General features: G+C 38.6%; 4 protein-coding genes and 1 long non-coding RNA gene across 9 annotated transcripts in view; all 5 read right to left on the reverse strand.

Annotated features, from left to right (window-relative positions):
* Positions 1–17,855, reverse strand: part of esrp2 (epithelial splicing regulatory protein 2) — a 22,640-nt gene extending 4,785 nt beyond the window's left edge. Inside the window, exons 1-14 of one of the 4 annotated variants that reach the window (XM_082161140.1) lie at positions 17,706–17,855; positions 17,391–17,543; positions 16,761–16,889; positions 7,321–7,434; positions 6,902–7,016; positions 6,528–6,623; positions 6,342–6,396; positions 5,992–6,102; positions 5,576–5,708; positions 3,614–3,656; positions 2,861–3,162; positions 1,986–2,216; positions 1,686–1,884; positions 949–1,147 (exon numbers count right to left, since the gene is read on the reverse strand). In XM_082161140.1, the coding sequence (XP_082017266.1) occupies positions 949–1,147; positions 1,686–1,884; positions 1,986–2,216; positions 2,861–3,162; positions 3,614–3,656; positions 5,576–5,708; positions 5,992–6,102; positions 6,342–6,396; positions 6,528–6,623; positions 6,902–7,016; positions 7,321–7,434; positions 16,761–16,889; positions 17,391–17,522 (1,859 nt within the window). In that variant the 5' untranslated portion in view covers positions 17,523–17,543; positions 17,706–17,855. The other 3 variants (XM_082161141.1, XM_082161142.1, XM_082161143.1) reach the window with 3 other exon arrangements.
* A 972-nt stretch (positions 17,856–18,827) lies between these two features.
* Positions 18,828–22,067, reverse strand: LOC309492265 (leukotriene B4 receptor 1). The gene has a single exon (XM_082161173.1). The coding sequence runs from the start codon at positions 21,056–21,058 to the stop codon at positions 19,991–19,993; it is 1,068 nt and encodes a 355-aa protein (XP_082017299.1). The 5' UTR covers positions 21,059–22,067; the 3' UTR covers positions 18,828–19,990.
* A 733-nt stretch (positions 22,068–22,800) lies between these two features.
* On the reverse strand, positions 22,801–24,520 carry LOC309492268 (leukotriene B4 receptor 1). The gene has a single exon (XM_082161176.1). The coding sequence runs from the start codon at positions 23,970–23,972 to the stop codon at positions 22,932–22,934; it is 1,041 nt and encodes a 346-aa protein (XP_082017302.1). The 5' UTR covers positions 23,973–24,520; the 3' UTR covers positions 22,801–22,931.
* Positions 24,521–34,693: 10,173 nt separating this feature from the next.
* Positions 34,694–108,499, reverse strand: plekhg4 (pleckstrin homology domain containing, family G (with RhoGef domain) member 4). 2 transcript variants are annotated; one of them, XM_082161086.1, is made up of 24 exons: positions 108,021–108,498; positions 90,443–90,640; positions 81,398–84,311; positions 77,943–78,119; positions 77,738–77,861; positions 77,417–77,510; positions 75,070–75,156; positions 74,293–74,409; positions 72,975–73,073; positions 69,975–70,123; positions 65,132–65,270; positions 63,698–63,820; positions 63,217–63,408; positions 45,967–46,883; positions 39,852–40,101; positions 38,998–39,087; positions 38,643–38,867; positions 38,359–38,529; positions 37,567–37,747; positions 36,783–36,899; positions 36,406–36,654; positions 36,130–36,326; positions 35,855–35,913; positions 34,694–35,691 (listed from the first exon to the last, which is right to left on the reverse strand). In XM_082161086.1, exons 1-23 carry the CDS (start codon positions 108,021–108,023, stop codon positions 35,875–35,877), a joined length of 6,852 nt encoding a protein of 2,283 aa, XP_082017212.1. In that variant the 5' UTR covers positions 108,024–108,498; the 3' UTR covers positions 34,694–35,691; positions 35,855–35,874. The 2 variants fall into 2 exon arrangements, with proteins under 2 accessions (XP_082017212.1, XP_082017213.1); XM_082161087.1 differs by lacking the exon at positions 35,855–35,913 and having other exon boundaries at positions 108,021–108,499.
* A 3,652-nt stretch (positions 108,500–112,151) lies between these two features.
* Positions 112,152–117,661, reverse strand: LOC309492282. The gene is made up of 3 exons (XR_014203499.1): positions 117,282–117,661; positions 115,521–117,127; positions 112,152–113,478 (listed from the first exon to the last, which is right to left on the reverse strand). It is a non-coding gene; the product is annotated as an uncharacterized lncRNA (long non-coding RNA).
* Positions 117,662–126,739: the final 9,078 nt, after the last annotated feature.

Below are 126,739 nucleotides of genomic sequence, written 5' to 3' on the forward strand. Positions count from 1 at the left end.
ATAATAATAATAAAAAAAAGTTTTCTATTTTAATATATTCATTCAAATGTAATTTATTCCTGTGATGGTAAAGCTGAATTTTGAGCATCATTACTCCGGTCTTCAGTGTCACATGATCCTTTGGAAATCATTCTAATATGCTGATTTGCTGTTAACACCATGTCTACACTGGACGCAGCAAAGCATTTATCCTTTGTGTCAGTTTGATATTAAAAGGTTAACAGGTGTTTTTGGAATAAGATCAATTTCTCTTTCGTGAGATTACTTCCTCTTCTTGGCTAGGTTACGTTTCTCCATTTCATAAATCCTAGGGGCAAGGCTTCTAAACTGTACATTTTTAGGGGCATGATATTTAAATGATGATTGTTTTCAGCCGCCACATTTATCAACGTACAATCATTCGTACAATGGGATTAACGGCACACAAATGTTTCATAAATCACATGTGAACCCTGTTGTAAGATGATTTCTGTGCTTGGATCTACGTCGGATTGATAAATGAGGCCCACTGTTTGAAGTCGTGTCACGCCGCTCGCATCCTGTGTAGACAAGGTGTTAAGAAACTTTTTTAAATTTGATTTCTTACAGTTATCAATGTTGAAAAAAGTTGTGCTGCTTTTTGGTTTTGCGAAAATTGTGATGCATTTATTTTTCAGAATTTTTGGACGAATAGAAAGTTCAAAAGAACAGGATTTATTTGAAATATATTGAAATATTTTGACACCTATCCTACAATAGTAGTGCATTTTTCTTGCTGAAATTAAAGTTAGTGATTATTATTACTACTAATACATTCCACACACATTCATCATTTTTTCTAAAAAGGTGATATGATACATGACACGGTTTAATAAATAAAAGAGTCAATTTTTCTTTCACCATTTGCCAACCCTTTAACCAGGTGGAATGAAAACTGGTAAAATGTTTGCACAGATTTTTCTCTTGTACCTTGGGTAGTAGGTGGTGTAGCTCATGTTCATGTTCATGTAAAGCTGTGGAGAATAGTAGGCTAAAGCGTGTGCAGGGCTGTGTGTTGGGGCCTGTGGAGTTCTTGGAGTGGCCAGCAGGGGGGACTGATACAACGCTGCCTCAGTGGGAATCATAGTTGGAGTCGCATGAAATGCAGTGTATGATGGTGGAGATAGACCTGAGTGGGACAAGATAAAGTGCTTTATATTAAAATAAACAAATAAATTTGTTTTCACCAAAACAGGCAATGTGTAACTCTCTCTCATACACACACACCGCTGACCTTGCACAAGTATGTGAATGTCATGTATACTTAGCTCATATGGCACAGGAACAACTACAGTGTCCTCTGATGTGGCGTGAGCACATACGGCCCATTCTCAAGCCAAGGTCAAACAACCAGATCGAATCACTCAGTAAACAGCCCTTCCTTTAGTGCCACTACAGGCTTGCTCTTTCTAAATGCCAAAATGTTGCACCTTTAGATCCATGAAAGAGGTGATCACACTGCTTTCTTGCAGATAAGCTGAAATCTAATCTCAAACAGACTGGAACACTGCACAGAGATCAGCGTCTTTAAAACAGGAACCGATTACAGCTGCTGGCTCAGGCTAAATACTAACCCAAATGAACAGAGCAGTTCCATCTACAAGCATTTGAAACAAAATAAAAAAAATCTCCATAAAATGAAAGCTTCCATTCAGAAAGTTTCTTACAAGGTAGTTTGCAAGGAGGCGGCGACAGGCCGCTGCGGTTAAGCGTTCCCCCCATCAGCACAAAGCTCATCTCCTCAGTGGAGCACTGGAACACCTCCACATAACGATCCTTCATCATCTTCTTGTGGCACTTCTGAGACACCATAAATGCACGGTCAGATGACTTCATCTGAATGAAGGCATCACCAGAGGGTCGACCCTAGAAAGATGGACAGAGAAAAGAAAAAAAAAAGGTAGGTCAAAGTGTCATTCTAATAAGGCCTGATGATTTTTGTTTCATTAGGTTCCTAATTAAATCACCTGCTGGTTAAGGACCATGTGTACTCCATGTGGTTTGATATCAATGGTGTGTTCCCCCATAAACTCTAGAATGTCCTCGATGGCGGCGGTGTATGGCAGACCTCTCAGTCGGATGCAGTCTCGTGTGTTTCCGGTGGTGATGAAGGGTGGCGTGGCTAACACAGGCATAGATACCATCGGAGGAGGAGGAAGTGTAGAGATCAGTGGAGTGGACATGTAGCGATTCAGAACCTATTTACAAGATACAAGAGGTCAAGGAAATGGCAATAAAGGACTAGATTTTGGTTTCCTAAAAAATTTACACAAGTCAATTTGTTTTTGTTTTTTTTCCCGATTAATCCTCAGCGTAGCAGAATTGCAATAATACAAATTTTCACTAAATGTGGGTAAAAACATAACATTACAAGTGATACTTGTAAGGGAGAAATACATATTAACTGCCACAGCTTATATCCTCTACCAAGCAAGCATTTGACATCAAATTTTTTAATTAAATTTCTGTGCGTCTACTGACGGGAAAAGGTTTACATGCCTTGAAATTTTAAAAGTACATAACTTTGAGACCATTAGCAAAACATGCACAGAGGGCATTAAGGGGTCAAAACATTTCTATTGTTCTTACACAATGGAGCCTGAAAGTCAAAATAAAGGGTACACAATTATTCCTTGTTTTTAGCTGTTTCCTGTGCCGTTTCGTAACTTTCTCATTCATAAATTATTTTTTATTAAAATGGTATTAAAATACATACATTAGTTAAATAATTTTTTGCATTTTAAGATAATGACTTCCTAAATACATGTTAAAAGGTGAAAAAGTAATGCATCATGAATAGCAATGCTTGGGTCACTAAGGTTTAAATAAAACGCATCAGTACCTGCTGGACCTCAGCTGCAGTGCTGCGGAACAGCTCGATGTATCTCTTGCCCAGGACCTGTTTGTGCTTCTTCAGGGAATTCTGGGCATATTCCTCACAAGCAAAGAGAACAAATGCATCGCCTGTGGGACGACCATCTGGGTACTTCACAAACAGCAGCCCCTCCATCCCGTCCGTGACCGGGCTCTCTGGGCCCAGGAAGCCCAGAACATCCTGAGGAGTAGCAGTGAATGGAAGCCCGCGCATTCGGATTATCACCTGGTTCTCCTTAGAAAGGAACTGAGCTACCTCATTGGACGTGCCTGTCAAAAGAGGGGGAATTTTACATTTAAAATGGTGAGTAGTTACAGAATGTCAGAGACACTCTCAGCTGCTCTAAAAGCTTTCAGCAGACACATCCACACGCACTGTAATGATATCTAGGCAGGCCGCTGTACTTTTACACCTGCTGTGTGTGAGGGAAGTGTGAGGCTTTTGAGAGGCTGCTGACCCATCTTCCTCCCTGAGGGAACGGCTCCCTTTCTCTGTGGCCTGGCCAGATCAGGGGGGCAGGAGAGAGGGGGGGTAGTTTCCCCATCTACCTGCCCAACATGAGTCAGCAAAGGAAAAAGACTCACAAAGAGCCTTTCATTCCCACTGGGGGGGGTGAACACACACAAACACACACACCAGGGAATAACGGACAGAGATTTACTCTACAAATGCTAAGAGTCTACTCCTATTACAACTGAAGACTTCATGTAAATGTCTCACCTCCTGCAATCTTCAGAAATTCCTCCCCAGTCGCTTTATACACCTGTAACAAAATAAATGCAGAATGTCAACCATGATGCTTATTGTATATAGCCATTTATACCATGATCTGTCTGAATACTCGATTTTGATTGACTGGAAGGTATACATTAAAAATTGTTTAATGCGCAGGTAGTTCCAAATCAGTTTAATCACTTTTCTATATTAATGCACTGCTTTCATTGAAGCGCATACAGACACTTTACTCGCACACAAAGATCGGAGATCGCTCTGCGCACACAGAAACATTCAAGATCACAGAAACTGCTTGTCAACGCTGCCCCAGTTAAAGACATGGGTGTTATTAGACAGCAACATGTCTATCAAAAATCATATTACAAAAGCAGCCTTTATCCACCTCGGAAAAATCACTTAGCTATGGAACATGTTAACGGTTTCTTATGCAGAAAAGTTAGTTCATGCATTCATGACCTCTGGACTGGATTACTGTATTGCATATGTGGTTGTTCTGCATCCTCAAACTAGCAGCAGCATTTTGGACTAAATTGTAGCTTGAGTTCTTATCAGGTCAAAAAAATATATGATCATATAACACCAATTTTATGATCTCTACACTGGTTACCTATTAAGTTCCATATAGGTTACAAAGTATTGCTACTGAACTATAAGGTCCTAAACAGTTTAGCTCCTGTGTATTTAAACGATCTACTATCGCCTTACAATCCATCACACTCTTTAAGATTAGAAAACACTACAAAAAACTTTTGGTAGTACCTACAATTTCTAAGTCCACTAAAGAAGGGAGAGCGTTTTCACATTTAGCTCCTAAACTCTGGAATAGCCTACCTGATAATGTTTGGGGCTGTGACTCACTCTCCCAGTTTAAATCTAGATTAAAGAGGCATCCCTTTAGCCTAGCATTCACATAATGCATATCATAACCTTGCTTTTCAGAGGGCATATGTCAGATCAGAAGCATATACCTCCTATTTACATTGCCTTAAATGTGTATATAACACACACATATTGTCAATTGTCTGTTTTGTATATTGTGTATTTTTATTACCTGCATCTCATTACTGTCATTCTGTCTGTGCTGTGGAAGCCTCAGTCACCAAGACAAATTCCTTGTATGTGTAAACATACTTGGCATAAAACTCATTCGGATATGACCATGTATTGTTTGAAAGGTTATGAACAGCAGCTACACTAATTATTTTCCATTTGCTTTTGGTGTCAACCTCGGGATGCCCGTAACTAGAGATTACACCAGCTTCAGTTAGAATCTAGCCTCTTATGAAGACTTCAGATGACAAAACACCTGTGAAGAGATGATGGGAACCCCTACGAGCTCTTCAGATGACACACAATTTTCTATGTTTTGTAATCATTACGATCACAACTTGTAATAATTGCTTTAATGAGCTCATTTTCTCTGTCTAAATGAATACATGATATTAGCTAACGGCATGATTTGTATTATTTTAGAACTGTACATTTCTGATAACATTTGTAATGTAGAAAGTTTAAAGTTGCTTTGAAACGATATGTATAGTGAAACACACTATAGAAATAAATGTGAATTGAAAATGTGAATCGAGATGGAAAATGTACTCAAGACGGTCGATTTGACAATGAGGTTGACTTTTTTTCTTATTTTAGCAACAAAGCTTTAAAAGGAATGAATTTAGATATGCAGCTTCTTTGGTGTGCTGTGCTTTAGCATGCTGTTAGACTGTCATGGTAAACTCTCCCAAAAAACTCTCTAAATTCATCCTCAACTCAGACTAGTCGGTTATGAGAAAATGTAGTTTCTCACATGCCTAGTGTAAATTTAATATAGAAGAATTAGGATTATCTCAGACTAAAGTGAGTATTGGGACTTTGCATATTATTAGAACAGCTGATGCAAGTAAAACAAAACAAGCTCATGGTTAAGATGCTGTAAAGAGGTAAACTCACTTCAATGTATCTGTTGCCCATGTGGTGTTTATGTCGATCCAGTGCCATGTCTCTGTGCTCAGAGTTTATGAAGCGCACCAGAGCTTCCCCATTCCTCCGGCCCTGAGCATTTAAACACAGCGCAACGCCGCCTCTGATACACACACACAAATCAAAGAAAGACAGAGATGCAACATTTAAAAACTAGTTTGTAACCTTGAACAATTTGCTTGTTATGATACATCAGCTTTGACATTCCAAATAAACCTACTTTTCCACAAGTGAAAGTCCTGATGTGACATTTGGCTGGATTTGCCTTCGAGGTCTTACAGAGTTTTGCATTACGCTGTTAATGTGTCCTAAAGGGTCTTTTCTGAGTGCATGCTCAGTGTCATTGTGAGTGTGTGTTTCAGAGTTACGCTGAGATGTAATCTTACTTGGCAATGTTGAGGCCCTTGAAGAAGCGAGCAATGTCCTGATCAGACGACTGCCATGGCAACCCACGAGCTCTGATGACCGTCTCGCTGTCCACAGCTTCTGTCTTACTGCTGGAAACAGTGCACATATGCAGACATACAGATAAACCTCATGCTCAGAAGCATTCTTATGGTATTATAATGAGAAAACTCCACAGATGTATTTTGAAACCTATGGTCAAAATCAACAACTCCCAACAAATTACTTTTTGGTCAGCAGCAAAAGGGAAACTTCTCACTGCTCATACAAACAAAATACACTGTTTACAACAACAAAAATCAGACCACAGCAAATGTGACTGAGTACTTACCACGCTCCAGATTCGAACTTGTAGTTTACAGTTTCAAAAGTGGAGAATTTGTGATCTACAAAGAAAAAAGTTGAATTATGAGATCACAAGCAACCTGGTCAGTTGTGCACATCAAAAGTGAAATACTTAACATGTTTTCTCAATATATAAATGGTACAGATCAATCCACAACGCTGCATGACTCACTGTAGGGCTCAGCCAGGAGGTGCAGCATTACCAGAACCATGTTCTCCACTTCCCTCAGTCCAGCCTCCTGCTCCACCACCGCTGGAATACACACGTCTGACAGCAGCGTCAAGGCACATATATGAACACACATGAATGTACATATTCCTACGTAAACAGCTGAACATGCTTTTGAAAAGAACTAGTACATGCAACAACAACAAAAAAACAAAAATATATAAACACCAAAAATAAAAAGTGAGTAAAAGCTTCATTTTGGTTACCAAATGACAAGTTTTTTTAATCTAAAATAGTATTGGCATTGGTAATTGAAACACACACACACACACACACACACACACAAAAGAGTAAAACCAAAAGCATATGCAGGATACAGTCCAGCATGGAGGACATAGTGAGATCTTTCATGGGGCCTGCGTTGGGGCAGCATTTGTGAAACTCTTTCTTCAAGTCCACAAACGTGTAGAAGCATTCTGGCAGAACCAGATTCTACAACAAAACACACAAAAGCAAATTAGGGGGATGCAGGTAGGAAAATGTTTAGGAGGAGCCTGAGGGAAGGGCAGAAGAGAGAGAACAGTAAAGAAAGAGGAAAAGGTATAAGGCAGAATGGATTGAGAGCGCTTTAATGTCCTCTGGATGACATAACATTCCTGTGAAGATTATAACATGTTGCTGCTAAACAGATTATACCTCAAACTGACAGCTAATTTAGAAATGTCAGAAAAACACACACACTTTTCCGTTTCAGTTAAAACATACACTTAAGGATGAAGGTGTGTTTGCGGATTACCTTTTTGGAGGCCTCGGGGTGCAGCACCTGTCGGATAAGAAGTGGTCCGTCCACACAAAGTGTGTAGGAACTTCTGCCCAGAGACTTTAGTTCAGCTGACACCGACTGATGAAACTGGAGACAGAAATAAAAGCATTTAAAGAGAGAAGGAATGGAGAGAAAAAGAAAAAGAAAAAGAAAAAGATTATTTCTAATTTAAAACACCACAGCATTAGACTGTAGGCATTAGATTCACTTCCCTTTATATCTACACTGTTCAAAAGTTTGGGGTCAGTAAGTTTTGTTTTTGTTTTTAATGAATAAAAAGTGTTTAACATTGATAATATAAGAAATGTTACTTGAGCAGCAAATCAGTAAATTAGAATGATTTCTGAAGGATCATGTGACATTGTAGACTGGAGAAATGATGCTGACAATTCAGCTTTGCATCACAGGAATAATTTTTTTTTTTTTTTATTCCTTTAAAAATAGTCAAATAATATTTCACAATAATACTGTTTTTACAGTATTTTTGTTCAAATTAATCCTGCCTTGGAGAGCATACGGGCTCGGAAAGGGAAGCTATCTGTAAGATAGATCTGTCAGCAACAAAATCCCCTACGAAAGGTCGTTACTTAAAGGGTTCACCCCCCAAAAAAAAAAATCTAATTCTCCAGCTACACAACTGACATTTTGACGCTTCAAAAATATTTATAGAGAGATTGTAAAACGAATCCATATGAATTTAGCGGTTAAGTCCAAATTTTCTGAACAGACATGATCGCTTTATATGCTGAACAGATTTAATTTAGGCTCTATTCATAAACATGCATCAACTCACACATCAGTTATATGATAAACTGAAGCTCAAGCATGCTCACTTGACGGGCGAGAACCAATGAGATTCATTCTCATGTTACGCAGCACGTTTGAGCATCAACAAGAACCAATGAGGTTTGTTCTCGCACACCAAACAGGTTGGGTTGTTGAGCTGCTGTTTATGTTCGCTGATCAATGTTAACATGTGAATAAAAGCCTAAATATTTAGTCTGTTCATCACAAAGTGATCGGGTCTCTTCAGTAAATTTTGGACTAAACCGCTCAATTCTAATGGATTAGTTTTACGATCTCTTTATGACCATTTTGAAGCCTCAAAGTGGTAGTTGTGTAGACGTCTATGGAGAGTACAGAATGGGCTCATATTTTATTAAAAATAACTTAATTCGCGTTCAAAGATGAATGAAAGTCTTACGGGTTTGGAACGACATGAAGGCGAGTAATTAATGACAGCATTTTCATTTTTGGGTGACCTAACCCTTTAAGGCTTATGCACTTTCATACACCCATAAAATCTTACCAACCCCAAACCTTTGAATAGTAGTGTGTATATTCTTAAATTAACAGCTTTCAAAAGAAAAATATTATTCCCTGCAAACCTGTAAAAGCAAAAGACCTCACACAAACCACAGATACAGGCAATCACAGGAGACACTAAAATATTTATTATTAGTTTCTCATTATTAGTAGCTTGTAAAATAAACTGCAGTAGGAAGTTCAGGAGTTTCAGTTTAAAAACAAGCAATGTCAAGGGCAGCACAGAGGACACCCACAGTATGTTGTAATATGTGCACATGCTGCTTCGTGTACAAGCGCATGCGTGTGCTTGTTATTAAGCAACTGGTCAGACTGGTTTGGTGAAAATACAGGAAGTGAGCCATGGCAGTCATTTCGGATGAAGTATTTCACATGACAGAGAGCGTTAGATGACAAAACAAACGCAGAGCGTTTGTCCTACTCTTAAAACACAGCAACTGTTCATTCCCAGCTATAGGGGCTCCCACATTCACCTGTGTTTAACAAAAACATTGAGTCTTTAATGAACCATTATAGATGTTTAGTAAACGTATCCATCTCTGCAATGTCTGCATCAGTCAAGAGCAGTACAGGCAAACCACCAACTATGACTTGACAATTGATTTGAGTACTTCATGTTATTCACGTTACAGCAACGAAGAAACATCTCAAAACAAAGAAGAATGTGTCATAAAGGGCTGTTCTTAGGCTCTGAATGAAGCAAAGTTTAGTTGTTTGTGGTTGCCAAGCAACTTGCCTTATTAAAATACACAATTTACAAAGACTCTGAATAGGAGTTGGTACGATCAGTTTTATAATATTAGTTTTATTGTTTTGTGTGTTCTATTTTTAACTCAAGTGTTAACTAATGTAAAGCCATTTTTGCTCATCTTTTGGTTTGCCTTTATAAGTTGAAAATACTTGAAAATATGCTGTATAAACAAATGAATTATCATGCGTCAACGTTTTAAAACCGTTTATTCAATGGATTGTCCCAAAGGGAGTCAAAACCAAAAGGTTATAAAAAAAGATTTTATAAAATTAGATAAATATATAAAATATATAAAATATATTATGATACACAATTTCTCTGTGATATTAAAACCAAACACACACAAAGGGGCTTTTTGACCAAACAAGACTCCAGTGGCAATGCTACATAAGGTCCAGGGTGGCACCGGCCCACTGAATCTAAAAGCAATCAGAAGCAGCAGCAGGCAGTGGTTTGAGTAAGAAAATTCTAGTCTCTGTTCCGTGGCCAGGCGAAGGCTAATCCTTGCCCAGCCTCAGTGGCACCTTTTATTTTTATTTTTATTTTTATTCTTGTGTTCAGTGTCTTTTTTTAAATAAATGGATTTAGTTGTTTTCAATAAAACACATTATTACACTGCTCTTTGGAATCCTTGATTCTAATTGGTCAAATCGCACCATCAAGCGGTATGTTATTCTGAAACGCATTCTCATCCCAAGTTGTCATATACTGACGCTTTTGACATTTCGTCTACATCGAACGCACATGGCAGCCTTTAGCGTCAATCAGACACGCACAGAGCTTTGTTCGGTTATGGGTAGGTTTAGGTCTGGGGTAGGGTTAGGGTTAGACCGCTAGGAGGCGCCTTCTGGCCCATATCTATCTGCGTCTCATATTGACGCTAAAGGGTGCCATGTGCGTTCGATGTAGACGAAATGTCAAAAGCGTCAGTATATGACGACTTGGGATGCCCGACAACAACCACTGAAAGCAGATAACACAGGCTCATCCGGGTAACTGAAGTCAGCAGCGCTATACGGTTGCTAGGAACGTTTTTTCTTCGTGGAAGTTTTGCGTTTGGTGAGCTAATAAAATATTAAATCTCAATCAATTCAATATATTGAGTACAGTTATTTAATTATGTGTTCCAGTATTTTGGACTAGCTCTCTCGTTCTCTCTCTCGCAACTGCTCTCTCTGAGGACGCTTTGCGTTTAAAGAGCTAATAAAATATTTAGAGCGAATTATTTACTTATGTGGTAAGTAGTCGTGTAATAAGCGGGATAATGTACATCCAGCCAGTTGTTATCTCAGATCACCCTGTCGGGGGTTTATTCTGAGATAACAAAGCAGCTGGATGTACATTATCCCTCACTTGATTTAACGAATCCTAACGGTCAAATTATTTTTATCCCATGTATTGTAAAATAATGTAATTTAAGAGTAGGTCCATCCTATTTTACCAAGGTCCACTCACTTTAAAATTTCTGGCCTCGCCACAGCTCAGAACAGTTAGGGAAAGGAATCATTGAACATTTCAAAGATATAAGCCAATCTGCAATGAATTACAACAGAGAAGGGATGAACCATTACGGTGTTTGTCAGACTCTAGCATGCAATAAAAGAACAGATAGAACCTTTGTGGCCTAATTTTCATATCATTTAGGCCAGCACTGATAACAGAAGCCAACGTCGCCTTTACCCAGAGCAAAAAAGTAAAAGCAGCCAAGGCACGTTGACAAAAGTTTAAAAGATCGTTTAACCTTACAAATCTACAAGCTGGGAATTTCAGAAAATTCTAGAGCAGTTTAAAGCTCTCAACCAATTGAAAACATCTGAAGGTAGAACTGCAGCTCATTCAGCTAGTGTACATTCCCGTCATGCTCCTGGATTATGACGTGCTGTTTTTCTACATAACCTGTCCATCTTCATACCTCATCCTAATACGAGGCTTCAGTTAGTCATTAAGAGCTTAACTAACAAGACTTTTGTAAATACCCGACAATTCCAAAAGTATAATTCAAGAGCTTTACATCTCAAGGAAAGCTTTAGTGGTATACAGTGAATGTATTATTTTATATGTGCGCGCTTTTGTATTGTGTTCATGACTGTTTTTACTGCACAACCCCACCTTGCACAAATTAGCAACTGCAATAATTAAGTGCAAACCTAATTTCTACTACACAAACATTGAGCTAAAACACAGACACACCCTGTGCCTACAAATGATTAGAGTGAGCAGATCAAACTCCAGATATGAAGCAAGATATGAAGGGTATAATTTCACAGGCCAAATGGTTTTTTTTCCTTTATATGAAATGCAATTTATATGAGATTGCAAAAAATGCAATCAAAACAATGATGATTCATTTGATTAATTTGTATATTAAGCAAAAAGACAGAATGAGCAAACTAGCCTCTACAGTACTGAGAAAAAAAAAAAGTGTTTGTGAGATTAAAATGTGATAAAGAAGGTAGTTAAACTTGATCTGAGTTTCAGTTTCACATTCTCCTCTACCATGATGTCATTGAGAGTGAGAAATAAATGTGATCTTTAGCATGACAATCAATCGGGTTGTCCTGTTAAGCCGTGTGTGTGTGTGCGCGTGTGTGTGTAAAGACGCCAAATGGTCCTATTTAAGGTCGATCAAAAAGCAAGTGAGCAACAAAATCCCTCTATGAAAGACCCACTCCGATGAAAATCATGTTTTTCTAGGTGTTAACATGTTCTTGTGGTATTTTTCTGATGTTAGAGGACATAACTTGAGAAAAATAAGCTCAAAGTTGTATTTCTGAGTATTTCTGCATTCAAATGGCTGTGAATCAGTAGCAGACGCTAAAATGCCGGCTAAAATAGACTGGAGTTGTGACCTAGTAACTCCACTGGGCGGGGCCACAAGCTCATACTCCCCTCCGCCCCACCCGCTCAGGTTCTGAGGAGTAGAGAAGACGATGGCGGATCAATACCTAGTATGTGCGGTAGCGGGTTGCAATGCTAAGAGGAGAGATATTGGTATTAGCTTTACCAAAACATGTTGTGAGAGATGAATGGATTACGTTCAGGGTTCCAGACTGCGACCATTTTTTGAGAATGTGCGAGTTAAAATTTTATGTGGTCGCATTTGTGCGAGTGCATGGTCATGTACTACTCAGTTAAATTCACGCATGAATTTTCCTGCATTGAACTTGTTTTAGCGCCCGCCAAAGTGAATTTTTGTCCCGCCAAAGTCTTATTTGATCGGTGAGTAATGTAGATGAACTGCTGCGCTTGTTTAAATGAAAGAACGAGCAGAGAGAGAGACCCGGACGCGCGCGCGCACACTCTCTGTCTTCGGAGCCAGGCGAAAGTGTAAACACTAGAAGACATTATTTTACACATTAAGACAGTACATAAACATTATTTAAAGACATAAAACAACACTTTAATTAAACGAAAAAAACTATCCAGTGATGAAATGTTTTCTGTGTTGACAGAAAGAAAGAAAGACAACGGCTCCGCCCACAACGCAGAGGCGAATTGCTAATGAGCTACTGCCGCTCTGCTGAAGCGAAGTCCCAGAAAACGGCACAGGTTTTGTGATTTTGGCTAAAAACGGCATAATCATCATTTAAAGACCACTGAGAATGTTTAAAAATAGCTCAAAATATGATCGGAGTGGGACTTTAAGACTATTAGTAAAGTGCACTTATGATGGTAATTTACGGACATTTTGCCACTTATGACCACATGATTTTGAAACCTGTGGATTTTTAAATCCATCTATCGCTCGCGTACACACAAGGGCTATCAGCAGAAAATATTTCTTACATACACTACCGTTCAAAGGTTTTGGCATCAGTAAGATTTTTTTTATGCTTTTGAAAGTCTCTTCTGCTCACCAAGGCTACATTTATTTGATCAAAAAAGTAAAAGCTGTAATTTTCTGAAATGTTATAACAGTTTAAAAGAACTGTTTTCTATTTTAGTAAATTACAAAATTAAATTTATTCATGTGATGGCAAAGCTGAATTTTCAACATCATTACTCCAGTCTTCAGTGTCACATGATCCTTCAGAAATCATTCTAGTATGCTGATTTGCTGCTCAAGAAACATTTCTTATCATAAACATTGAAAACTGTTGTGCTGCCTAAACATGTTTTGTGAAAAATGAAAATTTATCATTTAGAATACTTTTTTCAGGATAACTGACCCCAAATTTTTGAGGGGTGGTATGATTTCATGTTTATCAAACACTGAGCATGCAATTTAATACAATAATTTGAAAATCTGATTAAATAATTCTGAAATGAAGATATAGAGAAGAAATATTAGATGCAAAGGTTTGCATCAAACAATCTTAATAGCTATAAACATGAAATGTTCTGACATGTAATTAAGGTAATATTAGAATTGTTTTGTTTTTTGAAGGGTGTAACAAATTATGAGATCGTGAGACACAGTAATCCCCTGTACTCACTTTAGGTATTCTGCCCTTCAAAGTTTGTAGGACATACATAGTGATGCTTACTTTTGAGTGAACTCACCCGGAGTGTGCAGGATAAAGTATAGTGGGAGTGTTGTAAGATAAGGTAACAGGATGTACCGGGGGAACTAACAGGATGTTTAAGCAACAATCACATACAACCGGTTTTCACTTAATCCATTTTGTACTTGCTTTATACAGTGCCATAAATGAGACTCAAAACCCATCTAATTCATGTCTATAAATGACCATTTCACTGATGGGAAGTCTGTGCTTTCCACTCTAAGGCTGAATGAAAGAATGGATGAATGTGTCACTCATCCTTTCATAGAGGCATTTCTTAGAATCCTCCATGAGCATTGACAGTCTGTAGAGTAATAAAGCTCTCTGCTCATCACACAGGTACTGACATGCTCCTGCCAGCCTAATGTGCTTTCTCAGCAAGCTCAGAGAACAACACACACACTTTCTCTACACACCCTCTGTCTCTTAAACACACCCAAGATCCTTTTCTCCCACAAACACACTCTTGAGCTCATAGTAACAATTTTATTCTGCTTAAAGTCTTTTCTCCCTCACACCCACACAGATGTGTTAACACCACACCATTCCCACAGCGTTAGCGTCTAAAGGCAGGTGCAAAGCCAAAGCGAGTCATCCAGAGAGTGCCAGCAGCTATAAATGCACAGCACGGATTAGCCACTAAAGCTCAGAAAAACAGGTTTGACTTTGACTCAAGTCTGTTAGTAAGATAGAATGAGCCACATTAAAAGCCTTCCAAATACCCGTTTCCTAACCCAGACACACGGGTGAGAACCTATTTTATCAACCAGTGAGTCACAACAGTGAGAAAATGGATGTCAAGTTGTGTTAAAATTCCATAAATATGGGATCTTTCTTGAAAGAATCTTTCACTGAATACAACAGGCCTCATCGGACCAGAGTGAGACTCTGTCAGCCCTTCCTCCAAACTCCTCACTGTTCATTATAGGGCAGGGTATGACGTTAAATAAATTGTGGTGACATTATAAAGTGTATAGTGATAGAGATTTTCCTATATGGTGTAAATCGCAGTATGTAAATATATTTGTGCAGCAGAGACCTGCTTAAAGTTATTGACACGTTGGAACGATAAAGAAACAGTGGCTCTAATTTGTGGTTTTAATAACAATCAGTGTATATTTAATTCATTCAATGAATGGAGTTTTTTTTTACATTTGATTATTCAATTTCTTCCTTGAATGCTACTGTACCTGAAAAACTTCAAGCACTCTTTATTTCACTTGTATCTTTAATGTATTTAACCTATTGTTTATAATTTGGTTTTATTTTTATCTTATTTTTATAACAAAGATCAAATAAAATAATATTGTTATTGTAAAAACAAAACACATCAGTAGCGAACAGCCAATCACATGCCTTGAAGCAGAGAAACTGTGATTCACTTCTCGTGAGGGAATCAGCAAGATTATTTTCTTTCTTCTGTTGAAGATTAACAGATTGAATAATATGAACTACATAAATGCATGATAGATTGATAGATGATGGATAGATCCTTTTTAAAGCTTTATCTACTATTTCTTATTTATATTACATATTATCTGTATATGTTTAGATAGATCAAATAATTATAATAAATAATCATGATTCATCACCAAAAGCCAGAAAGTGTTATATTTAAAAATATTTTAATATGTAGTGGCCTTTAATATGGAGAAAAAAAAAAAAAAAAAAACTGGGGTAGTGACTATTGCGTCAGAGATGTGTCACTTTGCTCACAGCTGATTGGTCAGATTTTGGTCTGAGATCTCTTACCCAGACCATAACCTTAGCCGTGGAGCACAAGTTACTATGGCGTTGAACACCACTAAAAACCAAGGGTTGGCGCAAACTAAACTGAAACATACCTGCCTATCCAGCTAAACCAGAAGGACAAACACAACAAGAGAAACTGAACTGAACCAATGGTTTGATGGTGTCTTTCTCTCTCTGGCACGGAGAAATTGATTTCACTAGTTAATATTTACAGAGCCCCTTGGGGATAGGCTACAACTAAATCAAGATAACCTGCAAATGCCACCACCTGAATGTAACAAAGGTATGCAATACAAATGCGAGAAAATTAAAGCATTTAGGTCCCTCATTTGTATGTCTTTTTTTGTTTAAGAAATATGTAAATTCCAACAAACGCCTAGTCCCACAACTGAGCTTAGGACTCTGAGCTCTAAATACTTTTCTGTGGGATAGTAATGAGAAGGTGTCCATTATGAAACAGTGGGGGGTGGGAACAGGTTTACAGAGTACAAACAAATCTCTCTGCGTCACAGTTGAGAAACACGTTTGGCGACATCCGCCTTTGGTCAAAACATACGTGCAAAACTCGGGAGCAACCCTCAACTATCCAGATCCAGCTCGATAAATGACCTTAACATGGACAGCAGATGAAAAGAAAGACAGAAATATCTCGCTGAATCTTTTTCAATGTATTCCCTCTCTATTATTCTGTTCATCATCCCCCCTGTATTCGTATCACTCTTGCGCACTCTCAACTCAATGGGTCTCAGGTGGGTGCACTCGCAAGTAAACATTCCGTCTTCCAGATGTCTGCTGAACACACCAGTCAACAACAAGACTAGACCTGCACACTCCCTTAGAGCAGAGCGTCTGTGCCTTCCTTCCCACACCCAAACCATTTAAAAATCAATCCAAGTGTGCAATCCCAAAGACTTCTTATCTTATGCTGACATAAGAGCCACTTTATAATGTGACTTAGTTTGAGTTTTAAGATATTACATACTAAAATGTCTAAAACATTCCTAAGCATCGGGCCATAAAAAACACAAACACTGTATAAAGACACAGACCGACAGACTGCATGAAGGCGACTCTCTCACCTGCTGCAGGACGCTCTCCAGCGGCTCGGCCTTGCACAGCTCCTCCGCCGTGAGCCCGGTCTCCTCCTTGCACTGCTCCGACAGATCCACACTGTCCGGCTGTACTAGAGTCCGCTGAAGCTTGCCCACCTGTTAACAACATCATCTCTTTCAAACGGCCTCGCAATGCAACTCTAGCGGGTTTTGTCATTGGCGCGCCCTTACACACCTGGCCGTCGAGAACACAGAAACAAATGTTCAATGTTCTCCACGCACCAATGCTGGTCTAAGTAGGCAGCTCAGTGGCTTTGACACCGAGTTACTATAGCAAAGATGTTGATATCATTCTCGGCAGTGTGTTTGTGTAAATGCAAAGCAGACACGGCAGGGTTACTGACCTACAGGCGATGACATGCACCAAAAAAGCACGCTTTCGTATCCCGTGGCTCGAAAAAAATCGCATTATAATGCTCTAATCAAGTTGTCAAATTAAACAGCTGTTGAATATAATGTAAATCACAATGTAGCGCATTTAACTATCTGAAAGCGCACCTTGTTGGTGAATGTCAGCTGTCAATGTGGTTTCTAATACTAGCACATTGTGGGTAGTTTAAAGTTAGAGACCTTACATCAGGGTCAAAAGGTCCGTACCTTATTCTCATGTAGATCCACAATTTGCCACACCAAGAGAATTAATTCCCTTTCATCCGACCCCAGTTTACCCCCATTTGCACCAGCTGTTGCCCCAAAGAACACCACCAGAGTATCACTGTGCGAAGCCATCAGGGACCACAAGGGTAAAAACTACAATTAAGAGCAAAGATCAAATAAAACAGTAACACGAGGGTTCACCTTTCTCCAAGAGAAGCAAACAAAAGAAATGGAAATTCAATTGAAGTACACGAGGAAGGACAGAAGATTACTCCAAGAGAAGGACACGAGAGAGAGTGCGGCACGAGACTCTACCTGTTGCTGTACTTGTGTGCTCTCTATCCAGAGTTACTGGTTTGACTGGTAAAGAAGGTAGAAAAAAGTCCTGGTTCGTCTCACGCTACCCCATAACAAGCCCTGAAGGCTTTTCTCGCTGTGTCGTTTTTTCTTGGTTACCTGGTTTTGGTTCGGCCTCCCTGTTTGGAGTCAATCTCCTGGGGGAGCGCTTTGATTGGTTGGTTTGTAAAGGTGAGGGCGGGGCGTATTACCACGGAACCTATGTAACCCGCTCGGATTGGTTTATATGCGCTAGGAAGTGGGAGATAAGATCAGAATTCACGTTGTCCTGCTTTGCTGTTACACACCTATAGCTGTGCTGCTTAGCCAGCCTACTTTATCTTCTGTTCTTTTAAAACGTAATACGTTTAAAAAAATGCACTCAATGTTTTAACTAAGTTTTACGTTTGAAGAAATAAACAGTAGGCTAGCTTTGAAATAGGCCTATAGCCTATGTTTAAAACACGAGTGTTCATGATTTTAACTGATGTGAACACTCGCCCGCCATATCAGTTGCCTAAATAAAGTCTTTAATTATTAAAAGTTTTATTTTAGATATGGCCAGTGTGCTTTCATAAACACAATCTGCCAATACTCTCCTCTGCCACTCTCACTACTAGACAAATCAATAGGCTGATAATCTCACAAGACAAGGTTTTAGACTATCGACATTAATTGTCCTGCATTTGTTAGTTTATTCTGGTTATGCATTCGCTTTTGCAGTTATGAAGGGGACGTTTGACTGGCACATTGAACCACCAATCACACTTCACTTATTTTATATGACATTTAGGGGCGGGTCTTACTCATTGCACCTTGCAACTACAATCTACCGGAAGGATTCGATGCTAGAAACATCGTAAATCAACAGACCTACTAGGACATAGTTGTTGTTGGTTTTTTATTTATTTTATATATCATTTTTAGTTAACGCAATTAATGTAAAATTTTTAATTTGCTTCTTAATATAGCCTGTTTTTTCTTGAATATGTTTGCCTAATACTTTTGAGTGTTTAATCAATTCATTCAGCTTTTCTCTAAAGAAAAAACAAACAATTATCGGCTATGTAGGATGACAAAGAAATCACAACAGGACAAAAGAAAAAGAAACAGTTTTAATGTCAAATTTGGTAAATGATAGCAAATGAAAGACAAAAAAAAAAAGTAATGACAGTAGCCTACGTTATTGAATGGCACAGAAAAATCTATTAATAAATAGCCTAATAGCTAATTTTGGAGCTCAAACCTATCCTTGGCTCCTACATACATTTTCTATATATAGAAGCAACTGCGTTGAGATCTGAGTTTTGTTTCTATTATTCAGTGCTCTTGTGTGCCTGTGTCAGTAATTTAATAGGACAAAAAAAGCCAGACAGAGAATGTTTGTCTACCAGTCCTCTCACTTTCCCATTGCGTGGCAAACTTAAGTGAAGATTCTATGCCATCTAGACTCAGATAGTCAAGCATCTCCCTCCTTCTCTCTCTGGTTTCATCTTGAGCAACGGTCAGCTGATTCTTTCAGTCATTATATTTGTGTTGTAAAAGAGAGAGAAATGTAGAAACACAGGTCAAGACGAGCATCTCTCACATCACCACTCCTCAGATAGATAGGCTACAATTTTTGCCTTTCAAAAATGCAATATATTAAAATGTTATACTTTTCAATACCAATAAAGGTCTGTCACTAAAATGTGTCAAGTAACGATTTCACAGAAGAAACAGCCTGGTGAGTTTTTCTTCTGATTTGAAAAGCGGGCCAATGCAAGATATGTAAATGTTTGGATTTTGAAAAATAACTGATGTTTAATTCTAACATTAAAGGAGAATTATAGAAAAGAATGACATTTCAGTGGCACAGATGGTATTCTTCTAGACTGACCTCTGTTCCTTTTAATTCCTGCTTCCTCTTTCACACCGTTAAAAGAGGCACAAACACACGTTGCAATGAGAAAAAGGAACATGTTGAAATCATAATGCATTTAATCCCAAATAGACACTTATAAAGGCACTTGAGTTATATCACAAATGTAAAAGTGTTTTCATTGTAGAATCTGCAGTTGCAATTTAAGAAACGTCTCAGATTATACCTAAAACGCAAAAAACAAGGCACAAGCAAATATTTGACTAAAAATGATTTCAATTTGTTTACATTTCAATACAATTCTGAAATACAAAATTACATTTAAAGTTTCATGCACTCTTTCATGAGAGACAATAGTTATAATGGTTAATTTTGATAATGTTATATAAAGCTTCTTACAGGGTCAATCTGAGACACTGATGTATGATTCCACAGCCACATCTTCAGGCTGTTTTGAGTCTGTGAGACACTGTGAGTTGGTGCTGTGTGAACTTTGTCTTTTGGACACGAATGATAACTCTTTATTCCCTTCACCAGATGCTGAACTTGACAGATGTTGGAACAGCTTCTGTATTCCAGTTTCCCGGAGCGAGCTGCGGAAGGTACGTGCAGCAAACACATAAATCACTGGATTGATTGAGCTACTGATGAACACCAGGGCTCCTGCTATAATGGTCATTGTGGTGCAGGCGTCCTCCAAACTTTCTGCCATGTTTGGGTTTGAATGCTTGAGAGCAAGTGAGATGAGGGAAAGGAAGTTCCCCACATGATGAGGTATCCAACAGAGCGCAAACATCACAACCACACTGCATATGAGAACTGTCGACTTACGCTTGGACTTGAAGTTCATCTGCGCTATGCGACTAAAGAGGCAGCCGTAACAGACCAACATAGTGAAAAAGGGGACGATGAAGCCTATAAGAGTTTCTAAAATGAGCAACACAGCCTCTTGGATGTCAGACTTGTACTCCCTGAAAGTACACTGTTGTTGTCCGTGAACTTCTCCCAAAGTGTGAGTTACAATGACTGGAATACTGAGGAGAAATGAGGCTGTCCATATCACTAGAAGTATCCTGTTCAGTGCTTGTTTCCTCCAGCGGATTGAGGTGAAAGGGTACCTGACAGCCAGGAAGCGCCCCACACTCATGATGGTGATGATGAAGACGCTGCTGTACATGCAGGCATTGATGATGTACACCATGGTTTTGCAGGCGACCTCTCCAAACACCCAGGAACGGGCCAGTGAGTAGATCCACAGCGGCAGGGTGATCAGCACCAGAAGGTCTGCGGCTGCCAGGTGGAGGATGAGCAGTACCGTGTGAGAGCGCTGTTTCACATACTTCAAGATGGTCCACACCACCAGCAGGTTCCCAGGTGTACCCACCAGGAAGCACACGCCTAGGATCACACAGGCCCCCACCAAGCCCAGTTCGGTCTCCTCATCTCCCTGAAGATAAGCCGTTGCGTTCATGATTGCCTCTCGGATCCGTTCGAGTCTGCTACAAGTCTAACCACTGAGCTAGAAAACCAGTCTGCCTCAGCAAATTTCACTTCCCTTATGTGAAAACTGAGGAAAACAGAACTCTCAAACACAGAAGAAAAAAAAACAGTGGTTGTCTAATAAAAAAAAGACAACCAAAATGTGTGTGAGAATGGGAGGAGCATCTATGAATTCAGATATAGGGGATTTCAAGATTAAATTTCAGTTCACACTCATGCATTTCTGAGAATTTGGTCAAGTCTAGATTTGCTCCAGATTATTAATGTGCCTCATGGAATCTCTTTTTTCCTGGATACAATTATTGAAATGCAAAGTCATTTAAAAAGAAATAAAATGTATTTTAAAATGTTACTCTACATCATCAGTGGCAGTGTTGGGGGTAACGCATTACAAACAACGTATAATCAATTACTTTTTTAAGTAGGCTAACTGGTAAAGTAATGCATTACTTTTAAATATACAACAAAATATCTGAGTTACTTTTTAAAATAACTAACGCAAGTTACTTTGTTTTCCCATTTATTGACTGAAACCTTTTCTGTCCGTATGTTGAGGGAAATCGTGAGTGAGGTGCAGAGGTGTTGTGTGCGCTGTGTAAACATGACAGTTATTGTACTTCTAGACGAAATGTGAGCAGGCATTTACTCATCTCTCTTGCACAACATGATTAGGTATTCCTCAAAATGAATCAAATCAGTGAAATGCAAACTAAGAATATTAAGCAAATCTGCAATAATTAAATGTACCTATAAGTGCTTAAGTGAGTGTTTAACTTTCTTATCCTGTGTCCTATTCTTCTGCGATCCAGAATGGCAGCACAGCTGAAAGGTTTGTTTAAGCTGCACTCTCTACTGTACAAGTGTGAATTTGCATTTTATTCAGTTTCAGGATTATTAATTTCACTTTAGGTGTGAAAGGGCCTTTACATATGCCAAAAATAGAACTTTTTTATCATAAAAAACAAACAAGCAAGCCCAGCCCAGATGAGAAAAAGTAACTAAAAAAAAACGTTACATTACTTTAGTTAGTTATGTTTTTAGGGAGTAACGCAATATTGTAATGCATGACTTTTAAAAGTAACTCTTCCCAACACTGATCAGTGGTATAGTGAGTGACACAAAATTATGTTTTATTGAAAAAGTTCGGGAGGAGCACGTTCAGATAATTAACAGAAGTGGAGAGCACTCAGCAATCAATGGTAAGAGGTACGCTCAGCAGTCTCACCTCAATCCATTGACAATTTTGCAGCATCCCCCCACCACCCCTTCTCCACGCTTCTAGTCCTAAACACTTACATACAGGGGGAGTACTCTGGGTTCGGGCCGAACTCCGAGCTCGGAGCCCTCCCCCGGACAGCACGCCAAATACGCATTTAAACTTTACCCCCTCAAATTGTATGTAAGTGTGAACTCGTGAAATGTATATACTGTAACTCTTAAGAACATTTCTGGGAGAATGACATCCAGGGCTGCGTTTCCCATACAACGACGTAACTCGCTGCTGAACTACCATTCATCGTTGAAGAAATCAAATAGCTAGTCATGACTGTTTCCCAAAACAGTTGTGTTTTTAGAGAAGCCCATATACAGTACTTTTTCAGTAGTTTTGACCTCTTTATTAAGTCTTACATAACTATTATGGCATTAAAACAATTTTGACCACAAAGGGAATTTGAACAACTCTGATCAATAAAAAAAACAATACATTTAAAACAACTTTAATAAATGTTTAATTTCTTTTAAACTGTTAACAAATGGGAATATTATGACATTGGGGTGATTATGGCATTTAAATAAATTTGACCATTAAAAATATCTAAACTTCTAATGAGTCTAGCCGTTACTCAGAGATCCACTAGTTCCCTCTTTTCACCATTAGTTTGTTCTTCCGGGATATTTCCATTCTGCAGTTCAGAATCCTGTAAGATGCCTTCTTTCGTTTGGGGTGTTTGTGTTGCTAAGTCTTGAAACAGCTTTACTATCCCAGACTTTTGTAGATTTCCATGGACGTTTCTGGAAGCAAACGCATAAAGCACAGGGTTCACTGAGCTACTGATAAAAGCCAGAGCTCCAGAAATGAAGACAGCACTATTTGGGATAGGAGACTGTTCATCTAATTGTCCTACTAGAAGAACCACCATCCCTATGATATTGAGGATGTGGTGGGGTAACCAGCACAAAATGAAGGCCACGACCACTCCACCAATGAGGAAGATGGATTTCTGCTTTATCTTAAAGCGCACCTTGCGGAGCTGTGTGGCCACTTGACAGTAACAGATCGCAAGTGTGAAAAATGGAATGATAAAGCCAAGAAGAGTCTCCAAACAAATACAAAATACTTCAAAAGACACAGAGCTGTAGTCCCGGTACAAGCAGTGTTTCAATCCATCGTCATCAACTTCTAGATACTGAGTCAAGATGACAGGAATCCCCAAAATGAATGACAGGATCCAGGTCACTGCCAATATTTTGAACAGGGATGTCTTATTTTGCCAATACAGCATCTTCAAAGGGTACCTGACAGCCAGGAAGCGCTCGACACTCATGATGGTGATGATGAAGACGCTGCTGTACATGCAGGCATTGATGATGTACACCATGGCTTTGCAGGCGACCTCTCCGAACACCCAGGAACGGGCCAGCGAGTAGATCCACAGCGGCAGGGTGATCAGCACCAGAAGGTCTGCGGCTGCCAGGTGGAGGATGAGCAGCACCATGTGAGAGCGCTGTTTCACATACTTCAAGATGGTCCACACCACCAGCAGGTTCCCAGGTGTACCCACCAGGAAGCACACGCCTAGGATCACACAGGCTGCAGTGCTCCCTGCAGATGACCAGTCTTCCAGTGCCGTGTCATTGTCAATATGGAGAGAGGAGCTGTTCATATTTGTCTCTGGTTTCAGTGAATCAGAGTTCTGACTGAAACTCACTGCTTTTGTTCCGTATGGTTTAGCTTACAAAGCAAACCAGCCTTCCAATGGACATTATTCATTTCACAGAAAAAGGAGGAGACAAATCAGATGCCTTCCCCTAATAGAATCATTACTTGCTTTATTGTGTTGTGCTGTACTTTCGGTATTTTGAAGTTGAATCTGTCAATATGAAACTGAAATATGAATAAGCAGAATATAGATTGAGAAGTGTGAGAACCTTTAGCTTACTAACTACAAATTAAAACCAAAAGCAAAAAGGGGGATCCCAGGGAGTGTTGCCACACACTGTCTGTTAAATTGACTTGAAATGAGTTACGGAGGTGTCACTATCACTATCACACATCAGCACCACCCTCCTGAGGTGACAGTGGTTTCTCTGTAAAATCATTCATTTACAGGAAAAAAGGAGTCGAGAATATATCATTTCATGTCTGTCTGTAGTTACAAATTAAATTTGAAGTCATGTAATGTGTTAAATGACAAAACTAGCATCATCTAATTTACAAAGTTCTCTTATTTTGATATAATTAAAACATTTAAAATACTAATGTTAATTATTTGATTCATTGCGCAATTTTAAGTTCTATAATGTTACATTCTAGCAGTGGTAGTAGGTTGCAACAACAGCACTCTTTTTATTTGACTATAATTCACACAGTTTAGGAATAAAAAATAGATTTCTAAACAACCTCAAACATTGAATACTTAATAAAAGTTTGAGGCACATACTTTGTAATATATATTTTTTTTCCATTGTATATGGTCATTAATAGGTCTACTAACAATTAACATATGGGATGGTTTAAGGAGTTACTTTGGTGAACCATAAATATCCAATCAAATATGTTTAGAGAAAATCGAAAAATCGGGAAAATCTTAAGTCAGAAAAACATTTCTTACGCACAGAGAAGTCAACTCTTCAACTGGAACCAATATTATGGAACTGTCAAAACAACAGCATGAGGTCTGTGTGCAGGTGAATGTGACAGTAGCGCCATCTGCTGGTCATACTTCATACATACACCACCAGCCAAACCTCAATGCATTTGTTTCGTTTGTGGAAGACTTCAATTTTCCCTTATATAGCCATATCATTTGTTGACGCTTTTGACTGATGGATTTAGACATTATGTTTAGACATATGTTTTTATTCATTCCTGCTAATTTTCTCCAGATCATAGTCAAAGAGTATAGAAGCCCAAGAGGCGAAACTCAATAGAACGCTCCATAGCAACAGTTGCCCCCATGACGTGACGGCGCGGCCGCCATTATGGACTGAAAACTGAAGGAAAACGCCGAAAAATATGGCACCAACTTAACATAACAAAACTTATTTTTTTCTGGCCGTCATATATAAACAATTCGTTTAGATATGATTGTTAAAAGTCATTTTAACAACAAATTGTTAAAAGTCATATTTTAAACAATTTAAAATACATTAATGAGGATGACCGACGTTAAATGACAGAAAATGTTACGTCTATGTGTTGGTTATGCATGGCCTAATTACCCTTAGGAAAATAGTATTTTGGGACAAAATATTACTATAGAAGTACTATAAGACTACTATAGAAATACTATAGGATATTATAGAGGTGTTACAGAACATAACATACTTCTGTGATGTTCTGTATATTTTAAAGCTGCTATAGTATTTCTATAGTAGTCGTATCGTACTTCTATAGTATGTCCCAAATTACTATAGTAGTCCTATAAGATTACTATAATATTTTGTCCCAAAATACTATAAGATTCCTATAGTACTTTTTCGTAAGGGTATGTCCCCCACCGAATCGGCTTCATTAGCCTACCACTTACGCTTTGCAAAGATACAATTATAAAATTACTGCAAACCTTTAATCTATCAATATTTATGTTCTATTATGCATTTTCCTTGTTATATTATGAATAACAGAAATTCATGAAATAATATATGTGCATAAAGATGTGCAATCTAGCAAGTGCACACAGTGAACGTTTCAATGGCAAGAAAAAAAACAATCTGTGAATGTCCTATTACAGGCGGAAAGGTACAAAAAAGATGTGCAATCTAGCAAGTGCACACATGAACTATAAACAGTACTAAAATGGAAGTGGTGCCATAAGATCTCAGTAATTAATCAGACACCACCATCTATTACCGCTAACGATTTCAGCAGCTTTCAGTCCATAATGGCGGACGCGCCTCCGCAGCGCCATCTACAGACTGTTACCCATAACACAACAGAGTTTCGCCTCTTGGGCTTCTATACTCTTCAGATGTTCAGATGAGGAAGGACTTCCTGATCCAGGACCACTTCCGTGTCTATGTGTAATGGCAAAAACAGCTGGTTTGATCAACTTAATACAGGGACTGCAGGAGCCGACAGATGTGAGCCTGATAGTTTTATACAAATGATGAATCATTTATTATAGATTTTGTTATTTTACATACATTTTATATAAACATGTGAATACGTTAACATACCTCACCATGATACAAATACATTATTTATTTTACTTATTAAAAGCAATGCACAAGAGCTCCTGTACCTGGTATTGCATTCAACACTACAGGTTTTCACCCAGCCCAAGTAGGCTACAGAAATCCAAATGCAAATTTAGATGGATACACCTGTGCAGTGTCTGTATGTGTTGTGATCCTCCCTAAGCCAGCTGCACATCAACGTATCACAACGTAAGACATATCAACGTTTTATGACGTTGTTTGCCTGCTGGGTTTGAGGCAACAATGCAGTAGCCTACTTTTATCTCGATTAAAGACAAGCATATCGGTAATGTATAATATTCAGCAGGCTATTTGTGCCAGTTATAAAAATACTGCAATTACAATCGCGTAAATAATTTAATGAGATTAATGGTCTTATAACATTTTGAATAGGCTATATAAATGTTCTGGAAAATACGATTATAGGTTATATTAAATTTAAAAAAACGGCAGTAGTAGGAGGAAAGTCGTAATAAGTGAATCATAGAATCAAGCAACTTTTCTGCTTTGTTTGGAACTATTTTCATTGTCAAAATATAGCAAAAACAGTCAAAAGTGACAATATTATGTCTAAAAAATTGTCAGTTCATATTATGACGTCGTGCACTTTCCCAGAGAAACAGACAGGAGACGAGGATCCGGTCCAGTAGCACCTCACTGCAGTACACGAGATCCAGGGGGCGGAGTTGGATCCAGATCTAAGGGGTGGAGATGGGTAGGTTTAGGGGTGGGTTTAGGGATCAGGCGGTGGAGATGGGTAGGTTTAGGGCAGGGTTTAGGGATCAATGGGTGGAGATGGGTAGGTTTAGGTATACGTAAGGTGGGAGGAGTTGGATCTGGATCCAACTCCTCCCCCTGGATTTCGTGTTCTGCAGTGAGGACCATCTCACCCGGTTTACAAGCACCAAACGACTGTGGTTTATTTCCTGAACGTGTACAACCTAAATATGGGTATCAGGAGGTGTCTTAACTGTCCCCAAAAACAACAAAAACGCCCAAGAAGAGATGTAACGCTAGACTAACTTTCCTCCGCTCCCGCTCCCCTCTCTTTCCGCCCTTCCGTCTTTAGCCCCTCCCTTAATTATTTCCTTCCCGGACACCTCCCCCCAACTGCAGGTGAATCAAGTAGCCTAAGCATATTTATAACCGAGTATAAACAGTGTCAGCGCCACAAAATAATCAACTTATTGTTTATTGAACTGTTATACTACCGCTACAAGATTAATCACATTTGCAATCGTGCTGATATTAGAGAAAACAGCACTCTTGCTCGTGTAATATTGCTTAAAGCTCAAGTCCGTAGCTTTTTTGGATTAAAAAATAGCCAAAATAATTTTTTGAGCAAGTACATAACCAGCCAGTGTTCAAAACTATCTGCTTGCCTTAGCTCGATTAAAAATGGTAAGCTTGTAATGTTTTTAATTCCAGTGGTACTGGTGGATTTCCGCGGGAAATTCGAGCATGTCTTTGCGTCATTACGTCACATCTGTAAACATAAAGAAGGAATCTCGGCTAGTAGGCTATATAGCGTGTGAGGATGTTGGTGGTGGAGTGACAACTGGAGATTCACCCGTTGTAAAACGCGAAAGACTTCGGACTTGGGAGAAAAAAAGAGACTGCAACCGGGACCATGCGAAAACAAGGACAAATATCGGGAGGGCATTAAATGTAGTCACGCAATGCTGATGTTGTTAACATTAACAATTTGAGAATAAAGTATAATTTGCACGGTTTGATGTGATATGATAAGCGATCGTTAGATTTAATCGGCGCGATTTACTGCAATTCTTTTTTCCCCTTAGTTGGTCAGAACAAAAGTGGATGTTACTTACTTGTTCAGACGACATTTTCCAGCGAAAATTCTTATGTTGGTCATACTTCCAAAAAGTAGAATCTGTGATTCCGAATGATACTTTCCACACCGGCGCGGTGATTGACAGCCATACATTCTCCTCAAAACATTGGATTCATCCGCGCTTTACTGTGCCGAGGCACAACGCACGTAAAGTTGATAATTCTGCGAATAACTGCAATTGCAGATTTCGAACAGAGATGGCGACAAAGAGGAAAAACTGCGGACTGCAGCTTAAACTATATTATGTTATAAACACAAAATACAAGAACACATACAAGGGCCATTCATATCTTGAATTTTGGGGGCATTTTTATGCAGTTTGGTGGAATTTCTGACCTTGCATGACGCTATTTTAGCTTGCTTTGTTAAGCTTGAAGGTATAGTTCACCCAAAAAATACACACAAACGAATATGGGTTGCCAAACATTTGATGGGCCCCATTGACTAAAATTAAATATCCTACTATTTAAGTCAATGGGGTCCATCTGCTGTTTAGTTAGGCTACTGACATTCATCAAAAAAATCTTCTTTTTGTGTTCAGCAGAAGAAAGTAACTCATACAGGTCTGAAACAACTTGAGGGTGAGTAAATTATGAGAGAATATAATTTTTTTAGTGAACTATAGGCCTACCTTTAATGGAGGGCTATTGGTGTTTTAGTTCATAGATGAACTGTTAAACATAGATGTAAAATAGACTAGCAATAATAATAATAGAAAATAGCAATAATGTACCCAAAATTAACATTTCACAATATAAACTTTTTGTTTAACTTGTTAATCATCACAAAATCATTATTTATTCATATAATTATGCATAATTCCTTATTTATGCTTACTTTTATCAATAACGGTGTAGACTACATCAATGTCAATAATTCATTCTTTTTGCAAAAAAAACAACTATTTTATATTTTAAAACCATTTGATAATGCCTATTTTCATAATCCAGTGATTTAATGAAACAGCCTACATTTAATCTAATTGGAAGTGAACAACCATGTCATTTTATAGGGAGTCCAGACAGTGCTCTCCTCTCCACTGAGACCTCTCTAACACACACTCAGAGCAACAGCATATGTTGGTTTTCCACGTTCTCTGTTTGATTTTTCTTACACATGCTATAAGTGTGAAAAGATGGTTGCACCTGACAGAGATTGAACAGATGAGGCGTCCAAAGCATCACCTGGGAACCATGCACACCTCCAACAGGCAACAGCCGCTAATAACTTGTTGCTCTCTTGATTGGCCCAGCACTGCCCCTCAGCCACCTGCTCCAGATTTCTTTTGGAGAACCTGATATGCAACAGCAGTCTGTCACCTGTTACTCAGTGCATTAGAGAACTGCTGGAGTAGAGAAATGCCCCCCATGATGAATATAATGTGGGAGATGAGCAGACATATGAGTCTGTTTTTCCCAGATGACTCCGTTGGACAGGATGGCTATATTTGAAGCCAGGGTGGGCGGCTTGAGGACAGGACTGTCAGATTGAGCAAAGGCTTCAGTGGTGATGAATGCCATCTCCATCAACAGACAGATGATGAGTGGACACCTGCAGAACCCGGATGCAGGCAGAACTAATACAGCGCAACGACACAGACCATTTACAATGCAAAGAGATATACTATGGCACCTGGAAAGTAATGCAGATGCCCAGAAATCCGGGATAATCACTCAGCACAGTGTCAGCGTGACAGAAGCTCCTACATTCCAGCAGCACAGACCAGTGGAAACTTGGTTGAAATAAGACAAACAGCATTCAGAGGTGCCATATGCCAAAGAAAGCATTAGTGTGGCACAATGGTAATGGTATCAAATGGTAAAACCATGGTATTTTAATATTTACTCTAATACTAGATGATTACCATATTCAAATGGCATGGTACTTTTAAAGTCCTCAAAAAGAATATAATGGAAATAACAGACGTGTGTGTGTGTGTGTGTGTGTGTGTGTGTGTGTGTGTGTGTGTGTGTGTGTGTGTGTGTGTGTGTGTGTGTGTATAAGCATGCCCAGCGGGCAATTGATGTTGAAAAGACATCAAATTTACATCAAAACTTGACATCAATTTGACACCCACATACCGATGTCCAATTCTCGACCAAAATAACGACACAAAAGTAATAAAATGCTGAAAAGATTTAATCTTCTTGAGTCTGCCGCCTTATACCGCTCCGCAGTTCTCACATATACTAAAGGTGATGATACACAGGGCAACTTTTTGGGCAATGTTGCCGTCAACGGGCAACCAGATGAGACACAGGGCCCACGACCGATCTAAATTATCCAGATCAAAATTTATTTTCAGTGGGAAAGTGCCCAAGCAACAATCGCTCTGCAAGATTGCCCAGCAGCATTGCTCAAAAAGTTGCCCTGTGTATCATCACCTTAACACTCACATCACTTGCCAGAACCTGGGATTGAACTATGAACCTTTTGTTCATCAGGCTAATGCTCTCAACCATATGAGTATTTGATTCCAACATTATATTGTAATTACATCAAATGTGTTGTAGTTATAATGGTATCACTATAAAAAAAAAGAATAATACACAATACTTTGTGGGGGTAGGCCTACCACAAAAATGCTGTTTGTAATGAATTACAGTTCAATGTTGTTAATCAACAAATCAGTATCATTTTTAGTAAATGTAATAATCACTTCACTGCTTCCATTTCAGAGTAAATAAAATTAGAAACCAGTCCACTAATTTTTTTTATTAAGTTAAAGTCCACCCACAGCAATTTTACAGTTGGGCACATGCACAACGGCTACACACAGTTCAAAATGAGACGTGCAAATGGATGAGTTTCAATGCCTCAGTTAAGAAAAAATGCTATTTAAACTAATCATACATTAAACCAATTTCAGTGTGGGTATTATGTGATGTCCATATGATATCAATTTGATGTCAAAACCATGACATTGATTTGATGTAAACTGAATGTTAAACGTATTAACCTGCAAATACATAAACCAATTTCAGTGTGGGTATTAACTTTCTCTTTTCACCTAATTACCACTCAACTAACTTTTGAGGTCAAATTGATATCAAGGTGCCCGCTGGGTGTGTAATTGTTTTTAAACACAATGAATAAATGTTTTATCTTAAATTTTTTAATTCCTCATACCATTTATTGGGAATATATGAACATCTCACAGTAAGAAAGTTCTCTGAGGAGCCACTGTAGTCAGTCTCTCACCCTATAACGCTCTCCCTCCTTTCTCTCTTGATATGGTGTAAAATCTTCAGATTGTGAATATTTATTAAAACGATGTGATCCAACCCCCAGATTAGGATAAGTATAGAAGTTTTATGACTTATGTTGTTTCCAGTGTATCATATAGGCTAATGTATAAAAAAACACAACAGATGAGGCAGAGATGGATGCCTGTGCGCCACCTGCTGGGGGATTTGTAGTACAGGTTGATCATCCTCCAGTGCTCCATAAAACTTGGAAACATATTAACAGATAAATGTCACAGCATTCATTCTTGGCACAAGATCAAGGGAAAGAAAAGAGACTGCATCACAAATATAACAATATAAATAATATGACACAGAGATAAACCTTTTATTCCACACCATGGTAACCTTAATTGTGGAATGTGTTAGATTTAGGTTTTGAGTTAGGCTAGATGTAGGTTTAGGAATAGGATTCTGTTTTATGAATTATGAGTATATATATATATATATATATATATATATATATATATATATATATATATATATGCGTGTGTGTGTGTGTGTGTGTGTCTGTACTGGGCAGATATTGAGTAATTTCATGACATCCTGGATATGTGTACTAAATTTGACATGAATCAGTAGTTTCCATTGTTAATATCCAGCTTTTCCCACTTCTTCAAGTTTAGATTTGGCTGTTGATGGTGCGAAATATTCTAGGTGAGAGAGACAAATAAACCAACACATGCAGCCTCACTGGAGCACTCAAAGCTCATCATACTGACATGCACACGCTGTGAATGATTCAACAAATTATGCGTCATTGACTTTCACTCCACTTCCGGGTTTGTGGTTTCCATCCGTGTGTGGACAAAAAACGCTGGAAAATTTCTGTGGCATTTCCTACATGCAAAACGATTTAACTTTGTATCTCCCTGCCCAGATGTGGCCTTTGCTTACTTCAGTTTTTCTCACAAGGAGATGATGTTGGTCAGCGAATGCCATGATTTCCTGATAGGGATGCCTGACTCCACCAGAGTGGACTCGAGGGTTTGTAGCAAATCTAGTCTATTTCCTCCAGTTGAGGTTTTAAAAGAATTTGAATGAAATATTTTACATCTGAAAACCCATTCTGATCTGTTTTTAGATTAAGATTGAAATGATTAGTGAAGGATTTTAGTTCCTCCTTGTTACATTTTTGCAGGGAAATCAGAGAGACCACAAAAAAGAAAATTGTGGTTGAAGGTAACTATAATTCTGTCATGATAACTCTAGGGAGATTGGTAGAGATTGGAATGGATATGGCAGTGTTCAGTGCCGGCCCGAGCCTTTTGGGGGCCCTAAGCAGAATTTGATTTGGGGGCCCCCTCCCACCACGCAGAGTCACCTGTGCTTGACGATTATTGACACGTCACGCTATAATGTTGCATTATAAATTAATACAATGAGGTTATGTATTAATACAAAATAAATACTTAATAAAAAATAGATACTTAAAAAAGTTTGAACTTTTTCTTTACTCTTTTACTAACTCTTGGAAACTTCTGAAAACAAAGTGTCACAAAACATATTAAAACAATTATTTGCAAAATATCCTCCAACGTTTTGCAACACTTTGCAGTTTGAATGATGTCTTGTATGAACATGACGGAGTATGTTTTTATGTTTCCACTGTTCGATCGCGCCCGCGACACACACACACACACACACACACACACACACACACACACACACACAACATATTCCAGCTTTGTAATCTTCCACTGTGATGTTTCCAAGCACATTTTTGCGCGTGTGAAGAGGATGATTTTTTTCCGCCGATATTGGAACGTGAGTGAAGTACAAAGCCTATGATAAAGAAAAGTTTACCATCCAAATCCATCGCGAATGTTGAAACATTTTGATTCTAATGAGAGAGATACGTGAGCCCAACGCCGCTTACTTTCACTTTCGCTTTAAATTATTTCGTTTTGGCTTGTTTATAGCTCTTTTTTTATTCTTGTTCTGTTCTGAATATCATTACATTTAAAGGATAAATCATTGATCAAATCAAATTTTTGTGACATGGCTTAACATTACCGTGACTTTGCGCACAAATTGTCTATGCACGCGAGGTTATGCGCATGACTCAAACACTGGCAGACACAGCAGCAGTTGTAGGCAGGTATATTGATCATGAAATCAGAATTTTCTTTTCTTGAATTATTAATCCTTTCATTCATTTATGTCACTAGTTTAAGTGAATTAATATGTAAAAAATAAAATAAATAAAAAACTCGATTGGGGGCCCCCTGGTGGCGAGGGGGCCCCAATAAGCCGCTTAGTTCGCTTATGCCTCGGGCCGGCCCTGGCAGTGTTAATGTGTTTGGTCTAGGCAGAATAGATCTGCTACGCTGATGCTACTGCCAATACATTCACAGACATTGCTGTGAGCATGCAAGACATGCTGCTGCTGCTGCATCTATAACATACATGAAATAACCCCCGTAGCAGACCTATACAGGTGGAGCTGGGGGAAGGTGGAGGGTTTCTGAAAGCGCGCTGCAGACTGCTAACAGCAACACTACCGGAATTTGTTTGAATGTTGAGCCGCAGCTCATTGGCCGCTGATGCAATAACAACCAATCAGCTGTGCTATGTAGATAATGATGTGATCGCTACCAAGTTAGAAATATCAGCCTGCACCATCTAGAGTTTCATGCCAGAACTAGGTCATTTCAGAGCCACAGTAAACAGTTGGCACAGTATTTCCTGACACATTAGCCCGTTTAAGCACACTACATGTCTGTTGCTCATCTCATAGGCCTATATGTAAATAAAAAATGTATGGTCAACAGAGTACAGTCGCTTTCCACAAGTCATTCACAAAGAGTTACTGTGAAAAAGCTATTTGTGGCAATGTTCCTAAGGCTAAAACGGTACAGTAAACTTAATTGAGCATTATTTCTCACACTGCTTGAGTTTAGATGTATTTAAACCACATACTGCTTGGTCCCAAGGCAGAGTTTATCATTAGTAACAATGACTCTGTTTGTTAGCTCAGTCGGTGTGCAGAAATTGAATACCAGCCTTCAGGGTTTGTGAGATGCGTCTCTCTACTTAATGCCAATCATGGAAGATTAAAGACAATAAATAAAACACACTTCCGTTATCGGTACAAAGCAATCCGTCTTTATTACTTCTGTGTGAACTTGTTAAGATTGAAAAATGAAACGCTTGAGTACATACTCAAGCTCCAGCTAGAAGTGGAACTTGCAATGCTCTTTTTTTTTTATTATCTTTTGTTTGTACACTTCCAAATAAAATTGGCAACAAAGAATGGCACTTAAGTGATTCCCATGTTGACTGGTTAATACATGTATAAAGATTACTTTCTAAATGCTATGTCCTTAAAGCACCACTGGCGCAACTATTTACAATTTACATGTTTTTTTGTTATACTTATTAATGTAAATAAGAGAACTGAAATGAAAACACTCCCATTTCCAAACAGGTAGCAGCAATACCCAGCAGCCAGGAGCAGCAGTGCTGGGCAGAGCTGACCTGAGGTCAGTCGTACGATCTGAATTAACGCTCTCTTATTCTGGATCAAGCCAGCTATCAAAAACTGTTGATACACACTGACCACAGGCCCACAGACTATGGAAACACTAGAAAGAGCAGAAACTCTACAACAAATGCTTTAAACATTGCTTAACACCTTTAGAGTAACTGATGCTCAGAACATGCCTTTTAACATTCAGGCATTTTTCTAAATCAAACCAGCTTAAGTCTGCAGCAAAGTGGGCAACAACAACAACAAAGAATGGGAACTGAATAACCGCAAGAGTTCAGAAGTGTTTTGTACACTACTACAGTATTTACAGTTAATAATACATCTGAGAACACTACTGTATCTTAACATTTGAAAAGAAGATAAATACAAGAATATTTATTCACTTTTATAGATCATTTTTAAATTTATATAAAAGCTATTGAAGCTAAAAGTGGCTTAAAAAAGAAAAAGAGAAACAGTGCTATTTCGAGTGCTTTTTAAACTCTGTAAGAAATTTGCTTGCACTCAGTAGGAACAATAAATACTAGCTCTGTACTCCTCTTCGGTGTGGCAACGTTGTCTTCTCATTCTGAAGCAGACAGGTCTTAAACCTACAGGACAAAGCAGGACAGAATAACATGCATTACGTACAAGCATATGTGTAAAAGCTCCTAGTTAAAGCATGAATAGTATTTTCAATATGCTGAGATGAGTGTATTAATGCACATGCACATGGCTGTGGAAGTGTGATGTCAGAGCGAAAGCCAAACTTACTGCAGCAGTGGTTACTGAGCTCACACTATAGTAGAGGGACCAATCACCTGAGCTTCCCCCTGTGACGAGAAGGACATGGGTGCAGGGGTTATCACAGGTTAAAGGGGAGGCTCTCACTTGATCATCAGTTGATCAGTGTCTTCTGGAGCGTGTGCATTAGTGCTAGCATAAGCATGGGTGTTACGACACGTTTCTGCATCAGTGACATTTGATGCGGACCTGAAGATGTGCGATCAAAGTATTGGCCATTTGAAATGGACACATGTAATACTAACCGCTGAGATGTACTGGCTGTTAAAGCAGGCTTTCTCTTGGGTGGGAGAGGTGATGGAGGAGTAACAGGAGGAGTCACATGGTGAGCTGGGCTCCTCGGACAAAGCCTCGGGAAGGTGACTGGACACACATCCGCTGTCTGACCCGCTCGAGCCACTACCAGACAGACAGTGAGACGACGAACCCGAACTCTCTGTAGCTGCAAACACAGACAAGTCGCACGTTATATGAGGCTTCTGAGAAGACGTTCACACTTTCAAACATGTTATAAAACATACTCATAGACGGCTGACTGCTGGTCTCATGTTCCAGCTCGTCTTCCTCGATGCAGGGACTGATGAGAGGTCTCTCCCCTGTTAACAGGCTTTGGCTGCTATACATATGCAGATTTAAGGGTCCCAGCAGTGTGGAAGAGGAGGGGCCACCAGCCACCGGGGGGCCGCTAACAGGAGCGTTTACTGCAGTTCGTTTAAACGGGTTTGAGTGGTCAAACAGCGAGACGGCAATGGATGCTCTCGTCCTGGCCCCTGTAACAGAAGAGAGAGCATGATGCTAGTAATATCCACCAAGAGAATCATTTGCTGCTTATTTAAAAAAAAAAAAAAGAGAATTTAGCAAGTTATTTTGATGATTATTTCATGTTAAACAGGCTCACCTCTGCCTTTCATAATGTAGTCTATGGCTCTGTCGTTGATAGCAGCATCACTGGGTTTTATGTCCAGAAAGGGTTTATTGCCCACCCCCATAGAGACCATCTCCTGCATTCGAATTTCTGCATACACACATATAAACATTTAAAAATGCTGCCATGACATGTATCAGAATAGGAGTGTCGCAATACACTGTCATTGGCGATAATGTGATATTTAAAATGTGTATCTAATGTGGTATATTGAGTGTGATTCATTCACCAAAATACAAAAGAGAAAATACTAAATAAAGTGAAAGATTAATTTGACTGATAGCATTGTTTATTTATTTCAAAATTATTTGAGATATTGCAGTACTATTGTTATTGAGAATTCTTTTTAGCACAATGATCATGTAGTAAAAATTGTATAATGTGACAGCCCTAAATTCAGAATAAACACAAACATGTTGACATCAAGATGAAGAAACGCATAGAAAGCGTAGAAAGTGTTTTTCAGTAAATATGTGCAAATACAGGTTACATGATGCCTCAGATCTGCATCGTTTTCTCAAACTCGAAATCAAACTGTAGAAATACAATACTGGTGTGACTCAAAAGTGTTTTAAATATCTGCCTGAGGCCTTCACAGATGAACTGCTGAAAAAATCTTTAAATATGCTAAGATGGTATGTGACAGGAGATTATCTGCAATTATCCTATCATTCTCATTTGTTCTTTCCAGCTAGATGAACAAAACAAATTCAAAGAACCTGTTCAAGCTCAGCCACTTCAGTTCTTTCTTTCCTACCTTTATTCCGTGTGGCCTGCTGCCATAGTATCCGTGCGATGTCACAGGTCCAGGCGTGTTTGACGTCTGCATTGCTGGCCTGGAGAACGTAGGTCTGGTTCTTTGAAGTTCTCCTCCGGAACCAGACCTCAAACCTCAGAACGTTCTCACCTGATGTCTCTGTCATACCCACATCAGCCGTCTACATAGAGAATGATAGAGTAAAGAGGATATTCAACATTAATCACAATCAATATTGAGGGCTAATGGCATTTTGTTTTTATCATGGCTTGCAGGAGACAAACCTGATTCTCAGATCTTTAAACTAAAGCCTTCTGTTTATATTAACATTGGTCAGAGGAAATAAAATAAAAGAATGTGAGTGTATTAGTAAAAGAAAGTAGTGTAAAGATCCTTTCACACCAAGGACAATAACTAGAACTGTAATCGTTCTAGATTTAAAAAGAATAGCAGAGTCCATACCACAACTATAACAATAACAGTGAAAGAGAAACAATATCATTGGAATCACTTTCAGAACGCTTTTTCTAGCTGATGAATGATAAAAACATTGCAAGCCAATCAGAATTGAGCATTTCAAGCAGCAGACAACATAACAACAGTGCCTGCTTATAATAAACAGATGGTGTGGACGTTAATATAGTTATCATCACAGTTATCTTGTTAGTAATCCTTCTTGGTGTGAACGGGCCTTAAGTCATAATGCAAGCAGCAAAGTGTGTTACAGCTGTGTTTTCATTTCTGGAGATGTTTCTTGTTCCTCAGAACTTCTGATGTCCTTTAGGTGCTTACCTTAAAAGAGTGCTTGTATATGTAAACATCTAGGCCACCCTCAATGCGTTTGGGTTTGCTGAATAGCACCAGATCCTCAAACAGGAACACATGTCTTTGGCACTTCTTCCTGCCATACAAAATCGTGAACTCATCTTGGCGAACTAATTGTCCCTGTTCCTTCAGATTCACCTGGAAGAGTGTGTGAAAAATGATGAAATGGCAGTTTAGAAGAGAAGATATATGCTTTCCTATGTTTCTCCACGTGAAGTGTAGCGCATATCTGCTGTGCCATACACACTTACATCACAGTCTCTGATGGCGTCCATGGCGAGCAGATCGTTGCCATGGCGAAGCTGGAATTTGACCATCTCGGTGGCGGCACGTAGGTACGTTAGCTCCTGCTCCTGGACCTCAGTCACTTCTTTGATCAGGTCTTTCAGCAGCAGGGCGTACTTACTCATGCGCTGGATGGGCTTCAGCAGGTACGATGCCAGGTCCATCTTATCCCCCAACTCCAGCTGCTTATGCTGAAATGAGAGAGACTCTGATTTTACAATCTCAGGCTATGAGGTGAGATGAAATGAATGAGATTAAAAGATGCTGAACTAAAAGTTTATCATAGGTGGTCTAGAGTGTAGTATGGATCCAGTTGCTCACCCTGAAGAAGCTGTTTCCATGGCTGGCCAGGAGTGTGTCCGACTTTGGCTTGTTCTTGCTGTATAAAGCATACAGGCTAAACTGGTCTTGCTATATGTTCACATAGAAAAAAGCACAAAAGAGCAATATTTTAAGTGTTATCATCCAAATTTCCAGATCCACTTCTCTTGTTGAGAACTTCTCTCTTCCTTTTGTTTCATTTTTCAAATTTATTTCCAGGTTGAGTTTTGTTTGGAAAGACTTTTTTGTGTTTGGATATATCAATATATGACTTCCAGGTTCATATGGAGTGTGCCGTAATTTCAGTGCAGGTTTTGCTCTGCCAGAAACATGTTAAAAAAGATTTCGGCCTAGTTCATACACTGCTGTAGGCCAAGCGGCCTGCCTCTGTGTCTTCTCTGTGAAAGCTTCATATAGTAAAGCTTTTGAGGGGAGCCAGCACTATGAGTTGACCACAACTACAAAGAATGTAGGCTGGTTGTCTTGCACTCATTTAAAGACCATTTAAAGAATCATTACTTGCGGCTCAGTTTGATTCCCATATTCATGGAGGGTGAATGAAAGAGAGAAAAATACACAGAATAAGTCAATTCTGGATGGTTTTAGACTTGTGCTTCGTCAAAAATGAGCCAGTCATGGACTGGGAACAGACAAAACACTGACAAATTAAGCCCCTTTGTTTCATGTCCAATGAAAACATAATTCAGCATCCCTGAATGATCACTATTAAAAGTATTAGAAAAGTCCAGCAATCATCAGAACAATAAAAATGTATAGACGGCAGAATTGCAAAAAACAGACCATGCAGTTTGATGAAAGTTAGTGTGAAAAGACTGTAAAGGGACTTCTCTTACATGTCGTAGGAAGCAGTGGCTGACTCGTAATGGATGGTTGCAGCAGCTTTCCAGCTCTTTGAGGAAATACTGGCTGTGGAAGTCCACTAGTTTCTCTAGGTTGCCGAAGATGACGCTGCGTTTCCCCCGCAGATCCTGCGGCAGGTCAGCGCGCTCCATCTCAGGGAAATAGTTGTCAATGATGTACCTCAGAGAGCGTACATATTCCCGCTCAGTTGTGACCATCTCATCTACAATGTGGCGTAGTTTACTGAATGACAGAGAGGGTGAACAGTTAACATACTTCAAATGCTTACATTTTAAGAGATAAAACTTTTAGAGCACATTGAACACAAAGTTTAACTCTTTATTTCAACTCTCTCCAAAAAAATCCTCCATCCATAGACATGTTAAACTGATGACAGCAAGTCTGAATGCTCAACATGTCTGACATAGAGCACCTGTCTTCTGATTGTCTTGCAGATCCTTTAAGACCCCAATATACTTTAAGCAAAATCGAAGAACGAACTGATGTGACTTTATTTCGAACAAAATCAGGCCGGAACGAAGTTCGAAACAGCTTGCTAAAACAAACTTTTCGGAAAAGTTCGATACGGATGGTAAACACCGTTGTACTACCATTGGTCCGTGGCGATTATGTAATAGGTAGGTGTGCATTTCTCCTGTTGAGTCAGTCGAGGTCAGACGTCTGCGAGTGAAAACATGAACACACAGGAGAGCTGCTTTATTTAAGAAAATGAAGTTCTGATGAAGTTGGACTTCAAATGGACACTGACACTGTTTTTCATGTTTAATAAGGTAAAGCTGCTTGAATTTAAGTAATCTATTGTATAAAGTGCTATAAATAAACATAACGTGACTTTCCTGGCTATGATCAGATGCTTTTCTTAATTTTGTTGTGTGTTGGGTTTATTTTGTTATTGAGAGGAAAGCGTGCAGGACATATTTACATACTCATCTATACTATCCTTCTCACCACACAGCTACACACTGGGTCTGTGTCCAGTACCGAGAAAAATTAGATGATGTTTTAGTATTCACATTAATCTCAAATTGGGTTCTTATCAGAATGTTTTCATCTGCCTTAAATATTAGCAATAACAAGACCACACAGAGCCAAATGCCTTGTTTTGAGTTATTTCTGTCTGAAAATAATGTCAACATCACTTCTGCACTGCAATCTTCGAGAGCAAAGCTAAATAATGTGTTTTGAAAGGAAGACGCACAGATGTAAAGACCTCCTTAAGATGTCTATATAATCAGATAACTATCCATCTCTTCTGTGTGGAAAAGCAGAACACAAACATGTCCCCCACTACTTCAAAGCCCAGAGGACCAGCAGCCACCTGGGAAAGTGATCTGCATCTCAGGCCATTTCCCAAGGGGGTTAAGGGGTGACCAGTAGGACCACAGCTGGAAAAGACATCCATGGAGATTCAGAGGATTAAAGTGCTGTGACCGTCTAATAGGAGACATGTTGAGTTCCTTCATGTAGAGATTGAGGCAAGACTAAATAGATTCAGTCCATATGTGTTTCAGCTGGAAAAAAGTTTTTTTCCTGGAGTACAGATAAAGAGTTTTCAAACATTTTGATGCCATCAATGGCCGTATATGCAAAATACCCTCCTTTCCTAAGATATTAAAGTTGTTATTTTGTAGAATGTTGGTAACCAAACAGTTTTGGTTCCCACTGACTTCAACTGTATGTAAAAAAATTTCAAATGGAATTTAATGGGAACTAAAACTCTTTATGGCGCTTGTCCACTGCATGGTACGGCTCGGTACGGTTCGACTCGGCGCGGAACGGTTCGGCTCGCTTCGCTTTTCCACTGCGTGGTACGACTCGGCTCGGTACGGCACGGTTCGGTTCGCTTTAGCTCGGTTGCTTTTCCACTGCAGTTAGTACCGCTTCAAAGTGGGTGGGACTGATCGTTATTGTTACCGTCTCTACTGGCATTACAACATCATATTAAATGCGAATTTTTCATTCCGTGTTTCCCCATCCACTCCTCGGTAACCAACGAGAATATGTATATATATGTATATATAGCCTCGTCCACTGACCACGATTCAGCCATTTCTTTTTTGAAGTTTATACTCTTTTTTTTTTTCAAGCAAATACTTTTAAAACAGGTGCTACAGCGTTGGCTGTTGTCTACTGGCTATTTAAATCTAGCGGGTTTAGTGTCTCGTGTCGTAAATACAATGACGCTGGTAGTGATGATTCTGTCTGACCAATCAGTGATCTGCAGTGTTTTCACGTCACATTTTAGTATCGGTACGGTACGCTTGGAACCTCAACAGAGGTGGTACCATTTAAAGCGAGCCGAAGCGAGCCGTACCGTACCGTACCATGCAGTGGAAATGCGCCATAAGTGAGCCGTGCCGAACCGAGCCGTACCGTACCATGCAGTGGAAAAGCGCCAAAGCGTGCCGTGCCGAACCGAGCCGTACCGTACTATGCAGTGGAAAAGCGCCATTAGTTACCAACATTCTTCAGAATTTGTTTTGTGCTCTGCAGAAGAAAGAATACAGGTGTGGAATAAAATGAGGTTGAGAAAATGATGACAGAATTTGACATTTTTGGGTGGACTATCCCTTTATAGACAGCTACATTGTATATTTTTATGTATGAAGACCCATTTATAATAGTAAGTATGATTGTATATAAAATATATTAAATCAAAGACATGTTGTTTGAAAAATAAATTAGCTTTTAGATTGTTCATGAATTAAATTGAAAAAAATTATCAGAAAAACTATATTTGTACTGTTAAATTTATAAACCTGAAGAGAATTATTTCCAATCCAATTCAAAATTATTGGTCCCACTTTATATTAAGTGGCTTTAAGTACTATGTACTTACATCGAAAAAGAAGTACAATGTACTTATTGTGTTCATGTTGTATTGTTTTTGCTGCTATTGAGGTGTGATACGGGTAAGGTTAGGGACAGGTTTGGTGGTATGGGTAGGTTTAAGGGTGGGTTAAAGTGTAAGGAAAGGGTCAACAGTGTAAATACATGCAGATATTTTCAAAATATAAGTACAATGTAAAAACATGTATGTACACAATAAGTCCAATGTATCAAATGATTAATTTCAATGTAAGTACATAGTACTTAAAGCCACTTAAAGGGGTCATATAATGGTACATGCACTGTTACAAGCTGATTGTACTGAAATGTGTGTTGGCAGTGCCTGTAAACAACCATCATAAAATGATAAAAATCCATCCAGTGTTTTTTTTGTTGTTTTTTTTCTTATATGTTTTCCCCTGTCTCAAATCAAGCCGTTCGACCGCGTGACATCACACGGTCGGACGCCCCTCCCACGATTGTTGATTGACAGAAGCATTTCAACACAGACCCGCCCTCGCTCGTGAGCGAGCGAGCTGTCAATCATAGTCCGCGCGTCATTGATGATATGCTGGAGCACTGTCTTTGAGCAGAATGGCGTCTAAGCGATTGTGGTGTTCTGTTCTTGGGTGTAATAATGAACACAGCAGTCATTTTGATGTTCCTAAATCCGAACCGCTGAAGACGCAGTGGCTGAGTTTTGTTTTCGAAGGGAATATTCCCCACGATCAACGTCAATGTTTTCATGTTTGCGCGAATCATTTCACCAGACTGCTTTATAAACGAGAACATTGAAAAAGGTATTAGCTCCTGTCTGAGTATGTGTTGTTTATGTGCCTAATGACTGTCATAGTCTCACAGACTGGTTATTTTTTAACAGATCAGTAACATTTTTGTGCTTCAGCCCTGACAGTTGTACCTAACACTGCATAGATAACGTTACGCATCAGTGACAAGCCTACATTAACCGAAAAAAAGTTTTTCATGACCATTAGCTTTAACATCAATCTGTCAATGAACTAACGTATACATCAGTAAACACATAGCGTTCGTATCTCACTACTCTACCCTGCCAGTACATACAAAGATAGATCAAAGAAGTGTTGGGCGATATGCTCCATTTTCATATCGTCCTATCGTCAGCCTGTGAGATCGGCGATACACGATATTATCGTGAGGGGGGCGGGGCTTACTTTGAATTATAATAATTATATTATTATAACTAATAACTAACTAATTTGATTATTAACTTACTTATTTACTCGTTAATTTGCTTGTTTTATTAGTTAGTTTTATATATGAGAATTGTTTTCTATTTTGTTAGCAAAGGTGGAGTGTTTATTAATAGGCTAAATCAGGTTATTTCCCAGTATATTGAGGTAAAAAAAGATCCTAATCATTCTTGTATCTGACTCAGAGTATTTCAACATGTCAGCGGAAAATTTACGGACACACATTATCCTCTCATGCCGTTACAGATGCAGCATTTTGACTGTAGCCTACTTCTGCACGAGATGGGAACACGTTTTAATAATTTCTTAGGTCAAGAAAGAGTCGGAGTCTGCGATATATGTTATCCTACCAGTGCTCTCTCTGTCTGTATGCACTTCACATATCGCACTTCAATAAGCCCAAAGAATGCGGGTTGTATTTTAAATGCCGGGAGAAATCAAAGGCAAAAATCTAAAAGTCGATCGGTTTATACTTAAACTTATCACTTGACTCCGATAAAGGAAAACGGGTTAATGTGTTTACATGACATGCATTGTCAGTTTATTCAGCATAATCAAGTTAATAACGCGCATGTAAACGCGCTCATTCCCTGAACGTGAAAGCAGAAACGGACTGAGCTTTCACTGCATTAACGGTGCGTTCTCTCAGAGACGACGGTGGATATAACTGTATAGCAACTATCTTAATTTACTGGCTTAATATTTCTCTTGTGGACTCACATTATTGACAGTGAAACCATTAGAAGAATATTACTTGTTAAACAAGTGTTTGAAGTTGCTTTAGATTTTCACAGATGGCAGAGTTGTGCTACGTTCGTGAACTAAAGACTGTTATTAGGCCTATATCATTTTATTGATATTATTATTATCATTAATATTTTGTAATTGTATTGTATTTAGTGTTATTAGTGTCATTAAATGTTTTGTCAATGTGCTATGGAAACAAAATACTGACGAACAACGATGCCGTCTTCATCTTGGCTCTGTATAAGAATGATGCGTCTGTTAAAACAAGCACTCTTGACAATTTGTGAATGGATCTCATACGCGCGTCGGTGATGTCGCAAGTGTGGTTATGTGGTGATGTCGTTATGAATTTAGGCAAGGCAAATTAATTGTAGTTCCTAATTAATTTAATAACAATACTAGCTTCATAATAATAATAATGATTTAATACATTAATGGGAAAACGAGCTAAAAACGATACTATCGTCGTCTATCGGCACAACCCTAGATCAAAGTGACATTACGTTAACTAACCATTCAGAAACGTCCTGTTTTCCGACTCCGGTTCAAATTGATACGGTTGCACAGTGTCCTCAGAGACTCCCGCTGCCATTCTTCAAAATATACCCTCAACTGTTGTCAAAGCAACACTCCATGTGTGTTGTTGTGGCAAAACGCCCCACAGAACAGAGGGGCGGGGTGAGCAAAGCTCATTATCATTTAAAGACGCATGCACTTAAACGGTGTGCTGAAAACAGAGCTGTTTTTGACCAGGTAAAATGAGTGTTTTCTTACAATACTAATGAGAATTTTTTATTAAAGTATATTACAAACTTTTAATTTAGACCCTAAAGAATCATATTAGCTTGTTCAAAAATGGCATTATATGACCCCTTTAATATAAAGTGGGACCCAATTATTAATACAGTATAAATTCATAATTGATATATAATATTTATTAATATCTATATAATTTATTTATTATAAAGTATATATTATTTACATAGTATATTTACATAATAATTTTATCTATTTATATATAACAATATTATATTTAAACAACAATAAATTACAAGTAGCTTAGCAGATAATATTGTCTTGATGCCTGAAAGTTTTTTTAAAACCTTTTTTTCTGCTGTTCCAAAGACCCTCTAGCACCCCTAGGGGTTTCCAGGAGCCAAGTTTGAAAACCCTTGAATGTGTGGTTGAGTCGATGACCTGGGACCTCCCTGGTTGATTGTTTATGTTATAGCAAGTAAGTGTGGGTTAGCACTTGCACGCGTGCACTGAGTGTACCCACCTGCCCTTGCTGCGTGTTTCGGGAGCAGGACTCCCACTGCAGTGAGTGTCTAGAGAAGACCATCCATGCATGGGCGGCAGTCGCGGGCTGTATGGCCGATCGATCACTTCAGTGCTGCTCACCTCCAGACCTTTAATGAACACCCCTGTGTTTCCTCTCCGTGCAGGCTCACTCAGAGTTCTCTGGCAGGTCCCATACCGTGACACAGACCCGCTACCGGCAGTATCGAAGCTCTGGGTCTTTCGCAAAACCCTGCGATTTGGTTCAATAGAGGTGAGGCTCGGGCTCGTAGCACATGCCAGCCCCTCCAGATGCGGCTGCTGAGGAGACTCGTCTGTGGAGATGCTACGTGTTAGCCTGTGGGATCTGACAGGGGTGTTGTGAGGAATTCTGTGCTCAATGCTATACAGACTCCCTGTCGGGGTTCGGACAGAGTCACGAGCGTCCAGGCGTATACCTAAAGGGCTGCTGGGAGTTGAAGACGTGCTGGATTGTGAGGAAAGTCTATCCCGGCCCCAGCCACCGCCGAACGCTTTCCGACATGAGAAGGAGATGCTACTGCTACGCTCCTGAGGTTTAGCGCTACTGTCCGAGTTCCGCCGAGAAGAGTCACCCCTTGCTGATTTGGAGTCGCTCTCGCGGCGGGAGCGCAGGGCCATCTCCAGCTTCTTCTCAAACATCTGCTTTGTCTCCTGACACTTGGACCAGGCGAACTTCCACTGCTTGAGTCCCTGGTCACTCTTCAGCTCCCCAGCGAGGTCCTTCATCTCCTGGAAGTGTGCGTCTTGGATCGGTGGGTGCTGTGTGCGATAGGTTTCCAAACATGTGATCACGCCCTGACATTTCTCAGACATGCCACACTCCTCCATACTAACACACGCCAAATGACGCATGCCCTCTAGCGCCCATTCATACGCCTGAAAAAGAGAGGGGAAAAAAGTCAGCCGATGTGACAACCACTGAAAAACAATGTTAAAACCAAATATTTAATAGTCATTTTAACAGTTTATTTTTAGTTAACAATAACAACAATGGGTAGAACGGCAGCTTTTGGCAAAAAAAGAGTGGGATATGGAGAACGAAGGCAATATGTCACAACAAGATGTTTTTATGCATATTTGAGAAGAGACAAGAGTATAAAGGAGACTTTTTATGGAAAATAACTACAAAAACTCTGTGAATGGGAATGAGCCTAGGATAGAGTGAGTGAGAAACCTCCAAGCACTTCTTTCATGTGAAATAAAGAGGTTTTTAGCCAGGAACTGGGAGGTCTGGGTAAGAAGGCTTTAACATGCAGCTCAGCAGCAGGAGGGCCTATAGTTTCAACTATGTGTGACAGCACCCTACCACAAAGACACATGCCAACCGCTTTACTAGCTGTCTCTCCATTTAAGAGAAAACCTGATGGCCCCTTCTCACACTCCAAGATGCTGTTACATCAACTGGGAGGCACTCTTGTTTTTAGACCTTTTTTCATTAACAATCTGGCAGGAAGGTTTCTATAGCGACTGCTCCTGAGGATACAAGTGCTCTCCATGCTGGAAAATGAGTGGTTAAACTTCAGAGGGGATTAACACAGATCAAACACAACCACCTTCCACCCCACACAGACACACACACACAGACACACACACACACACACACACAGACACACACACACAGACACACACACACAGACACACACACACACACACACACACACACACACACACACACACACACACACACACACACACACACACACACACACACTTCAGTGCTGGCTGCAAACACAGGCTTGTATTTAGACATTCCTGAGAAAGGAGCAAAACTCCCCCTCTTCACTCTCATTCTGTGCATACACAAAACCTCCACACTCTACTTTAGCTGCTATGTGACATGGTGACATTGCTTTGCTCCCCAAGCCCCTAGGCTCTGTCTCTCTCTCAGGTTAGGGTGACACAAAGGCCACATGCCAGCATATGGGCCTTCGGCACCCAGATACTAAAGTCTCTCACAAAAGCAGGGGTCAGAGGTCAGCTGCCCACACTAACAATACACACGGCTAAGAAGTGACAGAACAGATAGAGGAGAGAGAGACACACACAGAAGACACAAAAATATGCAAATGGTACATAATTGATGAGTAAGAACCTAATGGCGACACTGAAATTTAAGGCCCTTGTAAATAGAGATGCAAAAATGTGTACACTTTTTTTTGTGGATTAATTTCTTTAAAGCATTATTTAGGGTTAAATACAACTTAAGCTCTTCGAAAACAGAAAACCACTTTAAAAAAAAAAAATTATTAACATAAATCTGTGATTGCCGATTTGGTGGCCGATATATTGTTCATCCCAACTTAATATTTGAGATGGAAAGTCTTACTTGAAAGTGTTAATTTTTAATGTTATCATTATTGGCCCAATAAGAAAATTTTGCCGATATATTAAAGCCAATAAATAATGGATTATTTCTTTCAGCTGAGACACTTCAGATGAGCACTGTTCGCCATGATGGTTTTGAATTGCTTGAAATATGATTGGAATCACTTAGAAAAGGAAAATATGGTTAAGTGCAACATATGCAGCACAAGTCTGTCATATAGGCTACATAAAATTATAATGAGAACATTACTGTAAAAGAATGTTGTTAATTCTTTTTGTGTTTAAGTGTATTATTACAGGATAACTGCATCCACAAAGGATATACACCTTCATGACTAGCACAGTCACGTTTGTTTGTGCATTCGCAGCCTTTTGTTTTGTATATATTTGATATTATGTCACAAAGGATGTATTTGGTTAACGCGGTAGTAAAGTGCTTCAGTTTACTGGTGATCATCTTTAGCTTCAGCACACACAGCTCAAACAGCAATACACGACATGAACAACTATGATTGGGACTGTCATTTTACATAACATTGTAAAGAGAACACTACTGTAATAAAACGTTGTGAATTCTTAGGGTTTAGTTGCTGCGTTTCAGCGCGTTGTTACGGGAAGAGCGCATCCACAACAGGAGTTACACATTCTGACTAGCACTGACTAACAACACTTTTGCATTTGCGTCATTTTGTGAAGTTGTAATATTATGTTTTTGTATAAATACCTGATTAATCTCATATAGGATGCATATGGTTTAGTTAATGAACCAACTAACAAAGCGCTTCAGTTTCCCGGTGTTCATTCAGCTTCAGCGATTTTCCAATTTTCATATCGGTGCATCCCTAATTAAAGTTGTGCTGTAATGGAAGTACCATCAGATATTTTTGGATTGTGACATACATCTGAGTGAAAAATAAATGCAGGCCGAGTTTTATTGGTTGTTGATTGATTGGAGGCAGATCTGAATGTGAGCTTGTAGTCAATTGTGGAAGGCCGGGTTTAAAGTGGACTAAATGATTAGAGAAATCAGGCATATGTCACCAAAAGATCGAGTTATGACATATTGATTAAAAAAACTACAAGACAACTTTAGACATTATTTACTGGACAACACATGTAAATATTTGTACTTGCATTTGTCACGCAACAGCACCATTTAAATGAAGTGCAAAAAATATTTAAAATGGCACTAAAACAGCACTTAAAATATACACTTTCTTGTGCATTTTAAAGTATAATATTAAGTATTAATATAAAATAATATAAATATGTAAACAAATATTTAGCAGAGTGTGTGTGTGTGTGTGAGGTAAATGAAACCGCGTGTCTGCGCCATTCATTCACACAGAGACAAGCAGAACATGCAGGGTTAATATTTAAATAGTCTTTTTGCAGTGTAATATACACAGACACTACATATATCGTGGTATATATCGGCTACAGACAGTGCTCCAAGTAAAAAAGTTAGTGTGGAGCCCCGCGCTTAGATAAAAACACGGAAGCGACTTAAAGCAGCTGCCTATTAGTGGGTACCGAATATACCCGGTACTACAGAAATGCTGGTATCGTCACATTTTCAGTACCGACTTGGTACCGAAGTACCGGTACTTTGACAACACTAATCGATACCCAATCCCTCAATTTCCCAAAACACATGCAGGAGCCTGTATTAATGGCTAACTCCCCAAATGCATTTTAGAGTCTCTGTCATAATTCTCCAGTACCTCCCTGTTCTGCTAAAGTGATGTGCAAAACAGACACGGGAAACACAAACAGATGTAAAGAGCTCTGTTCCTGTAGTAAAACAGCACCAACGGTTGACGGTGATAAAGTCTGCCACGGGTTCTGCAGAGAACCTGGGGTCAGAGACTCCACTCGTGGAAAAAATACCCCCCGCCCTGCGCATTCCCCTTAGTGAAATAAAGCAGACACTTTGATCTATAGCCCAATATAGTTCCTCACTCTATCTGATGATGCTCATAATACTGTGGGCAGGGGATGACATCATCGTTAGGTTGGTTAGCGTGCGAGGTTCTTTGAAGTGTGAATAGTGTGTGTGTGGTGGGGCTCTGATTGGTGAGAGCAGAATTAGTTTGCCTGAGGGAGGCTCCTCTAAAGGCCCCACTATTCAACCCTGCACAAAGAGCAAGAGAGAAACACAGGGAAATGGAGAGAGAGTGTTAGATGTGCTAAAACAGAGCAGTGGGAGTGAGACAGATCCAGTCTTGGACTAAGCTTTTGTACACTCCCATAAATGAATCTCTTAGCAGTCTAAATGGGTCAAGAGGAGCATTTTAAACTTGAAAGAAACCATCTTTTATTATTTCCCCAAAAAGAAATCCCCAAAAAGGAGAAAAGGTTTTCATGACATCAGCCGGTCTCTGATCTCATGTCTGAGCCATCCCAAGAATGTTTTGTTTTTTTTCTTAAAAGGATAGCGAGTGTCAAAATGCGAGTGGGGTATTATGCACACTGTGTTTTTAGGAGGCACAGGCTTAAATTCCTCTGACAGTTATTGCTCTGTAACTCACCGTACCAATCTCGAGACAGGGCCGCTTAACCCTCGACACAAGACCCCGGCATACATCTCTGTCATTTTGGTTGAAATTACCCACTTTCTCTCCAATCCGCTGACAATAAAGGTAGGGTGACCAGACGTCCCGTTAGGCGTGATCGTATAAAAAAACTTCTGTTACGCGAGAATAGCCTATCAAAGGTACCCAATCTCATCATAGTATATTTTGGAGAACAAAATTACCATGCAATCACAATTCCAAAACCATGCCCATCATGTGGAGTATCTCACGTAAATACTGTTGGTTATGGCTTAAGTGAACAAAATCTGGTTACCCTAATAAAGGAGGAATGTCAAAATGAGGTAAAATGTTTGAAGAATGAACTGCGGACCATCCTGAGCCAAAAAGCAGGATTTGGATGAGTGATTCTGGCAAAAGAGAATGAAAAGAAAGAGATGGAAACAAATAAAGAGAAAAAAATAAGAGAAAAAAAAGGGGACAGAGGGGAAAAGCTGATTTGCTATAGGCTGCAGGAAATGAGAGCGAGAGATGGAAAAGACCCATTTATTTTAATGAAGACACCCTGTGGAGTGTAGGAAGACCAACCGGGACCAATACCACAAAAAAATACATTCACACATTAGCAACACAATCTAAAATAGCACAAATATTTACCGTACTCTTCATGGTTAAAATAAAATACAACTAAATGATTAAAAATCTTTCATTTTGTAATAATTTAGAACAAATAATATACATTTAATTTATTTATTTTTATTACTCAACAGAAACAATAACTATTATTATTGTACAAAAAATATAGCCTATATATTAATAACATCTGTCATAAATAATATAAATAAGGTTAATTTTCTGTTCAATGGCAGCATGTCAGACACCATATGCTATCTGAAAGCTTAATCTAAAGGAATGCAAATCAAATGAAATTAATAGTAAAGGATGATGAAGAGGGATGGAGAACACGAGAGAGATAGCACCTGAATGATGACTAGCCCCTTGTGATTTTGGCTAATTCAATCTAATAGTGGTTTTTAACCAGAATAATGGTGAATAAATTCACCACACCTAAAACTCAGTAAAGGTCATTAATCATAAACCAATCAATTAATGCCTGATGCTGTTGTATGATTGATGAGGAACGTTTCAGCAGTTTAGTTTTTGTTCTTTTGTTGTGCGTGTCAGTGGTGAGGCATGCAAGTATGCACGTGTCTACCGCTGGGGGAACGTCTCTGTGTTTCCTACGAAGCTTCATGAATGTCAAAGCCTAAAGAATTAGGCTCAAGAAAGGAGAGTTCAGCGATGGCATGCGCACACACACATAGAGAGGAGGGAACACGCAGCCCGTGACAGATGTGATTGCAGTCTTCTCTCTCTGGTTTAATATGTAGAGTATGCTGAGAGACAAACGTGTTGCATATGTAGAGTAATGTGAAGCACATACACGCCAGCTGCTTCATGGCAATAGAGACCATGAAACACTAAACATGCCCACTAAAGGCCTGGTGGAAGCACTAGGCCTTTGCGAGAGCTTCATTTCCTGCTTCTATGGTTCAATTCAAATGCAGGAAAATACTCATAATAATGCACATACTGCTGCATAATACTGCTTGATACTTCAAAAGGCACAAGAAGTGTGTCAATACAGAACAGATGTCAAACAAATTGTTGGACTGCACAGCGCAGGGTCTGTTTCTGATATAGTAAGGGGTTGGCTGGCTTTATTGGGGGTAATGACTATTTGTAAATAGGGAGCTGAGAGAACCGTGGGACTTCTGATTTTTGCCCTGGCCTGGTTGGCAGCAAGCACACATGAGGACTATAAAGTTGCCACTGTCTGCCCATTAGTCCAATTTTATGAGTCAAACAGGAAATAATACTGCTTTGCCGGAGAGCATGTCAAGCATGGGCTTTTTGAACACAAGTGTGAGACCGTTCAAGAGAAAAAGAGACTAGTTTAAAAAAATTTTTTTTACAAACTTTGAATAAATTCCCACATAAAAATATTGAATTTAAGTATTTTAAGAATAAAGATTTAATTTCTTAACATAAAAGTGAATGTGTACCACGTTTTAAAGTGAAACAATGAACTTTGTTTGCAAATACTTTGCAAAAAACCTTCAGTTCATCTAAACACAAGCAGAAATATTGAAAAGTGCAAGCAGTTACCAGTTGTTTTATAATAATGAAAACCAAAAGTAATAAATGTAACATTAACGTTAAATAGATTATTGTGATTATAAATTAAAAACGTCTAAAACTGAAAATTTCCTGTTTTAGGCCTTTTTAATATTTATAATGTCTACTTAATGGAATTTTATTCCTGGAAAGTGGTATTGGGTACTGACACCAGTAATATTCGTCTTGATGGTACTTGGTATCGGATCGAAAAGAAAGTGGTATCTCCAATTCCTTGAATTGTTGAAAGGATGGTCATTGGTTGGCACCATATGCTAATGTGTGTGCACAAAAATCACAGCAGTGTGTTGCATGTTGTTCTGTTTGAGTGAGTTAATTTGATTGAACTGTGCCTTGGAGGGGGCTGGGGAAAAGGGTTCTGCATAGCGAGCCAATCACGCTGCATTTGAACCATCAAAGTGGCATTAATCAGACCCGATCACAACTCTGATCAGACTGAGTGGCTACTTAAACGCCTCACACACGCACAGCACTGGAAAAGCTTATGAGGTCAAGCAAACACTCTCATGCCCTAAGGGAATACACATTAGCCAACCCAAAATGTAAAATGACAATCAAGGCTGAACGAAAATTTTAAGTAAGACCAAAGTGGCCTGCTGGCTCTGTTTTTACTTTCCCTACATTGAAAGGAATCGTTAAGCCAAAAATGATGAAATAGTCTTCCCAGAATTCACAAGTGTCTTACTTGTTTTGGATGCACTTACCAATAAAAATAAAAATAAACTATAAAAAAAAGAAAAAAAAGAAAAAAAAAAGAAAACAACAAAAAAAAGACAAATAAAGATAATATATAAAAAATATGTAATAATTAAAAAAATAACTAACAAATGAAAATAAATCAAATTCAATATCTTAATTGAAACAAAGTTTTCATTATTAAAGTTTTATAAAGTTGTTGTCTATTTTTGGACCAAGCGCAATAAAAATCAGCTCTCAGCACTGTTTCAGCACATGCTATCCAGGTGGCTAATGAGTGCAAGGTGCAAACTCAACAGAGATTAGTCAACATGTCATTAACAAGCTGTGAACAGAAAACTGACAGCCCTTTTACTTTGTCCCTTCCTCCTCCTATTCTTTACACAACTCTTTAAGGGCAACATGGGAGGTCAACCATCATACACGTTTATCATCTTTCATTTCTTGTCAGTGAACGGGTGTGGGGGTCAGTGTTTTGTATCCACAGGTGCTGCTAACCCCAGGTTCTGCCACAACAGAGTAGGACACAAGGACTGAGAGACAGGAGGCCACAGTCAGACCGCCACAAAAGATAGACACACCTAATTAATAGTGCATGGGGCCTGCTTTTTTCCTCAGAGTGTTGTCTCCTGTTGTTCGTTGGGGGTTTGCGGGGCAATGAGGTGTAGAGAGGGGTCTAGAGTTTTTTAGGGAAACGGTCCAGAAATGGGAGTCTGCATAGAGCGGTACATGCCTCAAGCTCAGTCAAGCAGCATGATGAGAAAAAAGACACACCAGTCCATAAATGTTAGAGAAGAGACACACGGATGATGAGGAGAAAAGAGACAAGGAGGTGCTGTTTGGTAAGAAGGGTCATAAATGCACACACACGCTCATTGGGATTGGCATATGCCAGTGGTGACTGAATGATGAGTTTTCTACGCAGGGGTCCGACAATGTCAAAGCAGTCACTTGCATTCTCTTAAGCAATTAAACAGGGCTCCCTCTGAAGCCCCTACTGTGCTTTACTGACCTCCTCACTGCCAAACCAAAGACCACAAGTCCAAAATCAACTCACTGAAAAATAAACGGATGAGAAGGAACAGCAATAATAACAAACAACTAGTGGAGACGCAACAACAACAGACACCTGTGGTGACAAGCATTTGTTTGAGGAGGTTAAGAGATACCCAAAACTCTAGTTTGAGTACAAAGACATTTTATTGGCCATAACTTCTGGAGTAGAATAGTGCAGACACACTATATTTTGAAAGGCTATAGCGTTCGGCTGTATGCACGTGCTAAGCGTTTCCCATCAAAACCCAAGTATGCTTTGGGCTTAAGTGGTAAACCATTAAACCACTACTAAACAGACAACAGATATCAACTAAACATCCAGCATTAATATTAGAATGCACACACACACACACACAAAACAGAATACACAGCAAATTTTGAGTGAAGAAAGAAAGGACCAAGTGGTGTAGTTACCACATCTACTAGCAGGAGTTAATGGGGACATGATGAACAGCCAACACTTGACTGTTGATCAGTATCACAGAGCACTCTGCGTATAATACGTGAACAACAGCAATATGTTTTACATTTCAATCACTTTCAGTAAAAGTATATCACCATTTCATTTAATGGTTAATTGAGGGTTAAATCTGAGAGACAAGCCCTAACCCTAACCAAAGCTCTCCCAGTCAACATGCAGAGAAGTCAGCTTCTGGTCAGGACAAAAATACATTAATGAAAGCCTTGTAAACTATAAACAATCAGACAATTATTCCAAGAAAAATAAACTCATGATAGGCTACTACTGCAGCAACTCAGTCCTATTAACTGAGTGTACAGGTATCAATGGGTTTCCATATGCTATGAGACTTCTGAAGGCACATTCATTTAGAGACTAAAGCAGATGGTAACTGAATGACCTGTGTGATATTTTACATTCAATTTAGCTAAATTATTTAAATGTACCAAGAGTGACAGGAAATATACACTACCGTTCAAAAGTGTGTGGTCGATTTAAAAAAAAAAATATATATATTGTGCAATATTATAACGATTTAAAATACAAAGCAGAATATTCAGCAGCCATTACTTCAGTGTCACATAATCCATCAGAAACATTCTAATATGCTGACTATATTCTAATATTCTAAATATAAAAACCTTACTGTGGGAAGTTGTACTTCCAGTGTAGTCTTTAAGCAATTACCACTGACTTTCACATATATCACTTTCACAGTATAACATCACATCACACTACAACAGCCGAAACACACAACAGCAGAAACGTCCTGTGGGCTGGAAAGTGAGTAAACATACAATGATGTCACGATCACTCATGTCATCTCTAGAACTAAGATGAGCAAAAAAAACATGCTCCTGGGGCAAAGCCGTTGTAAAGTAATCCACTTCCATAATGATCTGACTAACAAGGTGTGGAGTTACACTGAGATAATGGATGGCATAAACCCCCTGATGTGGCCATTTGCCCAGGGCACCAAACTCCAATCTAAGCTGTGTGAGAAATGTTGGTCAATACCACATGCAGAGAGGAAACTCTATTAAAAACACTGCAGTTCACACACTTACAGCCTGTGCTTGCCTCACATACACACTTTACCAGCGCATGAATGAACAGGAGATTGAAGAGAGCCAGAAAGTAGGGGGTGGAGATTAAGTGAGGAGTAAGGAAATCTCCACAGACAACCGAAGAGCTCCATTCAAAAGTGTTTTGAGCAACATTTCAGTTGTCCCTTCAATTAGAGTGGCCTCTAGTGAAAACATCTCTTATTGTACAGTTGCAGTCTGTTAAGCCTTGACAAGTCTTCAAAGATTAAAAAACAAAAACTTTCTGTGCACAGATAATGTACCACATATCAGTCAAATGCTCCTGATTTAATCACCACAATGCTCCTCTAAACTCCTACCTCTCCATGACTATATCCGTTTTCCTGCTCGGCTAAGACGCTGGTGGTCCCATGACCGGAGCACGGAGCGGCGGCAGTCATCCTTTTCTCTCTCTCTCTCCCAGACTGACAAAGTAACTGAGAGAGAAGCCAGTGGCGCCCACTCCCCTCCTCTCCCCACCTCCCTGCTATTCACAGGCAAATGCAAGTCTAAATACCAGATGGGTCTGCCCCAGCAACTTCACTAGAGGGGCGGAGGGGGTAGAGGGCAGAGAGGGAAGGGGGGATGGGACAGGAGGGTGTCTGTCAACAAAACTACAAAGCTCCTCACCAGAAAGGGCAAAGGAAAGACGGCAGAGCGATTGCTGAAACTTGGCATGCTGGTGCTAACTAGACCTTGTGAACCCATATGCAGGCGGAGTGAGAAATCCAAAACATTGATGGGAACTTTGGAAGGGTAAAATGAGGCCTAGCTGATGATTTATAAACACACAGATACACACATGTATGATGTGACTGCAGGAAATGGTGTATTATGACATAATATAATCATGTGAGTTCTGACTGGGTCAAAACTATATGCGTGTTACCGATTCTGAATTTATAACCCTTGTGTGGTTGAGTAAGTTGTAATCTTGATCAATATTCAGCTAGAATTGGATTAGAGGAAAAACAGCAGCAGAAGGCATGTGGGAAAGAATTAATTCCTTGGAGACATTGAAGTATCAATAACCTGATCAATAACCAACCGCTCACAGTATGTTGTACACATACACACACATTCTTCCAATACAACAACTGCTGTTTGTGTCACTGCTGGATTTGCTTAAATGATAAATTATACTCTCTTGAAATATAATTATAGTATATAATTACATTTCAAGTAATTTTTTAATGAAGATAAAATATATTTCCTTCATGTGCAAAAAGAAAGCGGCAGATTTTTTTTTTCATTCTAGTTAATTTATTTAAAAAAAATATATATATTATTACATTTGTAAAGTACTGCATAGTATGAATACATCATAGTAGAAATTGCTGAAATAACTTACGCTGAATACAATTAGTTTTTTGTAATACACCAAAAATATGACAAATATTACAGTAATGGAATAAGAGTTATCAGAATACATGTTATATTTTTAACTAAAACTATTAAAAATGGTTTTTGGTCATTGAAATAAAATAATATTAAATATTACATGAAAAACAAACAAACTTAAAAATGCTAAATGAACTATTAACTAAAATAAAACAAGTTTAAGTACTAAAATTAAGAAAACTAAAAACGAGAAGAAAAAAATTACGCTAAATAGAAACATTAAAAAACTAATAGAAATGTCAAAAACAAAAATGACTAAAACAGAAACATTTAGATGGAAACATTTTTGGGGTGAAATGTGACTTGGACATCTCTTTGTTAAATTCACAAATTTACATTCACTGTGAGAGGGCATAAATATGCTCATCCTCTCTGAGCAGAAGCCTGCAGTGCGTTAATTCAGCTCTTTAGTGAAAAGCCTGTGGTTTAAGTATTGTCATTATAATAACAACATGGAGGTGCCATTTCCTTTGACTTGCAATGTCTGACTGTATGTGTTTAGGCTTAAAACCATGTAAAACAAAAGAGGAAATGACTTTCCTCGTAACATTACAGAGATTGCATTTCCAAACACCTAAATGAGGGTTTGAATGAATTTAAAATATAATGAAGGGGCAAATGAAATCTTTTCTGACAATAAACTAGTCCCATTGCATAGATGAGCATTACAGGTCAATACATCCTGTGAGACTGTGACTTTTCCCCTCATCCTTCCATCAAACACAATCTCAGTGATTCCTCACTCTCTGCACTCTTACACACGAAGACCATCTGGAGCAGAAAGGACTCGGTCTCACACACTGGGCTGTACTGTCTGCTGTGCCTCAGGCTGCATCACTGGGCTGATGCTCACAGCTCTGCTGTCACTTTCTGCACTGCTGGCAGCTGTGATTGCCTGCAGGGCTCTGATCCAGACAATACATTGTCAATATTATGTTTGTCACCCAATGTGTGTCAGTGAGCTTACACAGCGGCCAGTAAGGTCAGAGTAAATTCATTCATTTAACACACGCTTACTGACTGAATGTTTATTTTGAAGGGAAACCTTTTAGGTCACACAGAAGTGAAAACACCAGAATTCTACAGGATACTTTCTTTGGTTGAACTTCTAGCTGATTTAGAAAAAACTTGTGGTGTACAAAAAGTGTGGTTAAATTTCAAATTAAAGCTGTTCTTTTGAATCTTGAAAAAATTGTATCACGCTTTCTACAAAAATATTAAGCAGAACTGCTTTCAACACTGATAATTAGAAGAAATGTTTCTTGAGCACCAAATCGTCATATTAGAATGATTTTTGAAGGATCATGTGACACTGAAGACTGGAGTAATGATGCTTAAAATTCAGCTTTGACATCACAGGAATAAATCACATTTATGAAAAAAGATATTAATATAGAAACATTTAAAAATCTTACCGACCCCAAACTTTTGAACGGAAGTGTATATTTTACAGCAAAGCTAGATTAACATTAACTACAGAAACGTTTTATATTTACTAAAGATATTTCCATGACTTTTTATGATTTTCTATTTTTCCATGATTTTTCCTTGGATGGAAATCACAATTTTATAAAAACATGATTTTTTTCAGGTCTTCTATGACATTAGAAACATACATAAAAGTACATATATACATATAAACAGTGGTGGCCAAAATTATTAGAACGGTAAGATTTTTTAATGTTTTAAAAGAAGTCTCTTCTGCTCACCAAGGCTTCATTTTTTTTTATCCAAAATACAGCAAAAACAGTAATATTGTGAAATATTTTTACAATTTAAAATAACTGTTTTCTATTTGAATACATTTTAAAATGAAATTTATTTCTGTGATGGCAAAGCTGAATTTCAGCATCATTTCTCCAGTCTTCAGTGTCACATGATCCTTCAGAAATCATTCTAATATGCTGATTTGATGCTCAAGAAACATTTATTATTATTATCAATGTTAAAAACAGTTGTATACAATTTTTTTTCAGGATTATTTGATGAAAAGAAAGTTCAAAATAACAGAATTTATCTCAAATAGAAAGCTTTTGTAACATTATCACTACCGTTCAAAAGTTTGGGGTCAGTAAGCTTTTATTGTTTGTTTTTTTGGGAAAGAAATTAAATTAATTAATTTTAAATTTTATTTTATTTTATTCAGCAAGGATGCATTCAACTGATCAAAAGTGACAGTATAGACATTTATTATTTAACTTTCTATTCATCAAAGAATCCTGAAAAGAAATATTTCACAATATTACTGTTTTTGTTGTATTTTGGATTAAATAAATGAAGCCTTAGTGAGCAGAAGAGACTTCTTTTAAAACATAAAAAAACTTACCATTCTAATAATTTCAGCCACCACTGTACATGCATACATACATACATAAATTCATGGTGTCCTGTTGTACTATGAATAGAATCTCGTGTCCTCGTGTGCAACCTCAGCTGTCATAGCACAAATTACGTGTTTGATGACCACAATCCACATTGGCCAGTTCTTCAGCCGTGCTTGGACCGGTTGCTAGGCAATGCACTCAAACAGTGACTTTCTAAATCTGGGATGAGCTGGTCTGTCATTGAAGACAAATCAAGCACTGGAGTCCAGCATGTGGTCACTCACAACGCACAAAAAAAACAAGACAGAGGTTCTGTACTGTCTCAATCACACACAGACACACACGGATACAATGCTCACACAAGACTAATACACATCTGTACACTGTTATACACTAACTACACAACCATCAGTGTTGAGACTAATCAAAAGCATGAAAATTCATGCATAGGAATGGGTGTGAAAGGACAGGTGGTTTGAATAAGCATTCATGTACGCCAGTCAGATGACACCAGTGATTTCCACAAGTGTCATCGCGCACCTTAACACAACGACACAAAGACTCTATCTGCAGTGCTGAATACTGAAAAGGATAAATGTGTTATATGTCAGAGACTGATCTAGAAACAGGCAGTTGTATGTAAATGAAGCCAGCTTTTGATTAATACACACATATACTGACAACTTTTGTCAATATGCCAACAGACGGCAGGAGAGAGCTTGGATGAGTTCACCATGCCAACAGGGCAAGGGCTCTGGATGTATGGATGATCTGATGAGTCAGGAAAGAGCACTATGATTATGCTAATGATAAAATCTGATAGCGGTCAGCCAACAAGACCATCTGTCCCTGCTGGGGCTCGGGGGGAAACACTGAAGACAGGCCGAAGCGTTCAACACTCACTCAGTGGCACAGAGGAAAAACACAATGGTCTGATCACAAAGACAATCGTGTGTGTGTGTGTTTGTGTTTGTTTGCCTGACATCATTGCCAGTCAGGGATTTCCGTAATAGCTGGTGCTTTAGAAACACTGTATGCTTTTCAGAGGAACTCTTGTCTGATGGATATAAAAATACATGAAATTGTGCTCCATTACTATCACTTAACACTATATCAAGACCTATAATTATATCTGTTTTAAGTTAAGTATCTGCTAATTCTAAAGTTTTTATCATTATTAAAGAAAACTGGAAAACATAAGAAAGATGGGACAGGATTTATTTGACTAAAAGTCTATCTGACTATAAGGGTTATCTCTTCTGACTAAAGGAAGATAACAGTTTTTGATCAGTGGCTGTTTCAACATCCAACCGAGGTCTATTAAACACCAGAAGACATGTTAAAGCAGCGCTGTGCAGACCGGTCAGTGTATGACTGATGTCATACACTGACCGGTCTTGCTCAGTGCCGCTTTAAGCCTGGAACACACCAAGCCGACGCACTAGCGCTGATGAAAGCCGACTGTGTTGTCGCCTCGCGTTGGGGTAAAAAGCTGCACTTGAACACACCGAGAGAACTACAGCCGACTGTCAGCTAGAATGCGCGTTCTTCGTCTGCGTGTAAATGAGACAACTGTCTATTTCTGCAGATATATTCGTCATTCAAAAAGGAAACCGACGTTGCAGGCTGCAGATACACAATCCATAAACAAAGCAGTGCGTGCTTACCGTTTTGAATATCAATCCTGCTAAACACATTCTTTATTCCACTCCGCTCATGTTAATATTGAAATATTCGCCAAGGAACACTCAGGTAAGATGACATAACATTAGAACAGCCTTCTATCTGTACCGTTCTGACTTTTTTGCTCGCTGTTTTGCTATTATTCTCGTGCACTGATTCTTCACTAAGCTGAACAGCCAATCAGAGTTCTCTCTCTCACCGACGGCCCGACGCCGATTCAACATGTCGAATCGGGCGAAAAAAAACCCAGACGAGGACCAATTTCTGCCGACGGTGCGGAACCGTGCGGAACACACTGAGAAAACTTAGTCGGTCGACGCACAAAAACTGCCTGACGGCCGACCGTTGGCTTGGTGTGTTCCAGACTTTATGTGTTCAATAAAATAGGGTTTCACAACCTTAGGGTCGTGACCCCCACCAGAGGTCGCCAGAGATACTTATGGGGTCGAAAAGCCTACTTGATTATAGGGAAACTACATTTAGACTAAACTAATTTTGAAACTAACCAAAATTAAACAAGACTACATTCTGTTTTTAGAATGGAAGAACATGTCCTGCATGAACCACCCATGAAGCATATGACTCGAAAAAAGGGGTTTCCTAATTTTTTTTTTTATAAAAAATACTGCAACAATACTAGAAAAATAAAGTTAGAGAAACACAGAAAAAGAAAAAGAAAACAAGTGCAAAACTTTAAGTGAAATAATACACTACAAAGACTATAACTGGTCGAACAAAAACCTACTGAAGGATGGACACAGCTAATGCACATCTAATCTGAATTGAACAGATTACATATTAATGGATTAATGTATCAAGGTAATTATTCTGAGCAATTGAAACACCTTATAATTAAAAAGCAGTACAAGTAAGTAATCTCCCATTATCAACCAAACCTATTTAAATATTTCAATCAAGTAAAGCCTCAAACAATCCATTAAATATAATTAAAGGGATAGTTAATCCAAAAAGAAATTCTGTCATCATTTACTCACCCTCATGACATTCCAAACCTGTATGACTTTATTTATTTTGTGGAACACAAAAATGGTTTTAAAACTAAATGGGGTCCAAATAATATTGCACCTCATTTGTTTTTTATCGTATGAAGAAAAAAACCCACTGTTCTTCTATTGTGTTCCACAGTAAAAAGAAAATTATACAGGTTTGGAATGGCGTGAGTGTAGAGACATTATGACAAAATTCTCATTTTGGGTAACTTATTCCTTTACTAAACCATTCAGAAATCAGATAACAGACAATGCTTCTAACATATCTCAAAGTCTTCTAAAACTTGTCACAACATTTCACTGTGTTGCACGCACTACAATACAGCTCAATACCAAATGAACATTTTATAAAGGGAGCCTTAGTAGTAAAAGTAAAAATAGAAATACAGAGAACAGTCAGGTGAGTTTACATCAAAAACAACTACTGACCACTTACCTTGTCAAAGAACTCGTAGAGTCGGACAGTCTTGTCAATTTTATCCTTGGTGTCCTCCACTCGCTGGGAGAAATCATGTAGATGGACCCAGAATGAGCGTACTTTCACCTCGTATACCTGCAGCTCTGCAGAGGAGATGTCTTCCCACTTCTCTAAGCGCTTGAGGAGAGCTTCACCGCTCTTACAGTGCTCCTGAACACACACACACACACACACACAGTATTACATAGTGGAATGGTATGAAAGCATAGGGTGCGACTGAGGTGACTACATTTAAACATTGACAAACGCTCTTGAAACTCATGTTTACACAATTAAGCAAATGTTTGACTCCTGCAGTAAAATATTATCTCTGGGTCCAAATAAAAATGTCATGAGGCATTTGTTGACAAAATATGAGGACAACCCCAACCCCAAATGCAGATGCTGTGGGGAAGGGTTAAAGTGCTGTGTAAAACATGTTTAATAAGAGTTGACATACATATGCAGCTGCGTAAAATTCTCTGAAGACAGTCTGTTTATGACGTAACTGCTCCAAGGAATCTTCCAGCTCACTCAGCGTCTGCAGACGAGACTCTCCCACCTCCTCTATCCACTGACTCACCTAAGAGACAACATATACATACAATCAATTAACCCTGCTACTTTCCAGCTTTAAGACCCGTTCACACCAAAAACGCCAATTATAACGATATTAGTGTCAACACCAATGCACGATAACATTCTGTTTATTATAAGCACTCACTTAAGTTATGTCATCTGCCGCATGAAACACTCAAGCTCTTTAAAGCAGGATGGATTCTGATTGGCTGTCAATGTTTTTATCGTTCATCAGTTAGAATTTTTTTTTTCTAAATGCTATTTCAATGATATCATTCCTTTGTATCATTATAGTTGTGTTGTGGACTTCTCTATTCTCATAGAATTAGAATGTTTAACTTTATAGTTATCATTATAGTTATTGTTTTTGTTGTGAATGGGCATTTACTCTGTTATTCGTAACATATTTTTGCTTCTTGTTCTCTGTGACAGTAGACTTTGGCAGTAGACTGAAACATGAGCACACAAACACATCAATCACATGTGTGTCATCTGATACAGATGCTATGGTGCTAGTTTACATTTTCTCATGATGTGCATGAATGTGTGTGTGTGCTTGGCTAATCTGTTTCAGCAACTTCCACTATATCCATGCCAACAGGATTTCCCCCCCCTCTTTCTGCCTGCTAGGCACAATCATCCATTAAGACTATCAGATGAATAAATCACCAAGGCAGTGTGTAGCTTAGTAAGGCTGTTTGTGAGTGAGTGAGTGAGTGAGTGAGTGAGTGAGTGAGTGAGTGAGTGAGTGAGTGAGTGTGTGTTTTTTACAGCAAAGTTTTAAGTGTAATAGGTAAACTCAAAACTAAGAATTAGCCTTGAAGACACAAACTGCCCAGATGTGTTGTGGAGTTCAAAAGTCTGAGACTATTCGTGCAAATGCTTCCCTTTTGCAGTCTTTACTAATATAAAAATGTATTTCTTCAAGAAATTTGTCATTATCAGCAAAAACAATTTAAGTGAAAAGTTGAATTAAATTTACAGTAATTTCAGTATTTTTCAGTAGAACTCAGTCTCTCACTTGCATTAATGGTTTTATACTTTAATTTATTTAATCGTGAATTTCCTTTCTAAATGTAAATTCATTTATTTTTCTATAAAAAACCTTTTATGTCACTTTTTCTGTTTAATATTAAAACTTTGTTAATTTTCAAGTTTAAATTATGAGAAGTTGTCACATTAACATGACATAACATGGAATGTTTTAATTAAAGAGAAAACATATAGTACCATTTGCTAAGTCTCACACACAGCTGTTATTGTCATCTGTCATGAATCGAGTTCATAAAAGCAAGTGCAAAACCTTAGTCCTCACCTCTCTGAATCCCTCCTCCAGGGTCTTAAACTCCATAATGAATTCCAGTTCCTGTGTGCATTTGTTGGACAGCATCACCAGTCTGTGAACCAGCTCGTCCACTTGGTTATACAGATGTCCTGCATTCTCGATGGCATCTCTAAAACACACACCAAGAAGATTTCCACAGCATATTAAATTTAGTCTACATATTGTCTTGACTTTGTTTCCATTTCCTGAGAGAAACTCCAGGCATCTGAACTGTGGAGAAAACACTGACTGCAGGACTCACATCTCATTGGCTGAGACAGTCTTATAGAATATATTGATTGGACGAGGCTTTAAATGTAATTGGATGTGAAAATTGTGATCCGGCAATGGGAGACAGGGTATGGAGAAGTGCTGGAGGGAGGGAGGGAGGGAGAAAGAGAGAGAGAGAGAGAGAGAGAAACCAGTGTGTGTGGATTGTATAAGAAAGAAAAAGAGCATACATGAGAGAAACGAAGTGAGTAACTGACTGTACTGTATACATGTGCATATAAGTATGTCAGGAAAATATTTATTTTAATGCATAATTGTGAGAAAATGTGAATAATGGTGCATTTTTGTGTATCTGTATGTGAATGTCCAATGCTGCGATACACAGTGACAGAGCACACTGTGCACAACAGAAGAGGTTGATGTCTACTGGATGACTTCATCACCGCTGTAGTTCACTTACACAATAATGTATTGTGCTCTAGTCAAACATTTATACAACATTTCCCCTCAACGATATGCCAACTAACTCAGCCAAAGAGTTATCCACTCTCTGATCCATACACAACATCAATGTCAATTTAAAAAAAATAATTGAGGAGTGCTAAATTCCCATTTTGACTGCCAAAAGACTTATCAAAGCATGCAAAGACTTATTAAAGCAGACATGTGGCACATGCATAACAACACAGCCAAAAAATTGTGCCCCCTGCTGTTTCATACACAGATGCAAACACATATTCACATGGTTTAAAAGATTTTCAATAAAGTTACCTAGACTCTTTCCACTTGCTTGTTTTTGTTTTTGAGCTTGACAGCCCTATTCACTTACGATGTGAAATAGAGCTGTCACAGAGTTCTACAGTCACAGGTTCAGAAAGACATGAGGGTCAGAAAATGGTAACTGAATTTTAATTTGGCTCATATCCCTTTAAGGTATTGGTTGATTTAAGTTCAGTGTTGGAAAGAATATGTGTGTTACACACAATGAGAGGCATGAGGTGCAAATCAGGGACCTCAGAGTCAGTCCAAAACTCACCAATTATTCACAGCACACACCCATAGCAAACACGACTTATCACAGCACGCAGGGGATATCAAAGACATTCCAGCAAGAGAGAACAACAAAAGAGTGAGCGAGAGAGATAAGAGTCTAAGACAGATGTATGAAAAATCAGAAGCCTTCATTACCAGCTCAATGAAGCATTCAGACATAGTATTGTTGATTAATTGTGTTTGGTAGACAGAAGATGAATGAACTTGATTGTTTCTCTCTCTCTCTCTCTCTCTCTATATATATATATATACACACTTGGTGTCTCTAATAATAATAAGATTAAGATTAATAATAACATTTAATTTATTAATATGTAGCTGGCTGTATTTTTATTAGTGATTTTTGCTGACAATTATTTATATTTCTGATTATTATTACACTGTTTTACAAGGACTATAGAAAAGAGATGAAAAGGAGATCCAATTTCCTGTTTATGTACATTTGAAACAAAAATTAGCAAAGACCACCAGTGAGTAAAAGCACAATCATTCTATTCAGTAAAAAAGTAAGGGTCATAGTTCACCTTGAGGATCCAATGGAATTGTTAAAAAGACAGTCTTGAAAGATTATGTGTGAGGGAAGAAGTCAGTTTAATAAACACAGAAAAATGCAGAAAAAAGAGCCGGACTCGTTCACTATTGTTGAGCACTTAAGACTCAGTCACACCTGTGAGATTGAGCCCTTTGTGTGTCTGTCAGCATCCAGGTGAAGTGCTTGTGTGGGAGCAGCTCAGACAGCTTAGGTTTCATTTTGGCATTTGCTAAGCAACAAATGAGCAACTGGAACAGCCTTTAAACTCTAATTTCACCTAATATGAAAGGCACAAAAGGGATGGAGATGACAAGGCGGACAATAAATCAGGCTACAGAACCAGAGAGGCTGGCTTAGAATTATATTCATTGCATATTCATTTATTAGATGAAGCCTTTAGAAAAAGCAAAAACCAAGCCATCAGTCTTAATGAGCAACCCACTGGGTCTTTATCACCGGAATCTGTCACAAACACCGGGCTCGAGTGTTTGTGTCTGAGCAGGAGGCTTTGAAATTGCTTTTGAGTAAGCCAGCACAGACATGCCACTGTGTTTTAACCAAGGGGCAACATTCTGATCTGAAAAATGAAGCCTACCCGGAAGTGCGAAAAACTGCAATACATCGAAAATCCGCTAGGGGAAGGTCCCAAAAGGGAGCAAATGTCCATAGCCCCCATGTTAAAATGTCCGTTTTCACAGCATAAAATCATGTTTTTACAGGTTGGTCCCATGGACTTTTATTGGATTTTTCGATAGGTTCCGAGTGCCTGACAACGGCGAGGGTAGTGAATTTTTTTCTAACTCGTTAGTTTAGATAGTATTTAGATATAAAATGTATGACAATAAGGGCGTGGTTAACTTTGATTGACAGCTTGATTGACAGCTGAAAGGCAGCGCCACGGAGAATGACAACATAAGAAGCGCCATTTTTTAATACAGTTGACATATAATACTACTGTTTCTGTATCATGAAATGTAGTTTTAAGAGTTTTTCAGGCGAGAATGTAGTTGTTTAAAGCTCAAATCTGTGGTTTATTTATAAAGATTTATGAAAATTGTATCCAGTTGTGAGATCCAGCGATGACCGGGCGCTCGGCGCGATGTACCCCGCCTGGAGCAGCCTTTCATCGGCTAGACGTTTTGAGGTTTGCCGCTGACTCTGGCGTCTCTGTAGTGGTTAAACATGAGATATAATTCGTCTTGTCTATATCTAACGGGTGATTTTTGGTCTCGTGGGCAATCGTTTTGGCTGAGGGGAAGTTTCATAACTTTATAAGCTATATTTAACTTGTACCGTTGTATTAGAGATCGAGCGCATGACTTTTTATGTTTGACTGAATTGTTTGCTTTATTTGTATAGCTTCTTGTAACTTTACCTTTTACTTATACTTTTATAATAGCTAATATTGATAAAACTGAAATTTAACAAAAAGAGACTGGGTTGAGTTTTGTCATTTTAAATTTTAATACAAAGAAGATGATCTGTAATGTTGTTTACTGCAACATCTGTTGTTTAGTACAAATGCACATATTGCCTGGACCATATTCAAATGTTTAATATTTGTATATTATATTTAAAACGAAAAGAGGCAGGTTTGTGTTTTATATTTCGTTTTGTTATAAATAGGCAAACGTTATGTGCAGTGAATATAATCAATACGCGTTGCCTGAACCACATTTGTGTGGCTATAATGTTTAAGATTTCTTTAAATGAAAACGAAAAGAGTTAGTATGGTGTTTTATAACATATTTCGTTGCCTAAAATATACACAGAGATAACCGGAGTAGCAGAGCGAGCTGAGTGACGCGCGCTGCGTCAGAAGGTGGGCGGGGTTAGGGTTTCCCAAGATTTTCCAAGATGGCGCCGCCCATACCCCCCATAAACGGCTTCAAACCCGTTCTTCAGAAAGTCTATGGGTGACGTCACAGACGCTTTGTCCATATTTTTTACAGTCTATGGTTTTAACCCAAGTCAAACAGGAAGCAGCACTAGAGCCCTGCTGCATCCAAACCATACCGTGTTATCAGAGACAGACACATGCGCATTTGGTGTCTGTTTAGCTCTGAGATTGTGTGTATGTTTCAGGATGAAATGACTGTGTGCAGATAAAGACATTTCTCTTGGCTTAGCTGTGGGAAATAACATTCACACTCCCTCAACCTCCAGCTGAACCCAGCCCTGATCATCAGAGGCCTGAACATGCTCTCCCACGCTCTTTCTCTCTCTCTCTTTCATTCATACTCTTGTCTGGCACTCTCAAACTCTCTTTACATCTTTCATAATTCTATAATTCAATTATAAAACCTAGCGAGCTGCCTCATTACCTACTGACTATTTAGGCAGCATCCTTACTGAAATTATACTTCATTAGTGGCTCATTTGTAATGTTCTACATGGGCAGGAACTCACATGAAGCGCACAGGAGACTCAACTCACAGCTGATTTCAATTTGTGCATTAATATGCATTTCACATACAAACTTTATGTCAAATAATCATTTATAGTCACTTTTTTATAAATGCCTTTTTATTATTCAATGAATTACATGATGTATACTACCATTCAAACATTTGGGGTCTGTCAGATAAATTTTTTGGAAAGAAATTAATATCCTTATTTATCAAGGATGCATAGAATACAAAAATAATAATATATTATTGTAATAATATTTCCACAATATTACTGTTTTTGCTGTATTTTTGGTCAAATAAATGCGGCTGTGGTGACACTTCTTTCAAAAACAGAGAAAAATCTTACTGACCCCAAACGTTTGAACGGTAGTGTTTATTCAACATTTATCTTGGATTTATTTTTCCAATGAGCTTGCTGCAGTGCATTCTGGGATTGTCTTTTCTGCAAAGGACATGTCATGCTGTCTTAGAATTTGCCCAAGACGTGGTATCTTAAGAGGTGGCGTAATTAAGTTGCCTACCTTTAGCTCACTAGATTTTGGAACAGAGCTTATTTGATTATTTGTGATGTGTGCAGAGGGTTAAAGTCTGTATAATCTTGTCTCACCTGTAGTCCTCTGTCAGACTGACGCTGGTCTCTTCTTTTCGTAAACGGGACAGAGCGGCTCCTCCCTCCAACTGTAGCCGCACCAGCCTGCTGTCCTCCAGAACAGTCCTCATCAGCTCTCTGTACTTACACAATAAGATCTGTGCCTCCTGCAAACACACACACACACACACACATATTACTATAAAACACAAACACTCCTCTACAACTGCACACATTCTCACACACCTTATTATTACAAATACACATCATATCTACTGTTCTCTCACTGAGTAATATCTGTCCTTTCTCCAGCATAAACACACATACACCCCATAATTATCTTCCAAACTCCATTGACAGATAGACTAATACCTGTAGAAGCACACATTACCTGTACACACTCTCACGCACACAGGCATTCATTATTATTCATTAAAATTGTATCTACACCTCATTCATTTAATACCAGCTCACGTTTGTACTCATTAAATGATCAAATGAGCTTAAGCTACAGTACAGTTTAATACGCGTAACTGCCAAACCTTCAGGTGTGTGTTTGTACTTGTGCTGTTGTACTTAAATCTGGCTTTTATGGATCTTTCTTAACAACAGTAGAACACTTGTCTTGTACTTTATATACTGAACCCTTTTGGTGTGGATGCAGCATAATGACAAAGCAAAAGTTACCAAATCCACTGCAGAAATGCACACAGATGTACAACAAATCAGCTTTCTAGGCCACTGATATGACTGGAGTCATCCCATGTGAGTGTACACTACTATTCAAAAAGATTGTGTTTCTTGTATGTTCATCAAGGCTGGATTTATTTGCTCAAAAATGCAGCAAAACAGCAATATTGCAAAACATTATTACAATTTAAAATAACTTTTCTATTTTAATATATTTTAAAATGTTGCAAAACTGTATTTTCAGCATCATTATTCCAGTCTTCAGTGTCACACGATCCTTCAGAAATCATTCTAATATGCTGATTTGCAGCTCAAGAAACATTTCTTATTATTATCAATGTTGAAAACAGTTGCACTGGTACATTTTTCAGCATTCTTTGATGAACAGAACATTTTAAAGAACAGTATTTTTTTGAAAGAGAAATCTTTCTCTAAAAATCCAAAAGTTTCTTTCACTTTTGATCAATTGAATTTAATGCGTCCTTGCTGAATAAAAAGTAACTTATTTACAAAAAAAAAAAAAAAAAAAAAACGTACCCCAAACTTTGAACCAGTAGTTGCATGATTTTAAACATGTTTTTTTTTTTTTTTTTTTAAATGGTTAAACATTAAAAATGGTTCAAATGACTTATACGTTTACATTACTGACAATTTCTTAACAAATGTATTGAAACCACTTCTGAGAATGGTTCTTACTAGTAAACAAGGTTAATAAATTAGTAAAACACCATCTTAATCAAACGCTAGATGGTAGTAAAACTACCATCTTAATTAAAACCTATCTATAATCTGTAAGAGTAGCATTTGGAGTGTAATACTTTTTTAGGGTGTGTGTGTACCACCCAGAAAAGCATCCATAATACCGACCCGATGATGCAGATTGTGGTCTGACCACATTGTGCGGAGCTAACAACAAAAGGTTATATAATATCGAATAACCTCAGGAACCTCAACAAAAGCCTTCTTAAAGTGATTTTGAAAAAGTACTTAAAGAAATAAAAATCTCATAATTACTGTCATATGTCTACACCCTAATTAGCATGCGTGTGTGAAGTGGGATAAAATTGTAGAGCAATTACATGAATTACAAATGTCAGTGGATGTTTCTATGAGTTTTAAAGCCTATTTGGAGTTTTGTTTACAGAACTGCTTTAAAACTCTTCATAGACACTATATTAAACTATTAAACGGTGGAGAATGAAGATACAGCATGTGAGGTTCTTAAAGGTATAGCGGAGGATCTTTCCAAATTTTAGATAAGACCCGCCCTCTCCACTTTTTGAAAAGTTTGATTGATTCACCAGAATGATTGACAATTAGGAGGACCAATAGTTTAGACTACCCACCAGGAAGTAAAACATCCTCCGCTATACCTTTAATACAAGGAGAAAATAAAAAAAGTAATCCAGGATTGTGGTGAAAAAAACAGGGGAAAAAGAGGGGACACATTTAGATTAACGGAGGGAGACAGAAGACAGAGAAGAAACGGCACAGAGATGAGCGGACAGGCCAAGACTTATTCTGGTTTTCTATTCATTTAACATCTAAGCATCACTTCATCCACAGGAGGGGCTGTTTTAGCATTCAGTAAGCAGAAATCCATACCCTCATCCACCAGACTCTTTCTTTGCTTCTCCTTTCAACTCTTTATATAAACCCTAGGTAAGTGATTTTGAAGATGGCTGCAGATAAACACTCCTCTGGGAGATCATTACTTCTCCTGAGGCCCTGTTTTCCCCCAGAAGCCTGTGGATAAAAGGTCCTTCGTGACCTCCACTGACAGCCAGAGGTCAACTCGGTCAAAGCCTTGACACACTAACCACACAAATACTGAAGTCTATTTTTCAAAACTCAACTTGTCTTCTAAATAGAACAGTCTTTAAAATCAATGAAACCAGACTCCAGTGCCACTGCTGTACTTCATGGAAACAGAATATAAGTCCCTTTGAATAGAAGACCCTCCTGAGCAGAGTTTACTGTCAGAAGGTCATAATGAGTCCTCGGACTGCAGTCTCAGTAAACATAACTAGAACCAAGAGTTTAGGGGCTCAACTGGTTTCACAGGCAAACTATCTGCAATATATATTCCTGTAGCTCAAACAATAGAGCATGTTAACACCAAGGTCATGGGTTTTATTCCTAGGGAATGCAAGAACTGATAAAAATGTATACTTGAATACAAAGTAAGTCACTTTGGATAAGTGTCTGCCAAAATCATTAAATATATACAGCTCTCTCATTCCTGACAGGGCTGGGACAAAGCATTTTTTGTGGGACTGCTTTCGATAGAGCTGCTTTTAGAAAGTATTTTATTGACTGTTGCAGTACCTCTGCTGTAGGTGGCAGCACTGCAGACTCCAGTATGCTGATGGAGTTCTGAAGCAGGTTCACAGCATCCTCACAATGGCTGGTCAGCTGCTCCAACCTCTGAGATTTAACAAAAAGAAATGTTTAGGTTAGGAACCCATTTGAACAAAAATCCAGTTTACTAAACAAACAGTTGTCAGATGTTGTAAATCATGTAATGTACGCATATATCTCACTGCACATGAAATTATTCTTTTTATGTTTTTTAAAGTCTCACCAAGGCTGCATTTATTTGATAAAAAAAGAAAAGAAATATTGTTAAATATGATGACAATTTAAAATAACTGTTTTCTATTTTAATATATTTAAAAATTTAATTTATTCCTGTGATCAAAGCTGAATTTTCAGCATCATTACTCCAATCTTCAGTGTCACATGATCCTTCAGAAATCATCCTAATATGCGGATTTGATGCTTAAAAAACATTCATTATTATTATCAATGTTGAAAACAGTTGCACTGGTAACTGGTACAATTTTTTTTCTTTTTTCTTTGATGAATAGAAAGTTCAAAAGAACAGCATTTATTTGAAATAGAATCTTTTATAACATTATACATGGCTTTACTGTAACTTTTGATCAATTTAATTAATCCTTGATGAATAAAAGTATTGAAAATCTTATTTCTTTCCCCCCCAAAAATAAAATATAAATTCTTACTGACCCCAAACTTTTGAACGGTAGTGTTTAATGTTACAAAAGCTTTCAATTTCAGATAAATGCTGTTCTTTTAAACTTTCTATTCATCAAAGAATGCTGAAATAAAAATGTAAATAACTGTTTTCAACATTGATAATAATGAGAAATGTTTCTTGAGCATCAAATCATATTAGAATTATTTCTGAAGAATCAGTAATGATGCTGAAAATTCAGCTTTGATCAGAGGAACAAATTACACTTTACTATATAATCACATAGAAAACAGCTGTTTTAAAAATTTACACTTTACTATATAATCACATAGACAATCACAAATTGTAATAATATTTCACAATATTAGTGTGTTTTTATCAAATAAATGCAGCCTTGGTGAGCAGAAGAGACTTCTTTAAACATCTTACCGATCCAAAGCTTTTGACTGGTAGTGTATATGCTAATTGATAGAGGAATTTATTATTGTGATCATTATTAATACACACATCAGTGGCTCATTGCTGTATTAATCTTGTGGCTTATTGTTTTATACCCGTGCCCATAATACACCATGTGATTTTTGGCAAAATCTGTGAATCTGTGAGCTTATTCCAGCCTTAGTCCTAGGAATGATGATGATTTCTCACCATTCTGAAACAGACCCAGCTGCTGTGGGAATAAGGGAAAGTGCCTTCAAACTCAGTGGGGAGTTGAGCGATGTCAACATGCTTATAGAGAGACTTCAAAGATGTCAACAACTCCACCTGACAGATGCAAAAAGAACACAGAACACAACAGTCGTCAGGTCTTAGCTTCTGCATTAAAGGGGATAAATATGTATTGCAGTGCAATCATAAACACTTCAGCTATTCTAATAGCTTAGATAGATGTCTAGGCTACACTATCAGTCCAGCTGTTGTGAAATTCTCAACTGAAGCACTTTCCTACGTAGCTACAAGAGTCTATCTCTGGAGGTATGATTTGTGTCAGGCACAAGCGGCGTCTCAGTACAGACACTTGTGTTTTAAAATAGCCATCTATTTCTCAAAGAGTGCAGAGTAACTAGGTGAAAGCCAGAATCTTGTCAGTGCTGGTAGATGCTGTTTATTTCTATAAAGGGGGCTATTTTTTATTAGAGGATGTTAGAGGATTTCCTTTAACATTAACTAGAAACCTTCAGTAAACTCACATTGTTCTCCAGGACCTAAAGATGAACAAATTACCTCCATTTCCTCCTATATAGAGTAAAATATGGATTTACGTTTGTTTTTTATCCTTCCTGCCCTCATTAAATGAAAGTCACACGCTACAATATTACATGTGGCACATCATGCGGATCTTGTCCTCTGTAGTTATTGTTTGAGTATTATCGTGGCTGAAAAGTCATGCCAAGTTACAGGTGATGGGTCATTTTTGTGCATTACCTGTATAGAAGAGGTTTTCTCCAATCGCAGAGCCAAATCTCTGTCGGCCAGCAGCAGTACCGTATGGATGCATCCCGGCATAGCTTCCTGTAGAGATTGAATAGACTATAAATCACAAACAGCACCATGAGTTCACAGACTAACCCAGAATTCCTAGTCCTATTGACTAATACAATTATTTTATAGTCATTTATGATTACTGAAAAAGTAATTATAATTACTGAATGCGAGCCTGTACACAAGAGAGAAGCCTGTCATTTTATGAGTTTTTTATGAGGTAAAAAAAAAGAAAGATGTAGAAATGTGTCTGGATCAATCTTTTACAGTAAGATCAATAACACCTTGAAAATAGATGGGGTGAATTTTCATTTAACGCTTCATTTAACTATGCATTTATGTCATTGAACAAAAGTTTTTAAAGGTTACATAACCTAGCAGACACTTTTCTGTCATGTGCCCCAAAAAACACAATAAAAGCCTTCTGTCAGTGAATGTACCACAACAAAAGAGCAGAAAAACAACACGCTATAAAAACAGACCAGAGAAGTCTATTATGCCTTTGAGAGCTGTTTTAGTCTTGTTTCCTTGTACGTCATCATGCATACTGATCATGCACACATTATCGTGCCATCATAGCCACATCAGAACAGAAGGAAAAGAAAATCTCTGCTGGAATGAAACAATAGCATATTTACTGAGGAATGTTCCAGAAACATCAACAACCGCTTCAGGGCTGAGACTATTTACTGCTGATATTTATTGCCTACTTACTGAAACACTGCAGTTTTATTTTTCACTTTGCATTTTGAGTGTATTAAAATCATGAATATATGGTGAGACTGGGACTGGTTTTATGTTGTTGTGAATTAAAAGTGTGTCTTAACCAAGGTGTTACTATATTGTTGTGTGAATTAGTTTATGAAAAAAATCTATTCCTTGGTTGGCCATGGTTCAAACTTATGTTTTTGAATACGGAGGCCTGATGGAAAAGTGTACTTGTCAGCTCAAAAGGACATCTATAATGGAATGATAGTATTAGTGGAGGGAGAAGAGCCTGTGTCTGTTCCCTCAGGACCGGTCACTAAGCTACTGCATTCATTCAGAAAGACCTCATCTGTCAGTGTTAGCACTGACCCTGAATACACTGAAGGGCATTCAAACACGTTTCACATAGTTTAGCAGTACATAATCAAGAATCTCTTATACTTTCAGTAAAGCCACCTTTTCCACAAGAAATATCAAGTCTATCATGGATTACAGATACAGATGGGAGATCAAAGAAATTAGAAAAAATAAACCAGGCAAAGGTCATATGGAGAATTTCTGCAGCTGTTTTAAACCTCAAATGAGTTCATAAAGACAATGAAAAGCTCTCACAGAGGCCCTGTGCTACTCAAAACAACATTGTCATTAAAAGCATTCACCAATTTTACTTTTATATTGCTCATATTTATCTCTCTCTATCTCACTCAGGATGTTTAAATGGTGAAGTCAGCATTGGCACATCCTCAGTCTGTCAAAGTAGGGCAGGTTTTTGGCAGAAGAAGAAAGCAGCATTAATCTGCATTAAGGTCTAGAACACAAACTCAGTCTGGAGTCTCTTCCATTAAATGTGCTCAGGGATCATGTTCCTGCAGTTACTTTGAGCATTACTTACTGGTTTCCTCACATCACTCATGTAAATGACTGTTGAGGTGATTCTTCTAAGGATGAGATAAGCCATCTACTCTCCATAAACACTAAAAGAAAAATGTATATAATGAAATCTGACTGGATATGACGCCTGTGTTCTCTACTGCCACCTTGGTCAGGCCACTCTTGTAAAATAGTAACCTTTAACAATTGAGATAAGATCTCAATAATAGTAAATAACTACTAACAAGCAACAATCATGTCAGAAGCTTTCTGCAAAATAACCAATCCCAGATGAGGAAAAGAAATCCAAAGACATCGCCCTCTCGTGTGAGCATGTCCTATTGTGTAATTGTGTGTGAATGCAACTATTTATTTCCACAGCTGGGAAATCACATTATATTTATGATGTGCTGCTTTTTGCCTTGTTTAGCCAATAATGACTGATTCTTTTGATGAAAACTCTTCTCAAAGGTTTACATTAGTTTAGTCAGCTCATCTGAATTCCTCAGTAGCAGATGTCTGGTTGGAAGTTAGATTTAAATACCAAGATTTATGGCAAGTTTGCATTTCCATTCAGTTTTGAAGAAAGTATGAGAAAGGAAACGCCTAGAGGATGTGAACTGCATGTGACAGTTCTATATGTGTAGGATATAAACAAATGGTAGACTGTATATGTGTGTTACTACAAATTATACGGTCATGGTGTTCGTACCTGGAGGATGTTGAAGGCTTTAAAGAGGGCGGGGACAGGAGAACACTTGCGGGCATCCACCAGGACAGTCAGTCCCAAAGCACTAACTTCCTTCCTGAGAGTCAAATCAAGGTCATGTGTTTGATGAAGGAAAGGTAAATAAAATAACATATCAATGGTTTATTGTTCTAAATGAATGAATCTTAGATTATAATAACAATATTACAGTTTTTTTCTGTATTTTTGATCAAATATATACAGCCTTGGTGAGCATAAGAGACTTCTTTTAGAATTTTTAACAAAACGTATTGATTTAAAACTTTTAAACGGCATTGTGTGTACCTGAGTGTACTGAAGAAGTAGACCATGATCCGCACCAGCTCTCCACTGTTGCAGTTTGGATTCAACCAGATAGTGTTTCTCATTGTCACGGTCACAAGGGCATGGCCTGATTTATCTCTTGTTCCTAAAATTCATTTTAAAAGTTGAGCTTTTGGATCATATTGATGGCAGGACCATATTAAGGGCATTAGAAGCAGTCCCTCACCAGGTAGGCAGAGCACTCCTGAGTTCAGGACATCAGAATTTATGTCATGCGCCTCACTCTGGACAGGCTGGGTCCTCTGGGAGATGGGCGGCAGTGGTGGATGAACTGCTGAGGGGTCTTCACTCTGGGTTTTAGCAGACAGGTGGCAAACAATGTGGTCTACTTCCTGACTGGATGCTGGAATATGAAAATCAGTTGGAGTTATTTCAACACAAACAACACTGACACACACAAACAAAAACCTAAATGTTTAAACCTAAAAACCTAAACTGACAAGTCAATCTGTCTTATCATTAAAGACAATAATGCATCACATCAGTCTATAGAAAGTTCACAGATAACAATGATATGATTAGTTGAAGTGAGTGTTTACTGCAATGTTTGATCACTCAGTATCAAAATGGATTTCACTGAGATTCTTACTCGCTGAAGATATACAGCACAGCTTACAGATGACTGACTTGATAACTACATTTGGCTCTAAACCTAAAAAAAAAAAAGGGAAAAAAAGCGAAATCTCTGGGTCATGAAACACAAATCTATTCAGACTCTGAACAAAGCCAGCAGACCCATATTTTCTGAATCCCCCACTAACAAACAGCAATGTAGAAACGGTTGAACTGAGCGTAAGCATTTGCCCAATCTGTACCATTATGCAGCTCAAACAAGCACACTCCTAGCTAATTTAAAGCATTCCAGGTATCATCCTGTGCGTTGTTCCATAGGGCGGCTTGGATCTGTGCCCCATATACCAGACATTGATAGGGCTCAGAGATAACCAGAGATCAGCTTCCGACAGTCATAAAACTAAAGTTTTGCTTCGCTGCACTGCCACGCACTGCTGCTGCTGTGCAGAGAATAGATACTGAGATCAAAAACAGATGAGATGGAGTCCTGTGAATTCCAGCACTCGTAAAACAGCTTGCACAAGGACAAGAAAAACATGTATAAATTGCTCTGAAGCATAATCTGGCTGAGATTGCTATATTTCAGAAGGGATTTGAGCTGGAACAGATGAGGTTAGCTTCTGAGGAAAGAAATATAAACACAATGGAATGTTCTTCTTCAGTTAGGTACGATAGATAAGCTACGATAAATTTGACAAATAAGACAAAAAATGTTTTTTTACCCCTACTTTCTCTTTGCTTTCTCTCTGTCTCCTTGTCTACCCAACATTCTCCTCGCCAGAGAATGCTCACATTGAGGAAGTAGACTATATGAGCCCCCCTCAAGCTGAGCTGAGAGCTACCCCAGACAGGGCAGAGCAGAGGGTCTTGGCTTCACACTCTCTCACCACAGTCTGGAGTTCAGTCTGGCCATGACACATACCCTTCAGTAATTATTCTTCATGCATTTATTCTCCTTTCTATCTGATTATCTTTTCTTTCTGATGTAACACTGGACCCTGAATAGTCAGAGCATTAGGGACACCTCTAAAACATGCTATTTAAACAGAATATATTTCCATATAGCACACACATTTATTATTTTTATTGTAATAGAATGTCTGTGATTTTGTGCTGTCATATATATGTGTGTATACTGTATGGATGTCTGCTGTAAAGATCATACATCGGTAAATGCAATGGTCTGGCCAATCAGTCACAAATGAAATGTTGCTTACTTGTAGAAACTTATGAGAAACTTATCCATACTATCATTTAGTCTTTAGTCTTCCATCTGCCCAGCTCATCACCTCTCTCTTTCACAGACTGAATTCTCATCAAAGTCTCTACTGCTTTTCAAGGGGTTTTATAGGTCTTAGAGAATCATTGTCCAAAGGTAATTTTCCTTTAAAAACTAAAAATACACCCAGCAAACTGCTGACACTGAAGATTTGAAGTTTTACTTTTTAAATTTTAGTCATTACAAAACCGAAGAGCAGACTGAATCTTATTCACTTGAAACAGTGGATTAAGAGTAGTATAAACACCTGAAATCCTCTGAAAAATGGAAAAAATGACGAAAAGAAAAAATGAAAACAAAGATAAGCAGATAAGCTTACTTTTAGCGTGTATAGAGGTAATAGCCATAGTAGCCTTGCTGTAGTACTGAAACTCAAAATGTTTAGGGTTTGTGAACCACCCACTAAGAGAGAAAGAATCAGATCTATCATAGTCAAACTACCACAACAAACAAACCATCATTTCTTCTTTCTGCTGTTCCTATCTTCAAAGCAGTGCACCCCCTCCCCCCACCCACCCGTTCTCAATTTCTTAAACACTCCATCTATTACCATCGAACACACTCACACACTAAAACATCCCCCCTCTGCTTACCCCCTGCAATTTTAGAGGTCCCACAGAAGGGATTGTGTTCAGGCCCACCCACATCACCTCATCTCATCTATCTTTCTTCACACCTGTACCACACCTGGGCCAGGTGAGCAAATCCAAAGCAACCAAATCCTCTGGATGAAGAGGAAGAGGAGGTGGGACATTCCAACAACCTGTTGATGTGAAGGACTAATAAACAATATGGCAGATGATTGTTTAAAACAACTTTTTGGAAAAAAAATTAAATAAAATATATATTAATGTGCAGACAAGCAGCTCCTGATCACACACAAAACACACTTCATCTGATATCAGCTTTATTCACTGCAACAGATGTCCTAAAATAGTTTAATCCAACCGAATGCAGGATTGAGTTACTAAAGTACACAAAGCAGAAATCCAGCACATAACCCAGGCTTCTCTTCAGCTGTTTCCTTTAGCAGTTCAGATGTGAAATGCTGTCTATCTTGGACAGTGTTCAGTGGAATTAATGTGCGTCTAAATTTGAAAACAAACTGTCTAGAGGCCGGAATATGACCTGCTACAAAGCAAATCCTTGTAAAGTGCCCAGTCTAAGTAAAACCAGACCATTGCACGCTTTTCTTTCAGCCTGAAGAGAAAAGCAGCTCTATCAGGTCGTAGAATGGGCCATTTGAGAGCCATTTGTAACTTGTCAGAGGCCTGAATGTCGAAACGCCGGAGCTAGTCTGCTAATCTAGAGTAAATATACTAGGTGGACACGGCAATGAATGAATGATTAAAAAAATGACTCACAAGTCACTATAGTGAACAACTGCTACAAACCATGGAGACCGTTTGTAAAGTAGAACACAATTCATACATGAAACACCATTAAAAGAAGCTAAAAGTGAATAATAGAGGGGATTATAAGTGAACAGAATTAAAATATAGTTACAAAAGGGATAAAATATTAGGAAGAGAATGAAACTGTGAAAGTGAATGAATGGAGTGAATAAAGAGGAGTAGAAGTAGGTTCTTCATCAGCTGAGGTAGTGGAAGAAGTCTTTAGAAAAAGTTCAGAGCTTAGATGCATCTGTAAAGACTAATAAACGGGGATGAAAAATGAATGGAAGGGGAAAGTGGGAGGAGTTTAAAGGGAAAGAAGGCATGTAGATAAAGTAAAGGTGAGCGGGATGGACTTTTCAAAGATGACTCTACCTTGCTCTTCCTGCTGATGGTAATGGGACTCCATGTCTCCTTGCTGCTGATGCTCTGCTGGAGAGCCATTCAGAGAGGAAGTAACCTCATCCTCTTGCTTCTCCTCCTTTCCCCCCTTTCTCTCCTCCTCCTTTGTTTTTTGCCCTTCTCGTTCGGTGATAGGTGTGTCCTGAGTGTGCATATGTCCATTTGTGTTTGGCATATCTGAGGCTAGATCAAGGACTTGAGTGCATGCTGACTGGACTCTATTTTCAGAATAGTTGGTCACTATAGCCTCCTGCTCACTCACAGTATTGGCCTTGGTCTCCTCTTCCTCCACCCCTTGCTCTTTAACATTGGTTTGTTTCTTCTCAATCTCATCTGTTCCTACAGAGAAGCTGCCCTCCTCCTGAATTCGAATGTCGGAGTCAGACTTGGGCGTGGTATCTACCACACCTGTTTGAGCAGTCTCAACTTCCTCTGCCCTACAAATTGCTTCTAATTCATTCTCCGTCTTGCTTTCCAACACTCGAATGCTTTTCTTTTCTACTGTTTTTGCCTCCTTACAAGGCGAATTTCCCGCTACATCTCTTTCTGCACATTCTTCCTTTGTCTGGAGTTCCACCTCTGTCTCGTTGTTTCTGTCCTCACAGGATTCTGTCCTCACCTGAACTTCTGAAATGAGCGTAACCGGATCCTCCCCAGGCACTGTGGTGACAGAGGCCAAGGCTACCTGGTCGTTTTGCGAAGCAGCCGAAACAAGCCCACCTTCCTCTGCACTGGGACTATAATCATCATCAGATTCATTTTTGTCATGGCTACTGTTACTTAAAGTCTTATGGTCCTCTTTTACGGCAATACGATCATGCACTTTCTCAGGTGGTGTATGAATGTGTGTGTGTATCTGACATGGGCTGTGATCTGTTTGCTCAGTCTGATTCTGTAAAGGCACACTGATAGCTTGAGGCTCAGAGACCGACACTCCACTGTTCTGCAGATCACAACTACCTTCCAGGCCACAATCACCTCTAATCTGCTCAGATTTAGATCTGACTTCTGCAGCAGGATCAGACACAAAGAGTTCAATATTATCCAGAGAAACTTGTTCTGAGTTTTTACTCTCTAAATTACCAGATAAAATTTCATTCTCTGGCTGTGATGTACTAGTTACTTCGCTGTGTGGTTGCACCATGTCGAATGTTTTGCTGTTTGGTTGTGATGTTCTTAGTGGCGTTTTGTATAGATGTGATGTGTTGAGTGGTTTGCTGTCTGGTGGAGATATGCTAGCTAGTTCACATTCTAGTTGCGATGTGTCAAATCGTTGGTTATCAGGTTGTGATGTGCCAACTAGTTTGCTGTATAGTTGAGATATGCTTACTGGTTTAAGGTCTGGTTGTAATGTCTTGACTGGCTCATTGACTAGTTGTGACATGCTGACTGGTTTGTCGTCTGGTTGTGATGTGCTGGCTAAATTACTGTCAAGCTGACATATGCTTGCTGGTTCAACTTCTGATTGTGATGTCTTGACTGGCTCATTGACTAGCTGTGACGTGTTGACTAGTCTGCTGTCTGGTTGTGATGTGCTGACTAGTTTGCTCTCAAGTTGTGATATGCATAGTGGTTTAAGGTCTGGTTGAGATATGCTTACTGGTTCAATGTCTGGTTGTGATGTCTTGATTGGCTCACTGACTAGTTGTGATGTGCTGTCTAGTTTGCTGTCAGGTTGTGATGTCTTGATATGCTCACTGACTAGTTGTGATGTGCTGTCTAGTTTGCTGGCAGGTTGTGATGTCTTGATTGGCTCACTGACTAGTTGTGATGTGCTGTCTAGTTTGCTGTCAGGTTGTGATGTGCTGATGACACTGTTGTCTAGTGACATGACGACTGGTTTACTGTCTGTTTGTGTTGACATATCAGATAGTGGAGCAGTATCACAATCGGACATCTCTCTCTCAGAATCATGCTCAGACACACGGTCACAGGCGGTTGTACCTGCAGCAGATGTGGGCTTAGACTCGTCCACCTGCTGGAGCGGACGCTCTGCCTCTGCAAGAGCAGTGGGGGTTAAGACCACAGATTGGTAGGCATCACTCAGGTTTTCCTCAATCAGCATGGCACACACCATGCTTTGTGAGCATGCACCATTCTTCAGAAGACTCTCCTCTGGTTTGGCTTTAGGCTGAGTAGAACCAGCAGTCTGCGGTTTATGTAGATTTCTGTAGTTCATACTAATGGCTTGAGTGAGAGAGCCCTTCTGTGGGGAAAAGCGTGGTAAGGAGATATCGGCTAGCTCCACATACTCCCCCTCTGAATCCTCCGCTGTGCTGCTAGAGCTCCGCCCACAGCTATCTTTATTGATCTCACTGAGAGCAGGGAGGAGCTTAACCCCCTTGCTCTGACAGTCCATCTCCCCTGATTGGTCTGTCGAAGTGTCAATAAAAATCCTACATTGTTTGTCCTCAGGGTTGTCTTCTTGATCTACGTCAGAGTCCCTCCCTTCTGTGTCTAAAACTTCCTTGGCCATTCCTCTACTTCCGCCTTGTTCTGTAACTTTGGAAGGTCTGCTGATAAACTCTGGGTGAACAATATCCTCCCAAGGTACCCTAAAAATGTCATTATCCGCTGATAAAAGACAGTGTTCCAGGGCGGCTCTTCTGACCACAGTTCTCTCCCGGTTGATGGACTCCAGCCAGTCCATGGTGAATAGAGAGGTGTATGCTAGCTCCGGTACGGTAAGCTCCTCCACATGCTGCCCACTAACTGCAAGACACTTCACTGTGATGCGCGGGGGGCTTTTGGGTGTTGGCGTCACCTGCAAGTAGAAGTCGCTGGGCCGTAACACACGCCAGTCCAAAGAGGAGAGCTGGATTATGACCTTCTCATGAACACACAGTGGCCAGCCTTCATGACGAAAAAGGTAACCACAGTATGGAAACTGTAGAGAGAAGAAAGAGGGAACAACCAGTCAGGAAATCAATCAATGTTAATTGAACTGTTGTCAGTTATATAGAAAGACTTGCAGGACACATTTCAGTTTTCCTAGAAAGAAATGCATTCCAAATTTCAATATACTGCAATAAAACTCTAACAAAACAGAGAGCTAGAGGCAGGATTCTGTCAATGGGTCATCCAGCTAAATTATTATATTTGCCACATATAATTTTCAGGACTTTAAAACATGAAGAAAAGACAATGTGGCACAATGTTTTCCATTTTCCCCATTCTAAGTGCACATTTTTCCTCAAAACAATAAGAAAATGTATATAGTCTCAGAACATCTGAACATCTATGTTTGTATGCATGTATCAATGGCTTACTCATTGGGGATTTTAAGGGAAAACATGTATTGCAAAAAATAAAATGCATGCAATACATTTTTATTAATTAATGATAAACTAATACAATTAAAGATTCATAAAAAAACATGTCAACAATCTGCCACTTTTCACTACGTTTTTAAAATGCCACTTAATTAACACAACAGTGAATAATACAGATAATAAGATCACAGGGATTTAAAGTGGACAGGGATTATAAGATATTCTTTCTTGTTGAATCCGGATGTTTCTAGATGATTCACTAAGACAGTTTGGACAATAAGCCCCTTTATTGTAATTCAATTTTAGAGAGAAGGCCCTGCAGTCTCTCTGTGCCCCGTTTCATTCATTTGAATGAATTTAACAAAGGAAGTGTACAGGGACACTAAAGGAGGAGAAAATAGCCTTGGAGTCCCGAAACAACTCCACGGTTCAGTGTTTCTTCCTATATGCTTTGACAGTCATGTCACACAGACTGTAATACTGACTGGCTCTGTGTAACTTGATGCAAATGTGCTTTTGGATATACCAGTGATGAAATGAATATTCTGCTCAAGTTTACTAAAACTGAAAATGACCCGCTTCCTTTGAAAGGAAGAGCAGGGCAAAGGAGGAAGGAGGGTTGAATGTCCTTGCGCGGAGGGTAGGGGTGGGGGGGTGAAAGGGCTTTTTATTCACAGACCTCTCAGTTTAAGCTTCTGTTTCCCATTATTATATTCTCATTCACCTTCAAGCTGCAGCCCCCACCTACACAGAGAAATAGACAGACCTGGAGATACTCCACTGACCCCAGGTGCAGCGAGCAGCCGCTGTTCCCACAGGGTTCACAAGAGCATAAATGAACATATTGACATACACACGCACACAAACTACAAAAAACAAGACACTAAAAGGGGGATATACTGGTAGGGGTCCTGTTAAAGGGTCTTTTTGCAGTTGTGCACCTGAAAAAAGACCCGTTCTCCATTGGGGCTGGCTTTCAGTCATGAAATTCCACCAATATTCCTTTGTGTGAGTGTGCAGAGCAGGCCTGATCATTTTGGTTATAATTGTGAGGACTCTGTTGTCAGAAACAACAGACAAGTCATAAAGCGAGTTTACACGCACTTTAAATTTTTGATTTCAGTCATCCTAAAACCACAATTCACCTTTTTAAAGTGTCATATAAAGACATCATCAACCAAAATAAAAGTCTAATTTTTGTGAAGCGGACTAACAGGCTTAAATGATCTACGACTGTGGCTTGACTACACACACACACAAAAAAAAAAACCTGCTGCAGCTCGATTATTACAGCATGTGTACATAAATTAGTCTGGAAATTCATCTAGTCTAAGCAGATATTTTCAGCAACATGAGATTGAGTCCGGCTTTTGTTATTTCCCGATAGCCATCTCCCCATTATTTCCTGTCTCTTCTTGTCACTCAAAGTCAAGAATGCTGTGCATGTAGCATATGGGGGTGTCACAAAGAAAACTGTAACTAAGGAACAAGAAGCTGAAGTCGAGTGTAAAGAACATGTGTGTGTAGACAGATGTGTAGAGCATGTGAGTGTGCCTATCTTTGCTGATCTGGCTGCGAAGGATGAGAACTTCTGGGGGCTTCTTCTCAAATAACCAAAACAAGAACCAATAACACAAACATTCAGGCCAACAGGCTTGCCGAGCCTTTTGTTTTAACATACATGTGTATGTGTGTTCTGGGTACACCCTCATAATGACTAATGATGAGTGGGGGCTCAGCTAACAAAACATGACACGGAAGAGGACATGACAAAACACAACAAGAGGCCAACAAGGGGCCAACAAAGAAACGAACAAAATATGGCTGCAAATGTTAGGCTGAGATAAAATGGCAGAATGATTAAAGCAGTGAGTAAGAGACAAGAAAAGAATGAAGGGGAAACGTGTCACTCACACATTCATTCTCTGTTGAATGCATGTGAAAGCATGTCTATAAAATGTATTAGAGGTTGACTAAATATAATTTATACAGACTCATCGCCACCGATAACCGATTTCTGGTTATCTGGTTATATCGGTTATCGGTAATGATCCACACCAATTTCCCGGTTCCCGATTTCCTGTTTGTGGTGGGAGCTGCTGAGAAGGCTCTGCTGTCATTACACAGTACGAGAGCAGCCTCTAGAGGTGAAATAAAAACTATCACTGATGCCTCGTGGTGTTTGTTTTGACATGTGATGCTACACTCAGCACTGAGCACAATACATCAGATGCGTATTTAAAGCCTCGACAATGAAAAGTTAACTACACACTACTCTGTCTACAGAACACGGAGTCATATTTAAAATTATTTTGTTGACTAGATGCTGCATTAGTAGAGAACAGTGCCGACAAGGCTGAGAGGACGTTAACATTAGTAGGCTGCCTAAAACGATTAGAACAAATGTGACAAAAATACATGCAAATCTGAAACAAATTAAATGTCATGATTGTTACGGTCTAATTGCATTAAGCCCAGGACACACCAAGCCGACGTCAAAGAACTAGCGGCGCCAAAAAACCAACGGTGTTGTTGCCTCGCGTTGGCTGCGACTGGACCAAAAAGCTGCACTTGAACACACAGTGCATTAATATTGAATTAATATTCATCATTCAAAAGGAGAAACCGAAACAAGGATATACAAGATATACGAAACATGAAAAAAGCAGCATTTGCTTGCCATTTTAGCTATAGTTTAGCTATATCCAACTGAGCACGTGTATGCATTCCCTAGCTAGCTGTTGCATATTTAAAGGTGCTCTAGGTAACTTTTTAACCTTAACTGAACAGCTTTGGAGTCAGTGGAATGGTTATATTACTTATTTTGGGGTTGAATGGTGGTGGTTTCGCACCCCCCTTGTGCCCGAGAGCGGAAAAAACTCACTTGCAACTTTGGGCCGGCGGGTCGGCGGCCTCGCCGTCAGGAAGTATCGCGTGATATCAGGTCTCGCGATGTAACGAACTGCTTGACGGCACTGCACACGTACACGCCAGTGTTGGGAAAGTTCACTTTCTAAATGAACTAGTTCAAAGTTCAGTTCACAAATTTTAAAATGAACTAGTTCAGTTCATAGTTCAAACTTCAAAATTTTGAACTAAAGTTCACAGTTCCAAAAAATGAACTAGTTCAGTTCTTTTTTTCCATATGTTGCTGCGAGCTATTATTTTTCAAAATTATTGCCACAGCCCATATAAAACCACAGACAGCAATTATGTCATCAGTTTTAACACTGAAACTATGTGTCAGATTTCATCTTCATATCCAATTTTAAAATCCTTATCCAACCAGGGTTTACATAGCATTGAGGGTAGGGTTGCCAACTAAACAAATGAGGGACAATCGTGCATGGTTCTTTACAGGAAAATGAGGGACACTCAAAATATTTGTAGGCTATAGGCTAGGCCAACATAACACAGTAGGCCTATATGTCATTTCAGGTTCGTATGTGTTTAAAAGGTTTTCAGACAACACATTTGTTTTGATTAAAGTCATATTACACACAAACCATAGTTCAAAATAATAGCATTTATCTGAAATAGAAAGCTTTTGTAATTATACACTACTTTTAAAGAAATTAAAGAAATGAATAGCCTACTTTTATTCAGAAAGTACATTTATAATGTTACGTTTTTTTTTATTTCGGATAAATTTACTTTGAACCTTTTATTCATCAAAGAATCCTGATTTTTTTATTATTTTTTATTAATAATAATCAGAAATGTTTCTTGTTCAGTAAATCACATCAGTATATTATTCCCTCAGGACGATTTCATGCTTTCTTGCGTGGCTGGATGTATGTTGGACTCACAATAATCACGTTGTTTGAATTCGTCAAAACTGATTTGCCGAAATCAAAACCCAGTTGGACAGTGAAAGGGATTTGCCGTTAGCGCGAGTCCGGATCGAAGCGACCAGACAGCGGAGGATTCTGTGCGCAAATCAAACAATGATTTGTCCCAAAATAATAATTAATTCTCAATTTAGAGTTTGTTATTCGTATGGTCTGGTGCGCGTGAGTGTGGACTGTGATTGGATGATGACCGGTGTCGTGATCAAGTGTTGCTGTTGTATCAGATTCAGTCATACATCAGTGGTTAGATCAGCGTTAATAAACGGGACAACGGAGGTTCCGAACGGGACAAATACATTTCTATAGAAATCTTGCACCCTTATGAACGAAGTTAAACTGAGAGAGCGTGCCGTTCACAGCCACCAGAATGAACGAGTTCACAGTAACGTTCATCAGGCAGTAATAGAGTAGGCTACGTTCAGTTCACGTTCGCCCAAAATATGAACGAGTTCATGAACTATCGTTCAATGAACGCGTTCAGGCACAACACTGGTACACGCCCCCATTCAAGCACCGGCTAGCTATAAGCAAAGGGCAACGATAGATTGAGTTATGGCTGAGCCTGTAAAAAAGAAGCAGAAAGCTAGGAAATCTTTGTCGGAGGACCAACGAAAGAGGAAACGGGAGACTGACCGAGCAAGAAGTCAGACTCGAGTAAATCGGACCGGCTTTTTCAGAATGAGAACTGAGAGAAACAGAAGCCTGCAAAATGGATGCTGATCCTGCTGTTGCACTTGTAAGTATCTTTGGAATAAACTGTGTTTAATATTTAAATTTCAAGTAATTGTGACCTCAGGATGTTTGCTATTGTCTGTAAAGGTTTTTATTATGATCGCTGTCTGTTACGGGCTTACTAGTACGTTTGATACTATAACTTTGATGTTAGCATTGTCATTAGCAAACACGTTTGATTTCTGTAGTTGTTTGGCCGTTCCTCTGTCAGTTTTATTTGTGTAACTTACACTTTTATTTTATGTCACTAAGTCAACGCGTCTGATAATAGGCAATAAACATGTTGCACATATCATGATCGAGCTAGAAAAAACGTTCTGATGTTTTCTTAACAAGCAAAGGTAAACCGTCATTCTACCAGATGAACTTATAGACCTTACTAATATAACTTTAGACAAATATTAGCCTCCGATATATATATTTTTTATGCTCATGCCCATTCTCCCAAAAACAAACAAACGCGAAAGCAGTAGTTCGCCTGGTTTATATCGTTCGTTCCTGGTAAAAATACTAGTATGCATGACAACAACAAAAAATTAAAAGAATCGCCATCAGTTGGAAAGAAAATATTGCTTTACTTGCCTCGGTAGACATAACTGGTTTTGAAATAGCCGGTTCCTCTGCTCAGCTGGGTTGCTCGTGGCGAGGGACAACAGTTCGTTTTTACGACAGAGTGTTTGAAAGCATTTACTACCAGACACTAGGGGGAGCTTCGTAGAGAAAAAAACACTCAGACTTGCCTGGTGTCCCTTTAAAGCTAGTAATGTGAGAATGCCAATTAATATGTTCATGCAGCTGAGAGGAACTTATTAAAAAAAACAGGAACGCATTTGATTTCATTTAAAAATACAATTCATAAACTATCGGGTAATTAATCGGTTATTGGCAGGTACTGCGCAACTTAGTTATCGTTACCGGTAAAATTCAATATCTGTCAATCTCTTAATTGTATTAGTCTAAATTTAGGGTTTTCATTAGATTAGATCAGGGATAGGCAACTTCCTGGAGGGTCACTGTCATGGAGAGTTTAGCTTCAATCCTGATAAAACACACCTGCTTGAAAATTTTTAGTAATCCTGAAGACCTTGATCAGAGTGTTCAGATGAGTTTTATCAGGGTTAGAGCTAATGAATGAACGAATGAAAGGGAACTTCAAGACTCACGCATGCATCTTGTTGAATGCTCTGAAGGATGTGTTTAGCAGGCACCAGGAAGTCAATGATGTAGCGCAGCCCGTCCCCACGGTATGTTGTCTCGACCACGTCCAACACCTGGCATAGCACGGTGGCCGCAGTGGCTTCAAATGGAGGGTAGAGAGCAGAGAGTGTGCTCTGGATACAGCTGTCCAGAGATTCAGAGTCCTGCAGAGAAACAGACAAATACTCAGAGGAAGCACTAAAAACCTTCTTTACATTTCAACTAGCCTATCTCAACAGTATGACCTAAATACTATTACATTTTTTGTTACTAATACAAACAATGAGAATGCTAGATGACATCAATTGGGCTACAGAACATCCTAATGTCATGAAACACAATCTGCTGCCCATCAAACAGCAAGATGGTATTAAGTCCTACACAGACACATTGATTGACACACTCTTAGGAAGTGAATCACCCAAGCCTGGTGTAGTCTGTCAACAGACAGACTCAGCTTTCTTTCTGCAGCGTCCACACGTGTCCTGAAAGCAGCTGATCACAATCCCTGGTGGTCTCCATCAAGAGCCTTTCACTCTGAGAAGTTCGGAGAAGAACAGTGGTCGACGGTGAAACCTGACTCTTAAAGCCAGTGCAGGGAGCGACCAAAATGCTGCTAAAAATATCAGCTGCTCCAGCCACACTTAAGGAAAAAGGCCTCTAGTCTAACTTTACTGTCTATTTGCTCTTCATAAGCATGATCTCTTCCTCTGCCATTCACATATTTGAGGTTGAGCTTGGGTGATAACTGCATTAATTAATCCTGCAAAGAAATGGTGAAAATGTTTGTAGAGCCCATCCATCTTGTTCACTGCATGTCACATCATGTCTGCAACATAAACGTGCACCACTAACTTTCTTGGAAAAATGAAGCGGGCTCAACGTAATCAGTGTTGAAGCATTTCTTTGTAAATAAAGATTACATTCACTGCAAATACTATAGTAGTCTACCGTCAATCTCAACCAACAATCATGTCAGTGCTCCCTGGGCTAACATGCAGGAAAGTTCATCTGAAATTTTACTGTGACCAGTGTGGACTTGGCGTCACTAGTGCATCTGTCTTGTTTACAGTCATAAAGTCTCTTATAAAAGACACAGCACACACTACGAATATAATAACTTTTCTAGTAACTTTCACCATGTGGCCCAATAATGTCAGCATTATTGAATTATTTCCATAATCATCCTTTTTGAGTAGATTATCAATAAACTCACTGGCCAAATATCATCCAAACCACACAACCGCCCTGAAAGCAGTTCTACTAAACCAGCTTTCTCATGATGTACTAACAGTACCACTTATGATCTCAAAACACTACTCTGTAGGGATTCACAATTTTGAAGAATAATACGATATATTGTTAAATAATGCAATATTCGATATGTGATACGATAATGCTTTAATCGCATTTTGCATAAACTGTATATATGCGTATGCACATGTGTAGTTTGTCATTTAGGGTAAGATTGTACCAATATAACATATGGGAACAATAGCAGACCGAGAGTTAAAGTGTAGATGTTAATGCAACCTTCTATACACACCTTGACAATAGAATCACCATTGGCTAGTCCACTCGCCAAACTGATACACTATATATATTAGAGGTGTAATGGTTCACAAAACTCACAGTTCGGTTTGACGCGACACAGTGGTGTCATGGTTCGGTACGTTTTTGCCAGAGAAATTTCCTTGATTTAAAATTTTTGTTTATTTATTAACACTAACACCATAAAGTATTATCTTTTTTTACTTTGAACAATGATGGAGGAGCAGTATATAAAACAAAAACAGCTCCTTATAAAAAATGAAATGGAATATTCATATATAATATTTAAGTTTTGAAGTGCTGGAAAAAGATGTGTGACGTACTTGAAAGATTCTTACCTGCCAGACTTCCATGGTTACAGTTAGTGTTACTACAATAAATCCATGGTGAATGTAAAGAATGAAGTTTCTGATTTGTGGACTTAAAGGGGTGATGAACTGAGAAATCAAAATTTCCTTGAGCTTTTGACATATAAGAGATCATCATACTATAATAATATCCTGTAAGTTTCAGAACTGAAAACTACCTTGTTAGTCCAATAAAAGCTTTTATAGACATCAGGCTCAGCAAACGACTCGTTTTTCAAAGTGGGGAACTATGACGTCAAAGAGGATAAAACACCGCCTCCACAAAAGAAGATCAACGCCTACTTCAACACGGCCTGTTTAGCCCCGCCCACCGATTCGCCCAAACATGCTAAATAACATAGGACGACATGATAATTGCTAAACCGGATCGAGCTACTTCCAAGCAATAAACATGCTGTTTACTAAATATTGTGCAGTGCCTGTTTGTGGAAGAAGACAGTCTGCATAAGCTTTCTTCGGATTCCAGCATGGTTAAACTTTATTAAATCAGTCAATCACAATTTCCCGACACGGAACTGCCAGCAACATGTAAGTAACCATGTGTATTCTAATGCCTGATCTGCGATCAGTGATTTCTGTGTAATTATTCAAGTTCAGATATTTCTCTTAAAATCATTCAATACTGTTTATGCATCAGTGACTAAACGATCAACTTCACATAATTTCTCGTAGAATTATGAAAATAATATTTTTTAAACTGAAAGCGATCAAAGAACAATCCCTTTCCAATCGCCCAAGCAGTCAATCAAACAGCACAGCGCGAGCGCGAGAGCTTATCTGGACACTTACCAAACTCGTGATGAAATAATGACACTGTTACACTACACAACGAAGCTCTTACTGTGCATTCACATCGTGTTTGCATTGTGATTTGGTGTAAGCATTTGTGAGAGTGCAAAAATTGCGTTGCAATGATAAGATCTTTATTCACGCGATCAACAGACTGTCTGTCATCTGCTCAGTCAGTGCTCATCATTCTGCAACCTTTCATGTGATGGAATAGATTTAAATATAATGCTTTAAACGATACTTTTCACAATTTTTTTAATCTCGATAGCTGTAATAGTAAAAACGTAGTAAAAGTTTTCGAGAGAGTTCATATAATACTAGCTATTTCATATGCAAGCATGTCAGCCAATCACAGCAGTGGGCGTTTGCACTGCAGTCTCACAGCAGACACGCCCCTTAAAACAGAGCGTTCAAATCTGAGGCTGAAATCAGGCTTGGAAAAATGGCTTTTATTTATAAATTATGCCAATTTTTGATGTAAAAATCATACTAACATTATAAGGGCACCACAGGCAACATTATAAAATAATAAAACAATCCAGTTCATGACCCCTTTAAAGCCTATAACTAGTTTATTCATGGCACACTGTTTCTCCTGGTTTCCACGTCAGCGCTGTTTGATCTAACAGAGATCTATGGCTAATAACTGAGAAATTTGAATGCTTCTCACTACATCTCGCAGCGATATCTTCAGTAGTGAATTCAAATGCTTTCTTTACAGGATCTCTTAGCGTTGTGTAGTAACAGTGTCGCTTGATCAAGATGGGATCGCACAGCACTGACATCAGTCCAAACTGATAAACAGTCTGTGAAATACAAATGAGTTTCGTTCCACTTTCCAGTTTCGTTCCACTTTCATTACGTTTGCCATTTGATGTTGGGCAACGTTGTTGTTGCGACTGCTAACAAAATTTTGGTCTCACCAGCAGGAAATATGGTCCAACGAATCATTCGGTTTGTAATGTGTACCGAACCGCAAGCCTCGTACCAAACGGTTCAATACGAATACGTGTATCTTAATACCCCTTATATATATGTATAGATAGATAGATGCACCGATTACAATTTTCTAGGCCGATTTTTCATTGAGTTTGACCTGCCGATACCGATTTTAGCCGATTCCGATTTCATTTTTTCTAACCACTTTACAGCACACACAAATATTTATTTTCTATCTTTTCTTTAATAGAACATTTTAACAGATAATAGCTATAAAATAGAACTATATAAATTACTCCTGGTATGGGAAATTCACACACATCTAAAGTGCAGTGTAATGGAAGAACCATTTCCTTCTTTTCATATCCAATATCCAACTAATTTTTTTATATATATTTAGCAAACTAAACTTCTGTATGAAAACAGGGAATGGCAATAATATATATATTATTGTATATTATATATATTACAGTATAAACGATATTTCTATATTTTCTGGCTAGTTTACTATTTATTTTTTATAATCATAACCATACTTGCAACCAAAACTGAATAATGAAAACAAGTTTAAATTGGTATATCTTCTACACATATTTTTTTTAGTCTTCGTTTTCTTTTCTGACATACTCCAGTTCTTGTTAAAACACACAAGACATACTTATTCTGTGCATTTTGAGCACTTTTTGTGTGAAATCATTTTCAGTTTGTCCATCAAAAGTGTGCTTTCACTTTAATTGAGCGTGAGCAGCGCTGCAAAAATAGACCCGCGCCGAAACTAGCACTTCACTGCTGCTCCTGCTTGACGCTCACGCACTGCTCCTGCTGCCGGTGTGAATGCACTCATTGATTAACATGCACGACGGAAAAAACAACGCGCTGCTCACGCGCCACTGACATTTGCGGTGTCAAACGGCCGTAATTCACGAGGTTCCTACATGTGCGTTCCGTGTGCACGTGTGATGCTGATGTTGCGCGATGTTAATCATGCGGCGCCCGAGTGCATTTGACCGGCATAAAATCGGCATATGTCAGACTGACCGGTCGGTCGCCGGTCATGGCCGATCACATGAAAATCGCCCAATTCCGGTCACCAGCCGATCAATCGGTGCATCTCTAATAGATAGATAGATAGATAGATAGATAGACATATATGATTGCACCAAATCAGCTTATCTTTGCAAAATGGCACAGCTTTTCAAATATCTGAACGTACACTCTTAACATCAGTCAATCAGGCATTATATTATGATAATCAAGCACTATTTAGAAATTTCGTAAATAGAACTAAAACTTGGTAACCATGTATGAATGCATATTTTGTCCTTTTAACTGAACTTAGTACTGATGATGCTTAAGATATTGTCAGTCATTCAGTGTTTCTGTAAAAAAAAAAATAGATCACAATATAGGCTATAGATAATAGTCATTATTCTAAAAAGATAATAATAATAATACTAATAACAATATGCAACCCCCTAAGGATTGATGAGCTGCTGGGTCCATGAATATTAATCACGTAATCAGCGTTCATTTGCTGAAATCAAAACAGGGATGGAAATAGATGAACGCCAGGCAATGAGATTGCTGTTTGCGCATTAGTTCCACCCACTACTGGAAAAAACGACATATCTCAAGCTTGTTCTTAAAGACAAAGCTGAACAATTCCATATTAACTTTTCAAAAATGAAATTTTGACAGGAAAATACAACAAAGAATATTGGTTACATGTAGCGCGTCGATTCTGCGTGTAATGTAAGACTCTAGTTCTCTCAGCAAAGCGACAGCGAGTCGTGCGCTTTTACACTAGAGTTTATGGTACGCAAATACAGGTACCCAGCACATCCATTGAGCTGCATTGAAATAGTACAGAATCTACAGACTGCATGATGGAGAGCGAAACTCTCAAGTGCTAAGTCAGTGTTCAGCGCGTGAAATATATCTATGCTAAACTTATACTTAGCCTTTAACACACACACTGGCGAGTAAAATCTAAGAATTTATAAGCTAATGATAGACACTATTCAGTAGCCCAGAGTGAAGATTTAGTCCCATATGCGAGTGATTTACTCGCATTGTAGAGGGTTGTTATGAGAGAAAGAAAGATAAAGAACATGAGAACGAACAAATTGGAAAACAACTTGGGACAGCTGCAAGCAAAGTAGACGCACAGGTGCACTGTGGGTCCAGCATTAAAGAGGATATGAGAGATTAAAGATGTAGGAGGACTGAGAAAGACCTTCTTGCACCCAAAACACTAACAGTTACAAGAAAACAAACTACCAGAGAGGTTTCCAAAAGGGGGATGTGGACCCAGCCACAAGATTCAAGAGATGACTGGGACACACACAATGAAAGGCACTAAGGCAACAAAAACTCATTGTTACATTTTTACATTTGAAATTGAGAAATTACATTTCAATGAACAGAAATGATTGACAGAAAGAGCGACTAGACTTTATTTTGAAAGTAAAAGGTCAGGCTAACGGTAAACTAACAGTACAAACACACAGCCCTCATAGTGTGATGCTCACATACAGGTATTTTTTGGCAGGTGAAGATTACTAATGTCTGAAGTTTGAAGAATCCACAAAAGTTAGTGACTGATAGAGTCAATCAAAGACAAATAATAATTTTCTCATTATAAAGGGAAGACTAAGGGGAAGTAAGGGCATCATGCTTTTCAACCTAACTGCTGCAGTGTGTGTGTGTGTGTGTGTGTGTGTCTGTCTGTCTGTCTTCACTTAGGACGAATGTGCTGTGCCATACTGTTATCAGTGCAGTAACTCAGTCATCCTGGGAACTGAGATTCCCCCACATACATCTCAACCATCTGAAATAACACACAAAGTGTGGAAGTGTGATCATTCTTTGACTCTCATCTTGAAGCTCAGATCAGTGTGATTATCGTATGCTGGTCTCATACATTGATCAATATGGACCTTTGAGAACACACATCCATCCATCTAGTCTCTATTCAGGTTTCTTCTTCAGTGAAAATGGGTTTGTGATGCGTCTTTAGATCGAGTGTCTAGCCTCAAGAACCGAGGAGTTCCAATTATTTCCATCAACATTTTTAGATGATTGAAGGCCATTTTTTTATCTGCAGGACGGCCTTCAAAAGCAGGAGAGAGAGGGATTTTCCTCTCAAACAGTTCCGACCGAGGTGCCAAGAAGGTATCAATCAAAGAGCAGGCTCTGGAGCTTGGGGAAAAACTCTCTTGAGACCCACAGAAATCCTGCAGACTCTCTCCACTGAATAATGCATTACATAATTAGGACCCCCATTTAAACCCACGCAGTAACACACACCACCCATCACCATAAGCAAAAGCAATATAATTTTCCCAAGAGCCGTCACTCCAGCTAAACCGAGTCAAACCGAGTCAAAGAGTGTCACGGCATGCGAAAAAGATGTTGATTAGAGCAGGCTGTGGTTTCATCTACTTATCATGACTAATGCTCAGTCATGAGTCTGACTGCCTGTAGTGTGTTGACCCAGGAAGGAAGAGGAATCAATGCAGACTTCCTGTCTCAAATAGTGTAAAAGCAAACATTTCCCAGAGAAAGTCAAATATTCCACATTCCTTCTCCATTTTTACCTTTTAAAGGTAAGAAACCGCAGCTTAAGCTCTGTCAGTGAGCTGAATGGGAGACCCTAGAAGGGCTCAGTCTGAGAGAGGAGAGGGACTTACTGTTAGTCTACAGTAGACGGTTTAATTTCCTCCAGATCTAAATGGCCACACAAGCTGCTCATCCCTCTCCCTCTTTTTATCACTCATCTTGGTCTTTTCTCTAGGGCATTAGTGAGACAAGTTGGAGAGATTTGGGTCTACAATGGTATCATTCTGCAAAGCTACATAATCATGCCTACAGGATAAACACTGTGCCTCATGAATTTGTGTGAGTGCATTGTACCACACTTTATCAGAGGGACAGTCTGTGGTGGTTGGACTTGTTCTTCATTATACTGAGTCCTCATAGACATGCCTGAGCAGAATCTGAAGGAAAGTTATTTAGCATATTCTGCAGTGATTTTGGGACAGAACTGGCTGAATTCAGTGGAATGGGTTTCAACATACACTGCCACTCAAAAGTTAGTGGTAAGAAGATAAAAGAAATCCAGCAAGGATGCATTAAATTTATGTTACAAACGGTTACTATTTCAATGCTGTTATTTTGAGCTTTCTATTCATAAAAGCATCTTTAAAAAAATGTGTCATGGTTTTCTCAAAAATATTAAGCAGCTCAGTGTTTTCAATATTGATTACAAGAAGAAATGTTTCTTGAACACCATATCAGTATAGAATGATTTCTGAAGGATCATGTGACACTAAAGACTGGAGAAATGATGCTGAAAATTCAGTTTTGCATCACAGGAATAAATTGTGAGGTAGTGCAAAAGGAAAATAAACTATTCCGATGACTTGATTGTGGCACCCAATTTTCACTTGGTGCACAAATGAATTGCTTGTAGTTGGAATTGTTACATCATGCCTGGTTAAGACCCTATTACTGACAGCTAAAAGTATTTTTTCTAAAATGTTTCATAGGCTAAGTGAACATTTTAAGTATGTTTATGCACTTTTAAAAGTTAGAATTCTGTTGAACTTTTTTTAAATGTCACAAACACTTTAGCCTGACTGAAACTGTACCATTCTGTTGTCTTGAAGTTGAACCAACAGATCTAGATAAATGCGATTGTAGCTCGGCTTCATCCAGCATGCCAACATGTTAATCAGACTACATCTTGTCTTGGCATTGTGCGCTTGCTCCAAAAGCCACGGGATGTGCATTTAATCCTTCAAATATTAAATTATACATTGTTGTTGACATTTGCAATTGCACAGACAGATGAAGACTGTGGCTTGACTGCACAAAAAAAATTATTCAAAGTTCCTTTATGTTGCTTTTGTTTTTTGAAAACAATATTAAATCTTGGCATACATGTTGAATTTAACCATTTCCCTGAATGTGACAAACTGTCTAATGGCAGTTGCCTGTGTCTAGAGATGTCGTTAGGAGGAGTGTTATTTACGGCTCTTTTCACTAATGATAATCATGACGTGAGAGTGCATGGCATCCGGCATTGTTAAATCAAGCCTGTCCCCTTTTAAGATGGCAGCTTGGCCTTTGGCTGGACAATATTAGATTACTTATATAAAGCATCTCTATGGGTCACACTCTTACTGGTGTATAATCAAATCAATTGCATCTGTCTCCAGGGAACAAGGAATCCCTCTGTTGACTGTTTAACCCTTACAGGACATCATTTTAAGGAAAAGACAGAACAAATATGTTTGAAAAGCAGTGTAGTGGAACATAAACTATGTTCACATGTGCAGTTATACTTTTTGCATATTATTTTTGTGTAGTTAAGCTACAGTCTACATCTGTATCTGTATGTCCAAGTACAGATGACGCAATGCTAACTAATTGAAGAATTAAATACACGTCACACGTTATTCTCTGTCTTTCAGAGCATAACACCTAGGACAACATTATCTATATCTGTTTGGCCGACTTCGCAAAATTTGACTGGCAAGATTCAAGTCAGACTAAAACATTTTTAAAAGATGAATTATTGCTTTAGTCTGACTGCAATCAAACTTTAAAGCGCATTTAAACAATACATACTGTGCTTATGTACACTAAGGAAGTACTGCATAGGTTAGTGGTTGGATAGATGATAGGAATGTGAGATGTTCAGACTTGTTCTTAAAAACTGCCATCTGACAAAGAACACTAGAAGCCCAAAATGGAATAACATAACTAGAGAGATAGTATAATCCATTAAAAAGGTGGGTCAATTTAAATGAGAAGAATAAGAGAGACCTTGTTCTTTGAAGTGTGGTTGCGTAAAACGGCAGCTGAGCTCTAACAGATATGTAAGGTAATAAGACACGCATCAAATATGTGCACACACACACACACACAGAGAGACTCAGAGACAGTGTATGGCAGGGCAGAGCACTGGGGGCCTGACCTTTCACCCCAGCACAAGTGACAGAATGAACCAGCTGTCCACTAGAGTGACACAGTGAAAGAGAAAAGAGTGACAGAGAAAGAGAGAGGCGTAAGCTACACAAAAGAGTGGACAAATAATTCCATTTCCAGTGTTTGTCCTGTCCCAGCTGATCAGGTGACCAGGCAATTGTGCATGAGGGTGGCACAGAGGTTTAGAGGGCGGAAACTCTGGTAGGGCACAATGTGATGGCAGTACATCAATGGAGAATTGTGAACACAAAAGGGGCATATAAACCTCTCTCTCTTTCTCTCCCCCAAACCACTATTTATATATTTCCCTGCTTCATTATAAGCAGGCTGATAAGAAAAAGGTTCTAGACATGTGAACATGTAGCATCTATCGACTTCCTGAAAGGGGGTAGCAGCTGTTGCACCATGACACCTCCCAATCATCACATCAAACAACTGTCCAATGCTGCTGACCTCACTCACAGATCACTGATGAGGTCACATCAACCTGAAACACCTTCCAATGCTCAAATATAGCTCACTAGAAGAAAAACACATTCAGGAAATATTTATCCACTAGCTCACTACACAAATGGTACCTGGATGGACATTTTTCCAACAAAATGGATCCCCAGAGAAGCAATTTTGCTTAAGAGAACAGGAAAGGACTGAAATTAGTAGAGCCTAAATATGGAACTATGTTCAACTGTGGCTGTCAGCAACATTTCATTTATAACTGTTGACAGGTTTGATATTTTGGCATGAATCATAAATCACTTATTTATAAAACATTTGCATTAAAGAGAAATTAAAATGTGGTCATCATTTACTCACCCTCATGTTGTTCCAAACCTGTGTGATTTTCTGTCTTCAGTGGAACACAATAGTTTATGGTCCAAACAACTGGTTGTCAGTGTACAAACAAACAAACAAACAAAAGCATAAAGATATTTTTCAAAATGTCTTTTGTGTTCCAGAGAAGAAAAGTCATAGAGGTTTGGAGCGCCATGAGGGTGAGTAAATTCAGAAAAAAAAATTATCACTAAAATTGAGTTACAAAAGCCAGAAGTTACGCAAAATCGGAAAAAAATATGCCAAGCGCTAAACAGAGTTCATCACATTCCTGGAGTGAGCAAGGCAGAAAATGAGAGCTGTCTGACATTCCACAGGGAAACAAACTGATGCTCACACAAGTCATAACTGTTCAAACAGCCCTCGAAGACATCAACAAACCCTCCCATGTGCATTTTTGCATGATTTGCATAGTGTCCTAACCAAACACAATACGGTAAGTTTCCAGCGATAACTGATTTGTTGGTCAAAACGGAAAAATTAAATGCTGCGCCTATCAGAATACATCGGATGTTTATACGGTTATATAGACATATGACCAATGATATTTTATTGTGGGTGGAGCTACTCAACACAATGCTACAGAAATAGAAACCAAATGATTGACAAAATGTTAAATCTGGTTAGGACATGGTCAATTCAGCTGTGGTGAAGTACAATCAACACTGTCCATTCTGAACAAATTCAAATGAATTAACTTCAATTCTGAATCCCTGTATTATTTTACATAAAACTGTGTGTTGTGCTGATGTACAGATATAGGAGTATTGAAAAACAACCCTCAGATGGTGACAGCAATATAGATTATCCCATCCGAGTTCTCTGAATGCTTTAAGAGTGTCAGTCTTTCAGACGGCCCACATGCTGACCCAGAGGCGTCAGGCTAGCGCTCTGATTCATACTGCCACACTGGGCAGGCGTCAGGCTGTAAACAGTGTGCCTGGAGAAGCCAAGACTCATAAGAGGCTCTGTCCATCTACAGCTGTCTACTCAAAACAATCAAATGTCCATTAACACTATTTGGGCCCAACAGTCATTCTTGAATGCTTTGTAGAGTGTGACCAATGGATGCGTCATGCGTGTGTGTTTTCATTCACCTTGAAATGAAAACAGAGAACTGATCATCTGAATCTCTTGCCCAACTTACACAGAACATACACCAGCAGTTTAGAACGGATGGTATTCTATATTCTACAAGTCTGAGATTTTTGATGAAATCGCTGCAAGAACAATACTATGTTTTATGGACATTTAGCATGGTGGTAATCCTACAGTGTTCTTTGAAGTACCTTGGTATATCAAATTAATTTCACGGTACAGGGGCCATTGCTTAAATCCAATGAGTAGGAAATACTCAAGAGTTCCTCAGTGGGTCCCTCAGGTCACATGGCCAAGGATATGGTATGAGAACATAGAAATCATTTAAGTTGCAATGAAAAAATTTAGGGAGGGGACTTAGTTCTCTGCACCGGCTGCTGATTGGATTTTGAGATGTGGAGTTTAACCTAAAAATGTATGCGAGCTTGAAGTCGATTGTGCAGGGGCGGGTTTAAGTGAACTCAATGACTGGAGAAGTCCAGCATAGGTAGACCCCGAAGCCGCCGCCATTTGCGCCATTTAGAATTTCAGCCGCCGTCAGCCAATAATTTCGTAAGCCAAATTGAGCCGCCATCTGATAAAGTTTGGCTGAGCCGGCTAGAATTATTTGCATCAAATATTAATTCTATCACATAGAGACATACACACACTAAATATATAAACAATACACGAGATCTATTTTCCCACTGGATTCATAACAGCACAGTCTTGTGCTCGTTGCTACGATACACAGACTCACAGTGAATTGACGACCAATTAAAATTGCTCGTTTTCCGTACAGAAGAAGCGATGCATTTTTTTCTCGCACTGAGGTGAAATGGCGGAAAGAAGCAAGCAAGGTAATTTGGATCTCACTTCTCACATACTTTCCTAATTCCTACTTACTTTTTTTTTTTAACTTAGGCCTACCCAGACTTTTGTTAAATCTTCAGGGCACGGTTGCACAAACACCTGAATCAAAGATTGATGTTATGAACCAAATATTCTGGAACGGAGAGATTTATAGCACTGAACGTGATATTACTGCAGTAACAAACCACCGTTTCCACATTGCTAATTCACGACGCATGCTTCAGTGTACATTGAAGTGAAATGTGCAAAACTTTGTCCAAAATAATACTGATAACAGTGTGTGTTTATATTAAGGCGAGACACGGCAGGCAAAAACATCGTTTTTTTTTTTTACTGGTCAATTTTGAGATTTTTGGATATTTGTCTTCAATAACATGTCTTCTTTCAGACTTGTGGTGAAAAAAAGTCCGAAATACACATTTAGGTCTTTATTTTACTACACTTCATCTGTTTGCGTCTGTAGATTTCTCATAAATTCAACAAAAGTTTGCGTTCTTAATCAACATACTTCTCCGCGATCTCTGCCGTCGCTATTTGAAAATGTTTAGTAGCATACAGACTACAAAATAAATATGTACATTCGTTGTGAAAGTAAAATCTGGTGTTTTCTTTATTACATTGTATTGCATTTTGTAGAAATATAGTGTAAGCCATGCATTGCTTGGAAATATTGAGATCTAGTAAATCAGTATAACATAGACATCTGTAGACATGAAGTGGCAGCTTCAGCCATTTGCAGCTATGAAAAGTTTGGCGGCTGCAGCAGCCATTTAGGTTTTGGCTGAGCCGGCTAGCCAGCCAATAACTTCATCAGCCAGCCATTATTCTCAAAACAAATGGCTTCGGGCTCTAAGCATAGGTCACCTGAGAGAAGCCTTTTGTTTTCACAAAAAGAATGTTATGATTAGTTATGATATTTGGATTAAGTATTACGAGGTAAAATAAAACAAAAAAGAAACATACATGGATGAACTGTTCACAACAAGATCTACAACATGCATTTACAAAATAGACAGGGTGAATTTTAATTTAATGCCACTTTAATAAACAAATATATAGGGTGACAAGATACAAAATGAATATTACTCCAACACATCGATTCCAGCTCAACAGAGTTTCTATCATAGTTTATCTCTATAAGTCTCCACTTCTATGTCAACTCTATGTCTCTACTATATTCAATGAATCCTGAATGAGTGAATGTGGATTAAGACGATTGAGTGGCAGTTGCTAACCGATACACATTCATTAAGGGGCCGGCAGCTTTTAGCTTCAAGTGTCTCCTAAAATAAATCCCAACTAATTTTAATCAGTCTTTCCCTGAAATTCAAACCTGTAGATGGGACTCCATCTAATACCACTGGCACATAATCAGTCAAACATACAACTTAAAATCTTGAGTCCTAGGGTCTTTGGGGTTAATCTCCAGAACGGTGTACAGCTTCAGAGTGGCTGCATTGAGATCAAAGCCTATTCATGAGCCAAACACACAAAAAAAACGTTGACTTTTGGCCCTCTGCCACTGATGGATTGAGTCCTCATCTCTTCTATTGTGAAGCGAGACTCCATTGGCTGAGAGCTGGATTGTGTGGAGACACTGTCTGGGGCTGAACTCAGCAGGATGTGACAGAGTAAGGTCATGTGGAAGGGGTTACATAAATTTTGGGGGGGTCCCTATGTTTTCATTTGGCACAAGCAATGGGCACCAACTGTGAAGATAAACAATTCAGAAGAACACATGATAACAAAGTATAGCCATTCTAGGACAGTTACCCTTTGCCAATCCTTTAAATGTAGATTTCAACTGAACCTGGATTTGTGCTTCTGAGGGCAATTGTGTATAATAACAGACTGAGTAAACTAACAGGTCAGTGTGAATAACATGAGCAAGTTTCTATCTAATGGTGATTTTCCCAACTTGATGTCTGACAGTCTTTCAGAAGTAGCCTTTGTTATCACAGCGAATTTGGACGGAACTCTTTTGGCATCTGCTAAAATATGTCACAGGGTGTAAAAGGGCAATGAGAATTAACCTAAATATGAGTGTTTACATCTCACTAAAATGTGTGCACATTTATGTATCCTATTTATATATCCTAATCATCTTTTCCTCTACAATTGGACCATTAACTTCCTCCTCAAATGCTCCACACAGAACAGTTTTCTTTCCTGCCTAGTGCGTTGGGTTTACCACGTTAAAGGAAAGACACCCAAAGGGTGTGACAGCATTCTTGAAGCAACAAGAGCCACCAAAACAAGTTCCATAGCAATACACTGATTCATAATGTAGTTCTATTCATGTTATTTAGAATATAACCTCTCAGCACAACTCCATCAAACCTCAAAAAAGATTTGAAGAATGTTTCAGCTGTTTTTACCCAAACAATGAAAATCATTTGGGCTCAATACAACATGCAACCCCATTGATTTTCACTGTATGGAGAGAGAAAAAAATGCTTCCAGGTATGGAACAACATCCATAGAAAGAAAACACATGTGAATCAGTATATTGGATCAAGGTATTCGGTCTTAAAGCATCAAAATATACCTGCTGTCATCTGTGTCATTAATGTTAATCACACACACAAAAAAAAAAAAAACATCTCTAATTGCTCTTGACTGAATCACTTTTGTAACTTTAATCAGAATAAATGCAAATAAAATTTTGCACAGTGAAGTCTATGCAGTGTTTTTATACATATGATTATTTTATACAATTTAATTAGGGCCTGAGCACCGATGTTGTGAGGACCCTATTGGAATTGCTCCATTTATTTATGTAGTATTTCTTATTTCTGGTGCTTAAAGTTTTTCAGGTAGGTCCATTTCATTTGTGTCTTTGTTCTATTGTAGTTTGTTTTCCTATATGCTTGTAATTAGTTTCTATGTCCTTATTTTATCACTGTTTACTTGTCTTCAGTCAGCTTGAGTTTTTTTTTTTACTTAGACTAGTATTATTTTTTGTGATATTTAAATTGGTGACAAAAATTTCAAATGAAAACAAATTCTGATATCATAAAAACCTTATTTAAAGCAAAAATAACTATATTGTGATATATATCATTATCGTGAAATAAAAAGACTCGTATCATGATTTTGGTCTTCTCGCCCACCACTATTTCTTGAGCACAAAATCAGCTTATTAGAATGATTTCTGAAGGATCATGTGACATGGATAAGTTACATTTTTAAATATAATAAAGTAGAAAACAGCTCATTTAAATCACAATAACATTAATACTAAAAATATTTTACTGTATGTGTGATCAAATAATTACAGCATTACAAAAATCATACCGAACATTTGAACGGTAGTGAATGTATAAATATATATAACCCAAAAGGGCCACATTGGCAGATTTATCTTAGTTCTTGGGACTTCCTTAAAGTTAAGTAAACCCTCAGACACACACACACATCAGACATATGCCCACTAGCAAAATGAAGCCACACATTTACAAACACATGCCTATACATTAAATACTGTAGAAGACAAGGTGTTTGTTATTACTGTTGAGACCCCCTATTTATCAAAAACCCTGCAGCTGCCTTCCTCACGAAGCCCCTGAAGAACGGAACGGCAAAATTCTTCAGTCAAGAGTCATGAAATCTTCTAAGCATGCAGCTTTTCTCTGAAGAGTTAAAGTTTAACACATCAGGGCAGGCTCAGGAAAAGCCCTCTACCTGAACACAGCTCCAGACAAACCTCAGACCTCTCTAAAGTCTAAAGCATCTGAGTAAACCTGCTCTTCAAACACAGTTACTAGATAACCCAGTGACCCTTGGACAAATGTCTCTACAGTGAGGTAGGCTGAATTAAAGATCACTGCCAAATTGCCCAGAGACACACACAAAAAAAGCAATGAAGGACAATAAATGGGCCTAATTTAAGGCTCTGGCATCTAGACAAGCAGAGGTGGACGTGAATGAATGAGCGGGAGGCTATTTAGCTTTTAAACGCATTTGTTTCCAGCTACCTCGACAGCTATTGTAAGCTACAGATCACTGAGCCAGAGCTGCAGTGTTTCCTGAAAAACTGAACCATATGCAGTTTGGGGGATTGGATGTTTAGATTGACTTTGTAAATTGTACCCGGCTCACTCAATTACAAGGACAGAGCGATTGTTCACAGGACAAGCCCAGCAGCGCTCTTAGAGAAGATACACTTCAGGTCAGAGGAAGTGCCTCATAAAGAGTTAGAACTATGAATGTTTGTGGTTCAACGAGCAGATGTAGCACGGCGCAACCTGCTCGGAGCGTAATTGTGGTTTGGACTGATGAATGAGCATATGAGTGTACTAATAGCAACGTACTTCTACTCTAAACACTTCATTTTGCCCCTCTTTCCATCTTACATTCTTTCCATCTGGGCCCATTTTCAATATCAACCCCAAACGCAGAAGACAGGGCTAAATTGAATCCACACATGTCAGTGTTTTCAAACAATCAAAAAATATTGTTTCAGATGAAACATATTGCCTTCATTCCTCACCTTCAGGGCAGCAGTCACCTATAAGAGAGCGAAAGGCCAAGAGTGTTGCGCACACATACACACTTCCCTTCCTCTCTGCATGGCTGACCTCTTTATAGGCTCGCTGAGATGTAAAGGAGACGAGTGTAATGCAGAGAACAGCTGGCGTGACAGGCCTAAACACACACACACATAGGCTACACCCCGATAGTCATGAAGATATGTCACACACAGACACATTCAAGCCGGCTCTATGAAACCTATAGAAAAACAGCAGAATGCAGTCAGCTCTCAGTGAAGTGCTGAATCCACAGTTTCGCTCCCCTTGGCTGCTTTACCTGTGTCAAGGACAGTACAAGACCACCAACACACACTCTAACCACTTATTCATTAAAAACACACAACAACTAGAGGTTCTGTTCACATAAACCCTGAATAACCAGCAACAATATAAAGATGTCCCCGCTTAGCTACACCCTTCTCTCCTAGTATCCTCAATCTCACACTGTTGATACATGTAATCAGCAGCAGTACAGTAAAACTCAGTAAAAACAGTAACAGTATCCCCCTCTCTCCCACCCCTCCCCCGTCTCAACCCCCCATAAGGTAAAGCCATTAGCACCTCTAAACTCCACCGCTGTCTGTACTCACCATGCTGCAGGCGGATTGTCCTTCCCTTCATTAGATTCATTTTCCAGTGAGTCCGGCGGCGTCCCGTGCCGGGGTTGCGTGTGGGTGTGCGTGCATGTGTGCTGAGTGGGCAAGTTTGTGTGTGTTGCTCACTAACCCTTCCAAACTGCAGGTCTCCGACACACTGACACACTCCCCACACACTGCAGCAGCTCACGAGGTAGAGACCGCCCTCACACACTCTGCCCCTCCCCTCTCACACTGCCTGGCTGCCTGTCACTCAGAAAGTTATGGACACACCCACAGCTCAAAAGCCCCTCCCCATCACACTCTACACAAGCTGCTGGAGCAAAACTTACACAAGGGAAAAAATTGTCAACACAAACATGCAAACTACATATTAAATATGCAGTGTCTTACAATTAAAAGAAAGTATTAAAGGGATAAGTTTACCCAAATAATGAAAATTCTATCATCACTTACTCACCTTTGTGTAGTTCTAAACCTGTATGACTGTCTTTCTTCTGTGGAACACATAAGAAGATATTTTTTTAAATGTGTTGTTGTTTTTTGTCAATGGGCACTACATTTTTCAAAATATCTACTTTTATGTTCCACAGAAGAAAGAAATTCATGAGGGTGAGTAAATTATGAATTTACATTTTTGGGTAAACTATCCTCTCCGTAATGTATTATGTATTTTTACACATCATACATAAAAAATAAAAAATAAATCAGCTCAAATCATCCAGTGTTGCTATTATAAAATATATATACAATTTATTATATAATTATAATATTTAATATATATTATATAAATTATATATATTTTAAAATCAGTAATTTAAATAAAGCTGAAATAAAATGTAAAAATTATACGAAAAACTTAAAAGTAAAAAAGTACTAAAATGACTAAAAATGAAATATTTATTTTAAAAATAAAGTTAAATAGAAATGGTAGAATTGACAAAAGCACATAAAATTAGTAAAACCTAAACAACAATTAAAATGTAAATATAAAAGTGAGAATATAAAAAAAAATATGTATAAAATTGCATCCAACTGAACTGAACTGACTCACTTTATGTGACCTTAACTGACTAGTACATGATGTTATTCAAAACAATGCTTTTGAATTCAATACATTTATCAATATACATAATTCAGTCAAATGTATGTTACTTGTAAGAACAGAAATGAGTCAGGGAAATTTACAGCAAAGGGTTTTTAAAGGAAACAGTGGTAACCAGGATTTTCACTGAGACAACTACATACACCCAGAGACTGACTCCATGCTGGCATAGTGAATGGACACAGAGCTCTAATGGGAGGAGAAATGCTGTCCAAGATGAGTGATTGACACTTGATCTGCTTGTCACTGTCTAAAAGCTGAGAAGGGATCAACAAGGAGAAAGACAGACCGTGAGGGGTAAGGTGAACATGGGGCAGAGGGGGTCAGTGCCTCAGTCAAATGCACAGCTGGTCTAAGCTGCATTAAAGCACCTCTAACTTAATTTGAATCACAGTTATAATTAAATAATTAATTCATTATTTGTACCTCAGAATCCTTTTTTCTCTCTTTAGAAGTCTGTAGGGCTGGGTATCGTTCAAAAAATTTCGATACCAATACCAATACCTTGATTTCGATACCGGTTCCTGAACGATACTTTTTTCGATACCAATTTTATGAAATCCATTTTAACAAGATTACATAACACATTACCTCAGAAAAACTTTGATTTAATTTTTTCAGTTGGACTCATGCTCCTTAGAACAACATTTTTTTATAAAGAGCTCATGCTCACCAAAGCTGAATTTGTTTGATAAAAATTACAGTAGAACTTGTAACATTGTGAAATAGCATTACAATTTAAAATCTTATTTGAATATATTTCAGAATGTAATTTATTCCTGTGATGTCAAAGCTGAATTTTCAAAATCATTACTTCAGTGTCAAATGATCCTTCAGAAATATGAAAACAGTTTGCTGCTTAATATTTTGGAAACTATGATACATTTTTTTCATGATTCTTTGATGAATAAAAATTTCAAAAGAACAGCATTTATTTGAAACAGAAATCTTTTGTAACATTACACATGTTTTAAGGTCATTTTTGATCACTTTAAAGGGGTGGTTCAGGATTTTCGACATCGGACCTCATTTTCAAGTGAGCCTGGTTGTTATTCATCAGTGGAGACAGTTTAAAAAAAAATTCATCCAGTCCTTACTTTTGGACAGTTCGCCGGTGCTAGGCTAGCGCGAGTCAACGGTGCACGTTAGCCTGCCATTAAAAACAGTTTTACCCACTCCACAGTACACCAAAAGCAAATAAATTATAACGCCAGACTATCGATGTAAATGTCTGTTGAGAGAATAATGTTAGAAATCAAACTACCCTTTCATCACATTGCATTAGTTATAATTTGTTCCCTGTATTTATAAGCAGTCTACAGCAGCGGCGGAGTTATATTTGGTTACCAAGGAAACCGAGAGAGCCGGTCCACATAACAATCACGCAAGTGTATTTACCTGCCGATGATGATGAGACTTTTGCCTGAGATGCAAGAGTACTTTGATTTCTAATATTATTCTCTCAACATTTTCGATACTCGATAGTATCGAGGCAATTCGGTCGGTACCTAAAAAGTATCGAACTCGGTACCCAGCCCTAGAAGTCTGACTGCCTCTTTCCATCTGCAGTTTTTTTTGTTTTGTTTTTTCCATTAACTGCATATTTTTCCATTAAATAAAGATCCAACATTGATGACAGAATTATCCTTTTTCAGCGAACTAGCATCAGCTAAGCATTTAAACAACATACATTTCGATGTAAGACTGCAGCCATGTGCTAGCTGATTTGAAGAAGTGCAGTGGGTGAATTTACATACTACGGTTTATAAAGTTTTTTTTTAAAAGAAGTTTATTATTCTACATTTATTTGTACAAAAATACAGTAAAAAATTTTTTTATTATATATATATATATATATTAATATGCAATTTATTCCTGTGATGGCAAAGCTGAATATTCAGCTGCCATTACTCCAGTTTTCTGTGTCACATGATCCTTCAGAAATCATTGTATAGATATATTATAATATGCTGATTTGCTGCTCAAGAAGCTCTCGTACTGGGCAAACAAATGCAACTCAGTGTTTAAGTAAATTTTTAACCAGTTCCTTTTAATGTCATCTTAGATATTGATTTTCTTAAGTAACATTTACAGGACCCATAAATCAATAATTAAACCACATTCAAGTATATAAATCACTTTGGAAAAGTCAACAAATACATCCACTGGTATATATTTCCCCTGCTGGAAACAGCATTCAAAGCACTCAAACTCAAACATCTAGCTTTTATGTGAGCCTGACCTGCCAGAACACAAAGGAGATTTCTCAGCTTAGTACCAAGCTGCACATAAACCTGAACACTGAGTTAAGGTCATACTAATTTGAATCCACATATGTGGTTCTCTGTGTTTAAGTTTTTCATCACTAGGTTAGGTCTGTCTATTTATATAGGGGTTCAGTATAAATAGAGTCTGTGCAGTGTACGACCCTGCCTCACTAAAACTCTCAATGTCAAGCATGTGACCATTCCTAAATTAAAATATATTTACTTTTAACCAGGCATTGTAAAAACACATGTTCCTTTGGCTCTAGTCCAGAGGTCTTCAACCATTTACAGGCCAAGGTTAAATTGATGTATAGAGAAATGGACCAGGGACCCCTGTAGTGTATAAATAAGTGCTGCATTTTAAGGCCGTAACACACCAAGCCGACATCAAAGAACTAGCCTTGCGTCGGCTGCGTTCTGGGACAAAAAGCTGCTCTTGAAAACACCCCAAAGACTACATGCAGAATCGGGCAATTGCTGCAGACGTGAGTCCGACTAGAGCCGACGTGTAGAACACACCGCAAAAACTGGCCTGACAGACTCTCACGGACAACCGACGTTGGCCGAATAGCATTGGTACAGTACCATATTAATGTATTTATATACTTTGTTATGATGCTTACATTGCAAAAACATTTTTTTTAAAGTCATATATTTGCCAAAAGTGCTATTCCGCCATACTTGGTCGTATAACTACTCGTGTAACTGTTTACACTACTCGTGTAAATAGGGAAAACATTGATGTGTTTGGTCACTTCTAAATTCATTGCTGTTAGATACCATTGAATATACTGGGCTAAGCTAAGTGCTATCAAAGTGTCACCGCGCGCCAGAGCGATTAAGTGCACTCACTGAGATGAGAGAGGTATGTATCAACTCGTCTTAGTTAAGGGAATAACATAGTTTAATATGAAAAAACGGTGGAGTATCCCTTTAATGAAAGATGGTAGGCGGAATGGAAGAAGCAGGAGTATTTGAGAAAACAATTCTGATTGGTGTCAATCACAGGGCACAGAACTTACACACTTCATTTTGAGATTATTATAGGTGCAATAATAAACCTCTTACAGGTACCTTGTGGTGAAAATACAGAATTCTGCTGTCTGAATCTCTCTCACTAAAGGTTTGTGGAGAGCTGGGCTTGAGGGAAGGAGTTAAATGCAGGCGGACCAGGGGGAGCCAAAGCACTCTGCAGTGACTGGAACATGAATACTCGCATTCCAGCAGCACACTGTAACAGCAGGAAGCCATGTAGGAAAGATTCCTCAAAAAAACAGGATCAACTCATTGCCATGCCAGAAACATTAAAACAAAATATTGAAAAAAAATTTTTTTAAATAAAACATTTTGAAAGCATTTACTTCCCCTGTTCTCAGTTTCAAATAGTTTAATTTTTAATGAACTTTATTGGCATGACAAATATATGTACATTGTATCTTTATATATTTGTATATTCATATTTCCAAAAGCATTTACAACTTAGTTGCATACAAATGAAATAGTCAAAAAGTGGCAACTAATGACAGCCATTGTGTTTTCCTAATAATAAAGGTAGTATTTCATTGTTCATGAAAGTTTAAAATGTGTGTTGTATATGTTTATATAATAATATACAATTCCTGGATATGTGTGTGTGTGTGTGTATTTTGTGCGTTCCGTCTACCCCTGTAAGACTTTAACCATTTTTGACACTGATATGTTACCTTGTAAATAGACACAAAAATTATCTCATAAAGTCCACACAGTCAATGTATGGCAGGAAGAGGAAAACACTGTTTCAGAGTGGATATTCATCCATGGGGCAAAAAAGCAGTTCTTGTGTTGCACCCTTTGTTAATGGCTCATTATATGACATGGTCCTTCATCCAAGGCTGTCATCAGGAGTAATGCTCAGTTCCTGTGTGTGTGTGTGTGTGTGTGTGTGTGTGTGTGTGTGTGTGTGTGTGTGTGTGTGTGTGTGTGTGTGTGTGTGTGTGTGTGTGTGTGTGTGTGTGTGTGTGTGTGTGTGTGTGTGTCTGTGTGTGTGTAGCACACTTTATCACAGGCTACAGAGTTTGAGGTAAAAGAAGAGAGAGAACATCTACAGAGATCAGGGTTCGTACACATTTTTACCATTAAATTTCCATGACTTTTCCAAGACTTTTCCATGACTTAAAGGTAAATATTCATGACATAGTTTTCCATAAAACATCTGTGTATACATGTTAATTAACTCCTTGTGGGCGGGTAACGTTAGTAGCGGATGAAAAATCTAAATGTGCTTGAAGAGCTCTTTTCCAAAATGCGATAAACGCCATAAAAAACATAACAAAAAAAAAAACGAGATTGTTAACAGATCATTAGAAGTCCTCAAAATTAGTCAAACTAATCTTATATTCTCTCTCTCTCTCTCAATTTTAATTGTTTATTAATAAACAAGTATTTTCTGTGTCGACTGCAAAGACGAAGTTGACTGACTCGCGATCTTCTTAGTAGTGAACACGCCGGAGAGAAATGCACATTTCATACGGATTAGGCTACATCGTTTTATTTTGTTTTGAATTGTTCTGTTTAAAAGTAGATATTTCTGTAGATAATAGATATAGGCCTATTTCAGTTTTGTTTAGGTCTGTGAGGCGAGTAGGCTACCTTTTACGCTGAGTTTCGGTTCATGGATGATCCAGTTCACTCCGGCGCCTCTGTGTCGTGATTATCTATTTTCTGCTATTTACTTTTTATTTAGGCTATTAAGCAATTGGTTAATGAAACATTTTAAAATCAAGATACAATTAATACAAAACGAAATTCGTTTAGGAAGGCTTTGTGCTTTCTGTTTGAGGTCTCTGTGTAAGTTTTAAAGTCTTTTAGTGCCGCTCTCAGAGGACTCAGTACCGTAATGGAGAACGGTCACGTAACATTGTTTTTTCCTCATAAATGTGAACACGGAAAATAAAAGACCAAATACATTTTTTAAAAGAAAAAAATCATATATATTTTAAATGTTTAACAAAGAGGCAAAAAGTCATAAACAAAAATCAGAAAATTTGTCGATATTTTTTTCTTTTTCGCACAGCATTTGGTGTAGCCTACAGTTCAAATTTAAATGTTGGCGTTCAACTTTGCGTTTTAAAAATAGCCTACTTACAACAACCCTTCATTTTTCGTTTTTCATTTGGGGGTTAAAGGAAAAACGAGTGGACACAAAAGAACACGGACCTTTTGGACAGAAAGAATACATGAAAGCCAGGGTTCCTTATTAAATTCATAAAAGAAACAATACAGGGATAGCCTACTCTCAAAGAAATGCCACAATCAAGGGAGAAACATGAAGAAACTTAGCATATAGCCTATGTGCCGTTCGCATAAGGGTCTTTCCCTGACATTAATACTTGGATAAGACATTAATAATAATAATTTGTAGGGCGGTGGGTGAGATATAAACCTACTAACGTCCTCCGTTGCCATGATTTTTGGAATGACTGATCAAAAAAAAAAAAAAAAAAGTTTTAGTCGGTTAATGGAAACGCCATCCTTTTGCAATAGTTATTTATCGATATTTAGAAGAAAAAAAAAGTTTTGCTCAAATCTGTAATGGAAAGGCACATACGAAGCTATATGAAAATGCAAAGCAGCTTATTTTAATTTGAAGCACTGAGCTGATGACAGCAACACAAGAGCCACACAGGTGTGGCTACTTAGTCGCTGTCCTCAGTGCCGTAGAAAAGCGCTGAATGAGTTCCCCTTCATGTCCGTTTCAGCGCTTTTCTGCGGCACTGAGGACAGCGACTAAAACTAGATGGGCCAAAAAAATGGGTCCCCTTTCATGTCCGTTTCAGCGCTTTTAGTTAATGGAAACGCGTCATTTCGCCTCTGACGCGCGTAAATTTCTAGACACGTCAGGCGCGAATTTGACGCGCTATTCGCGTCCGGTGTGAACGCACAGTAAAACGAAAAAAGTATTGCAATTTGTTTCCCCAATTTTATTAATTAAACAAATTCAAGTACACAGATATTTTGAAAAACAAATTTCCATGACTTTTCCAAAACTTTATGAGTTAATTCATTTTCCAAAACTTTTCCAGGCCTGGAAATTGCCATTTTAAAAATCCATGACTTTTCCAGGTTTTTCATGACCGTACGAACCCTGAGAGATGCTCTGGCTTCAAGTCTGTAGAAATCAGTCCATGTAAAGTGAGAAGGAGCTCTTATACTGAATGTATTCAGCTACCCGTTATTTCAGAATTAATTAAGCTGAGAACAACAGGAAAATTTGCATGCAACTGGATCAGTCTGAGGCGGGAGGATTTATGTCCAGAGGAAATCTCAGGAAAGCTCATACATCTTTACAGCAGGTTTTACACACACAACATCCAGAGTATCTGGCAAGGGGAAGGACTACCTCTACAGGCCAGAGTGAGTGTGCTAGATGTCTTGTGATGATAACATAACGACTGATCAGTATAACAGCTTTCAAACAACAGAAAGAAGGAAGGGAATGGGGACAAATGATCCCTGCAGCTGTTTTCTTACCTTTAATGGTAAAAGAGGCCATAAATAAGGAAGACTACAAACCTCTCCAGACATACCGGAGATAAGAATCAGTGTGTATGTGTTGAAAATAGCAGCACAACAGGCCCAGGCCTCAGGCAACCAGCAAATGAGAAATAAACCGTGGAGCTGGAGGCTAAATATTAAAGTATACTTCGGTCGTCCGCATTCCGCGATAGGGCTGTCACTTTTTATTCGATATTCTATAATGTTTTGAAAATGGAAGATAACGACAAGACTAAAGAGACCGCGCTGTAATTCCTGCCTATTACACACACACACACACACAACCCACAGAAAAAATGCGTGTCAGTATCGAGTTCTCTTTCGGGCTTGAACAAACCATAATACACAAATTATGCCAAATGTCCGTTTTGTCGAGTGTCCTCATAAGAGCAGTTTTAAATTATTTAAATAAAGTCTTAAATGAACGTAGAAATTTGTGAGAAAATGGGACGCGTGTCAGATCGCGTCTCTGTCAGCAGCGGCTGGTCTTAAAGTGTCATTAATGTTAATAAAAGAACAAAGGTAAGAGAGTAAATTACTCAGACCTGGCGCCAGGAGGATTATTATACCGGTAGCCTGATAATCAATGCACTCCGCTATCTTTTAACACATCTCCGGCGAACGGCTTCTTCACGCAAAAGAAAAACTCTTTCATGAAGCGCAGTAAAATTCAGCGACCTACGTGGCGTTTCCTGATGGATCGAGGTTGTTCGTTAACTTCATTTTACTCGTAGATGATATTCGAATACATTGCTTGATATTTGATATCCGTTCGAATTAGATTTTTCTCAAAAGTGACAGCCCTATTCCGCGACGGTCCACGCACTGTGCATGTGATGTCATTTTCTGTCACATGCAGCCAAATTTTTGTGTACGCGCGGACGGTGCACATACAACAGTGCATATGCGAGTGTCTTGAGCAAGTCCTCTAGATAGTGCGCATGCGCTGAACGAGGCGAGACGGAGAGGGACACGGAAAATTAAGTATACCCGGGCCTTAATGGTGCAACACATAAACACCTAGATCCCTGAAGCACTGTACTCGTTGACAAAATATTTCACTCTCTCTCTCTCTGTGCATGTTAATGTAAGCTGCAAATCTCCAACATTGTGTTTTATGAACCCAAATAGTCTCACAAATGGTTTTTACTCACCAACTAATAATACCAACCAGTAAGGACCAAATACAGATCCTTCTTTAAAGGTATAGCGGAGGATCTTTCCAAATTTTAGATAAGACCTGCCCTCTCCACTTTTTGAAAAGTTTGATTGATTCACTAGAATGATTGACAATTAGGAGGACCAATAGTTTAGACTACCCACCAGGAAGTAAAACATCCTCTGCTATACCTTTAAGCTATACATTGGTAAAATTTTGACTATGTATCTCCCAATGACTACTTTACACTTACAGTATGCCAAAAAAAAAAAAAAAAAAATCACTAAGAAAACATTAATTAACTAAATTTGCTAAATCATACTATCCATACTACTCATACTATTTCTGCCATATCTTTATATGGCAGAAACAGCAAAAGTAGTATGATACAGTGCCCTTCTGAATATAGCCATTATCTTTGCAATTCCACTAAACATAAAAAACAGCTTACATCCAGAGTCAGTGAACAAAGTGATTGCTGAAAACATGACATTACTTAAGGGATAGTTCACCCAAAAATGAAAATTCTGTCATCATTTACTCACCCTCAAGTTGTTTCAAACTTGTATGAATTTCTATTTTCTGCTGACCACAAAAGAAGATATTTTGAAAAATGTCGGTAACCAAACAGTTGATGGACCCCATTGACTTCCATAGTATTTTTTTTCCCTACTATGGAAGTCAATGGGGTCCATCAACTGTTTGGTTACCGACATTTTTCAAAATATCTTCTTTTGTGGTCAGCAGAAAAAAGAAATTCATACAAGTTTGAAACAACTTGAGGGTGAGTAAATGATGACAGAATTTTCATTTTTGGGTGAACTATCCCTTTAGTGCACCTTTACAATGACTTATTACTGGCATTTATTGTTTGCTTCCACACACAGACTCTCAAGATTTACAAACATAGATGATGGAAAAACAAGACTGTCTGTCCTGCTCTGTTTCTCCAAAACTCAATCTGATTAAGTGATTAAACATGAAAAGACATGCAGTTTGTCTGGCAGGACTGACTAATGCACTGCTGATACCAGTTAACCTGAAGCCCTCTCTGCCTTCTGAGAGGCTCAAGGGACAGAGAAACTGATTTATTTTAAGATTTATTAGATTACACAGTTTATATAAAGAGAACAAGAGAATGAGAGAGAGAGAGAGAGAGAGAGAGAGAGAGAGAGAGAGAGAGAGAGAGAGAGATAATGTGACTGATCAAAACAGGACATGCTTATCATTATATGATATGGATGGACAAAAAGCAGTAACACTGATAGAACCTTAGCCTAAATGAGAAGAAAACAAGACAAACTGGCGCAGAGACTGCTGGAATAAACACTCATGTGTTCTCATAACAATTACATCAGTTTGTGCCAATTTCTGTCACAGGAGGAGAACATTATCAGCTAAACCTAACAGAGATATAGAGAGACAGAATAGACAATCTGAGCTACACCCATATCAGCAACGACAACAAAGATTAAACAGATGAATGACAAACACGTGAGGTTCTCTGAATGAATATGCCATGTGTTTTCATGTGCTGAAAAAAGCTGAGAGAGAATGAGCGTCAATGAAAAGAGTCGTCTGTTTTCCTTCTCAAGAGGAAAACAAAGAGAGAACCATCATAGATCTCAACAGTTAAACATCTATATATCCAGGTGTGCTAAAATATGCACTTTGTTGTGAATTGCGATAGACAAATTTATCTACCAAGAATGTAGAAAGAGATGCCTACAGCAATTCTGACAGAGAGAGAAAAGTGTTTTTTCTTGAAAGAGGGAATTTCTGGCATCAAAATACCTCCAAATTCATGCTGCAACACTTCCACTGGGAAAAATGGACAGACAGAAAGAGAAGGAGAAAAATGATGACTGGAGAATGAGCATTGTTACATTTTCAAAAAAACTCATTCTGTATGATTTATAAGCTTGTTTCCTCATTGGGTCCTCAATTTGGGTCCCCATGGTCCCCATTGCGCATTCAGGTTGAAGTCCCAACTGAATAACTTGTCTTATCAGTTACCAATTACATTTATTGGTCAGGTTAAATATATGGTGGAATAAATGTTAAATGTTTAGGCTAATGGCAATGAATATGATCATTTAGAAACTAAACTTATTATCACATCAAGTTAACATGTATCACATTAATGCGAGTGATTTGTGCTGAATCACAAGAGATGCTATAAAAGTTCTGTTCTAATTATTCACCCAAATTATGAACCTTAAGAATTAAGGTCAGCAGAAGGACAGGACCGCCATACACCCCAAGCACGCACGCACGCACACACACACACACACACACACACACACACACACACACACACACACACACACAAACATTCAGAAGTGTAAATCCTCTTGCTGGAGGATTTGACACAAATATATTTATTCTTCATCAGCGTAAGGTTGATGCTTTTACAACTTGTTCGACTCCTACAACTTGTCTAAAAGCAAACCTGTTTCAGTCCATTGTGAGAGAGGATTTCCCCCAGATAAAACTGTGATAAATCACTGCCGCTCTGTATGCCTGTCGGCTACAGCCTCAACAAAGACTAGATTAAAAATGTGCTATCATAATCATTCTACCAGCATCAAATAAGATTTTTTACTAGTTGAATTCAGTCAATTAAAATGGAATACAAATCCTCCATATTTTTTGTGGGTCTACCAGATTGCTCTAGAGGCAACTGTGCCTTTAATAAGTGCAGTAGCATCTGCTAAATAACGACTTACAACCAAATCTCCTTACATAAGAGTAGTTCAGCTTCAGCGCCATCTTTTTTAATCTGTTTGTGCCACTAAGTGTTTAATGAATGGACGGTTAACCACAGCTAGACATCCTTTTGTGGACATAAGCACGAGAAAGTCCACACATGCTCATAAGTGCACCTGTAGTCTGAATAGTTAAATAAAACCAGAGCATACAAGTCTAATAAAACACTTAACAATGCTTCTTTTACACCAAGCTAAGGTAAGGTAAAAAATTATGCGAGATGTCTTTAGGTGCTCTGCCGGTCACCTATTGAGTCAACATCAGTGTTTTTATGTTTGACATGAGTAAACACACCCTGAACACATTTTCAAATCATTCTGGGAAACATGAGCGGTTTGCGGTTTAAATGAAACCTTTTGTGAAGGCAGTGAACTGAAGTGTTCATTATACAGAATGATGTGGAGTTTTTACTTTAGAAACAACAAATTCAGGCTGAAAAAATCTGTTCTCTTTTAAAACATAAGGAAAATTGTCAGAAGTAAATGTAAAATATTTCAAAATGTTTCTGAATTCTTTATAACAATGTCACTAAATAGCTTTCCTATTATAATACTTTATAAATAAATAAATAAATAAATTATCACTGTTTTAGGCAATATAACAAAAATAGTGATTTATTGATGAATTTACTAGTAAATATATTACTGGGTTACTGTTTGTGCACACATGGGCAAGGACCTTTCCATGACACATGCTTGTGTCACCAAAGCATGTAAAATGTGTCAAATACTGAAAATGACTATTTGTACACAGTGTTTCAGTCAGTTCAGCTGAAAAGCCATTAAGACTCACCAACATTATTAACCCCTAACCTCAGCTTCACAGAATAAATGATCCAGTCTTCAAAGAAAATTAGTTTCTTTCATAAATTTCAATATACTGGCACCATGTACATTTATAATCATGTCTATTTCAATGATGGGCCTGGATGGGACACAAGCCACTGTGGGAGGAAACGCCACCGTGATAGTGACCAAAAATACATTTCACTTACTTCACATACAGCCACAGGCAACAACTGCACCCCAATATTTCACTATTTCACACAATATCGCGGTTTCTCAATTCCAAGAACGCAAAGAACTGACTTGCGACATATTGCAAGTGGATGCTGCACACTGGTGGTGGTTGAGGAGAGACTCCCCTAATATGATTGTAAAGCGCTTGCACAGCAGTTCAGTATTTTCTAGACCTGTAAAAGTCATGTAAATATAGGCTATATATAAATGCTTCATTCATTCATATTTGTACTATTCATTTGAAATATTACAGTTATCGCCAATACCGGTACATTGAGACACCCCTAATTAACATGATAACGATATTTCATTTTTAAAATATCACGATTATCATCAATACCAATATATCGCGACACCCCTACTACACACATTCATACTATATAGAACATACTTTTATCTGTCACAAAGTACATTGTATTAAAAAGAAGTACCTACTAAGAGAGTATGCAATTTTGGATGCAGCCAAAGACAAATTATGTATCATTAAAGGGCTGAACATTATTGTTAGGAAGTGTATTAGTAATGAGATTTAGGGATAGAAATTCACTAGCAGGTGGAGCCCTGATTACTTCACTCACCTGTGACTAATCAGAAGGGTGCTTTTGCATGCTGCTTCACCATGGCTGAGTCCCAATTCGCCTACTTATACTACGACCTAAAAGTATGTACTTTTTTGTGATTAAAAAGTACATACTTTTGAGTGTGTAGCAAAAGAGCACGTTCTGGGACATACTTCGATGACGTCATGCAACGTAAACGAGAACGTTGTTGCCTAGTTACGCACACCGTGACTGTTAACAAAACATTTTACATTTCATTCATTCTTATATATCCAATATAATTTTATTTACTATTCCCATCTTTTTTTCCACAATACATTTACAATGTGTTTTACCAAATGTAGGAGTGAAGCAGGGCGTCGTCGTAGATCAACCAAACGCAGGTCGTTTGTGAGGCGGCTGGTTCTGACGTTCATGTGCAAATGTGTGTAACGAAAGCTACTTATATTCTGAGTTAAAATATTTAAAGTTTATAGTGTAACTATTGTTTAACGTATTTTATACTTAATCTTATACTTATGTTTAATACTTAAAAATACCCAGATGAAAATGAACCATGCTTTTACTATAGTAAAAGTGTAGTAACCATGTTTCTTTGGTTGGACTGATAAAGTTAACATTTGTACAGCCACAGTATTACTACAAATAAGTCAGACAGAAACATCAAATGAAATACATAAAAAAGACACTTGCATGACACTGTACTAGAGCCTTTTTATTTATTGTTTTGTAGCCTGCAATGAGGCGCTCAGTATCTTCATCGGACCCTACAAGATAAACACGGTACTTTTTTGGCACAACATGAACCCATTAATATTACGAGACAATAAAATATAACTTTAATTAGGGTTAAACATTTGAATTCTTACACTTAAAAACTGAGGGCGCATCTCCGCTGCTGCATCCGACTGCCATGTCTACATCACCGCAAAGCTCCTCCCTCCCGCACGCAATGGGTTGTGGGCAATATTAGCCGTCAGAGTGTGCATTGATCTGCACTTCGAATTCGAACCGGAAATAGTAGACCATCCGGGTATCTTTGGAATACTAATTTCAACATACTACAATTTGGGACGTACTAATTCTAGTTTCGCATTCTATTTAGGACGGATAGTATGCGAATTGGGACTCAGCACATGTCCTAGACCAGGGATAGGCACACCTGAACAAGGCAATCAGTGTTTTCAGGATTACTAGATAGATACAGGCAGGTGAGTTTTTATCAGGGCTGAAGCTAAACTCTGCAGGACAGTGGCCCTCCAGGACCGGAGTTGCCTATCCCTGTCCTAGACTGTTTCAGCCAGTGTTTCCCACACATAGACTAATTTGTGGCGGTGCGCCACAGATTTTTTTTAACGCTATTTAGAACACGCAGCATATTCGTTTATCTGCATTTCCTTTCCCTGCTCTCCCTCCGTCTCTCTGTCACTCACGCGTCTCTCTCACATTCACTCACACACACACACACACACACACACACACACACACACACACACACACACACACACACACACACACACACACAGCCCCTCCCCTCCGTGCACACCGCGTCTGTCTGCATGAAAACGAGATCATCCGAGATCAACTAGATCAAAAAATATTTTATATTCTGAATACAATGTTGTCAGTGTGTTAATATTGGAGTCCCGACCCTTAGCAAACAAGCGATTGCGCCTTCTTTAGTAAGTTAACTAATGTTAGTCGCAAGTTTGCGGTAAAATGCAGTTGGGTTGTCGAGGTCAAAACACTATATAAGCTGTTATGTCATTTTTAGGGTGTTAAATGTGTGTATTTTGGGTTGGGTGTGTGGATTTTGTGAAGATGTATATCTAGTATAATATAATAAAGTTCTGTGTAACGAATTATTAACGAAGGAATTATTTTGAACCACAACCAATCTGTGGGAAACACTGTCCCCATTCCTTTTTATACCCCAAATTTGGGCAATGCAAGGACCTTGATCAAAGTAACTGGATCACCGATGACTCAGGTTTTCCGCAACATGATTACTTGGTAGTGCGCTGATTGATTGAGACACACCCTAGGCCTTACAGTGTGAACACAAGTTCACCTAAAATGGGAACTCTCCCTGGGCATCTCCAATCTGACAAACACAGACACATGCATACACTTCAACCCTCAACCTTTTTGACTCATTGTCTTCAACATTTTGTTTAATTAAAACAAATATTTCTCACTCAGAATTTCTACCTGATAAAAATATTTTAAAGCTTGACAAAACTAGAAAAATGTATTACTTAAAATATTTCATTTTCTGATGCCCCCCTCTGGTTGAGAACAACTACCCTAGACAGCAAGTGTTCATGTTATTATCCTAGCCGGTTCTCTCACACCTTAACAACGATTTCAAGACATTATTCTTTAGTGAATTAAAAGAGAGGATACATTTAGAATATGGGTCTTTGTGAAAAAATTATACATGCATACACCAATCTCCAAATTAATCACAGTGAAAACTTTCTGACAACTAAAAAGAAAACAAATTGACAAAACAGGAGTATGACTCCTCTAACCTCTTAACCACTGGGTGACAGGGATGAAGGGATGTTGAGTCAGAAGAGAGACTCAGTGTTACATCACTGCAGGATTGAGCAGGTCCACCCAAGCCCAACTGAGCATTAAATATATGTGGCTTTAGTCACTAAGTTCAGTGTTGTTCTCTAGACTGCTCTCTCTTCACCTCTACCCTCTTAGTTACCGCTATCTTTATTTTGTTATCTAAAACATTATTTAGGCAGAAAGATTGAGACAGACAGATCCTTAGGTGGTTCACTAAATGAACAGGAGACAACAGGAAACAACAGGCCTTCGTTGCGATGCAGAAGAGATTCGACCCAGATCTGGGTTTTATGAGCATCTGTTTTTGTTTTAACACTCTGCTAGTTCTTATCAGATATCCCATTCATAAACGATGTGGAGAAACTGAACAACATGTGGACGTAAACAAGAGTTAAGGTTTTCTGCAAAATATTACAGTCTGACCACCAAGAAAAGAGGTCAAAATATTCCTCCTATCCAACAGCCATCCAACAATGACAAATAAATAAATAAATGTGTAAAGACCGCTTAAGATCTTCTTTTTTTTCATCCAAGCATCACCATTCTGAATTCATTAAAAAAGGCAGAGGACTGCATGTCAAAACCTCTTGTAATCATGTTCAAGGAACTAAATGAAACACTACTGAAATAAAAGTAATAGACATTGTGAGAGAATCATTCCCTGATTTCAACATTAAATCCATATTGAGTGGAGTGCTAATGCTAACTCTGTTCTATCTGGACCCACTCTATCTTTCCCTTTGAGCAAACCGAATGAGACCTAGATATCATCACTGGGGAAATCACCTTTGTCTAATTTAACATGAAACACATGATATTATTCAGAGAGAAAGAAACAATGTGTGGGTGAGAGAGAGATAGGATATGCTTTTGATTTGAATAGAAAAGTGAAGACTATATCATGATGTTATGAAAATTAGAGAATCCAGATCCAGGGCTAAGTGTCAGAGAAAACCTTCCCTAACCTAGTGCTTCATTTCATCACATCACATAGTTAACCACCAATGTTTTTCAGTTTCTTTCTCATATCTACGTGTAAGCAATGCATGAGCACATAAGTATTAGGGATTTAGATGGGAGAAGGCAGATGGTTGGAGCTTCAACAGAGGAAATTGAATTTTAAGGCAATGTTCACTATTTTCTGCTAGAGACATTCTGCAATATCCTGTCCCTGGTTCTTCCCCTCTCTGTTCTTTTCTGATCAAGCAAAAAACGGACTCATAATCACCCATAATACCATGCAGCAGTTGTCTGTGGCCCTGTGAGCAGGGTCCTCTATGGTACAGAGGGGGCCCACCCATAAACATTTTTTCCTGGGCCTGTGAATTTTAGTGACAGCTCTACCAGGCAGTGCTTATTTTACCCACATGACACTGATAAAAATGTCAAGGGGTCTTACACATCTACTTTGAGGCCAATCTGTGATTACTTCAATTGGTGCTGGCAGTACAACACATGCCTTCAAATTACATAAATACATTCATGTGCCTCCACAATCTCTCTGCAACAAAGTTCATATCATAAAACATACTTTTCACTTGGTAAGACTTATCCATGAAGCATGTCTTTCCTAAATATTTTCACTGCTACACATAAGATCAATTCCTCATTTCGGAGTGATGATAAGAAGTCTGCAGGACAGAGCAATAGTGTGGGGATGTTTCCCACACTTTCAGTGCCCTCTGGGTCAGACATTGTACCTTCAGGTCCAGCTGTAGTGCATAGAAGCACCCAGCCGTGACGGCACCACACTGTACACACACTAGAACAGGGTTCACAAAGGGGTCTCAATATAATTCAGAGTAATAAACCACCAATTGGCCATCTTAATGATTTGATCCAAAGGAACGTCTTCAAGAATAAATCAGCAATCAAACATGCAGCAACTCAAAGGGGTTCAGTCCAGGGTAACAGGGATCTGGTGGGGGCACTATGTTTGTCAATTCAGGTTTGAGTGGCTATTCTTGTGACATGTAAGGCAGTCAGGGGTATGTATTTACTATTATATCCTACTCTGTGCTACATACATAACAGACAAATGATGATGAGAATCCAAAAATTTAAGAATTTGTTCAGTTCAGTCCTCCTACACTTTGTTATGAGTGCAAGGCCGGTGTAAATTTAAAGTGCGCTTGAACTGAGGTGTCAAACGGGCTGCAGCACTATTAAATCAACAGTCACATTCATCCTGCCAGCCCAAAAGTTCAACAGGCATTCATCTGGACTCCTCATTGACCTAGCTGATGTAAGAACTGTCTTCTTTATGTGTGAGGTTAATGGTGTGTGAACTCAATGCAGTCACGGCACACAAAGTCTTAACAGGGCTATTTAAAAAAAATACTGAGCCGTGCAGGCATCTGTCAGTGCGCACACACACATACGCACACACAAGCACAACACTAACGCCACCTATCACTCTCTGTACATATATGTGTAAGTAAAAAAAGGTTTATATTAGTACCGAACAAACACTTTTTAAGTATTAGAATGGCCCAACATTAAAAATATAAATAGAATAACAAATGTATGAGGTATCGATATGATGACCTAGAGAAGTGGTTCTCTACCAGAGGGCCCACTAGGAGCTTCAGCAAACTTCCAAAGGGGCACCAAGGTGATTTAAAATGTTCTAAAATAAGACAAAACAGGCAATAAATTAAGCTAAAACCACTGAAATAAATAAATAAATGTAGCCCTCCATCCACCGTTTTTTCTTTTGAG

This window comes from Leuciscus leuciscus (genome assembly GCF_965113295.1).
Source record: "Leuciscus leuciscus genome assembly, chromosome: 2".
NCBI lineage: Eukaryota > Metazoa > Chordata > Actinopteri > Cypriniformes > Leuciscidae > Leuciscus > Leuciscus leuciscus.

What these genes read in the sequence shown, in the direction of transcription:
- LOC309492265 (XM_082161173.1), bottom strand. Translation starts at nt 21,058, where the DNA reads ATGAACGCAACGGCTTATCTTCAGGGAGATGAGGAGACCGAACTGGGC.
- LOC309492268 (XM_082161176.1), bottom strand. Translation starts at nt 23,972, where the DNA reads ATGAACAGCTCCTCTCTCCATATTGACAATGACACGGCACTGGAAGAC.
- plekhg4 (XM_082161086.1), bottom strand. An exon ending in TGCTGCCACCTACAGCAGAG is followed by an intron (nt 70,124 to 72,974) that starts GTACTGCAACAG and finishes GTGTGTTTGCAG; the next exon opens with GAGGCACAGATCTTATTGTG. An exon ending in GCCACTGCTTCCTACGACAT is followed by an intron (nt 39,088 to 39,851) that starts GTAAGAGAAGTC and finishes GTGAACATATAG; the next exon opens with CAAGACCAGTTTAGCCTGTA.